The 133,692-nt window shown below is 43.2% G+C and overlaps 6 protein-coding genes across 18 annotated transcripts; 4 read left to right on the top strand and 2 right to left on the bottom strand.

Annotated features, from left to right (window-relative positions):
* The first annotated feature begins 13,370 nt into the window (after window positions 1-13,370).
* LOC117769645 (rho guanine nucleotide exchange factor 9) lies at window positions 13,371-59,808 on the top strand. Of its 12 annotated transcripts, none has more exons than XM_034598693.1 (16): window positions 13,371-13,660; window positions 15,000-16,682; window positions 18,203-18,541; window positions 19,333-19,459; window positions 19,560-19,666; window positions 40,707-40,886; window positions 42,972-43,061; window positions 44,181-44,381; window positions 46,836-47,015; window positions 47,386-47,618; window positions 48,655-48,784; window positions 49,759-49,890; window positions 51,419-51,662; window positions 52,045-52,113; window positions 54,309-54,494; window positions 54,527-55,268. In XM_034598693.1, the coding sequence occupies exons 2-15, from the start codon at window positions 15,078-15,080 to the stop codon at window positions 54,458-54,460; spliced, it is 3,789 nt and encodes a 1,262-aa protein (XP_034454584.1). In that variant the 5' UTR covers window positions 13,371-13,660; window positions 15,000-15,077; the 3' UTR covers window positions 54,461-54,494; window positions 54,527-55,268. The 12 variants fall into 12 exon arrangements, with proteins under 12 accessions (XP_034454584.1, XP_034454588.1, XP_034454583.1 ...); XM_034598697.1 differs by lacking the exon at window positions 54,527-55,268 and adding an exon at window positions 55,284-55,393 and having other exon boundaries at window positions 13,372-13,660; window positions 54,309-54,376; XM_034598692.1 differs by lacking the exons at window positions 54,309-54,494; window positions 54,527-55,268 and adding an exon at window positions 55,284-59,808 and having other exon boundaries at window positions 13,372-13,660.
* LOC117769648 (ankyrin repeat and SOCS box protein 12-like) lies at window positions 57,620-64,055 on the bottom strand. Its single transcript, XM_034598710.1, has 4 exons — window positions 63,827-64,055; window positions 63,134-63,458; window positions 61,564-62,092; window positions 57,620-61,037 (listed from the first exon to the last, which is right to left on the bottom strand). The coding sequence occupies exons 2-4, from the start codon at window positions 63,416-63,418 to the stop codon at window positions 60,892-60,894; spliced, it is 960 nt and encodes a 319-aa protein (XP_034454601.1). The 5' UTR covers window positions 63,419-63,458; window positions 63,827-64,055; the 3' UTR covers window positions 57,620-60,891.
* A 2,151-nt stretch (window positions 64,056-66,206) lies between these two features.
* LOC117769649 lies at window positions 66,207-67,413 on the top strand. The gene is made up of 3 exons (XM_034598711.1): window positions 66,207-66,749; window positions 66,859-67,011; window positions 67,110-67,413. Exons 1-3 carry the CDS (start codon window positions 66,387-66,389, stop codon window positions 67,272-67,274), a joined length of 681 nt encoding a protein of 226 aa, XP_034454602.1. The 5' UTR covers window positions 66,207-66,386; the 3' UTR covers window positions 67,275-67,413.
* Window positions 67,414-67,737: 324 nt separating this feature from the next.
* On the bottom strand, window positions 67,738-75,166 carry zc4h2 (zinc finger, C4H2 domain containing). The gene is made up of 5 exons (XM_034598712.1): window positions 74,980-75,166; window positions 74,125-74,296; window positions 73,697-73,869; window positions 69,125-69,287; window positions 67,738-68,441 (listed from the first exon to the last, which is right to left on the bottom strand). Exons 1-5 carry the CDS (start codon window positions 75,030-75,032, stop codon window positions 68,328-68,330), a joined length of 675 nt encoding a protein of 224 aa, XP_034454603.1. The 5' UTR covers window positions 75,033-75,166; the 3' UTR covers window positions 67,738-68,327.
* Window positions 75,167-75,740: 574 nt separating this feature from the next.
* On the top strand, window positions 75,741-88,289 carry LOC117769647 (moesin-like). The gene is made up of 15 exons (XM_034598709.1): window positions 75,741-76,832; window positions 77,427-77,474; window positions 77,703-77,786; window positions 77,866-77,961; window positions 78,125-78,247; window positions 79,485-79,636; window positions 79,740-79,823; window positions 79,917-80,063; window positions 80,754-80,850; window positions 81,404-81,567; window positions 81,703-81,833; window positions 82,007-82,167; window positions 82,614-82,706; window positions 83,826-84,059; window positions 86,312-88,289. Exons 1-15 carry the CDS (start codon window positions 76,824-76,826, stop codon window positions 86,474-86,476), a joined length of 1,788 nt encoding a protein of 595 aa, XP_034454600.1. The 5' UTR covers window positions 75,741-76,823; the 3' UTR covers window positions 86,477-88,289.
* A 1,078-nt stretch (window positions 88,290-89,367) lies between these two features.
* Window positions 89,368-100,411, top strand: LOC117769646 (androgen receptor-like). 2 transcript variants are annotated; one of them, XM_034598707.1, is made up of 9 exons: window positions 89,368-90,380; window positions 91,382-91,518; window positions 91,838-91,954; window positions 92,367-92,513; window positions 92,649-92,855; window positions 93,992-94,136; window positions 95,624-95,754; window positions 95,877-96,028; window positions 99,229-100,411. In XM_034598707.1, the coding sequence occupies exons 1-9, from the start codon at window positions 89,521-89,523 to the stop codon at window positions 99,391-99,393; spliced, it is 2,061 nt and encodes a 686-aa protein (XP_034454598.1). In that variant the 5' UTR covers window positions 89,368-89,520; the 3' UTR covers window positions 99,394-100,411. The 2 variants fall into 2 exon arrangements, with proteins under 2 accessions (XP_034454598.1, XP_034454599.1); XM_034598708.1 differs by having other exon boundaries at window positions 89,521-90,380; window positions 92,367-92,510.
* Window positions 100,412-133,692: the final 33,281 nt, after the last annotated feature.

Below are 133,692 nucleotides of genomic sequence, written 5' to 3' on the forward strand. Positions count from 1 at the left end.
GCTCATCCCTCACATGCTCCACAGGGCATGTTTGTTTCGGCAGTGTTTTGAAGCCTGACACCTACAGTGATTGGGGAGCGATGGAGGCAAAAGGTAGCATCTCTCTTTGTATTTCTCCATTAACAGATTCACCACTTGGAGAAAGAGAAGATCCGGGCTGAATTAAATATGAGAAACACAGCCCTGAGAGTACAGCATTGTATCCAGAGGTCCCACAGTATTTACTGTAATGTTGCTGAGAGGAGCGGGGCTCTGCACTCGGAGCCCTGCTTCTCCGATCTCTCAGAGAGTCAGGGGTCTCTTTCTCTGAGAGAACAGTTCGACTCTGAAAACTCTATCTACACGTAATCCTGTCTCAGAGGGACACACACCCACACATACAAATGTGGGCACGCAAACACGTGCGGCTGGATTACACACACACAAACACACACAAACGATGCGTGCATATTGCACATAATCACAGCAGCTGCAGGGGCGCCCTATCCTCTCTCGTGCTGAAGAGTTTAGATGACAAACTAAATGAGGAATAACATCTTTTTCATTATTTAAGACCATTTTTCTTATCAAGCACCAGTTCCAACACACATACCACAGCTGAGTTGGCTGTGGGGGGGGGATCATCAGTTGCCAAAAGCACATGTTAAAAAGGAAGAAACACATGAACCCTCTCCTTGGGTTCGTGCACAGATGAGAACATCCTGAAACATCTTCAAGAGTGAGGTTGCCCTACCTAGTATCTGAATATGCATGAGATTTCAAATTAGCAATTTCTCCCCCTTTGGATTTCAAATGCACAAATGGTGCCTCTTCAGTTGTCACATACTGTGCACATTTCTGACAATGAACAGCCAACAAAAAAAAACTTTCAAGCTCACTCGGTTTTCATATTTTATTTAGATATAATTTTCTGCCATCAAGCACGAGGTGCACCGGGGTAGTTTGATCCTTGCTTTTTGAAGAAGCCTCATGAATAAGGGCACCAGGGAGAGACCAAACAACCCTGTCAGACACCAGCAGTGTCTGAAACCCATCAAGGTTGCTTTCTCTCCAGGGATCGCGAGTCACAGCCACCCTCACTGTCTTGTTGTGTTTTGATCCTGGCTTAGCCCTCAACAGCTTTTTGGATGATCAGTGATTTTTGCTGCAAAGGTGACTCATGAATAATAATGTATTTCTCTAGTGAGGTAAATTAATTCTTTGGAGCCGTGTCAATACCCACTCTTGGAAAAAAAACACAACACTGATGTGACTGCAACTGCTGCTCCCGCTGCTGCTAAAAATGACTTGCTCCTATGTGCACTGGCATGACCACCACTGACCACACAGTCCTTTCATTCACATTATTGTTATTGTATCTGTTTTAACATTTTGCACCAGGTAGTTGTTAACACTGTCAGAGACAAAATGTAGAGTATCAGAGCTGGAGTGTTTAATGGAAGGTCTGCTGAATACGGTTGAATATAAATACGATGGAATATGGTAATATGTGCCCTGAAAACCAGAACAATGAGCTACTAGCGTTTGTCACTACATGATACCTTTCACATTGCACATAGAAACTTGATTCATCACCCACCAATCAATCTAGACCTTTATTTAGGGGTCGTGGTGGGTCCGACTGTACCTTGAATAAAAATTTAAACTAACAATTTAGTAGCACTTAAATGGCACTTACTTATAGCACTTTGTGGTTTGGCTTTCTTGAAGAAATTGTACTTCCTTGATTCTTGTTGTTCTGGGCTTGTACCCTCATGGTTGAATGCACTTATTGTAAGTCGCTTTGGATAAAAGCGTCAGCTAAATGTAATGTAATGTAATGGAGTCAGTCCGAGCTGACATTGGATGAGAGGCGAGGGACACCCCGGACAGGTCACTTGTCCATCACAGGGCCGACATACACAGACAAACAACCATTCACACCTATCAGTTTAGAGTCTGCATGTCTTTGGACTGTGGGAGGAAGCAGAGAAAACTCAAATTCCCAAATCCAGATTCGAACTAGGAACCCTCTTGTGGCCCTATCCACTGTACCACCGTGTTGCGCAAATAAAGACAAAATGATCAATTTAGTTTTGAAATATTTGAAAAACTGTTTAAAGTTTCATAGATGCAAGATCTAAATAACCGATATAACATATGACATGATCTCAGAAGCAGTGTACGCAACAAAAACTGGGTGAAACAGACAGACCATTCTTGGCCAGTATAATTTGTATTTAACTTATTTTACTTTAATAATAATATTCAATATTTCCTTGACAAAACTTCTGCAATAATAGCATTGGAAGGACAAAATAAAAAAACAACAACATTGATTTGTGCCTCACTATGCTACCAAACTAAGACAGTACAGTGAACTTAACATGACTCCATTCTGACAGTGCAGCTATAACTACACAGGTGCTAGTTCCCATCCGAAACACATGGTGAAGAGAAAGAGAAGTATTCTGGATTTGCAGGTTGTCTCGCTGCATGAGCTTCATCTTACATCAAGGTGCACTCAGGAAAATGTGTGTTCTTAGGAACAAGAAGTAAAGTCTAAATGCACGGCCCAGTAAACTACAAGCCCTGCTGACACCCCATTAGAGTCTCCTGTTGTGAAAATATACTTGGATTCCACAATTTCCACTTGGTTCAGATCTCTAAAATGAAAATACTTTGACTTTGTTCAATCAAAGATGTGTAAAATGGCTCTTTTCACCACCAGATTCCACTCAATGCTCTCAGCTCTAAGGACAAAATAATTGATCTATAATCCAGGACAGGCGACAATTAAAGTGAGTAAAGGTAGAATACAGATAAAATCCTACACAGACACCAGATACTGTTTTCTTCTTCTGCTTCCTCTCCTTTGCATGTACTTACATGTTTGAGGCTCATAATTCAGCTGTTGGTTATTAATCTGCCTTTACACACTATTGTAATAATGCTGTTTCTCATCTGTGAGCATTTTACCATGCTGATGTTTCACTCAATGCACCACACCCGCTGTGGCTCAGGTGGTTGTCAATTAACAAGAAGTTCGTTGGTTCGATTCCTGGCTTTTCCTTGCCGTTTGCCAAAGTGTCCATTGGCAAAGACGCTGAACCCCAAATTGGCAAAACCTTGATGACTATGCCAACAGTGTGTGTGATGTGTAACAGAGAAAGTGCGGCACATAGATGCACTGTTTGAATGTGTGTGTGTGTGAATGGCAAAACTGCACTGTGTTTTGAGTGGTCGTCATGGCTTTATATTTTTATTCTTTGAGTTTTTAATAGAAATTTGTTCAACCCATAAATTGTCCCAAAAAAGAAAATGCAGAACCCAGAGAGCACAAATTAAGGTCTTCAAAAGGAGTTATTTTGTCTGACTAATAATTAAAAACGGGTTTACAAATTCAGCTGAAACATTGTTTTGTAAATGAATTAGAGGTCCAGTGTGTAAGATTTAGGTGAAAGGAATCTATTGGCAGAAATTAAATCTAAAATAATCCTAGTGATGTTTTCACTAATGTGTAATAATCTAAATTGTACGAGTTGTTGTTTCCTTTACCCTAGAATGAGCCCTTTATATATTGAAAAAAAACATTACAGTCGTCCAAACTGGACCTTTTGAGTTTTTATGACAACTGAAGGCTACCACAGGTTCTCTTTCAATGTTTGGAAGATGTCCACTAGATGTCACTAAATTCTACACACTGAACCTTTAACATAAAATATATAAACAGCGAGACAGCAAGTCTTTTATCAAGAAGACATGTCGCAGGTTATTTGATTTCAGAAATTCAAATGTGATGATTTGTCACTTGATATCATAATAAAGTGAGGATCGGTTGTTTTGATGTCTTTCTTTGTAGTTTAGCCAAAATATATCATGTTGGACTTGTTTGAAAATAATAAAAAAAATAATATGAACTACAGACAAGCTAATAATTATTTAATAACTTTTGTGCGAATAAGAAAATAATTCCCTCCGACAACCCTGTTTGTTTGTTTTTTGTAAGCAAGATTACCCCAAAACAACTGAACAGATTACCATGAAACTTGGTGGGAGGATGCATTATGGCTCAGGGAGGAACCAATTAAATGTTGGTGTGTATCTGGATCAGGGGGTGGATCCATGTTTTCATTAACATTGTGAGATATGGCATTTTTTTTATACAATTCAAAAATGTTGATGACAAAAATCATTTTGGGGGCTGATATCTATGAGTGTGTGAACTTTGGTGCAGCTGGATGAATTCAAAGGGACTGTTGGGCGTTGACAGTGGTATGCTGGTATATGATGGGAAACTGAGTGCCATTAGTTCTCTGTTAATTGGTCAATCAATTAATTAATTGACTGTCTTAGTGCTGAGCTGAACTATAGAGCCAGTGAGAAAAAATCACTATAATACTCGCTCTCCTGCTAATGCCAGATACTTGGTTTAAACCAATTTGCATCTACCCAGTTAAGATAGGTTGATATATTTTCTTAATAAGGAAAACGCGTTGGTGATTTCAGAGTCTTTACGTGTTGCTTGGTGACTGAAACAAAAATAACAAATCGGAGATATTAGGCCGCGGCAATAAACAGGGCAGATGGGGAATGCATTTGATTGTTCTCATGTCTATCCAGTGGAAACATAAAAGGAACAAGTGAGCGCCCTTCATAGCAATAGACAGTTTACTATGGCCCTGAGGGAAGATGACACACCGGGGAAGAGGAGGCACAAGTGTTTTGATTAGTATTACTAATTATCTTTAGACCATTAGCAAAGAAGAGAGAGCATTAAGTTAAATGGCCTGCTCCAAATTCTCTTTGTTTCAGCAACATAAATAGTTAGACGACGAACCAGATCTTCATCTCTTTCTTATTCCCTCTTGCTCTCCGACTTCCCGCCTTTATTCCTCTCACTTTGAGGAGGGTAAAACGAGATGAGATCTTGTTCATTACAATGAAATCAGACAACATTAAATTGTTCTCCTATTAAATCAGCCCCACACGAGATGATACGTCTTGTCAATGCGCAGGGCAAAGTGACATCTCAGTTCACACACACACCCACACACACACACACCCGCTGGGTGTCCAGCTCTGCTGTCACCCTTAGATGATAATTATAGTATATGTTGTCACAGTGGACGCATCCCCACAAAACACAAACACGCCATATGCAGATTGGCCGGTTTAACAGGCCGAGGATAAATCAACATTTAGTGCGCACGGACGCTGGGGAAATATTTATCCTGGAGGACAAACGGCGTGTGTGATGAAGCAGCCATATTGGGGACAAGTAAATAAGGCAGATTAACCGTTCTGGTGTTCTGGTGATGATGCGTTCCCAGACATGTTCTAGTGGGACAGATGGAGGCAGTGAGACATGCAACCCTCATTGTTATCATCACAGACCGGGCCGAGCCACGCTAGAATTAATCAGATGAAAACGAGGACCTGGAATGAGAACGAACATGGTCTCAAAAAAAGAACGTTTCATCTGCTATCATTAATTATTTTTTTTCCCCTGTAATATTATCATTCACGTCTGCACAACCTTGTCCTTAGTCCGACACCATCGCTCTCCCATACAGGTGTTTTCAAACCCCTCTGCCACTGTTTGCTTTAACTCCCCAATCATACTCTGTCGCTCGAACGCCGTGTTTCTCTCTTTTCCCTCCTGTCAGACATATTGATGTCAGTTTGTTGGTGAGGTCTAGCCAGTCGAATGAAAGGTCAGAAAACAGACTCTATATTCCTTTTCAGTAGCAACCTAAGCCACCCACATGTAATACTGTGCACTGCATTATAAATCCTGATGAAAAGACACCAGGCAACCCTTCATCTAACCTAAACTGAGAAATGCTCCTTCACACAGACCTTGCCTGTGGTGGAAGCTGCTGATGTTTTTTGTCGCCGTGTTCGCTGGCCGAAAGATCGGAGGAGTTGGGAAATAATCCAGTGATATTTGCCTTCTAAGCATTCGCCGTACGTGACTTTGATCGTATCTGATTGATTAGCTTTTTAGACTGTGAGGAAAATGTGATAAAAACATCATGCTGTTTGTAAGTGAATATCATATATGTCCCATAAGAAATAATTCGCACGGAATCTTTCAAGCTCTAACAGCATTTACCTCCTGGCAAAGATCAGACTGAGACACTGAGAAACACATCAGTGGAGGAGTCTCTGGGGAAAACTCCATCTTCATCTCACTCTCGATAATAATAACACATGCGCACATATATACAGACTTGAATATGCAGACAATGTATTTTCTTTCTTTCTTTCTTTCTTTCTTTCTTTCTTTCTTTCTTTCTTTCTTTTTTTCTTTCCATACAGTATGTGTAGCTACATACTGTATATACATGTGGTTGTGGGTTGCTGTTTATGCCTACATATGTTGCATTTATTGTCACAATGCGTTTCTCTGCTTATTTACACTGCATAATCAATGTGAAAGGACATTGCAATTACAATCATTACCATAAAAACAATCTCTATATATGTACACACCAGAGGGACCCATCTAATTGAATCTATTTCCTTTTGCAGATGATGAATTCACCTTCTGTCATGGTGGATGTTGTCTGATTTCCATTTTCCACGCTTTGGAAATAGGGTTTTATTTTCCGACTTATTTCAGCTGCCCGTACCTCATCTGCTCTTGGTTCCCTCCGCAGCTCTCTCTCTCTCTCTCTCCCTCTCTCTCTCCCTCTCTCTCTCTCTCTCTCTCTCTCTCTCTCTCTCTTACTGTCTCACTAACAATACCACCAACAGCAGAGAAATGATGGTAATTGGCCATTTTGGACTCGGACAGCTGCTAACATGAAAGAAAAAGTGTCTTCAGCTCGGAGTGCCAGTCTCTCACCTCTTCAACAGTTTCCCCCCTAATAACCGTAGCACCTCTTTCTCCGTAGTCTCAATAAGCACGCATGAATAATGAGCGTGCACTCGGGTAAGATGGAAAAACAACCTAGGAAACGTAAAAGACACATGAACGCCATTTGGACTGACTTCACCTCTTATTGACTGACTGGAGCAGAGACAGATGTATGTCTCCCATACACAGATTAAAAAGCCTCTTCGAGCCTTTAAGCAAGGACGACGCGCTCCACTGAATAATAAATGAGAAAGTTACACTTGACTCGTAGCTTTTAATTTAAACCAAGTCATTACCTAACTTAATAATTTATATAATTGAGCCATCCTCAGATTGAATGGAAATGACCAACAAAAGTGTCTGATCACGATTTTTGTCTTCATCTCAATAGAACCTCTTTGCAAATGTTTAACGCAAATGAAATCATCTCACATTGTCACAGTGGAAAATCATGAAATTGCATAGAGTGATTCTGTTATTCTGCAGAAAATCCCGGAGCTCTGTGCCTTGTAACGGAGATCCAATCGATGCCTGTAGCTTTAATCACATCTACCTTTACTGCTAGCCACATCTCGGAGGTCTAATTCTTTACTTTCACACCAAATTACTTTTCAGCCCAAGGCACATTTTCTCAAAAAAGTGTATCTTCGGTCACGGCTTCAGCAGTATGACCATGATCCATTGATTGACACACGGCTAAGGGCTGAAGCCCAATAGAGAAGGATTCCTGGTTCCACATATGACTGGCTGTTACTGAGGGATTACTGCACATGTAGCTGCACCTTCATCACACAGAGATGAGCCTGAAGCCTCAGGACGCCGCTGTCATTATTACTGGGCCTTAATTCTGGTGCAGACCGTTGCAGGGCACAGGCACACCCACTTTTCTCAGATCTGCAAGCAATTTCTCCCTGAGCCCATCTAATAGTAGCAAATTATTCAATGAGAGAGTGAACTATGCCTCAGAACTCTGGCAGTTAATTAAAATCCTCATAGCAAATTTGGTCAATTTCAGTTCATCATTTTCGATCAATTCCTCTATCAGTTTGATTCCCCTGAAACCTGGATTTGCCTGTGTGGTATTACTCCTGAAATAGACAATATTCTCAAATGTATGATGTATCTGATTGTTAATAATAAAGGATTGTCTTGTAATCCACTATCCCACTCGCAGGGTGCAGTTACAGCCACCGAAAGAGCCAGAGTGCCATCATGTGGTGGAGGGGTCTAACTGCTGATTGGTGCCTAAAATCCATTACCCAGGAAGTCCCACATAGACTACAAGTGTTGGCTGCATGAGCTCATGATACTGTGAGAGGTGGCCTTGAATGCAAAACTGCTCAGTTCAATTTAAAGACATACATCAAATTCTATAAAAAAAACAAACAGACATTTATCTTCTATCGGGAAATTAATGAAGAGAACAGTTCCAGATACCTCCACTAGGAGTCTCTCTCCATCTGAGTTTATGTCTTCGTTTCGATGCTTGGGAATTCTAACAACCTCTACATGGCTGTTACATCACTCAAACCCCCACCAGGCGTGATAATGTGTGTGTGTGGGGGGGGGGGGGGGGGGGGGGGGGGGGGGCTCTCCTGGGTGTTTTTGCTGAGGAGGATATTCAGAGGGAATTGGAAAAGGCGTAACGATAAAGTTTATTAAAAGATTTGGTCACTTTTTTGTTGAAAGCCGTGGAGGAGATAAATAACCTGTCGGTAGAAGGTAAATTAAATCATGCATGCATAAAACGATATAGCATACATTTTTTCAACGGGTATTTAAGATGAAGCTGTGGGTGGACACATGGAGACCTTTGAGATGACCAGTGAGGACCAGCAGCCCTCGGCTCATACTGTATTATGCCTATATGCACTCATTTGCTCTAAAACCTGTAAGTTGTCTTATACCTGGCTTTCTTGTCTTTTATACATATGATTCAAGAGACCTGTTTGCAGCATTGAACCATTTTAATAGTTTAAAAGTTTAAAAGGTGTGGACATTTATTCAACATTACATATTTTCCATCCGTCCATCCATCCACACATCCATTGTCTATATTGTTCATCCTTTGAGGGTTGCGAGGGGGCCTGGAGATGTATTATTACTACAGTATATAGGCATTGTATGCATTGTATGCATTGGCGGTTCCTGACTGAATCATAGACGATCAGAATGCTGTCTTGCAACAAACATACATTTTTTTTTTAAATGTGGACTAGTTCAGACATGAGTAGAGAGGATGTTCGAGAGAAATACTAAGATTTCGGGTGGATAGATTATTTTGGCTATGCTATTTGTTCAACAATGTGAACTTATAAAATGACAGCCTCCCTCCCTCTTTTGCTCCCTCTCCTGGTGATAAGGCAGAGGAGTACACAGCCAGGGAATGAGCAGAGAGCTGCATGCATATTCCTCAGCCTTTAACTAGGACATGGTAAAGGAGCTGTAGAGAGGACAGAGGAAAATGGAGGGAGAGGGACGGAGAGAGAGATTGCATCCAGTTATAACTGAAGAACCTAATGGTGTGGCAATTCCCCCATCTACATCTAAAAATGGCCTATAAAGCACTATTTTTACGGCCTGACCAGCACAGAGGACACTGACCAGAGACAATGATGTGGTCAGAGGTCAGCATTCATCACAGAGATAAAACAGACAACTCTAAAGCAGCCTTCTCAGTGACAAATCAGTGAGAGGAATGCCAGTTTACAATCAATCACATGACTAACTGTGTAGACTCTCACCTTAGATCTCAACCATTAGCAATACTGACACATTGTGTCAAGAAGACGCAGCATGATTTGCAAAACCTTATCTCCTTTTGTTCCTCTCCGTTAAATATCCCCCATCAGCTGACTGGGATCCCACCCTTCATCACCCCCGTCCCCTGGGTTTTTTCCTTTCCCCAATCGCAGACTGTGCTCTGCCTGAAGAAGCTGGAGGCAGCCAGATGAGAGGAAATGGTGTTTTGTGTGTGCCAGGCTACGTTTCCCTCACTGCTGCTGACCCACAAACACAGTCAAGTCCAGCTCAGCCCAGCAGGGCCTGGATAGCGAGACACAGAAGCAGATAAACCGTGAAAGGCGAACATCTGCCTGATCTCCCATGTGATGGCAACATTCACTCAAAGGAAGGCTGCAAAATCTGCTGTGATAAAATCACTTATAAAAACAGATATGACAAAAAGCAAGTAGTGCCACAAAAACAACTAAATCCATGAAGCCTAATCACATATATCTATAAATGCTACCAATTTTGTTGAAGTGAGAGCATTTCATATGTTACGAGCATGGTCTTTCTGGAGTGTTGCCTCTGATTTGAATTCCTAAAAAATCTGCTGTTTCCTCTCCCGCTCTAAAACAGGAAGTAGAACTGTGGTCGTCTTCCTCTTGTCTTGTTTATTCGAACTCGCCTTCCTGTTTTCAGATTCATCCCGATAATGGCCGAAAGTCCCCCAGCTGAAAGCTCATGGCACACACACACACACACTTAAACACACATTCCCTCTGTCCTGTCCCTCTCTCAGATGACTGTGAGATGTGTTTAGCGAAATCTTCCCCTTCAGACCAACATTCTTGCATGTGTGTGCAGATATGTATGTTTGAGTCCATGTGTGTGTTTGCATGTTGGTCCGTGACCCAGCCCAAACTGATTGATTATCCCAAACTGATTGATTATCTCAAACCGATTGCAGTTGTGCTCGGGGTGACTGTGAAGAGGCAGGATGAGTGTGTGTGTGTGTGTGTGTGTGTGTGTGTGTGTGTGTGTGTGTGTGTGTGTGTGTGTGTGTGTGTGTGTGTGTGTGTGTGTGTGTGTGTGTGTGTGTGTGTTCTAGGGGGATAGTGCCATGTGCAGCCAGGCCGGGGAAGTATGCAGGTCAGTGCTGAGGGAATGTCAGGAATGTCAGTGAAATTCAAACTCTCTTGGACCACTGCAGGCACACATACTACCTGGGGCATATTTCATACCAAAAGTATTTTTAATTTGTATGTGGTCGTGTGCCGGGGTACTTTAACTCGCCAGTGTATTAGGAGCCATAGTGTTTACATGCTCCCTCTATGGAGACATGGACATATGCAGCAATTTTGCCGTGTTTTAGCCCTGATGGCCCCAAACACCTGCAAACGAAACATTGACTGAAATCCCAGCTGCTCTCACACGAGTTACACCTCCTGGGTTCAGTTCCCAGGCTTTAGTAAGCCTTTCATTTGATATCACAACATATCTGCCTCCCCCTCCCTCCCGCCCTGTCTGGCCGGCTTTTTCACAGCAGCCTGTTTTCACTCAGCAGCTTCTGACAAAGACTGGTGAAATAATTACAGCTGGGCCCTAAACTGAGTGTTTGTCTCCAGTAATCTCCACCAAAACCCAGCCCGGTGGGGACTGTGTCATAGGAAGAGGAGGAAGAGGCCGATTGTTCTGCAGACGAGAAGCCGGCGATGACATCATTTCAAAAAGAGCTCTGTTCACGGCGTGTTCAACACTTGCAGTGAAAACAGGCAGCAAAAGTGAACTCGCCGTAACATCCACGGCTCGCCAGACATCAACAACAACTTATCATTTCAGACATTTGGCCCAGCTGGTCGAGAGTGCATAAATCTGTAATCTCTTCTCCCGCCATTCACCGCTCCCTCTCTCTCTCTCTCTTTTCCCTCTCGTGCTTTCTGTCCTTCACACGAAATGTTTGGATGAATATATTTTCCCAAAGATAAGAGGTTGTCTGAATAAACCAGATCTGAACTGAAACATTTTGGACCGTTTGAGCCAGGATGTCTTTTGTGATGGGGGGGAGGATGGCAGGAAGACTGCTTGGGGTTCTGAGGAAGTGAGTGAGTAAGGGAGGGAGGGAGGGAAGAAAATGAGGGAAGGGGAAGTGAAGGAGAGTAGCAAACAGCGAGTCAACGCAAAACTATGAGGACAAGAGGCAGGACAAACGAGGAATGACAGACGTAAAAATCTGAAATGGACCAATATATAGGTGTATGTGTGTATATAAATAAAAAAAAAAACAAGCTCATTAGGTCTGACTGTGAAGACTGTGAAAAAAAAAAAAAAAAAAAGATGCTCCATCAGAGGAAGAGGTCATTTGAAGATGAGGTTGCTGTAATTCACAGTGACAGTTGCGGATGAGTTATGGGGTAGTGTTTACGTCACCATTGTTGCTTCTACTACGACTACTCCTACAGCCTCAAGTGCTGAGAGCCGCTGCACGCAGAGGGCCAGCGAGAGGAGAGCGGCTCCACGGGCAAGCAAGGGAAGCATGGACACATAGAGATATTTACATACAGTCAGACAGACTTCCTGGCATTGTCAGCCTGAGAGCGTTGATGTCAGATCCACTCCTTCCTGCGCAGAAGGGAGAAACGCCACGAGATGACAATGGGCCCAAAACAGGACAAAGAGGAAATGTTTAAATTTAGGCCCCTTCGTCCACCATCTCCTCTTTCACGGCTATGGAGCTGTGGAGCTGTGGAGCTGTTTAGTTTTTGTGAATTCCTTCAGTCGCCCCCCCTCCTCGATGAACTCCCTCTCCCCATTGTGCCATTTCAATAGAAGGATTTTCACATTCAACGCAAATCCCAAAGGAGGATCAGCTAGTGAGACCAGAGTTCAGTCAATCATTTGTATTCACTGATGTTCCTTTAGAAATAATAAGTGCTTCACCATAAATACACACACAGCAAAAAGTATACGCTAAATATACTGTATGCTGTGATGGCTCTGGAAATTTGCATTTTGATTTTTAAATAGGATTAAAAATACAGGAAACAACTCGAGATTAAAGTAATGTAGTTAAGTCAACTTTCCTGTAAAGTTGCTTTATCTAAAGACACTTTGAATTCAGTATTGCATTGTGTGTGTGTGTGTGTTTTGTTTACCTCTTGAGAACCTTTTCCAGCATAAAACCTTGTCAGGACCAGTAGACATCCTGGGGACCAAAGCCTGTACGAATGAGGCAAAACGTTGTTTCTGAGCTCCTGGTTGAGGCTAGTGGTAAGTTAGGGTTAGGCATGAGTTGGCCATGGTTGAGGTTAGGGACAAGGTTTTGGTTAAACGCTGTCCACAATCAATGGATCAAAGAGGACATTTTGGTCAGCCCTCACAACTTCCAGAAGATTAGGACTTGAAGATTAAGACTTGGTTATAAGGTTAGGGTTAGAATCAGGTTAAGGTTAGGTTAGTTGTGATGGTTAAGCTTAGGGTAAGGGTTAAGGTTGGGGTTCAAATGAGTGCTACAAGCCCACAGACACAGGTGAGGCAGCGCGAGCGAGTTCTATAAAAATGGGGTTAGCGATGTGGAATTTGTAATATTCGGATCACCTGGCAAATCCATATGTTTACAAAAGTGCTAAAAAGTCAAGTTCTGTTTGTGATGGTGTAGGGTTAGGGAGTTAGGGAATGCATTCTGCCAATGAGTGTCCTCACTAAGATAGAAGGGCGTGCGAGTGTGTGTGTGTGTGTGTGAGTGTGAGTGTGTGTGTGTGTGTGTGTGTGTGTGTGTGTGTGTTTCTGTGGGACTCTATCACAGATCAGTGCCTCGGGTCTGCAGCAGCTCGCAGGGCAAGAGTTCACCGGTCTGTCGCTAACCTACCCGGGGAGTTTCTCTCAGTTTGATGAGAGAGCTTCACCGAGTTTACAGCTGAACACATGTGATCTAGGAAGGAGTCGCTGTCCGCAACACAACTCCACACTTTCCCCATGGATATAAGTTAAAGCCTCTGAAGAACACCGGAGAAGTTACAGGCGGAGGTTTCCCTCACTTTAAGGACGGACGGCAGCGGCGATGCCCGTTTAACCGGAGGAAGATTCCAGAAGGTGAGTTTACAGCTTTACTCTCAAAGTTGAACCGGTTACATGAGCGACAGTTTAGTTTTTAACGAGCTCAACTTCATACGCAAGTTTAGGAAGTCACTGAATATTAACGCGTAACGTGTGCGTGCTGTTAATCTGTCATTTAAAAACGTGAACTACGTTCTAAATAACCCATTAATGAATATCCTTCAAGTGACTCTTCCAACCTGCTGCGACGTTAACGTTAATTTTTATTGACGCCATTAAAAAAAAAAATGAAAGGTACGTTTTTGACGCCCAGCCCAAGTTGAAGCTGGTAGATATCTGACAGAGCTAACGTCGCTTTGATGTGACTTTGAAGTGACTTTGAGGTTTTATATGGAAACAAGAGCTAACGCTTTGTCACACTGCATATTCGCCTGTGGAAGCCAAATAACAAAAATATATTTATGTTTATGTGTATTTTAGTTACTTGTATCTATTAAATACCGAGCAGTCTATTTTAATCTATGAAAAAATCCCATTCTAGGTAATGGAATAACTGGAGTGTTGTTTAAGAGACACGATATGTAATATTTACATGATAAAAAAAGAGCAATTATATATGATCAGAGCCTCTCATCCCTTAATAAATATACTTTGTTATCAATAAGTGCTGTCTTTTCATAGTATTCTAAAACAGCTTATCGGTAAAAAACACATACATGCAATTGTGACATTCTACAAAAAAAGGCCAGCCTAATGGAGGCACATCCTTACTGATGATGTCAGGCACCAACAAAGATAGATGCTGAAGGGCCCAAATTACACAAGATGCTGCAGCAGCACATTAAAGGGATTATGAAATGGGGGGGTAATTAACATGTAGTAGTGCAGCTCCTTGCCCAGCATCTTCTTCCTCAGAGGGCGCTTATCTGAGCTGTGATGATGTCACAGCCGGAGCAGGCCTGAAATAACCAGACGCCTCTGTAGCGAGCGTTTCCATGGCAACGTAGCCTCCCTGTTTAAATGGTGGAAGGGGGACTGCGTCTCAAATAATTACTTTGGATAATGTGGATTAAATATAAGGCAAGGGGAGGTGGGGGGGGTTATTGGCTGTTTGTGGCTGTTGACTCATGGTACAAAGTCCATGTCCGAGAGTCACGAAATGAGAGCTTTAATGCTTTCAGCAGTTTTGAATAACGCTTCTTATCTCATCCCTGAACATTTGACCTCCTGTTTAGATAACATTTTTCAGACCGTCCACTCAGAATGTTTATTGTAAGGTAGTTTGCATTTCTGACAGAATGAGCCTGATATAAAATGACAAGGCCGTCAGTTTAACGTCAACTCACTGATTTAAAATGTGGTTTTGTTTCTCCAGGTGTTTGAGAGAGCGTGAGAGCGGCCCGAGACATGATGTCCATTGGAGCTGATAGCTGACACTGTAGCATGAGAGAGGATGGAACAGACAGACAACCCTGCCCCTGAGAGCAACAACCCTAATGGGTTTGTCAACCGAGTGTTTAGTGTTTCTCTGGATGTGGAGAATGAGACAAGCAGTGTTTATATTCAGGAGCCTGGGCCAGTGCCTGCGGAGGGGCAGGGAGGGACCCAAGCTGCCTCTTCTCAGTCCCCTGTCAAGGACAGACAGGAGGTCAACCGGAGGCCCCGTGCCCCGGGCGGCATCTGGAAGATCTTGAATCGAAAGAGAGCTATGTCCGAGCTGGAGAGGCGACCCCACTCCATGATCTTGCCCGGGGAGGCTTCCATCCCTAAACTCTCATTTGCTGACAAAGTTCGCTCCTTCAAGAAGCTCAAGTCGCCCTCTGTGTTCAGGGGCAAGGCAGGGAAACTGTCAACAGCAAAGTTCAGCAGCTCGTTGGTTGACGAGGAGTCTTTCTGTGGGGACATTGGCACTCCACAGCAGTCCAGTAGGGGCCCGCTACGACACCGTGGCAAGCGGCACTCGTATGCTGGCTACACTGCCGAATTTGACTGCTCGTTTGAAGATATTGACTTCTCAGCTACTTTGGACAGCCATCAGCCCACTGTGACAGGAGAGGCTGTGACTCAGAATGGTTGTAAATCATCTGAAAGAGTTTCCTATACCAAAAGAAGCCACAACAATTCAAACAACTGTAACAAAACAGCTTCAGGCTATGAAGAGCCCAGCATCAAGGGGAGCCTGCGCAACCACCAGGGGAGAGGGAGGAGGCACAAAGATGTGTGGAGTTACCTGAGGAGGATTTCTCTTTTGGGGAAGGCCAACCCTGTTTACTCAGAGAGCTTTGACTCTGAACTCCCCTCTCTGGACAAAACCATGGACTCAGACTATGGCTCTGTAGACTTTGAGATTGTCAGAGACTGTCAACCTCCGCCCCCGAAACACTCCGACACCAAGGGGCACTTTGGTGGCCTGTTCAAGTTTTTCAACAGCGTAGCAGAGACGGCCAGAAAATGGCGGACGACATCTCGTTCCTTTTCGCCTCCAGAGGGAGAGACGACTCCGATGAGCTCCCCGAGGGCTCCACAGCGCACAGTGGACAACATTCACAGTGTGTCCCTGACACTTCACAGCGAAGGGCTTCCAACATCCCAGCCTAACCCGTCGTCACCAGTGAACACTAAATCCTTACACTCCAGTTGCTTTGAAAGCGAGGCTACAGTGCCTGCGACAGGGGGACGATCCCCTAAGGTGGTCCTGAAAGCCTTTAGGGCATGCCCAAGATCTCAAGCTGTCAATGGCCTCCAGAGCTCTGAGGGTACAGACAAACATATAGATGGAGAGGCAAACCACACGTCCACAGCCATAGTAGAGAATCACATCCATCAGTCATGTCCAAACACAGAGTCTAAAGACGTAACAGGGGTTAAAAGAGATCCATTACCCTGTCTCTGTCAAGAGGGAAAGGTAGAGGGACAGACAGGAAATGAGCAGGATTCCAAGGATGCTCCACCTGACTCCCACCAGATACAGGAAGTGAATGTGAAATCACAACAAGGTGATAAAGAGAGTACAACCAATAGCGTGCCCGCATCAGATTCCACAGAGGAAATATTTAAGGTATGTAACTTTAAATAGAAAATGAGCTGCATTAATTAACAGCCAGTGCATTTTAATAAACTGATTTGGTAAATAAGTCAGTTATGTGTATTGCCAAACTGCTGTTGTGTTTCCTATGTAAGAAAATAATATTTGCCTCACATTTAAATGCTATAACCACATTTCATTGCAGGCTCTTTCAACATCATTAACATCCCCATAGGCATGCATCATGTAATTATTGCATAAATGCTCAAACTATCATTTATGTAACTGTTTTAACCAGCATCATTAGATTGCTTCTTAAAATCATCAACCCCAAACTAAAAAAAATCCGAGCTGGGTGTCAGAGCTGTTACTCATGATATAAGTCCTAGGTGTGGTTCAGTAAATGCCAGGGAGAAACTAACATGCCAGCCTGTGAGGACATGAAATGGGCACCTACTCTACAGTTGTCCTGTTGCCCCATCTGTTGGAGAGAAGAGGAAATAGTCAGTGGTCACAATGGCGGACAACATGGAGCTGGAGCAGTTTGTTCTTTCCTGCTCAGTCGGCCTCCTGTAGCATGCAAGGAAACCCGATTTCCCACAGAGCCGGCTATATGTGACCCGCGGTAGCCCTTGAGCTTCGTGACGTCTGAGCTTCATGACGACACCCTTCCCCTCTCACTCCAGTGGAGGCATTAGTCATCTTCCTCCTAGTCACACCGAGTCAGGACATGTTTGCCCTAACTGCTAATGACAAAATGAGATGTGACATCTGAATACTCAGCACCCTTTTAGTAAGGGTCTATTATGCAAGGGGAGAGGGCTGTGTGAATGTTTTGGGTGAGGTGTGCAGTTTTACCATAATTTAAGAGACGTGACAGCACCAGGAAAATCAGACTGTTTACAAATCAAATCCACCAGTATGTTGTATTTATTTCATCTTCACTGAAATTTAACTGTAACTAGAATGGCACTCAGTGGAGCGCATACCTCCACCAAGGCCCAACTGTCCCCTTAAATTCAATCAAGCAGCAACAAATTCACTCATAGATATCAGTCCTCCAAATAGGTCTGATTTTTTCATCGATCTTTCATCAAGATCTTTGAATTATTTCTTAGGAAATTCAGGAACATTTTCAAAAGTGCACACAGAGAGCAGTCACCTTTGCATAGGCCCAACAGTCTCCTTATGAAACCACATTTACTGTAAATTCACTTGACACTAGTAAATTCTCATCCGCACCAAATTGCATTTTTCACCAAGATCCATGACATATTATGTTGTAAGACGCCCTGTCTCACAATGTTAAAGAGAGGGAAATAATTCGTGGACTAAAAGTTCTTCCTTGTTCAATCCTGCTAACTTCCAAACATAACGAAAACACAAGAGGTAATTAAAACGCGGTATTAGCACTTGTGGCGAGCTACTGATGCATTGAAATTACTGAATTGAAATGCTCAATATTTTTTGTTGAATCTATAGAGGTATTCCTCCCAATTTCTTGCACAAGAAATGCATTGTTGCAAACTGCTGAGTGTCTGTGCCAATCACAGCTGTGTGAGCAGATTGCCAGCCAGACAGACTGCAGTGTAAGACAGCCGGGCTCGGCCGTGCCCCACTCTAGCACAGAGAGGACCTCTGTACATCACAAGCACCCCCGCCCTCGTCCTCGCCCGGCCTCGGCTGTCCTGGACCTTGGGAGGCCCAACCAGGACCAAGATCTCTACAGCCACTACAGTGAGGTCGGATCGCTGTGTCGGAGGAGACGCAGGCCTGCTCCCACCATGCGGCATCCCCCGGGGCAGAGACGGGTGGCCGCTCGCCCCAGGCCCTGCTCTGTCATAGAGACCAGTGTTACTAGGGAGACGCAGTCCATGGAGATGGACCACAGAGTAAGATGCCAAATAGCAAACACAGGCGTTCATGCATCGCTGAAAGCAAACGCACAAACACTGACACAACGGCGGCAAATAAGCAGTCCCACAAATATCCAAATACACATTGACACTGACTCATACATCACATCCCGATGTTGCAAAAATCAAAGTAGGAGCACAGAGTTTCACTTGTAGTCTACAGCAAATCACCGATAAATACAACCCAAGCCCATAATGAATCACACACACACTACGGACTTTGAAGGGCAGCCCAGTGCTAACCCAGTATTTATACACTGCTTACTGTTAGCTGCAACAATGCATGCATGCTCTGGCCCATTTATAGAGGCCTGTATTTCTGGACTCTGAATGCCACTTTTCCATCAGCTCACTTCCCCCTCTCCCTCTCTCGTTTTCTTCTCCCCTTCTCACACTCTTTCTTTCCGTCTTTGTGGCCTCTCTTTCTCTCACTCCCTCACTCTCAGTCTCTCTCTGTGGCCAATTTTCTGCCTCATCGCTCCCATAAGCTCTACCTCACATTGCCCTAACTCAGAGTCAGTTCATTTTAACCTGAGAGACCGCCTGGTTGGCATGATGTATGGTCTCATGATCTGCTGCAGGGCATGCACACACTGACCGATGCACCAGAATAGACTAGCTGAATGTGAAATACTTTAATTCACTGCAAAAAAAGGGGGCAAGGCAGCAAGAAGGCTTTTTATTATTGTGAAGGGCAGAGGAGTTTGTGCATCAAAGTAACTCTGTTTAGAATCTAGGATATGCCCTAACTACTCAGTCCCCTTCAGGCCTTGTCTCGCCCCCCGGGTGTGTCACCATTAGAGCCCCCACTTCGGGCATCTCTCCAGCGGTGCAGCTCCCTGCCGCTTTCCCCCAGCACACTCGCGGCCTTGGCGCGGCTCCTGCCTCACTCAGGTACTATTTGACTTTTTATTTTATTTAACAACAAACATGCAAGCTCGTGATTGACATGCGTTTGTTAATTTGATTGCCTGTCTGCGTGTCCGCCGAGCAGATATGGGTCAGTTGTCATCGTCGGTGCGTTTGCGGTCTGGAGACTCCGGGAGCTGCAGGAGGAGGAGGCTGTTGAGACCTGGCTCAGAACCACTGCAGGTCAACATAGTGAGTTGCATGGTCACACACACACACACACATTTACAGATCGACCAAGTCACTGCTTTTACGCTGTATTAACACTGTAAAACACTGTGTAATACTGTGTATATGATATAAGGTGTCCGTATATATACACATACAAAGTGTACGTGCCACATTGAGTTTGTTTACCTGATGGAAACGTGAGCAGATGTGAGATAATAGGACGATAACCTTTCACTGATACTACTAATTTGGAGATGACAGAGCGCTGGTCAGTGCTCCTTCAGATAATGAAGGAGCTGATCCATGAAGACGGCGGCCATGTGGATTAATGTCACCCATTACTCTTTGGCCATTACTCATCCTGAGTTATCCGGACACCTCACATTTCTGATGTTTTTATTTATCTGATGAGAGCACGTGAAGCAGCAGAAGGTTGTGTGTGTGTGTGTGTGTGGGAAGGGGGGGCTGACGTTATATCATTGCGATATACCTGGTGTGCTGGATTCTGTGAGAAGTGTAACAGGGGGCTTTGTCGGTTGTGTGAAATTAGCTTCAGATTACGTTGGTGTAAAACTACTCAGGAAGTGAAACCAGGCATTTCAGAATCTGCGCTTTGATGTGCAAGTGGCCTCCAGGGGTTTCCAGTGGAGGGAGATGCAGAGTTTTTCTGAAGCATCCTGACGGGGTAGTGAACATTTGTGGGGATGTGTCCGACATCTATTGCTGCAGAACTGCGATGCTGTTTACGTTGAATATTCACTGTGAACTTGCATCCACTGGTAATGGGCAAAATTATATCAAGTTTAAAATTTTGGTTTGATATCAATAAATGTTAAGATAAATGTCACACTATTATTTATTTAGATTTTAAAGACTGAGTTTTGTTCCCGAGTGAAGTTTAAACCCTTGAGAAAACAGGAAAACATTTTGAACATCTGAGGTCGATCAATTCTGTTTTACACCTCCTCACTGTGCTTGCACAAAGCATTAGCATTTCATCTTTATATATACTAAACTTAAAATTGTTATATTGCTATTAATGAGAATTTTTGTCTTTGGTTCGTCAAAAAGCATCATGGTGATGTTTTATAGCACATTTCATTCAGACATATAAATACACAATAAGGATGATAGAGGGTTAATTTCCCAATAATGTATTAAAAGAATAAAATGATCAGTGTTATTTAAACAATGAATATACATAGTGGCGTGAAGACATGTGGACAGAGCTCGTGTTTTCTACAACAGACTCAAATTCTAACAGTTTACAAGGAGTCAGCAAGGATTTACCACAACATCTGAGGTACAATAACTAGTTGATTTTCATGACGGAGAAGCCGTCGACTCAACGGTTGAATCACGAGCCCCGGGCCTCCAGAGCTGGCACGTTCTTTGCATTAGAATCTTAGCAAACTGTGTCTTTGAAGAGGTGATACTACCGCATTTAGGCTGCGATTATGATTTTTTATTCTTGCTGGTCTAAATAGTGTTTGTGAGCCATCGCATTTTGTTGCCATGACACTCGCTGGCTCCTGTTCATCTTCTTGCTTCTATCTTTAGGCAGCCTTTTTAAGTGTGAGCTAAATAGAGAAAGTGTGTGGGTGAGAGAGAGAAAAGGGGTGGGAGAGAAACAGAGAGGGGAAGAGAGATGCTCCCTTTGTGTGTGTGTGTGTGTGTGTGAATGTGTATGTGTGTGCACTTTTGTGTCATGGCCCTCCCCTGGGGTAGGGAACGTGGACACATAGCACTGGAAATGTTGTGTGTGTGTGTTTGAATGGCGAGGGAAGTTCATTTGTAGCGAGCTCAGATGTTGGGATTCGTGAGTGCATCTTGAGCATTGAGGTAGCAAATATATATATTTATGTTTATACAATCTGTAAATACACAATATGACATGACACGTTAGCGCAGCTATAGTGTTGTCATATCCATGGATGGTGCTTCAAAATGAAATCTGTGTGTTGCTGTCTTATTGCTGGTAAGTCATGCAATGTTTATTTGGTGTTGGTTCTCATGTCAGGATGGAACCTTCTGTTTGTGATGGAGCAGTGTACGTTACAGTCGTCCTACTAGGATGACGACTGGAGCCTAGAGGCCGCAGGCAGAGAGAAAGTATTCTCACTGCAGTGGATTAACTGCTAATGCTGACGCCTCTCTTCTCCCTTTCATTTAAATGGTTTCTCTCTCCCAGCCACTGCCCTCCTCTTCTTCTCTTCTTCTCTTCTTCTCTTCTTCTCTTCTCTTCTCTTCTCTTCTCTTCTCTTCTCTTCTCTTCTCTTCTCTTCTCTTCTCTTCTCTTCTCTTCTCTCCTCTCCTCTCCTCCTCTCCTCCTCTCCTCTTTGTTAATTCCTATGTAGATGAGAGGACAGTTTCCTGTGTTACTAATGCTGTGCCCGAAGCTCTGCTGTCAACTTGTCAGAAGGGTGGGGGACTGTCTTATTAAGTGCTTCATGCAGCTTAAGAGTTTCAACAGAAATCTTATATGATTAAGTTTGGGCCAACCTGGGTCGGCCTGGTCATAATCACATTATGCAATGCCATCTATTTATTATGAACGCATGAGTCAGCAGGCAGTGGCTATTTGGGCAAATAGCACGGCAGTGATGAAAAAGGACAATGTTGAGTTGAACTTCTCATGCACACTCTTTTATGCACACGTGGGGAGCACCGGCCCTTATATGGTAATTCAACCACGTAGATTCTGTTTGTATGTGCATCCTCTGTATGATACACCCTCCTCATAACACTCACACACTTCACATGCCCTTCTGAGTCACTGCAATAATGACTTCATTATTTGTTGGGGAATGAAAAAAACGCCGGCTGGTGATATCTCTGTCAAACGCAGTGTAGCATTTTGTTTCACCCCAGGGTTTTATTTCAGAGCCCCGTGAGACAAAGCATGGGAGTAGGTCTCCCTAAAAATAACTGCATGTATGTACAGTTTGCACTCTGAGCCACAGGTGACCTAGAATCCTTCATCCTTCCTCTGCCTGGGTGCAGGCACGTATCTGCTGTGACTTACTTGCAGCCACCAGTTAATGCTGTTTTGAAGGATGCGGTGGCCTCTGATAAATAGTCGGTGCCTGACTGAATCTGAGCAGGTGGCTGTGACAGAGCCTCCCTAGGCTGTTTCTTCCAAAGAATGGGTTTGTGCCTGTCAGGTGTGTGTGTACGTGTATTGTTGTTGCTGTTGATGGTGTATGCATAAGCGTGCTACATGTTTTTGTGTGTCTGTGTGTGTTATGGGAGAGAGACGGAGAGGCTCAGGGCCTTTTCTCTTATGTAACTGTAGAGAGGGTTTCCTTTGCTCCCTGCAAAAGCCATTTCCACTTTTATTTCAGGAGGCTGCATGTTCACTGGAGGAACAGGGCTGCCTGTTAATTCTCTGACTCACTGGTGTATCCTGTTTTACAGTATTATTCTCTGCGTTTTGCCAGATCATGCATGCCCGTGCATGTGCAAATCTGTGTTTGTGCTTTCTTGGGAGTACATTCTTTTTCATACCATCATCAGGGCCAGTATCTCTATCCTTCCATCATCACTCAAAGCATGTTGTGCTGCTGCCACTGGAGGACAGTGGGGGCAATATTGGTGGATGGTTTAATGTCACAACATGCACAGATTTCTGTTTTGAGACTGTTTTCAGGCCCAGGGCTCTCCAGCGCTTGTTATCCAGCATCAGTTGTGTCGTTTAGGATAGTTCTCCCAGGGTGCTTACTGCTTAGATAGTTTTACCCACAGTCATCAGCTTCCTTTGTTTGGGAAAAACACTGTTTATTTTCATGGCAATTTGACAGGTTCATAAAAGGGATAAAGGCATTTTCTGATCTTAAGTCAACACAGAAGAATATCACCTTGTGTTAGGTAAAGTGATGACGCCTCATGAGCCTGTGGGATTTCTTTAAGAAAAAACCCCACAAGCTTTGATGCGTTGCAGTATATCCGTGTATTATTTCCACTGATAACTTTCACTGCAGTCGTTATTGTTGACTACTTGTACTTTTTACTGAACACAAATGTTTGCTTGAAATTGTACATTTCCATTTCTCATAATTACCTATTCACAGTACAATAGAATGAAGGCTATGTAGCCCAGGTCCTTCCCATGTTTAAAGGTCCTTGACATCTTCCCATATTCGTATTTTTCAGTCATATTTGCAATTTAATTATTTGTAAACTATTGTGCAAATTCACTATTTGGGTACAAACAATGAAACTTAAGAATTCTGCTGTTGAAATCTCGCACTTAACTGAGGGATTTTCTGACGGCATCAGTTCTGTCTTGTGCCAGACCAAGGCCAAAGCCTTCCACACAGGAGATCGACTAACGTAACTGGCAGTTTGTCAATATATTTTACACTATGTCCGCTTATTTAGTAATCAAAGAAGCGATTTCATAAAATACAAACGTGATTAATACATAGAAATTGATACTTGTTTATTCCTACATGCAATCAAAAATGAATAATCACTTGGTCATTCCTATACACTCAAACATTTGTGGTTAGATCTTATATGTACTCAACAATGTGACATTCAGGGTTAGACACAAAGGAAACCAGGCAGGCAGGTGTTTACTCTCATCCATAAGCCAATACATTATTCAGACCTGATTAGAGGTTGTCATCTCGCTGCTTTGTCAACATACGGCTGATTTCTGTTGACTGGTGTCTTGAGGATCATGTGTGACTTATATCATTGTTTTATGTTTTTGTTTTTTTTAAACTGAGCCAATTCAATCAAGGTGACTTGGAAAAACCCAACAAATAATGTATAGATTCATAATTTTCTTCTCATCCATTGTCGATCAAATGAGCTTTTTTCTCTACAGGGAAAGAAACAACTTGCATATGCAGAAATATCCCCAAAATGGAGCAGGCCATTGTAAAAACATTTAAAAGACAGACCATATTTAAGCTTTAAATCAAAGTTCGTGATCATAGTATGCCTTTTTATTTGAGCAGATTTTGCATTTATACTGTATAGTACTATACTTATTAACACTCTCATAGATTCATTCTGGACTTATAAGCTCAGAATAAGGGCACTTTCACACCCACCTTGTTTGGTCTTGACCTTCTGACTTTTCAGTTTAGTCAGTTTTCAGTTAAGAAATGGAGTTGCTCAGGCTCAGAGGATCGCTTACAGTGTTCACCTCCGACAATATAATGTTTGAAAGACAAGAAGTTGATGATACTGGTTGTAATACCATAATAATATTACAGTGGAAACAACTTTTACTAAAAGAAAACTGATTCATACATTTTTACATTTAAATGGAAATGCCACTTTTTTTATTGACTTTCATTCAAAAAAAGTTAGTTAATACAATAACAGTATTAAAATCATGCTGACGTCCGACGCACCCCCGTCGACAAACGGGGGTGTCAAGTATCGGTAGATGCAGGACATGTAGGTGATGACGACACAACGTACGTATGTCATACAAATATTCTTTAGTGTGCTCTGTAATTGCGATGTGAAACCAAAACTAATGGGATTATATGTAAACAATGGAAAAAACGAAAATCTTGTACTGACAATGATCATCAAAGTGGATAAGAAGGCATGACGATTTATTTTCAAATATAACTATAATTTTACTTTAATACTTTTTGTCCCTTTACTAGGTTTCTAGACAACTGCTGTGATCTAAATATATGTTAATTGAGTATGTCTGCTATGACTAACATACATAGCTCCAGCCATGGTCACTCTGTCTCTGCTCTGCCTACTGCCTATATAATGGTCGGCTAGTTAGAATGTATCCTGCAGGCCTCTGTGAAAGATGGGCTGGATTTTTCTGGCAGCTGCCACTTCTTGTGTACATTATTTAGCTTAACTTTCTGCCTCTGACCTCCCTGGCTCGCTGCTGCGCCACATGTGGCGTCAGAGAGAAAACCCTCCATACACGTATTATGCAACCGCCTCGCTCCTTGCACTTCTTCCTTGTTCCCCCCCTCTCCATCCGCCTCCCTTTCTTCCTGACCTCAGAGCTCATCCTCCCTCCCTCCATCACTTCCATCGCTGCTTTCTCCTCTCCTCAGATCCTGTTTTCTCTCCTGCTGGTCTTCCTTTGCACCCTCACCTCGTCTCCCCTCTCCACTCAACTCCATCCATCCATCCCTCCCTCCAGGCATGTGAAACACCTGCTTCCTGCGGCCTGTTGTGTGTGTTTGTGCGTGTGAGTATAGGAGTATGCACCTTTTTAGGTGCATCCATGCCAGTGCGCATCATATATTTTGGATGACAGGCTTGTTAGTGAATGTTTTACTGGCCGGCGGTATATCAGGTGGAGTCTGTGAAGTCTTTGATGGGGAGGAATTGACCTATCAACAAGAAGTAAAGTGCTTAGAAACACAGAATGCCAAACAAGACTGCGCCCGAATATCATTTTACTGCAGAGTTTTGCATTTCAATCCTCTGCTCTGCTTTTGAACTCTCGTGGGGGGGGAAGCAGTGAGAATGTAAAATCATGTTCGCTCGCAGAGAGGACAGGTGGAGCTGTGGAGCTCTGCACCCATGCCCTTCTTTTACAGTGAGTTTCACATCTATTGCATATTGTTGGCATGATTAGAGTGGGTGAGTGTGCTCGTCGTGGCCGACTGCAGTCTCTCAGACAATGTGACGAATCTCACCGCAAATGTTGCGATAAAAAATCCCAAAAGAGGCAAATGCAGAACAAGGATTCTAACAGGCATTGCATGTAAATGTAGCAGCCAGAGATCACAGGGAGGGTGGGGAAGCACTGCTGCCCTTACCTCCCAGTGGTTTGGGCCGCAGGTGGCGGACAGTGCTCTGATGAACGGTGACACTTGTGAGAACGCTCAGCACGCTCACAACCAGCCCAGTAGAAGTACAGTAAAGCCTCACTGGCTGAGGCAACCAACCAAGCCCAGCACAGGTCATTAGTTTGTTAGCCTTCAGCTCACGGCTGAGCTCTCAAATGACCAATCTGTGGGCTTTATTTAAGTACACACTGGCACGGATGCTGAACGGAAGCATGAATAAATAACAGACTGTGTTTTCAGACACTACAGTCTTAATGCTTCAGTTTTGTTTCAGTTTTGAAAAATACAGAGTTGTCTGTGGGGAGCTTGTTACAGTGTCAGTGTCTCTGCCGTTCAGCAGTGATACCGTTTTCTCACTACAGGGACAATTTTACAGAAATTTTACCACACCTTCACCTAAAGGTAGAGAGAAACATATCTGAAACACTTTTTATCTTTTTTGTTGAAACTCTCTTGACGTCCCGATAGCGATCCATAAATAGAGTTGTCCAAAAGAAAAAATGTGAAAAAAAGCCAGTGTCTGTGGCCCTGTAATAAACACAACTCAATCATTTCATTTGGAATGCTGGTGTACCTGTGTAACCAACTCCCTACGTTCGCCCTGCCTATTCTCTCACTGTCTTCAGAAGACGAAGAGACATATACCTCTGCAGCGGAGACGATAGCTAGAAGTAAGCTAGCTTGTGTTGCTTCGATGTTTTGGGGGCGTATCTTTGACGAGAGGGCAGGTGGGAGGGGGTGGGATGTATCGATTGCATTTTTTCAAAGTTTGCACTTGCTAGCTTTTCTAGGATTACCAACCCTAGCTTTAAGAGTTTAGACCTTAAGGGGTTTCATTTTCATATAATTTTTGTTAAGGATTATTATGTCATGTAAGTTCCTATCTTTAGATTAATCAAGGAGGTGACTTCAAAAAGGCTGTTGTCACATGATGTTTATTGTTTTACCTGTACATTATTTATTTTAACTACATGCTTCAGCTCATGTTTTTAAGCTGTATTGTTTTAATTTGTCTGCTGTAAAGCACTTTGTTGTTTGTATTGAAAAGCGCTATACAAATAAAGTTATTATTATTATTTTTATTATTATTAATAATAATGGATATACAAAGAATTCAACATGTTTACAAGGGATCCCATTCTTTGTCAAAAAATAGAAATGAATTCGTTCATTCATTCATTCATGCCAAAATAACATTAAATGTGATGAATTAGTAATCTAGACGCACAATGAAGTAAAAGTATAACCATAGCATGATGTTATTAAATTCATCCAGCCATTATCTATACCGCTTATCCATTGAGGGTCATCTGGCGAGAGGCGGGATACACCCACGGGTCGCCAGAGTATCACGAGGCCAACATACAGAGACAAACGACCATTCACTGTACTAAGTTAGAGTGTCCAAATTAACCTAACCTCAATCTGCATATTTTTGGACTGTGAGAGAAAGTTGTCAGAAAACCTATGCCGACACGGGAGAATATGCAAACCCTTCTATTCAAACAACAGTGCTAACCACTGCTCTACTATACCATCCATATAAATATATATAAATATATATATATATATATAAATTATATATATATATATAAACATAATAAAATATGAGATGCTAATGTAATGGCACATTTTAAGGACATTGCACTCATCATCTTTTTTAAAAAAAAAATGTAATACTTTCCCCTTCCACAATAAATATATTTCTCTAAGTAGCAGAGTAATGGCCAAGTTTCCTTCACAGAAGTGTTGAAAACAGGTGAGTGTATTTTAGATTAGCCTAAGATTAGCCAGAGACTCTGTTTTAAAGGGGACATATCATGAAAATTCCACTTTGTTAGTGCTTCTACACATTAATGTGGGTATCTGGCATGTCTACCAACCCAAAAACTCTGGAAAAAAAACACTCGCGCGTTTTGTTATGGTTCCTCTAAGTCAGAAACGTCATGCTTGAGTGACTGGAATGAGCTTCCTGTGTATTGTGTCATAACAATACACTGGAAGTCTCCCTACATGGCCTTGGCCCACCCGCCACCTCATCCCCCCCGCCCCCCCACACTCGTTACGCCGGGTTTACACCGGATGCGGAAGCGCTGCGCAGCGCCGTTCTCAAGTGCGCAGCCGCCTGGCTGTTCACACGGGACACGCATTTCTCCGCACTGGTCAGCCCGCGATTCTGCTTTCTCCGCTTGTTGTTGTACCCGTTGAATGTCGGGGTTCGGGGGTAAATGATGGTCTTCATAGCCCCCCCCCCCCACCCCTCTCTTTCTCTCTCTGTCTATCTGCTTGTGTGCTTGTAGTGGATGGGCAGAGGGGGAAATTTAATTATGTGATTGGGAAAATTTTAACTCCAGGACAACAGAAGGGGAATACAAAGTATGGGATGCATATTTGATAATTTATATCATATAAAATATGTAATTTATATCGTTTAAAATCATGGGGGGAGAGGGGGGAGGGTGGAGCTGGCTCACTAGCATTTAAAGGAACAGGCACTCAAAACAGGTCACTCTGTGGAGGGCTGTTTTATACAGGGTAAAAAGGGTGCTGTTTTATATGATCCTTGTGGTATTTTGACCAAAGTATGTTACAGACATTTCATTAAGACCCCAAGGAACCATATCAACTTGTGGTAAAATGGGCATACAATGTCCCCTTTAAGTTTCCCTACTCAAGTTGCATGGTGTTATAATGCCTGACTACAGGCTGACATAAATAACACAGTCTCTAGAACACACTGTCTTTGCACTGGGTTATTGTGAAACAATAATTCATTTTTACTGGTCCCATGGCAGTTTCATGAACGACAAGGAGTATTTCTCCTGAAGCCATTGGGTCTAGGAATGTTGGGATATATCTGGTGATGTCTTTAACCCTCATTTCTCCAGCCTACTTGGCACGACCTCCCTCTGCGATCTCATCTATCTTAACCTATTTCTTAAATTCCTCTATGCTCTGACCCACTGACTCGTCTTCACACTGAGTTGAGCGGATAAACAGCTGATGTCAGAACAATGGCGACAACACTGTTTTCAGGAAAAGTCCAGAAACTTTATTTTTAGGGCAATTTGTGGCTGGAGGGCCTGGGAGGAAGCAGGAAGTCAGTGTGGTTGTCGTGGAGATGGGAGGGGAACAAAAGAAAAGCAGCAGACTAGAGGGGAAATGGGTGTGGTGGGTTTTGCCTCCCATTAGCCAAATACCTACTGACCACAAACAGTTCATTTGCTACCAGTGAATTTTGTGGGTTTATTCAAGGGGAAGACGTAGCTCGTTGGCTAATTGCCAGGAGAGTTGGGACTGACCTCAGAGCTCCAGTAATTAACATGAAGGAGTATGGTCAGCGTTCTTCCAAAGCAGATGCTGAAGTCAACCAACTCATTATATGGTACTTCTACACAGTCTGGTTGTACTGTATAATGCATGGATGTCCAGCAGTATACATTGTTTATACACAATTTTTAAAAAATAGCAGAATTTTATTATACACTTCTGACTGGGTTTGAAATTAAGGTAAATTTTTAAAACATGGAGGCTCTGGGATATTTTATGAAGCTTAGAGGTGCAAACACGGCTCCTCATAACGTTGTCAGTGTGGTTATTATGGATTATACCAGTAGAAGTGGAAGACCGCCACCTTAAGTAGCATAGCTTCCTTCGTTCACCCTGTAAGATACTGCCAACTGTTATGAGTATCGCCCTGAGGCATAAATTGGGATTCATTTTAGGGTAATTACAGTTGACCTTTTGGCCTTACCTCAACCTTGTTCAAGAAATGTGTTGCGGAGCAGCTTTGTGCTCACATCTTTGATTGTAATATCATTGACAGGCTATTGCAGATCACAGGAGGTTTGGAGTGAGTCCTGTTGGATGACATTAGATCGACCTCTGCTATTTGCAGATGATCTTCTGCCTTTGGCTTAATTGGAGCGGGCTATCTGATGTGCACTGGGGTAGTTCTCTCACCGGGAAACAATGTCCCTATCAAGTGGAAAGTGGACAGCTGCTTCTGTGGGAAGAGTTCAGGGTCAACAATGCGATCATGAGATTGACTGTCAATTTGGTTAGTCAGTTTTACTGTGGCTGCAGTGATAGACATTATAAAAGACCCTGGTGATATGGAGAGGACACAACTACAAAGTTAAGACCACCATTTAATCCTGTTGACCCTAATCTGCATGTTGCAGGCTTGTGACAGAAATGCATTATCTCCAGAATACCCTGAGGGAAATTCTTGAAATGTGTCACACAATCTGGCTCAAGGATCAATTGATAAGAATTTGGTGGTCAAAGGTCAAATGTCAAGGTCACTGTGACCTCACATTTTTGGCCAAAGATCAATAATTCAAAATACATGTATTACCTTTTATCAAATTCAGAATCAGAATCAGAAATACTTTATTGATCCCAGGGGGAAATTGTGTTATTCATTTAATTCACTTAATAATATAACATGAGTGTGGACAGACATTGGTGTAAACTGTACCAGGACTGGTTGGAGGAGGCGTACAACTGTGAGGCGGTGATGCTGGATGTTAGATTGGATTTCATGACCCTGTGAGGTGTTATCCTTTTTTTTTTGCATAGTATAGAGTAGAGATCAACGATACCAGCCTTTATAAGTTCGATACGATACAGAGACTTTTTCTGTTAGAATTTTACAGATACCGATACTTTCTTAAATTGGTAAGTTGGTAAAGTTTATTACACTTAAAGGCAAATCACATGACACATACCAGCCATTAATGACAAATATATTGCAAAAGCAATTAAACTTAAACATTAACTAAAAATGCAAAAAAAGTGCAAATAAGTAGAAAAAAGATATAATGTCTGCAGCCAATTAATTAAATTAAGATTCATACATAAAAATGTAAATTATTTTTCTTTTAAGATTTCTTAATTTTTCACAGGCCATTCACAGCCAAAGTTTCCTGACAACAATGTTTAGTAAACAACAAAGGGTGTGTTGTCTTTCTATGTTTGAAGAGGTTACTTGTGTTGCAGTTGTGTGGCACTTTCTTGTCACAAACAGGGCATCTTGCTGTATTTGTACGACAGATGAAAAGTAGCACCACACTGTGTGTCCTCCCTGCCATTCACGTTCCGCTGCTCACTTTGAGACTCGAGTGGACAACACTCACAATGCAGAAGTGAAGCGTGTGGTGCTAGCGGCTGCGCAGTGCGCATTCGCTTGGTTCTCGTGTCTCATTGGCTTTCCCGGTCATTTTGGCAGTGTTGTTTTTTACTTGATATTATATTGATATTATTAAAAAGGAATCAATACCAAATGAGTAGCTTTTGAGTATAGAAGTATCTATCCCGTAGGATTGATCCGCCCACGTCTGGTATGGAGGCCCATTTCTGATGGTAATATTGTGAAAATAAGTTGGTAGATCATAACTGAGAGATTTGTTCTCCACGGCATTTTCTTTTTTTTTTAAACAAAGTGCACATATGGGCTTCCATAGTATAGAAATGGTTTTACATTAGTAAAAATCCCAGTTATAAAAGTATGATTCGCTCACAACACTAACTTTCCTGAGTAGCTGCATCCGTGCTTGTTGTTCACATCAGTCACATACAGCAAGACTATGTTCAGTCTTATTTAACATGTGATCCTCTGCTGGTTGGGGATATTCTCCCAGTTTTCCTGCATCTCTGCTGTATATGCATGAGTATATTAGCATTGGTGTCTGTGCAGATTTAGACTTTCAGATGTGACCTTTGTTGTCTAAATGTCAGGGAGATTGGAGAGGGAGCCCACAGAGGTAGGGCCGGCTTATGTAATCTGCTCACTCTGCCTTTCACACACACATGCAGACACACTGGCACAGAAGGGGTGGGGGGAGGGGGGGTCGACGGCGAGGGGGTCTTGTTTGAGGACGGTTGTCGTATCTCAGCTGTGATACCTCATACAGCGCTCTGCAACTCACTGAAAGCCGGGCTTTCAAGCCACTCCTTTTATCAGCATGTATGTACAGAAAGTGCCCAGGAAATTATTTATGGCTTTAAAAATACTGATATAGTGCATTGCTTCTGTGTTTTTCTTTTAAACTTATTCTGAGGCCTTTTAATCCACCCCAAAGCTCTCAGCTGAATGTGAAGACATTGTGGTTTGGAGAGGGTGTGTGTGTGTCTGTGTGTGTCTGTGTGTGTGTCGTGGTCAGGTGCTGGCTGGTTTGCGATTGTGGGGACGGAACTGAACTAATTCTCTTGCATGTATTGATTTGTTACGATGTTGTGCTCTTTTCATAATGTGCCAACAACAGGAGACGCAGACACCAGGGCAAGTGCTGCGGGCCTGGGATGCAGTCATGCATAATACTATGTTTACCATAAGTATCACTGTGCACATGAAGGCCAAAATGGTGATGTGCATGCCAGTGGCAAACACGTGCATCAGATGGGAACCGGGGTCATCTTATCCTATCACTCGCAACTCCCTCACAACACTGAGCCTTAAAGGAATACCGCACAGAAAACGATGTTCTCAATCATCACATCCTGCCTCTTTCCAACAGCAGTGTCATAGTGAAGTGTTTGAACATTGAGAGAAACTTGTCAGAACACCCCTGAAGCGCCCACTTTGTCAATATCCATCCATATGCTCACTATGATCCAGTTTGCCGAAAGATATCAACCTGCAACTTCACCTGTTTTATGTTTCGGCCCTAAGCACAAAGAACTAATCGCGCCAACAGCAACTAAAACCTGTTTATTTAGCCATAATTAGTTGGAAATGTGACGGTTTGGAACACATTGAGCATCTGGACGTACAGCTGCAGGAGCGGATTAGAAGTTTCTACTGACGTCTTCATACTTTTATTTCTGCCGTGATACTGGATGGCCGTTAAAATCTGTTGTTATCATCATGATTTCGATGTGACTGCAGCCTCTGCTCTTTCTAATTGACCCGACAGTTCGCAACAACCTGCAACATCACTTTCCACTGCGACAAGAGTGCATCCATGTTGTTATCCCTACTGTACCTTTATTACCTCCGCCAAGGAGGTTATGTTTTCATCTGCATTTCTCTGTTTGTTGTTTGTTAAACCTCTTTTACACCCAAATTAGCGGATATACGCAGGTTGTTTAAACCAGCTAAAAAAGGGCAATTGGCTCCTTTCCCATTGCCAGTGGAGTTTTCCTTTCAGTTTTCTCCCCCTGTCGCGTCATGTTTGACGTCACAAACGTACTGACAATGGAGGAGCTCTCTCTTCTCATTGTCTTGCCACGCAGGTGTCATGTTTCCATTAGTGCCAATCGAATCCATTCCCATTGCAGACAAAGGCCAGGTATTAGTGGGTTGTTTGAAAAGTAAAAAGGGGGCTTTGGTTAGCAGGGTTACCTCAGTTTTTAGTAAATAATACAATATAAATCCCGCAGTAAAGGGGAGTGTTGATAAGTTTACACATTAAGATCAGTTTTCAAGTTTCTTCTACTCTGCCTGTAAACACACAGCTGTAAATCTTTTGCAGCTCTGGAGGAGTTTTTTTCTTTCTGATAAATAACCCAGATGAAGTCCTCAGTGGAAAAGGTGACACACTTACACACAAACCATGTGTTACAAACTGTCGGTAGGGAGTTTGAAAGACTTGGGTGTTAACATAGAGGAAGAGGGTCAAAACAAATACAATGTCAAGTTGCATTATGAAATTGTAGAATAAAGCATTTTTGGAACTTGACCTGTCCTTGGGATTGAGTCACGATACAGCACCTTGACCTTGTAACTGCTTTGATTGCATTGATTCTTTTTATCAAATTGACATTTTGCAAGCCCCAATCATATTGTGTATTGAGCAAAAACTTTAATATTTTATAATGCAACTTTACCCTGAATCCTGTGGACTTTAAACTACACAATAAATAGACAGTGATTTAATATTTAGTGGCCTACTTAATATTTCCTCTCCTTTCCCTCTACTGCCCCAAATACAATCACATTTTCCTAATCCTGCTGTTGTGATACACTAACTGATTTTTTTCTAGAACTGGTTTTATTAAAACTTATTTTATTTTATTCTTTTTTAAGTTACTTTTGATTATTTATTTTTATTTATCAGTGCCTGTTTCTGAATTGTTGCCATGCACTTTTAAGAGAATTATAGTTTTGTTATAGTTGGCAAAGTTCTGTAGGCTATATAAATTATAATGAATAGTATTTGTGAGGGAAGTGTAATGATCAAAGTAGGCAGGTTAAATTATTGTTGGAGACTGATTATCAACTGAAACAGGCATGATTATCTCCATATACGTTATTTTTATTTATTTAGGGTGTAATAAATAAAAAAGTTCAGGGAATCCATCCATTCAGAATCAAACCACTGAAACAGAGATTCAAACTGTTTTCATGAAACATTCGCGATCCTGTTTATGGAAATTAAACTCCTAGTGACCGCTCGAAGTGATTGCGAGCACCAGTGACGTTTGTGTAAATGTGGCGGAAGATCGGATCATCTGGGTGTGATTGATGGGCGGCCATGCGCAGACACACCATGCCAGTGATATTGTGAGACGGTCATCCCTTTGAGGAGCGTGCATCCATTACTCGGACATTTATTCCCCTTCATCACAGCCTGTTAATGATAAATAATAAATCAGCAGGGCCCTGTGATATTTTTAGACGGGGTGGGAGATGAATGAGGTTATGGTGCTGGCCTCTGTGGGTCGATGTGAGAGAGGGGGGCCGGCGGTGCCCCTCCCCCGACTGTAGGTGATGGCTGCTGCCGGTGTGGTGTTGCTGCGGAGCGCTGATCAGTATTAATAGAGCACCGCCTCTCAGCCTCTCAGCCCATCTCCCTGGTCCCCCACTCACCGGAAGGCAGCTCGGCAGCTGCGACCAGCCTGCGCACAGCCTCCCTCTTGTTTGCTTTGAGAATCTATTGGCCGAGAGTCGGTCGGTTTAAGGGGGAAGAGGCGAAGCACCGGCAGGTGTTGACGAGCGGGGAGACATTGCGGTGCAGCCTGATGACGATGATGATGGTGAGGATGATGCATCTCTTCCCGTGCCTTTTTGAATTACATCGCGTAGCGTGAAGAGGCAGCGGGGCATCGGGTGTTTTTCCTTTTTTCCTCCCTTTCTCGCCTGTAATGGTGGATTTCTTGGTCGCTTTGAGGCTCCGTGTCTAGACCGGGGGGAAGCTGAGTACCGCCCGTCACCCGGGAGCGCACATCTCCGCGCACATCGGCCTGCAGCGCTGCGCCATGGCCTTGGACGTCCAGACTTGCGCGGTGTTCACGGTGATCGCGGTTCTGGTGCTTGTGAACGTGCTGTTGATGTTCATCCTCGGTACTCGTTAAATGGATCGGCGCTTGGGCCCCGGTACGCAGCGCAGCAGCGCACTCGCGCACGGAGGCAGAAGAGAGCAAGGCAGCGCGCGTTGGTCGAGAGCGGGGACACCCGGCGCTCCATCACGGCTACGCGTTGAAATGAATGACGTTGGTACAACATAATGTATTTCTGTTACCCCCCCCCCCCCCCCCCCTCCTCCCCTCCCACCTCCTCCCCAATCCTCCGTTATGTCTTGTGTCCTCTCACCGTGTGTGGTGTAGCTAGAGTGTTGTCTGGTGGTGCTCGTGCAGTTGTGCGGATACAGATCTGTGATGCTCTTATACCTTTGCTGTGGTGACTGGAAATTCATATCCCCCCTGCATATACGTATGCCTGCCCCCACACTCCCCCAAGTCGATCTCCCTCTCTCCTCCATGTTGTATATTGTGGGTTATGCGCATGGATTAATTTCATTCTATAATAATTCAGAAACTGATGGTGTGTGTTTTTAACCACAGCCTACTGCTGCGTCAGGACTTGTTTTTTCCATTGTGTCCCACTGTAGCCACATCTACAATATGGCAGCTGATAGCCGAGCACTGATCTCCCTGCTGAAGTACAATGTGATATTTGTAGCGGGGAGGTGAGAGGCTTGTTCTGCAGATCACAGACTCTGGAGCATTGTTGTAATCTCATATGAACAGTAACCAATAGCAATGCAGGTCTGGGCCTAATAAAAGGAGGGCCTCCATCACTCCAGGTTTCCCCCATTTTAGATGCAGCTAAACTCAGCTCCCATTTCACAGCCCATAATAACCACATTTCTCCCATTTCAGCGTGACATCTGTCTCTGAAGCCCACACATTGTTACACCTGCTTGCTAAATAGTGACTAATAGAAAGAAAATGGCATCAGTATACGTGCATGTTTCTTACAGATGAAAAGTGCTCCAAGGGAAAGGGCTCGTCAGATGGAGATAAAAAATTCCTTTTCTTCCACATGCAGTGGCATAATCTAATAAAGGATTGGAGGCAGGTGTCATGAATGTTGAATGAATATCAGAAATAGATATTCTAAAAGCCTATCCCAGAGCTGTCCATGACAGTCCTACTTATAGTTATGGCAGGCTGGCTAGGATATGTGAAGATACTGTATGTGCTCTCTCACGCTCCGGCTAAGTGCAGTGTTTTTTATGTGTGTGTTCCTAGTTAAGTGGTAAATGTTGTACTGTAGGTGTAAAAAAGAACTGTTTGGCAGCCACGTATTACGAACTTAGATACCTCCATCACATGCCACAGCATGTGGGCCGGTGTTTTCATCACCAGGGTACAAGGCATAAAGGGCCCTCCTTGCAGGGACCCCCCACAGGGCTGCACATAGCATCACAACATTATGTGCTGTAGAAGGTTATGGTTTATTTGGCTGGCAGTCACAACACAGCCCAAGGGATCTATGTGAGCATGTGAGCATGTTGAGATAGTCTTGGATGGGTGTTATCTGTAGTTGCTCCTTGAATCAGAGTCCTGCACATGTCCCAGGTGTTCACATATTTGTATTCCCTCCAGGGCAGGTGCCTAATAGAGTTCTGTTAAATGCTGTGCAGTCAGAAGTTTCAATGTGCGGTTGGTGTGTGTGCGAGCGAGACAACAGTGTGTGTGCATGTGTGTGTGAGGATGTGTGCGTATTTCTCACCGGTTTTAGGCAGAGCATCTTTGATTGGCTCCCAGACTCAGGGTATAAGTGTATTACATAACAGGGTTGGCAGACACGGGGAGGACGGACCGCGAGACTCGCTCAGTGCGTCGCAAAGAGAAGCCTCTTTCTGGAATACAGCTCCTTGTTACTCAACAGAACCTCACGGAGGATCGTCACCACGACCACTTCCAAACAAGGGGGGATTTAATTATCATGATCGTGTGAGCCGGACTTCTCCATGCATACACTCTCCGAACAGTTCCATGCCACAAACATGGTAAGGCTGGTGAAAGGCGTGTGTGCTTGCTCAGTGATGCTGTAGGTGCTTTGGTGCAGCTGTGCTAGAGATAGACCGGGATGCTGGAATGCAGTGGAGCTGCCAGTGCAGTGAATGCTGATGTGTTGTGCTGCAAAGACGATATAAGCCAGTGAATCAGATTTTCGTTCTTAAATATTTCCTTGTCCGTCACCATGTGCTGGATGGAGCATGAAACAGAAAGCATCGTCATATGTGTCCATGTGTGGGGATAGATTCCTCTGCATTCATTTGCATTGACCCAAATACAGGTTTTGCGGTTGAAAGACCCTCTGATCTCTGATGTTGTAGCAGCCGTGTAACCATAACGATGACATAGGTCATTACATCTGGTGGACACACAGGTAATAATGAGCGTTGTGTGTGGCAACACTTCTTCTGCATGTGCGTGTCTGTGTGTCTTCACTGTATGATCAAAGTAGGTATGAGCCAGTGCTCAGGCAGGAATTGGGGAGATTGATTATGTAAGGCTTTTAATTTATTCAGACATGTAGAGGGAAAAGGGATGCAATGTATTGGAGAGGGCAGTGCTGATCTCATTAGGGAGATGGAGGGATGAGGGGAAGGAGAGGACTGAGCGAGGAGGAACATTGGCTGTGAATGGACCTCTCTCTCTCTCTCTCTCTCTCGCTCTCCTTCTCTCTCCGTCACTCTTTCTGTCTGTTGGCCATATTACAGGTGATTGATGGGGACTGGAGAGATTGTGCTTGGAGTGAATGGGGCTGAAAATGGTGTGGTGGCGGTGGGTGGATGGAGGGGGGTGTCGGGCCGTGTGCCAAGACTCATCTGTTCTATGTGTGCTGTTTCAGACAGAGGTCCTGATGTCAGATGGTGACGGTCAAGCAGAACTGCTGCTTTAACTAGTTAGTGCTGCATTGTCCTATCCAGTTGTGCAATAACCCAAATTCCTTTCCCTGAATCAAATATCATTTTTTTTATCTTTTTGAGCACTGTTCATTGGTCCTGTTTCCATGGCAGCGTGGCACATGTTTTGCAGTGATCCTCCTCTCTTCCTGTAGTTGGAGAGTTTTGAGAGATGGGCTGGAGCCATTGTTACCCCCAGCTCTGGCCTTTTGTGATGCCCAATTGAGTCAACCTACTCAGAGACATCGTTGATCTAAAACCTGCCTGCAGAGGGAAACACAGCTGCATTTTATACCAATGTGGAAATTTGTCATGCTAATAAGGGATATTGCATTTATTCTGTGGTCACTCTGTGGCACGCAGAGACACTCGCACCTAAATCTGGAAATATTCTAGTGCCTCCTGAAGTGCCTTTGCCTCATCCCATCTTCTTGTCAATACCAGCGAAGCATCTGTCGCCATGACTACGGCTGTTCTTTCCCTTCCAGGCATGGACGTCCCTCCCTGCGTTCACTCCTCTGCCCTGATTGGCTTATATCCCCTGTAGCTGTCTCAATAAGCCATCAGGGAGGTATGCTTGTGTACAGGTTGAAGGGGGCAACGTAGCTGCTGAGTCTAAGAGCTTAGATCCTCATGGGGGGTTTCGGATGAATACCAACAAACACACACACACACACACACACGCACAATCTGCTGTTTCCCATGAACATTTTTGCAAATACACTGCATCAGCAGGAAAGATGGAATAGCATTTTTGTGCTGGAGTGATGGTGTGCATTTTAAAAAGGTTTTCTCATCTAGGGATTTTGTTTTATAACAGGCAACGCAGTCTTAAAATCAGTGAGGGAAAACCTCACCAGTCACATGTAAAAAACAATAACTCTAGCTCAATATTAATATGCAGAAGTCTTAATACAAGTGAAGAACTCATTTCATGTCCGTACATGTGACAAAGCTGTCCCCCGGCCTTTGATAACTCCTTACCTAGAGCCCAAGCAGCTCCTGTCAGGCTTGGTTAGCACTGGCTGCTCTGCCCACAGCCCCAGGGACTGGATGCATGGTTAGCTCTGGACCGGAGAATGCTGATGAACACTACTTTGGAGAGAACAATTGGAACAAAGAGTTGGAGCTGTGCCACAGATACATACACAGGTTTACTGCATACAAAGTAAAAAAAAAAAAAGTGTGGCTGCACGTGCAGTGCGTGCGTGTGTGTACGCGTGTGTACGTCTCAGCTAAGTCCTCAGCGTGATGGATAGTGGTGCTGTTTGGCAGATGGATGATGTCAAACTCAGGTCGCTGTCGGGAACATTGTCCACCGTCTTGTGTCCTTTAATGAGAACAACCTTTAGCCTCCTGAACCCCCGTAAAGAATACTGATCACCTGACAGGCCTTGCACACCAAGTAAATAATACTCCATGTACATGCACACAGTTGCACAATTTAAACATTTCTTCCCAGTGTCGCATGATTTCCACATTATTTATTCATGATGTTAAAATCAATAGAAACGTTATGATGAGTCATCCTTCCATGTTTTGTCTAAGACTGTGCTGCAGATAAAATAACAAGCCCTGGTGACAGCATGAAGGAAGGGAGATTATCCCTTCACATTTGTTTGCTCCTCAGCATTTATATTACATTAACACGTGTAATTATTCTAATGTCATAATGGGCCAATTACCATCCCTGTGTGGAGACTGGTGCTGTGCTTCTGAACGCTGTGTTGTTTCTGCACTAATGGCTCTGCCTTTTTTGTGTTGTCGTATTTTGCTGCCTTGTACTGTGGTCTGTGTGAGCTATTGTGTTGTTCTATTTGCGATCCCTAAGCTGCCAGTGGGCCCTGGCTTTGAGGGTGTGTGTTTGCATCCATTAGTAATCTGAGTGGGTTTAACAACAAGGATTCACACAAATTGGGGCCAAAATGAGGCTGAGTGCTGTATTACAATCAGTTTCAAATTTGATTTAGACTCTGTTTGAGATCATGTGGGTCCATATTTATTGGTCAGTGTTTGCAGTTATGTTTGTCTGCTTAAGTGGTGGTGCGTCCACAGCAGCGGCTCCATGTAACGAGAATAAAACATAAGGTATGGCCTTTTCTCTCCCTCCAATCTCTCCAGTTGATAAGTGGAGGTTCAATCGTCAATGCTGAGGCGGTATGGGACCATGTGACCATGGCGGACCGGGAGTTGGCGTTTAAGGCCGGTGACGTCATCAAGGTGCTGGATGCCTCCAACAAGGACTGGTGGTGGGGCCAGATTGATGAGGAGGAAGGATGGTTCCCTGCCAGCTTTGTACGGGTGAGTTCGCTGCAGCCATGGCTGGCCAGCAACCATAGACACAACACACACCCACACACAAACAGAAGTGCAGGCACATGAGCATATGCACAAAAGCTGATAAATACACAGTAGGAAGGGGCACATGTATCGCACAATTGTCTTGCCATATTCACAAAACACACACACACAGTTATATGCCTGCTCCACACACAGACACACACAGTTGAATACTGCTTTATTTTGATAATATATCGCACAGAAAAGCTTGTTCAGAGCCTTCATCCTGTGATCAGGGACAACGAAACAATGACGATGATGCTGCTGATGATGAGACTCTTTTTTTGTTTGGTATCTCCTTTAACTTCTAGTCTTGAATTCCACTTAAATGTACGTGTTCACTTAAAGGTAGGGTTGGTGGTTTGTTTCTGAAACTCTTTTCATCTTATTTGTTGAAATCCTCTTCACGTCCCAATAGCCATCAATAAGTAATTGTCTGAAAGAAAAAAAGGGCTCTCAATAAACACGACCAATCACTTCATTCTTGGCTGGCGTAGGCTACCTGTCTGTCACTAACCGCCCTGCCTGCCTGCGAGCACCGTGCACGTGCTCTCACTGCAAATGGCCGGAGTCTTCAGCCGGGGTGACGTAGACTGCTGAATTAGAGACAATAGCCAGAAGTTAGTGAGCAAGTCACAAAAAAATGGCAGAGAAAGTGCAGAGAAAATTCCAAAGAGCGTTTGGATGATGAACTTGGCTCAGGGGTGTACTTGAAGTCAGAGCCAACAAACCTCTTATCATGGAAGCTATGACATGCATTACTCGGTCAATGTGCCACTAATGCTAATGGGAAATAATGTGTAGATGATGCTTTTAGCTTTGCCAGATGATTATGCATTACAGCATCAAACTCAGTTAAATTCCCCATGCTAACATGCTAAAATGCTAACCTGACATGAGAACTAAGGGCCGCCATATACTTGCTGTTTGACTACGCACATGTGTAGGCAACCAGCTGCATTATGAACATTATTGTTCACATACTTGCTTAGGTACAACATGCGTTACTGATGGAGTCCAGTAGATTCTAGATTCCACATCACAGACAAAAAAATAAAGATGGCGACGCTTGAGGAGATCAACATTTGCCTAATGTTAAAGGGATAGTTGACCCAGAAATGAAAATTCACTCATTATCTATTCACCACTATGCTGATAGCATAACGTCCACCAGAAGTTGCTAAGCTAGCAGACGTTAGCATTTCTGACGGTCCCTGAATGCACCTCGTTGGAAGATATCAGCAGACATTTAGGCTTAAAACTTGGTGTAAAGGACCTCGTTTCGAGTCTAATATGAATGTCGGGGCTTATGGACACTCGTATGACACGTTGTTTTTTTTTACGTCTGAAGATATTTCACTTATTTCTTCAATTGTATTGGATTTGGCTGCAACACTGTTTACCCCTGAAACTCCAAAAGTGTTTTGTGGACTCATACACTTCACCCAGCCCTCGATCAGCATAGTGGTGAGTAGATAATGAGTGAATTATCAAAACAGAAAAAGTGATGATCGCACATTGTGCAGTGGCTGTGACACATCATACAATTGATGGTAATTCCGCACCTGGTCATACAGCCTGTTTTCACTACGGCCCCAACCTATTGTGTGGGTTTTGCATCTTGGGGGTGTAGCTTTGACGAGAGCACCGATGGGAGGGGGTGGGATGTATCGGTTGCAAGTGTAACTGGCTTTTACTAGCTTGTCCAGGATTACCAACCCTAGCTTTAACTTTGTGATTATATAATATTTCTGACCTTAACTAAACCCAACACTGCATGAAGACAAAGAAACTGATCCAGCTGCTACATGTTATTCCACACCTCTTTCACCTACTGATTGAAGGAAGAATTAGCATCCTTGTAGATGGAGGTTTCCACAGCAGATACCCAACCTTCCTCCTCTTCCCAAGACACTCCTCATGGCCATTCCCACCTGTCCACCCGTCCATATATTCACTCCTGAGAGGGCAGGGCAGACAGGCTGACCACAGACTGTCAACCAAACCAGTATCTTTTTTTTTGTTCTGTCATTCTCTCTCTCCAAGGTGGAACCCCACCCTCCTCAGCCCCAAACAAAACAGGTTTTCTATATCAACCCCATAGCAACTCCACGGTTCCAAAACACCACGTCAAAGGTGCGTTTTTCCCAGCTTCATCCACCCATCCAGCCTGCCCGCCCACCCGCCCGCTCCAGTCTGTCCACGCAACGTACCCCTCGACATTACCAAACATGAACGTTCCCATTGACGTTATCACATCATCCTCAGTGGGGTCGATAGAGAGGCAGAACGGATGAGTCAAAAGTAAAGATAATCTCAAAAGTCTTCTGTACGGCCTATACTCAAATTATAGAAATGCTCTCACACACAATTACAGCAGAGTAATTTTGGAACCATTAATTTTCCATTTCAAATATGGATCATTTTCTTCTGTACTCTTTTTTACTATTGACTCTGACTATTGTCTCAGTCGTGTTGCTGCGCTACTAGTTCTCGTCTGCAGTCAGTGCTCTACCACCCGTCACTCTGCTTGTCTGTGGCGCTGCATTTCTCATCTTGTGTTTGGCATTCTACCCGTCGGTTCTTTGATGTTCTCTTGGCAAACTGTGTGTCATCAGGTGTTGGCTGCTGGGCATCTGAAACCACACTCACTTGGCCTTTTCTGAGAGCGAGAGTGGAATACTATGTATGTGGATCTGCGTATGTGTGTGTGGATGTTGGTGAGGGCAAATTGTGAGGCTATATGCATGCATGTGTGCAGAGGGCGAGATTTTTGTTTTTTCTGATTCACACACAGGGCCAAAGTTTGGCATTAAATGTCCTCTGGGCAACAGTCTCAGAAAGAGGCTTATTTTAAGCTCTGGAGTGTTTGGCAGTTTGTCCCACACCTTTCTGACATGTTGGGCCGAGCGCTTTCCTCATTGTCCAAACTATCAGAGGCCCTCTAAATGAGTGTGTGTGTGTGTGTGTGTGTGTGTGTGTGTGTGTGTTTTTGTGTGTTTGATATGTGCATTCATTTTCATGAAGAGTAACTGTCACCAGTTTGATGGGAAGCACTAATATGTATAATTTTCAGATTTATACTTAACCGTGCACATTTCATATTCAAGCGTGTGTGTGTGTGTGTGTGTGTGTGTGTGTGTGTGTGTGTGTGTGTGTGTGTGTGTGTGTGTGTGTGTGTGTGTGTGTGTGTGTGTGTGTGTGTGTGTGTGTGTGTGTGTGTGTGTGTGTGTTTTTGAATGGGTTTTTCCCCAGCTGTGGGTGAACCAGGAGGACGGGGGAGCGGAGCCATCTGAGGGGACCAGTGAGGTGCAGAACGGGCACCTGGACCCGACCAATGACTGCTTGTGTCTGGGCTCGCCTCTCCAGAACCGAGACCAGATGAGAGCCAACGTCATCAATGAGATCATGAGCACAGAGAGACACTACATCAAACACCTCAAGGACATCTGTGAGGTACTAAAAACACATGCACACGCGCTTTTATACCAAGGTACAGTAGAAGAGATTAATGGCACCGAACTGAAGCATGAAAGAGGTAGCCCAGTTTTGATGCTACACAAGACTCTAGTATGAATTATTAGCACTCCCACATTCTCACTTTTATTCCAGGCATATCTTCTTTCGTTTGATTCCAAAAATGAAGGTCTTTTTCTCAAATATGAAAACACAATATGCCATTTGTACACAGTAGTGGTAGCAGCCACACTTGGAGTGATCCAGCTCCAGATTATATTTGTCATCATATTATGAATCATGCCAAAGTGACAAGCTAGAATTTACACCTAATAAAATGAAACACAAGCCCTGTTATTCTTAATGTGTAACAAGCCTTTACAAGGATTCAAAACATGACACATTGAAATCAGAATCTAAAATCAAGAGGCAGTGTGATTTATAAGAACAGCACCGTATGGCATTAGCAAGAAGATCAGTGAAACAAATATGATTGAGTGGCCACTGTATCCTAAAGTAATCCTTCTGTGAGTGATCGCACTGCACCATCAAAAACTAGACTAATAGAACCACAACCTTCACTTAGGAGCAAATATCAATCCATGAACTTTAAACTACTAATGTGACATTTATCGTAATATTCAGCAACATTGAGTTATATAAACGATATCTTAATATATATATGGCCATGTTTTCCAGACAGACTTGAAAACCTCCACTAGCCTAGCAACATAATAAGGCTGCAGACAACCCATAATGCAACACTCCGTAATAGACTGTAGTGACACTAGTGCTCCATTAAAAAACAATAGATTTTGTAATGAATGACCACACAATTGTTTAGTCCCCCTGAAATAAAAGACGCCGAAGATGCTTCAGTGCTGCATCGTAGTCTTAAAGTGAAAGATAATAAATTGGGCCTATACAGATAAATTAAGTAATTTTCTCCATAAAACATTTAACTGTTTCATCTTTGAGAGTTGTTTACAAATTTAAAAATGACTGGTCTCCTGTCCCTCCTTGAAATAACTGAGGTAACTACATGTTGTACTTGTTAATGGGAACTGATGAATGGACATTTTATTTACAGTCATGACAAACCAGCTATTTGTTTATTTTACTCGCGATAACCAGCAAGTGATAGTCATAATATAACAACAAATAGTTACAGACTTAGTTGTTTCATCCTTCTGTTAAATACAGTAGTCTATTTCCATCAGTTGGTTTTCCTGCCGACAGGAATACAAGTTAGTTTAAATGTAATGCTTTTTATTTGTCGTTTAAAGGAATTCATAACAATCATATGAGAATACAGAGCAAAATACTTTTGCATCACATTGACTCACAGTCAAGAGCAAGTTTTTGCTCATCTGATCGGCTTTCCTTAATCCTCTGTTTACCCAATGTCTGTAATTTGGGCTTAATGGTTAGAATGGTAAAATGCAGGGTTCTACCACGGATAATAAGTGTAGGGGAATCTTATGGTTTGTTGCAACTGTCGAAAGTAGATACGAACAAGCCAGTCCAAGGGAAGATTTATACTTTCTTACAACTGTTTGCAAACTGTGTCTTTGACGGATGTAAAAGTAAATGGGTTTTGAGATCCAGGGAAGCTAGTTAGAGGAGAAATGTGTTTGGGCATCCTGGCGTCCATTAAGTCAAAATGTCATGAGGTGATTCTTAATGGAACCCTTCATGACTCTAATGGCTAAGTTGCTGAGGTGGCTATCAACAAGGATGCTTCATATCTTAATGCCCGATGACACACACAATCATTTGTACGGTAAATTCTTTTGAACGCATGTTTGTCTTCAAGATTCACACTACATTTCTCTAATGGAGGATTCCCCAGGTTAAACCAAAGCCTGAATTATGATTATTTGGATTGAGCTTGACTTCAAGAAACAGAACAAAAGACAACAGAGACGTCTGAGTGTCTGAGTGTGAAATAGCAAAAAACAAAAGACCTGCCTCTTACGGCAGAACTTCTTCAAACCTTCAGGGAATTTAATTAACAACGAGAATTGGAATAACAAATTGGGACCACAGTTCAACCTGCAAAAGGTTGTTTTTGACTCTACAGAGGATTCATAGTACATTTTAATTCAAACATTTAGGTAATTAACATGTTTATTATGAAAGACTTAACAAAATAGGATTGTGCAAAGGTCCAAACATCCCAAAAGGGGATTTTTTTTTTATCTTATGCACTCAAGGTGTTATATTCCACAAATTACACAAGAAACGTATCTTATGAGAACAAACCATTGAACCAAAAAAAGATCATACGACTTAATTGTCTTGCATTTTTAGAAGGAAAAATAAAATCACTTTTTCGACTTAAAGGACTCCAGAGAATATGAGAGTGACTCGTAGCCTTGCAGCCATGTCACACTATAGGACCTGGAATCATCTCTGAAAACTTCTCAGGCACTGTAACCCATATTGTTGCAGGGTTACCTGCGCCAGTGCAGGAAGCGCGTGGACATGTTCAACGACGACCAGCTGAAGGTCATCTTTGGCAACATCGAGGACATTTACCGCTTCCAGATGGGCTTCGTCAGAGACCTGGAGAAACAGTACAACACGGAGGACCCGCACCTCTCTGAAATCGGACCATGCTTTTTAGAACATGTGAGTTAAAATAGTGTCAGCTGAGCATTTCTCATTAAAGCTGATAAAAATTAGGATGGAAACTGACTGTTGACTGTCCAGCCGAGAGCAGCCGTAACTGCTAATAATTGTGTACGGCCCGTTATCTCACGATCAGAACTTAATAATCTTCTTATCTTGAGATAAGAGTTAAGTTGTGGAGATAATTAAGTTGCCAGAAAACTGTATCTCCAGATAACGAGATGATTAAGTCATCATCATGAAAAAAAAGCTGATGGAAATATTTAATGAACCATATACGGTTCTTCTATGCACGTTACCTTATGAAGAAGTGGAGTCAGAACTTATTTTCCTCTCTGATCGTGCACCTCTGTGCTCCTTCACTCTGCAGCAAGATGGTTTTTGGATCTATTCAGAGTACTGCAACAACCACTTGGACGCCTGTATGGAGCTGAGCAAACTGATGAGGGATGGCAGGTACCAGCACTTCTTCGAGGCCTGTCGCCTCCTCCAGCAAATGATTGACATCGCCATAGACGGCTTCCTGCTCACCCCTGTCCAGAAAATCTGCAAATATCCACTCCAGTTGGCCGAGCTGCTCAAATACACCGCACAGGAGCACAGGTAGTGTACCCAGACTGTGTTGCTGTTTTGATGGCAGTTTATTTGCTTCTAAAAAATAATCGTATTACTGATGGGTCATTGCGCTCCAGATGCATTGCGCTGTGATGCAGCTGTTTTTGGTGTCGGGTTTGTTATCCATGCATGAAATGAGACAATTGTTGTTTTTCACTGTTTCACCAGCTTTCTGTGGATGTTTGCGATGAAAGCGTTTCATCAGGAAACCTCACTTGTTCTAAAAATGGACATGACAGTGCGGCAGTTCATAAGCAAGTCAAATAATTTGAATATCAACACACGGCCATGTGATCATTGCATAGAGCTCTGTATATAAATAGGTTGCAGATATGAATTTTGGCTCCGCTGGCACATATACAAGTGTCAACATTCACCGCCACTGTATGCACAGCGCAGGAGAACAACGGGCAATCTAAACATTTGCACACGATCTCTCATGAACATATATCAGCATCCAGATGTGCAAACTCACGGGTGCAAGCCCACAGAAACATGGTGTGAATGATTCAGCGTGTCTCAGCCAGCTCCAGGTCATTTACAAACCACGCTCTCTCAGCCAGAGAGGGATAGGTGCCAGCTCTGCCAGCGAGGCATGCCAGATCACAGTGTTTGACTGTTAGGAGCTGTGGAGAATCTGCCAGATATAGGCCTGCTCTCGCTGTCACACCACACATACACACACACACACACACACACACACACACACACACACACACACACACACATTATCTTTCAAAGTGCGGATTGGATCCATAGCACATCTAAGCCAGAGGGATAAATCCAGCTCAGTTAGCAAAGACGCAGTCAGAGTTAACTGTGGAGAGAGAAAATGGCTGATGACTGTGCTCCTGCAGATGTACTGCTGTTACTTTTACTTTATAACCCTTGTCTCTAATAGGCTACTCTGTGCCATTTACTGCTGCAACATTACATGTGTTTTTTTAAAGAGCGGCCGGTCTCCAAGAGCTATAAGTTCAGTCTTTAAAAAGCTTGTGTAATTATGTGTAAACTGTGTCCACAGTGACTATCGATACGTGGCAGCAGCCCTGGCAGTAATGCGGAACGTCACTCAGCAGATCAACGAGAGGAAGAGGAGGCTGGAGAATATTGACAAAATCGCCCAGTGGCAAGCTTCTGTTCTGGACTGGGAGGTATGTGTTTGTTCTGACTGTGGCGTTACATTACACTACATCTGAGGTCCATCACTTGATTTACTGGCTGCGTTTGGTCCAGTCTCTTTGTGCATATGTTTAGTTACATATTTTGCAAATTGAAGAACTTGCCTTTTGCTCCATATGTCACCAAACCTAACCCTGTGTGCAATAATATTTCATCTTTTTAAGAAGTAGTTCTTGACCGTAAGAAACTGAACAAGGTACCTTTTCAACTTTCACTTTCAAAACAAGAAAAAATCCCTGCAGAGTTACCTTCTCTAACATTGTTAAAGGATTATTCATAACTTCAACAAAGCTAGGAGACTTTTAAGAGCCACAAAAATACAAGACTTAATCAGAGCAGCAGAGGCTGAGATATCTCACATTTCAGCTCCCAAAGATGCTTTTCCCATCATGCAACTTGATAGTGTCCTCTGCCAAGTAATCAACCTTTTCTTATTAACCTTGTCCTCAGAAAGTGTTGTCCTAAGCCTCAGCGAGCCCAAAGAAAGAAAGGCGTTCCATTGACTTCTCTGTTGGCGGCTGTATTTCTGAGGACTCCAGGAAGTGAAGTGTTTCAGTCAAGTTATTCTTGAGACCCCGACCTTAACCCTGACCTCCCATTTATTTTAAACTGCACCTGCACAATCACTATGGGGTGACATCACAAAATGTTGCTTTGTGAGCTTGTAAACAAAACATAATACCCTAATTATCTGGGCGAAAACCTAATCACAAACAGTGTTCTTAGTTGTTGGTTCTTAGTTGTGTCTCATATCGTAAGTGCACCTCCTTGGAAGCTCAGAAATAAACCCTCCAAGTTTGAAGTCGATCAGAACAGACAGTTATCTTGACAAAGCTACGTCAGAGCCGCAGATAACAACTGGATGACAATTACTGAGCACGTTTGCTGTTCCAAAGGTGTTCTCTTCATTTACTAACTGTGCGTCTGTGCTTGTGTGTGTGTCCAGGGAGATGATATCTTGGACAGGAGCTCGGAGCTCATCTACACAGGGGAGTTGTCATGGATCTATCAGCCGTATGGACGCAGCCAGCAGCGAGTCTTCTTCCTCTTTGATCACCAGCTGGTCCTCTGTAAGAAGGTAGCTGCTGTCTCTGTCTTTCTTTCCTTTTTTTACTTGAAGACTTTATTGGCTTTAAAAAAAAGCAGACGAGCTTAAAATCTCACCCCAGCCTCCATTTTCTTGAGAGTTGTGTATCACATGTCTGGTGACGGAGATGCTCTGAGACAATGTGACTTCTTCAACCTTACTCGAGAGCTGCAAAACACATTACATAATGCCGAATAAAACACACCAGCGCTCGGAGGAAATGCCTCCCCATCCTCGGCACCTTTCACAAAATGGAGCTGTGGTAGTTTGGGCTTTAATGCACTGAGGCTGTGCTCTCCTGTCAGACGGATGTTCATGCTCGGCTAGACTCAGGGATACATGCGCACGGAGATGCAGACACAGATGCAGACGGACACTCACACACAAACACGCACAGGAATAACTGCATCATTGCGCACACACGTGTACACACAGAGGAACAATAATTTCACCATTACACACACAAACAGAGAGAATAAAAATATAATACATACAAGATGTAGCGCCTTTTCTCATCCCCCCCCCCCCCCCGTCTATCACATCTGAAGATCTCTGGCACCAGAAATAAACTGCAGATCACACACGTGTGTCGACTGTTCTGGTCCACCAAATAAAGTCGGCTCCAAGACATAGTAAATTATAGATTCTAGCCTTTGTTCTACACTTCCTGCTTCAGCGTCTTCGGTACAACATGTGTAATGGCAGCCCTCGGGGTGTGCGAGTAGCCCCGCTGCACATAGTCTTCCATCTTTTCCTCTCATCTCTTATCAGCACACGAATGCAGCTCTGTCTCTATATGCTTATTAAAAGATCCCTGTTTCCTTTTTCTTATTTTACCTTCCTTGACCTTTTCGTGTGACTGGATGTTATTTGGGCCTGAGGCAATGGTCACGATGATGAAGACTGTTTTTTACGTGCAACGCCTTTTTTTCTGCAAAATATGAATGAGGGTTATTTGTGCTTGATGTAGGTCACAAACAACAAGTCTTATGCGACAGTAGGTGAATGTTCTGTGGTGTTGGAAATTGTGATTCACATTTTTCACTCCTCAACGATTAATCCATTAATAATAGCAAATAAATAGTTGATTAAAAATAATTATTGGTTGCAGCCCTCATGCTGGTGCAGCTGAAAAACAAAGTAAATTAAATATTCATAGTTTTGTTTATTTTTTGAGGCTTCACTGGTTCTACAATCAAAAATGACACCAAGTAAGTCTCTCAACAATGACTGAGCAGTTTTAACTTCACAAAAATATGATTCATTGCAGGGTTGTTGTACTGTAGAGCATGTGTCTGTATAAAATGCTCCTGAAATATATAATGTATTTGTAGCGTGTAGTGAGCTGCAGCTTTACGGAGAAATGGGACAGTGAGTGTGGAGGGTGTTTGGATGTTCGGGGCAGCAGATGGAAAAGGTTGCATAAAACAAAGTCTCTAGATACCAAGGGAATGACCTTGAAGATTCAGCACACACAGACACACATGCCCATTAACAATCTTCCCCTGTTCTTACCCAGGACTTGATACGCAGGGATATCCTGTACTATAAGGGCCGCATTGACATGGACCGCTACGAGGTGCGGGACGCCTTAGACGGGCGCGACGACGACTTCAACGTCAGCGTGAAGAACGCCTTCAAGTTGTGCAACAAAGACAGCGAGGAGATCCACATCTTCCTGTCCAAGAAGCCGGAGGAGAAGATCCGCTGGCTCAGGGCCTTCCACGAGGAGAGGAAGATGGTGCAGGAGGACGAGAAAATCGGTTAGTCACGCACCTCTCTGCACCTCCCTGTTTGGCAGGCAGGGAGATGCTTTTCATTCACAACAGGCACTGGAACTTCAGTTACATGTTGTGTTCCCTGCAGCACAGTACAAAGTGACTTTGTTCATTGCTTTGCATGAGCTTTACTATGTAATTTAAGCAAAGCGAGTGGGTCGATAAGGTCTTAGCTCTGATTGGCTCTTTCATAAAATTGTCAAATTGTGATCTTGTGCTAAACTTTATTTTGAAAAGCTAAACCTAAAAACAATTCACTAAAGTAAGATGTGTGTTATTATTATATCTTATTACATCTTGTTTTGTCACATGATCTACAGGCCCTGTGCGGATCATTTGCTCAACATTCAATGTTATTGTCGTTTAGGTTTCGAGATCTCTGAGTACCAGAAGCGGCAGGCGGCCATGACAGTGAGAAAGGTGACTAAACAGAAAGGTGAGGCAACAAGAAGATATCAGGTGATTTCCCTTTTTTTTTCCTCGCTGGTCTGCTCTGTCTTCTCATCGCTGTTTACTCTTCCCTCAACCTGCTCTCTTCTTTTTTTTTTACCTGCTACACCTTTCTTCTAAACACTCGCGCACTTTGTTTATGAATGGGTCTAGATCAAACTCAGAATGATAGAAGAGTCACGTGAATTCCTGCCGTCTCGCTTTTTGCATATTAATTTCAATATTGTGGCTTTGAGTTAAACGTGTGTCAGCCCATATATGAGGATGACAGGATACAAGTTGTAGAGCAGCTGTTAAGCATCAATGAAAAGACAGAGGGCTGTTTGCATGAATGATTGAGTTTAAAGGGCGATACCAGTGTTGGTGACATGTGGGTCTTGTGTCACGCTTGTCTTGAAATGATTCAACATTGCTTCTTTTTTTTTCATTTTTCTGAGTTAGGATGGTTGTCTGTGCTCATCACTTCCTTTTAACAACCAGATTGTCAGGGAACAAAAATAGACGCTCAATTGTCTAAGCTTATACTTTGTTGTTGAGTCGATTACCTGTGTTTTATTACAGCATCTAAATTGTACAATAAGGAGTCTTTACATTCCATTGTGTAATAAACACAATGGAATGATGTGACACCTTAAAATCAGGAGATAAAACAATTTAAGTGAACTTGTTCTCTTTTAAGGCTCATTTATGCTGCCTTTACATCTGTATATTCATTTCACCAATGTACCCGTCACTGTCCTCATACTTCCATGCTCCCTTTATGCAACCTGTATGGTTATTATGCAATGCAGCCTCTAGAGGGCAGTAAAGAGTGACGAGTTTCTGAGAGTTACAAAGAACGTTTCTTGAGTTACTTAAGAAAGTCTTTGTCTCTGTCCCCGGGTGATGTAGCATCAAATAGATAACTGTAATTTCAAACCAACTCGCAAAGTCTTTTCGTAAAAAGTTTTGCTATTTTTTTTTATTTCTTCCTCGTGACGTTTGGTCATCACACTCCACCATCCCCCATGATGGCGCTGCTCCATTTCTTCTGTTTCGTGTGTTACTTAGCTTAGCCTTGGCTCTGTAATGGTAACGGTAAAACAGTGCGGACTAACTCTAGAGGTACAGAACTGGCAGCCGTATCCCTCAGTGCTTCATTTCTTATGGTGGCCATAAAACAGGTTAGAAACCTGAACGGAGTTGACAGGCATTTTTTGTTCTGCGGCTGAAGCTAATAACAACACCTAACAACATGCTAACGTCTACGTCCCCTACGTCACATATAATACCCACAAGGCCACCTTCCTGAGGGGCCAGGCTTGGCTCGACACAAAGAATACTATCGGAGTGAACGCAGATCAAGTCAAGTATAGTCAAGTCAACTTTTATCGTCATTTATCCACGTACAAAGTATACGGCTGAACATGCCGTTTCTTTTGGGGCAGAGTGTAAAACAACAGTGCAACATAAAAAACAACATTAAAAAAACTGTGAGATATGAAATACAATAAAACACAATATAAAAACAGAACAGAGCTATAAGGTGGGTCGCTGGAGTTTTGCTGTATGCACTCCTCACTTGAACACAGTATTTATGATGGACATAATAAATAAATATTAAGATTTAAAACTGTTCATGGTCTGAAGTGATAATTCAGAATATATATGTGTGTGTGGGGGGGTGTCTATGTGGTGGATGGCAGCAGGGTACACAGTGTACAGACTGAGGGCTCCATCCGTTTCCATATTCGTATCTAACGTTGAGCATAAATGAGCTTTTACTGTAACACAACAAGTGTCTATGTCAACAACATTTACATCAGCAGTTACCAGATACCGCAGCAACAGAAAACCATGTCAAACAAGTTATTCCAGATGCTAGTTCCTGACAAAGCGTCACAGACAGAGGACCCACACGTGCACGATGCTGGGACCGTCCTTTAAGATGTAGCCATTTTAGCGCCAGGCTAGATGTTTGTACATTTACCATTACTGATGTTCTTGCTATTCCCAGTTTCACAATGAGCATGCCCATCCATTGGAGATGTATTGATTAACCAATGTGACCACTGCTGGCATGCTCTCTCTGATGTCAGGATCCCAGTAGATGTCTGTCAGGAGTAAATAAATGTGTCTGTGTTTCTAAGTGCTGTATGTGTACATGGCTGGCACAAGGTGAAGTACTCTCTTGAATTTCAGATTCATTTATAGATTTCATCTTGAGAAAGAGGGCCATGTTGTATGGACATGGTTTGAGAATGATAAAGGTATATCCATTAGAGTTCTCCTTAGAGCTAGCACACAATAAGATGCCATGGCAACTGCTAAAGCAGCATTGGGAGGTGTCTTGATTTGACGTTGGCATAGGAGCACGCACTCACTTATCCAATCTGTTTACAGGCATTATCCCGACTCCCCAAAAGTAAACAGGTTCCTCTAACACAAACAACATCGAACCCTTCTGCTGAAACAGTGTTTGGGCAAAATTACCCCACTGTTTCTTATCTTCTCATGTTTTTCTTTCCTAAGATGCCATGGCAACTTTTGAATATCTCATCTCCAAATATCTAATGTTGAACTACACGAGTTACACTAGTTGTGATGCTTGTAGACTGTAGCTAAACGACATCGTAGACAGTAGTTAAATGCATATTAACAGCTTTCTGTTGGCTCTATTTTCGCCGCTCTTGTCTTCTCAAGTGTCGAAGGTGCTATTCAAACAAACTCAGAAACACGGACGTGCGGCGTCCCCTCGTCCAAACGCCTCGTTTCCTCATCGTATCTGATGCAATCTGTCTGATCCCTTGTTTGCCTGCTGCAGAGTTTGATCGAATAGCATCTTTAGTCTCCCTTGTGTCATCGCTAGAGCTGAATTCCACTTTTTGTCCCAATTCAGCCGCCATCATATGATCACAGTGTATCATATCTCAGGTTTAATATGTGGTAATGTAATCACACCGAAGGCTCATTTTGTGCGTCTTAGTGCCTGTTTTCTGTGTGAAGCATGACTTTGATGTTGTGTTGTTGTGCCTGTGTTCAGATTATCAATACTGACGATGTTTCCTCTTTGCCACCCACCTCCCTTCTTTGTCTCCTTTTTTGCTTTGTGGCCTGCACTGCCTCCTTCCTTCCTCTCCCCCTCTCCTCGCTCTCTTTGCACCTGCCTCCCTATAGGTGTAAACAGGTGCACGCCCCCCTCATACCCGCCCCCGCAGGACCCCCTCAGTGCAGGGCAGTATGAGGTAACGGAGGACATGGCACAAGGAGAGGTTTTTGAATTCAGTCAATCCAAAAGAGGCCAGGCTCCCTTCTGGCAGAATTTTAGTAGATTAGCTCCATTTAAGAAATAGAGATACACAGACTCTTCTGAAGGACCAGCTATTTTTCTTAGAAGCACTAAACACTGGATGATCATGTCCCATGATGAGGAAAAATACGAAACACACACACACACCCAAACACAAGAGACTCCGAAGTTAAGGACCAATGTTAATATAGAGTGTGATCTGAAGCAGCAAGAGGACTGAAGACTTGGAATGAAAACATTGAGGAAAAAAATAAACTCAGTTCATCATATATGTTAGTAAGGTTCTTAGTTATCATGCTTCTCCAGTTGAGTCAACTGTCATGAACTCCTTCCCTCGGATTCTGCATTGTTCACACCATCTGAATGTCCTGGAGTTATTAAGATTGTTATACTGTATGATTTCATTTTGAATCCATCATCTGGAAAGAAACACAAGGCCGAGCCAGGTCATTCCTAATGGTATGATTGTTTCCACAAAAGCTGAGATCTTGCTGTGCTGCTATGTGAGATTACTTGTTGCATTCTCCTGAATGTGAGACTGGACAATGATGGGCCTCAGCTCCTGGCTGTGGCGTACGACGGGACCTGTGAAGCTCGACTGTCAGCGCGTTAGAACCAGCAGACAGTCAGGCCATCTCTGCTCCGCTGATGTCTGCGTCCGGATCTCCTCCTCACTCTCGACGCTCCATACTCACTTCCTCTAGCCGTCTGCATACACAGTCGTAGCCCTCTGACGTCAGCGTCGCCCTCCCTCTTTGCATCCCTCTCTATCTCTCTACCCACCTGCTCGGCCTCTGTGAGTCAGTGGCTCTCAGAGGAAGAGCCTCGCTTTCTTGGAAGCTCGCCATTGGCTGTGATATGATGGGTCAGGGAACAAATCAATAGTCAGAACATCAATAGAATATTTACATCCTTTCACCAACCAATTCTGACAGGGTATTCATATCCAATCACGCCGAGTGGGGCTGTGGGGTTGCGCTTGCCACTCTGATGAAACAGCTGGGAGCTGGAGATAGGCACGCTACGCTCCACCTGCCTCGTGTCAGAGCCCCCCCTCTCCCCCCCACTCTCCCCAGAGACCACCCCTGTAGCACTGTGCTGGCAGCTCACTGGGTGTTCGGAAAGAGCGTGGCCTACCTCCGGAAATCCACCGAGAACTAAAAGTGACGTTGATGCATTGGCCAAGGTCTAAAACGATCTCTCTTTTTCATGTCAGCTGTTAAAAAAACAGACTTCTTCTTCTTCTTCAGTTGACTTTATTATTTTGTATTGCTCACACTGTAAAAAGCACAGCACATATTCAGTCTGAGAAGTACTTTAGCAGGGGCAATGCCACAGCGTGACAAAGTAGAACAGCGTTCTGTCCAGCACAAGGGGAAACGGTCAGAGAAAAATGGCAGAAAGTTTAAATGAACAGAACGACAGCGTGAGTCGTGAGCCAGTGCTGCAAAAAAGTGCACTGCAGAAGCGTTAGCCGAAACCGTAGGGAGGCAGAAAGGTGAATTCAATCTGTAGCACGCAGGTGTCGTCTGACAGATTCATGAATCTCCGAAGACTGCAGCTTCAAATCTTGGCACTCTTCCTCCGCCGCCACGTTTGTTTTCCAGATCTGATCCGTGTTCTGGCGGTTAGCTGCGGCTCTCGCTAAGTGATTTACAAAGGACTGTGGCCCGAGATGAGATTGATCTGTTTAATCAACAAAAAGCTGCTGCGAGAGAGAGAGAGAGAGCTCCTGCCACAGAGTCCGTCAACAGGGGAGTTAGAAAGAGAAGATGGACTGAGGAGAAACTACCAATTCACACACAACATGAAGGTGTATTCTTTTCTACAGTTGGAATGTAAGTGAAACAAACGCCTGTCCACGATTTGTGATCATACTTTGACCTCAGACACAGACGTACACTTTGTGTTGAATTATTATCACCCTGCGGACAGTACATATACAGTTTGACAACTTGTGCGATGTGATATATCATTATATATCTTCACTATTCACTACAACGTGATATGAAAGAGTTATATATCGTTCTATGTCATTTGTTTGCCTTCTTACAGGCCTTATAACCTATTGGAAAAAAAAGACCTTCGAACTTGCTTTGTATGTTGTGTAATTTATGTTTTGTTTCAGTAAAGAAAGTTGAGAAACGGGTGAGTTGGCTGCTGGTGTCTGTAGAGATGGCTCCCAGTGAGATCGTTTTTTTTTCTTTTCTTTGGAAGATAACTCCCGCGTCTGGCACAGCAAAAAGATATGGTTCCCAGGCCATGATAACCTCAGGTCCAGTGCTACGCCCCGCCTGCCCACCCCCATCGCCACGCTCCCCCAACCCCCCCGACTCCACGCCACCGCCAGTACCAACATTCAGACACAAGCATGCAGGCACGCACACACACACACACACACACACACACACACACACACACACAAACACATAATCATGCACATACTTGCTGGCCCGTTCTGCTGCGGAGAAGAGAGATGCTATCTAACAGTGCCTTCCAGCATTCCACTAGTGATTATCTATTCAGTTTCACAGGCAGATTTGAATTAGTCATGTATTTTCCCTTCAGTGTGGGACTTGCATCTCTCACTCTCTCTCTCTCTCTCTCTCTCTCTCTCTTTCTCATACACACTGGGAATCCCTGAATCACTTAAGAGGTCAGGCCTTTTCCATACGAGTAGATACTGTGCTGTCTGACTAAATCACTTAAAAACACCATATTATATATTATGTCACACTTACATTGCCGTAGTTTTATTGCACACTTTAAAAAAAAGACTTATTTCAGATGTTTAGATAATACATAGAGTTCCTTTATCTATTTAACATGCTGAGAGATGATTTAATTTCAATATATATATATATATATGTAGGAAACGAGAAATTCATTAGTTCACATTTCAAAGTATATTATTAACGAGTGAGTTATAAATCAAAAAGAAGAGTCATCTATTTTACCTTTATCGGCTACACACTGTAAATACTGTAAAAAGGACAGATCATATATTTGGATATTGGTATTTTGCGTTGGAGACGAATGTTGTTCCAGTTCTAGCGTGCGGTAGACCTCAGTACCAGGTAAATGCATGCTTGTGGCATCCAATATTTTGCATGAGACTTAAGACAACTCTTAGCAGATTGTTTAGTTTCATTTGACTCCCAATGGGGTTTCTGTTTTCTTTTATGCACCACAACGCAGAACCGTTCATTTGTGAAGCCACGCCATCTCACTGAAGGGAGTTCTTTTCTCTGTCCACCTGTCTCCTGCTCACATCGCGTCGCAGGTCGTAGCTTCTGTTTTTATTTATTGCCGAGGGGAGGAGATGTCCTCCCCTCGTCAAAGACTGAACTGTCGATAGGTGATGTGAAAGGCACTGATGCTCTCTTTGCCCAGATATAATGGGTACTATATAAACTGTAACATTGTTTTAAACCTTTTATTATTTCTTTTTTTTTTTCTTTGACTTCAACCTATGCTGTCATGGTCCAACCTGCTGGTTATTTTCTTTTAGAATGCCATTAACTGCTGAGGCAAAAAAAAACGGGTATAATTTTTCTATGACAACAGTGAGCCAAATAGGCGTAAACACCGATCACGGGTGTTTGTGTATAGATTTGTAGTCGAGCAGAAGAGATGAATAAATGCGAAAAACCTCTCGGGATGATCTAAAAATATACGTAATCCTGAAGTCACACACACATACACACACACGCACACACACACAGTACTGCATTGCAATTCATATCATGCTTTGTTTCAAATGGCAAATGATCCTTCGGAGTACAATGACTTGACAGTGCAAATTGATTCCTCACTTGTATTTATTGAATGCAGTATTAAGCAGCCCCATTTTGGCCACATTTAAAAAGGATGTATATATTGGTTTTATATATATATATATATATATATATATATAATTATCAGTCTGACCTTGTACTGCGAGCTGAGAGGACAGCTTTCTGTGCAGATTTTTTTTCTTTCTCTTTTCAGTCATAAAACCAAGACAGCCAAGTTAGCGGACTGTCCAGAGTTTGCTCTTTAATCCGGGGGTTGTGCATGAGCCAGTAGATCGCGTTCACTCACATTTAGCGTAGCGACATCCTCAATAGGAACTCCTCGTGTAGTGGGATATCGTTTCAGAATAGTCAGGGTACAGCAGCGTCTTCAATGAGCCACATTCTCAATGTGGTGTTAAGTTACAGCAAGGTGAACAGAAGACTGACATCCAACAATTTAAATCTATTCATTGTATATAACCATGTAGTTTGAGGTCTGGATTTTTTTCACAGTAGAATTTACTCACAGTATCTACATCCTTTGTCACCATATGCAAACTTTCTGTTGTTTTCTTTCTTGCTGGCCTTTTTCAGTTTGATTATTTGTTGTAGAAATGGAAAAAAAAACAACTTAAAAATAATGCCTATTCAATCCAGAAACTGTGAATGGGAGAGTGGAGATGTCAACTGTATGTACATTATATGTTTTGATGTAATCAGAAGCACTGGGAATATGTTGTACTTCGCTGTAAAAAATAAATCCATATCTGATATAGCTGTACTTTTGTTGAAAATAAAACCTCTACCAGAACTGTGTGTCACAGCGTCGAGAGGTGTGAGTGGGAGCATTGTGCTGGGTTTCCTGTTGTGTGACTTCACTTCCTGTTTGTGAGGCACCATTCCCCACTGCTGACACATTTACTCCTGGACTGGAAGAGGTATGTTAAGATTAAACATAAATACATCATCGGACTGGCATTCACACGCCATGTGAGAAACATTTTCAACAAAGTTCCAGCTCCAAATTGTGGCCTGCAAGTAACTATGCTGTAATCAATAAGTAATGAGACTTATGCAAATGCACTCTCCCAGTTGGCCACTCTGAAGAGCTGGCTGATCGCTCGGCTTCCTCGTGTTTTGAAGTCCGCAGATGCGAGACGGTTTTGCAGAGGAAGATCTGAGACGTCCTGGTGTGAATGCGGCCAGTGTGTGTGTCTGTGTGTTTCCACAGTTGTGTCTGGATGTCTTAAAAACTGGTGTGAGACGATATCTGGTTGTGTAGAGATACCATATAAAAAAGAGGTATTACAGTAATACATGATCAAGCCAATGGGAGGCCTCATATTCGGACATCAGCAATATATAGTGTTAGAGTGGTCTCTAGTGGTCAATTGTGGTGTTACACTTCCTAAGGACATGGCAGAGACCTTGAGGACGATCATCTGTTAGTGGTTGTAAAAGACTATTACAGAGTTATAAATATCTATAAAAACTTTAACTACAGAAAGTCACAAACTATCAATAATGAAAACAGGAATTCACAGTACAAAGACCTCTACAGGAGCAGGGGAGAATATTCTATAGTGTGCACTTTGAGACTGGTTATCTTGTCCTACTTATGGGAAACTAATGTCAAAGCTAAAAATCAATTATCAAGCAGCTATGAGGTAAAAGGTTCACTGGCCATATCTCAGAGGCATCATATGAGTTCAGTGGTGTGATGCTTCAGGTAGTTTCTCAGGATCAGGGGAATGTCCAAACTGTCAATGGCAGGCTCCTTGTCAGAGAAGGACAGGTGTCTCCGGATCGTCAGCCGAGTCTGAGACATCAGTGTTTTGGGACAAGCTTGAAGCAGAAACAGAAGAAAACCAACAGAGGTGGGTCAACATTTGAGAATTATGAGACATTTCACAGCCCAGATAGCATATGGATGAGGGCCACTTCAAGCTATGATGCGGCACCTCTGTCCTTTTTGTGGCCCGAACAAAATGGATGTGAGCCTAAAGTGGCCCACTTGTAAAATAGCAAATGTAGCCCAAATATCCTTAAACAAATGTGGGGCCTTTTTGGCAAACATGGTGCTCTAGGCAAGGTGAGATCTGCATGTGAACCTTAAAGTGGCCCATTTGGTTAATGGTGACTATGGCCCAAATAGCACAGAACTAATTTGGGCCACTTTTGGCCCCTTTGGTTGACATGCGGTATCGCTATGGCTTACCCAGATCTGGCAAACACGAGAACACCGTCCAAGTGCCATCATTACACGGGTTGTGTTGGGGCCAGATGACAGTGTTGGACAAATCTGGGCCAAAACTTTTTTTGCTATGTGGGAGAGCAGTTCTAAGGGAATCTACTTTAAACCAGGTCTCACCTCTCTCCTTGAGCAGCAGAACCAGAGCTTCATTCTGCTTCGTCGTCTTGTCAATGATCAGCGTAGGTAGATACACGTCTGCCCCAAAGTCTATGAGAAGCTGGATGTACTCCACCCCACAGCCATAACGCAGACACACCTCCAGCACCGTCTTCGGCTGCTTTATCCTGGCCAGCATCTTCTCGTCTGTGCAGTTGTAGTTGGGGTTGGCCCCATGCAGCAGGAGCAACTTAAAGCAGTCCAGGTGTCCATACACAGCTGAGATGTACAGGGGCCCTCTGCACGCCGTGCTGCTGGAGGCCCACTCGGGCACCTTGGATCTGACGTCCAACTCGGCTCCAAAGCGCAGCAGCTCCCTGAGCACGTCCACGTCCCCCTCTCGGGCAGCGGTCAGCACCGGGGAGCAGTTGTTGTACTGGCTGCCGTTGGGGTCGGCCCCGGCCTTCAGCAGGGCCACTACGCAGTCGAGATGTTTCCCGCTGACAGCTGTGAACAGAGGCGTCTGGGCCTTCACATCCAGGCTATCGATCTGGATTCAAACACAAGAGAACACCAACACGATTTGGCACTAGGAGACACAATCCCAGTTTGTGTCTGGGGTTTCATGATCTAACAACTACAAACGAGATTAGGAAGGTTTGGTCTATCCAGGTGCCACTTAGTGCTGGACACTGAAAACATCTGCCTAATGAACCTGGAAACAATGCTGATAACAAGTGAGTTAGAAGGAACAAAAAACTAAACTAAAAGCTGCTATAAGGCTGAACTACAGAGTTGGGTAATAATGTTGTTTGGGTTTGTCACTACTAGTCACTAATACTATTTATATTACATGTGGTCATTTGATCCAAAGTTCAAATACAGATATAAGATAAGATGACATAAACTATATTGGTCCGGGAAATTCAGTTGTTACAGCAACAGATAGTCAGAATGAGGTACGCAAGAGAGCATCTGAAAGTATATGAGTATATAGTAAAAGACATATGATAACTTACACAATAAAATAGAAATAAAAACTAATATGGAATAAAAATACATAGATAATGTAATAATATTATTATATATACACATTCCACTACAAACTAAAATATCATTTGTAGAAAAAGTACTTGAGTGAAGTGCAGTGGCACAGGATGATTGCAGGAGGATGTAAACTGTATTTGTGTATTATGTATGAGATATTGAAATAGACTTATACATATGAATACATATATAGAGTGTTATGAGTATATAGGTAGGTATGATGTACAATGTGGATATATAGAGTATAGAGTATACGAATTCATAATAGCAGTTTTAGTGATTAAGTGGTATCATCCTCCATTCCTTGTTCCTCATTTGAATAAATAATAAGGAGTGCAGGAACAATGTGGGAAATGTTCATGTTTTTTAAATGAAATGTGTGCGGTTTGACAGCAGAATACAAATTTGATCATTAAATAGGATACTCACGCTGCATTACACCCACCAGTGTCTCTAACCTGCCACCCTCCAAACCCACTCTCAAAAAAATACACCTCATCTCCCTTCATCTGAAACCAAAATGCTCTCCTCATCTACATCTCACCTCTGCACCGTGCTCCAACAGTAACTCCAGGCAACTCAGGTGTCCCAGAGCGGCAGCAGTGCGCAAGGGGGTGACCGGGACCCCCCACCCACTGCGAGCATTGATGGACCTCCTGTAACTCTCCTGAGAGAGGAGCTCGGAGAGCAGGGTCACGTTGTCGCTGCTCACGGCGTTGTTCAGGGCCTGACACTGCTCGTTGTCCTCATCCTCCTCCTTGGGCTGCAGCAGGGTGAAGATCTTGGAAATGTCCATCAGACTCATGTTGACAGCTTGGCCCAGAACCATAATGTTAACTCCAGGCGAGAGCAAGTCAGAGCCCTTCCATCTGCAGTGACACAGAGAGGAGATGATGCAGCCCAACACAAACAAGCTGGAATACTCTGTCATCTTGAGTTATTATTGATAGGCATGGCTTTTACTTTAATGTGAGCTCCACGCATGAAAACCAATGACAGCCTCCTTCAATGACCAGACAGTATCTCAAGCCAAAGCAGCTTGTTAACATGACACAGTATATACGGCAACTCACAGAAAACAGCTTAAAAAGGCAGAGCAGAATGAATAAACTACATATGAGAGAATTTTACACACAAAATTAATAATATCCCTCTAAATGTCCACAGATTTTGTTCAATAGAAACACGGCATATGAGGTTTGTGTCAACTGCAGCAAACTGGTAACAAGACACTTACCTCCCCTTGCTGCCAAAGAATGTTATTTCCAAAATATTAGATGAGTTAAAAGTTAAACTTTTCAAAAGTCCATTATACGTCACGTGAGAGGAAGAAAAAAAAGAAGGGAGAAAGCTCCTCCAAAGAGTTTGTGACGCTTGCACAGGAGCTGGGAGTTGTGAAAAGGGCAGTATCGTGTGTATGCATGTGTGTGTGCGTGTGTGTGTGTGTGTTTGTGTATTCGTGAACAGGGGGGAGAGCTCCTTTCTGGGGGTGTTGGGGCTAATTTTAGGCCACAGATGGGCCTGGCTAAACTTCCATTCTTGGAGAGTGAAGGCTCAGGTTTATAATTAGAAAGGTGATAGAAGTGTGACACGCCGCCTGTGTGACTTTGTCCTTCCCACTGTCCTGAGTAAAAACAAACCGAAAAAAAAGAAATGGAGACGTCCATGTCTCTTGTGTCGTTATTTACAGGGGGAGAATTCCTCACCAGCAGTTTCACGTCGAACCAGCAGGTATTGGAGACATTTCTATTTGGACGATTACATCAATTAGTCTACAGTATTTGTGTCCTGTTATCACCCCAATTCCCTGATTCACACCAATGCAGCCATTTTAGTAAGTGTCAGCTGCGTGACTGTCAGAAACTTTGGAGGTGCAGCCAGCCAGCTGTTCCTCAGCTAACCCCCCCCAATGTCTTCATACTGCACTGTGTGTGTGAAGGGAAGGCTGAGACACATCACATTCTTTCAGCAGATGGCACAGGAGGCCAGATTCTTGGCATTGTACAAATACACCGAGATGCTTTATTCATGAGCACAGAGACATGGAACAATTAGATGTAGACAAGCAGGGCAGTTTTCATGAGAACAGCACAAGTGACAAAACAAGAACAATTAGCAATTGCAGTGCAGTAATTACAGCTCTTTTACGGCACACATTTGTCATAGTAAACACTACAGCAACCACAGGAAATTCAGTCTCCACTGATTTAATCATTAACACCAATAATTGCCCAACTGTGACGTATTCAAATGTTTCTTTGACAAAAAAAGCCTACACAAATGAATTATGAATTTGACTGGAGGCTCTTTACATATAAATTTCAAAAATAATGGACACATACCCAGCTGATGATGAGTCTGGTATTACCTACGCTCAGGAAGTAATGTTGTCATTGCTGTTTGTCTTTTAGCATTATTACTCAAAAACTAGAGAAGAATCCTTAAACTTCTGGTGCAGATTCAATTAAGGGGGCAGTTCTGGGATTTTTATAAATTTCTTTGACATTATGAGATATCAGATTTAATTTATTTTATAATTTTTCAGGAAATAATGCAGAGATCTACTGAGAGGACTGATATCTATGTGTGTTTGCAATTTGGTGCAGCCTAATTGACTCTGGGACCTTGAATAGAAGAAGAATGGAATGGAATAGAAAACATTTATTATCATTGTACAAACAAAAGCAGGACAATATTTATTTTTTTACTTTGAGTGCCAGGCTATTATTATTGTTGACATTAATATTTTGTATTTCCTTCTGTAATTTTAACCATTTGTTTTGTTATTGTGGAACGCTACCTTTTGGGGAAAAGTGCTCTATAAATAATAATTACTCTGTCGTTGTTATTTCTGAAAAACGGTGCAAATCTATAAAAAACAAGTTTAAATGGCAACAAAAAGCACAAACTCGTAAATATACCAACAAAAATATGGGACTAATAAATACTTTAAAATAGAAGAGTGGACCTATTCGTCAGTGGTATGTGCTGAGGTGCCGTTCTAGTCTAACGTTTCAAAAAGGTTGCAAAACAAAACAGTTATATTACTGTTAATAGTAGTGACGAAAAATATAAATATATACATATAATAACTTTCTAAATAAAACAGTTTATATCGACACATAAATGTACGGTGCCCCTGAACTCCCAAAAGATGATATTTTTTAACTTGTGCGCATAAGTTATTATCTTGTAGGAGCAAGTTACTATCTTGTACACGAAAGATTATTATCTAGGGGGGAAAAGATATTTATCTTGTGCGCACACAGAGTTAATATCTGCGTAGTAAAGACATGACTGGACGACACTAAGTTGTGTTTATAGCTTTTAAGAGTTCGTTAATTTCTTAAGTAGTATTGTTGAAACAGCCCTCCCCTCGGCTGAGCCTGTTTTCCTTCAGTATGCAAAACTTGATTTGAGTTTTAGACACTAGATAATAACTTATGCACACAAGATAAAAATCAAATAATCTTTTGGGACTTCAGAATAAATTAATAATAAATTTTAAAAAAACGACAAAACTGAACGTGTCCAAGCTATTCCCCTTCACACGCAACTGTCAGCCACTAGGGGGCGGTAGTGATGCGCTGATGCCGCGGTGAGCAGCTGTTAATACAGTAAAAGAAGACGGGGTGTAAACAGCCTGAGGAAAAGACGAAGCGCTGTGTGAGTTTGACTCACATTTAAGACAAAGCTGAGTAAACGCTCCCACTAGTTATGGTGCAGTATTGCCCTGATATCACAGTTTAACTGGTGAGAAACAACTCAAACACATCCAGGGGTTGTGTTTCTACAAAATGGAGGAGGAGGAGGAGGAAGCCCGGGCGAGTTACTGCAGGGAAATGATTCGTCGTGTCCGACTCCAACAGCAGCAGCAGCTCGGCTCCCCGGGAGAGGAGGAGGAGGAGGAGGAGGAGGAGAACAGGAGAGACGGACACGCAGGAGGCCACAGAAGGAGAGGCGGTGGAAGGCAGGTTGTTGTAGCAGGGGGAGAGATGGCAGATTACACACAAAGTAACCTCCCTCTGTTGGACGGTACTAAAAGACACAGACAACAACCCTCCCTCGGCCTCGTGTGTCAAGGTCCCGAAGTTCGGTCCGTCCCCCTTCAACTCATCTCAATGCTGAGGCTCCAAACCTTCAAGGCGGATGCGAGGCGGGTCAGGAGGCGATCTCCGTGTGACTCACTTGTACCATTATAACTGAAGAGCCCCGTCTCATCCCTGCTCTCTCTGTGTGTGTGTGTGTGCACTGTGTGATTTGTGGCAGGCTGCGGAGGTGGAGCTCCATGATCCCGCTGTCTGCAGCGCCTGTGAGCAGGAACAGGCTTCTCTGGCCTTGACAACTTTTATCTGGAGGAAGAAGACACAACTGCACATGCAAACACTGAAGGGCAGACTAAACACACACTCGAGCTCCAGAGTAAGTGACTTTAAATCACATTGGACCATCACAGTGGCAAGTATTTGTTGCCAGTTGGGCTGAACAGATGATTTACACATCTCCCATCTCGTTTGTAGGATCGTGCCGGTTGGACGAGTTTGTGCAAAAAAAATCTCCCAAAGCCATCCAATGCCCCTCACTGGATTTGGGAGGGACTACTTGGTGAAGATATGCGGGTCACAGCAACCTGGGGTTACCGTAGCAACCAGCAAGGAACATGGAGTTGCCCTGGCAACAGATGAAATGAGGGGTCACCCTGACAAAAGCGCTACAGGAACTCATTTAGCAAGACCTCGCTGTCCTTTTCCAGACAGATAGCTGCAGACATGATGGGCACAGTATTAATATAATAAAAGGAACAACGTAGTGGTGGAGTCAGAAATATTCCTTCCTCTCTCCGTTACACACACACACACACACACACACACACACACACACACACACACACACACACACACACACACACACACACACACACACACACACACACACACACACACACACACACACACACACACACACACACACACACACACACACACACACACACACACACACACACACACTAAACTCACCCGTTTGCCCAATCAACATTGATCCATATATTGATGCTGGTATTCTCAGCCGCCCTCCTCAACCACAACTGTCAATGTTCCCACTACTACAGGAAGTATGTAGACTTTCAAAAAACAACACGGCAACAAGTTTAGTACAAAACAGCCATTTATTTTCTCAACACTGTATTAAAGTTAAACACACAACACTATTCAGAGCAAAAGCCTGGCCTTTTTTTCACGTCCAGTTTCTGGTCACTTAAACACTGTAAACATTTAAAACAACTTTGTGTTTTACTTTAACTTAGCAATTAAACCTATTAGATTTTATATTGGCACAAATAATTCACAACAGACAGTTATGGAAGCCGCATGCATTAAAAATGAAGGAGGTACATTACAATATCTATCGCGACGAACAACAGTAACATGGTTGAAGATATTTGGACACTGAAGTAGATTTTTGCTTTATTGCAGGAACAATGTTTGGGGGCTAGTAAAGCTACGCTGGAAGTCACACAGCTACATATAAACACATCAAAAGCACTAATAAAAACAACATCAGATCCTCAATCAATCGTCGACTGGTAATGAACAAATTACTAAGAACAAGTTACTGTTAGACTGAATGAGGAAATTGCCCTACAGCACACACCTCTTGTTTCAGCCGTGTATTGTAATGAACCTGGCTGATCGTTGATCAGTGTGTCGGACCAGTTCCATTTAAACCCCAATGAAGCTCTACTCATCTGGCTTCCTCTTGGGCTTCTTTGGGTTGCGGGAGCGGCTCTTGGCTTTGCACAGCGGGCAGATGGGAGCATTACGATGGATCTGCTGGTGGCAGGACAGGCAGGCCTGGAAAGAGGGGAGGACATTTCAGTTACTCCACATTGTGTCATTTCTTTGTGGTCTTGTTGAGATGAGAGAGCACCTTAGTCAGGTGGCATCTGTCATTGTGTAGTTGTTATTAATCATTTAAATTTAGGGTGGTTTGTTTCTTACAATTTTCTCCATGTATGGCACAGTTAGGAGCTTGTTAAATCTTGGAAGTGGTTTTACTAAGCAGCTGCTTTCAGGCATACACTGAACTCTGGATAATCTGAAATTATCATTCTCCCGAGTTTCTCCTGCAAGCCCCCAAGTTTTAACTAGTTTACTATTGTCTGAAGGAGCCCATGTGAATAGTTGGAGGATTAGCCGTGGACATAAAATTGGGGGGGGGAAAATGGCTCAGGGTGAAAAGGAGGAGCCATACACATAGATGACACCAACCAAGATGTCAATTTGGAAAGACAAAGATTTGAGAGCTTCTGGTGAGAATGTACACATTACATCCTGCCTCTTCATGCTACACAGCCCCTGGCCTCAAAGCTCTGAAGATTTTCCTGGTCTAAACGTGTCTGACTGGAAAGTCTCCCGCTGACTCATACACTATAAATTAACCCAGAAATTGCTGCTCTTTTAGTGAGTGAATGGTTCCACTTACTAGTCAAAACTGAACAACTACTGCAGCAAATTTTAGTCAACAGGAGTAATACCTTCATAGGTGGAGGCTGCTGTCTGAAGGTGGCTGTCTGACGAGCGTCTTGCTTCCTGGACACCTGGAGCTGTTGTGCCGCCGCTGCAGCAGCAGCAAGGGATTCTGGGATGGCAGGCTCGTGCGGCTCCTTCTGCCACTCCGCTTTCTGCTTCTCAAAGTAGCTGTTGAAAGCCAAGACAGAAGGAAACCTGGTTAGTTGTGATTCTCACTTAGAGCTAATGATCGCATCGCAGCTGATATTGTCCCATCTGTGTTGAGCAACTGTGAGCGAAAATGGTGCGAGTGTTTGTCTTCATGCGTGCGTGTGTGTGTGTGTGTGTGTGTGTGTGTGTGTGTGTGTGTGTGTGTGTGTGTGTGTGTGTGTGTGTGTGTGTGTGTGTGTGCGTGCAGCAGAGGGTTGGGAATGAAATGTGGCCTTGGACTTAATGCCTGACTGGCTCGTTTTCAAGAATAAAAAAAAAAGTGATATCCTATTTCATTATGCACTCTGGTTTCTCTCAGAATAGGTTGGTGATAGAGCAGAACTTTGAGCTTGAAAGAAGAAATCTCCTGCTTTGTATTTCCTGTGACCAAAACCCAACAAAGCATCAAACATGAAAGCTATTTACAAGCACCACATTAACACATGACATTACAATAATTCAGTTTATTTGATATGGGTTCTATTGTCATTCTTGTTATGAGGTAGGATTTCATTTTAGATTTTTTTTGCCATTACTGAGGTGTAGATTGCTCCGTTTTGTGCTGATATATCATTCTCACTGAGCAGCTTAAAATGTACCTAACACTCCACAGGCCTGTGAGGTGTGACTTAATTTTCTTCAAAGTTGTTCCATCACACCTTGTAATACAATTGCAGTGGGCACTATTACTATTAGATAAAATGAGTCTATAACGACTTGGCTGGCAGCACGATGTGACTGATAGTTTTAGCATCTCCCCAGGCGCCATCGTAAATCTCTCTCGGCAATGAGCTCCGTTTACCGAGAAAGAAACCAACCATTGAAGATCAACGGTGATAAGCCACGACGCTCTGACGTTCTCATAAACGCAGGGAACATCGAGGATCACACCACCACGAAGGGGAACACAAGACGACAACCACCTGGCCAGAAATGAACTCATCATCCAGGCTTCATGAAGCACAAAGCCAAATTGAGAAGCCTGCCTGCCAACAATGTCGTCGGCATGCAGAGCAGCAGTGGCCCAGCACTCCTCCTTCACAGCTACAGCTCTAATTTGTGAAGAAAATTTCTATACGCAATATGCCAACAAAAACGTGAGCAGAAAATGTCAAATCTTGACATTTCAAATTAGAAATAAAACATGATTTTTTTTAATTTTTTTTCTTCCAGTTTGGCTGTTTATTCAGAATAATAGCCTTCAAATATAATGCAAGCAACCGATTTACACACTCAGGATTGCTGTCCTGCAACTCCACCCTCGGAGCGGAGGTTGCTGTGGGAGAGAAGAGTTCATTCACATCGACTCACGCAACATTTTGACCGGGTAGAGGAAAGGAAAGAACTATACACTCTCTGATTGCTATGACTATGATTCTTGATTCAAATCTTGACATTTTCTGCTCAGTTGGAAAGTTCACTTGGAAAGTTAGGGAGCAGATCCAACAACTGAAAAAAATTAATTCTTGGAAACCTACCTAGTCTTATGACTTTACGGGGGAAGAAAATAATTTTATTTGAACTATATAAGTCCTAACAAAGATTTAAAAACGTAATCCTTTGTGCTATTAGAGAAAGAGTTTTTTTAATCCAGTCTCTAATGGGGTTAAGTATCACTACTGTAAATATCAATGCTGTTTAATTACAAAAAACTATTTTTTCTAATTTACCCCTAAGGGTACCTTGCAAAGACTTGACATGGATGACGTGTCTCCACTTCCATCCCCTATCCAGAAATAAAGCCAAAATATTACGGAAACGAACTAAGACTTTATTTGGAGTCACAGTCTGCACAGTAGCGATCTGGGGATGGAGCCACATTATCACGGTCCCGCAGATTCACGCTCTCGATCAATCGCGAGTCAGTCTACCCTGTCAATCATGACATTTCACTTTTTTAATAGCTTCAAATAACATCAAAACCAGCAAAAATGAGCAATTGAACTTAGAGCTACCTAAAATGACAGGAAAATTGAGTAGACAGGCTTTATGACCTCTTTGGAGGATGTTTTTTAACCGTAAGCCCATTTAAATCTATTTTCAGTATAACAGAACACCATAATTATACCGTTTGCAGTTGCATCTCAATCTTGATCAATTTAACTTCCTGTTATAACAAGTTGGACTTAATTAAATGATTGTGCCATTGTTTGAGTGGAAGTTCCTCCTCAACCTTAGATAGTCCCTCTGGGAAAAATACACGTCCAAAATTAACAGGAGATAATTTCATATAAATAAAGAAATCACTGCTTTAATCACACACACAAAAGAACCAAAATGGTTCAAACATACGAGAGATTTACTAAACTCCTTGAACAAGAAAAAGACTATTAATAGGCATAATACAACATTTATATTTAATTCTACTCCCTATTGTGTCTGAATCTATCTTCCTCCAAGCTCTGACATACAAACATGTCTTTTTAATTATTTAATTTATTAGGAACAGTGAAGACAGATGGGAAGGGTTAGGGTTAGGGTGGAGAAAAAGTAATGGAATGAAGTGCAGCAAGTATCCTAGCCGACCAGGCGTCTCTGTTCTGGACTCACATTGAGGATGTGGTATTGGCCCTAACCACTCTGCTATCGGGTCACTACAACATCCAAATATTTCTAACTTTCTCAGATAAAATGAAGGACATCCGATCTCCTGCCCCACTTTCTTTGCTGATACTCCCGCCCTTATGAAATACAGCAAGTTACAGTCGGAGGATTATCACTATGGAGTGATGTTTCTTCTCTTGAATATGAGCCTGTTTTCTAGCTCGGTCAACATGACATCAACCAAATTCCTCTTTCTAAATTATGTAACAACCGGAATGCTCTCTGTCCTCTGGTTGGGTCTGAATGTTTTAAGGCTGCTCATGTGCAACCCTTGCTAAATAAGTGATCAGCATGGTTTCATACAGACATGTTTTACTTCTACCTTCAAAAGCTCAAAGCTGTGAATAATAATAACACATCAATAACAAATTGCCAGTTTTGAATCTGTTGTTGCTGAAACACTGACAGATGCTGTTGTAAATGATATCTCGCCGTGTGGCGCTGCAGCCTGATGCTGATTGCGCGGCTCAGTTGTCGTGGAGCAATTGATACAGACGACCAAATGATTATTAATAGATGGCAATGTGTCCACATATAAAAAGGCTGTACTGAGGTGGTTCTCTTTCAATGGATGGAATTTCCAACAATCTGTAAATGGGTTCATTGTAAGTCACTAAGAAGTTACTAATCACACATGGTGTGCCACAAAGCTCCTTTCTTGGACCCCTTTTCTCTGCAGTTTCCAGAAATTGTATTTATTACAATATTTATAAACCGAAAATATTTTAGTGAGTAATTGCACTCTTCACCATACAAAACATTGATAAAACGAGATTTCTAGTCAATGGATTTGAACTGCAAATGTATCATCCTCTCATAATCTATCAACAACGTTTGGCTGCTCACCAAAATTTTTGTTCAGTTGGATGTCTGGAGACATCACAATGTCCCAGTGACCCCACTGAGATCTGACTGAGTAACTGGAGCATGTTGATTCCTTCCTCGTTTTCCTCACACATAATCATTTTCTCTGACAGTTCATATGTGACATCTTTAACTTTTAACCGTTTGACACATTTTCTCCACAGTTCATAGTCGAACTGGCCTGATTAAGGAGCCCTTAATTAATAGGCCAGTGGACCGCCACACCATTGAGCTAGTGGACCTTTAAAAATTCCACAAAGTGTTTACCAGTCGTGTTGTCTCTGTGTGCCTGTCATACAGGTTGCACATGGGAGTTTGATGCTAAGAACTCATTTTCACCACTCGTGAATTTATTTCCACTGTGGCAGCAGAACATGATCCACCAGCCTTCAGAAATACATGCAAGACTTGAAAACAGGCACTAGCCTTGTAACATAATGAAGCTAAAAATAACCCACAATGTAACACTCTCTCAATCACTTAGGTTACAGTGGTACCCTCTCCATTTAAAAAGAATATCCTTTGTGATGATTGGTTAGCTCGGAAATATAAGACAACTGGTCATTTTTAAGACCCAAGTCTCAGTGAAGGCGTATAAGATATCCCCTGTCTCCAGAGCAGTAGAGAATGCAGCTCAGAAAACCTTGGCAGGGGAAACCCTGTTTTCTTTACTTTTATTTGTGGGTGATGTGATTTTCTTGTTCATGTGAAAAAACATGTCAGCAATAAAGTTCAAATGAAAACTGTTAGGTGAATCATATACATGTTGAAAAAGATATCTTCCATTTGTCATCAGAAATAAATTCAACAAATGGCTTTGAAAACCTCTATGTTAACATTTTATAACACCTAAACACAGCTCAAGTGTGCCTCGTCTGGGTTTTGTGAATGTGTGCGTTTGTGTACGTGTGTCTACTTACTCCAGGGAGAGCTTCTCCTCTTCTTCATTGAGGTTAGGGAGTCTGTGTAGGCCTAACGTCATCCTGAGGGCATCAACATGCTCCTTCAGAGGTTTGTACTCATCATGCAGGCGACGAGTTGTTTCTAGCAGCTTGTTCAGGTCATTCTCTGACTGCTTGATGGTGCTCTCCATCTGAAAGGACGGGATAAGGTACTTCAGAAATACACAGCATCATATACTCAGGATAAGCTATTCGTGGTGGCCTAGACAGTGGTAGTGGTAATAATACACGCACTGAAATTGCATCCACAATATATTTAGTTAAGTGTTGTTGGTCATATAATACTATTGTCAGTGTCGTTGCTGAGATTTACTTGTTTTTAAACTCGACTGAGACTTCAGTCTCACTTCCTCTACGGATGCTGCTTTCCTCTGTATGTCACCCACCACATTGATATCTGCATGGATGAGCCGCAGCTCCTCCACATGTGCCATTTTCTCTTGCAGAAGCAGATCCATCTCCTGCTTGTACTCTTTGAGGTGCTTCTCCTCGGACTCCAGAGCCTCAAACTCGACCTTCAGACGGGACTTGATCTTTTGCATCTGGACGGTCTTGTTCCTGCAGCCGGGAGTCACAGACAAACAACAGCAGCTGTCAGGTTATCTCCCTCACAGTTATGAATATTGATCAAACTAAAAACAGACAGCGAAATCTAAACCACCACACACCATTCCCCATCTGTTGTGCACTACTTTGGATTTTTTAGCAACATGTGTATAACCATAACAGATGTTCTGCATTAATCCATGAAGTGCAAAGCCCAATTACTCAAACAGTGACTTAATATATTCTGTTACCCAGTTATTATAATGTCGTTGCAGAGAAGACATCAGGGTAAACAAACACCAGTCTGCCTCCGCTGCTAAGTGAGTTAATGACAGACCGCTGAGCTCGCTAGCTAAGATGCTAGCTCAGCCACAGCAACGATTAGCGGCGCACATCTGGCGTTTTTTTGTTGATACACATCTGGATTGTGGATGAATGACCCGAACATGCACCTCAGCTGAGACGCATCTATTATTTCACATGTAGCAAATTCTCGGCCACCTCAGCGACGACACGCGAACACCAAACAAGAGGAGCAGGAACCTATAAAAAGCAGCAATGTTAGCTCCTGTTCGCTAGCACAGTAACAAAGCGAAGCCCAGGGGCTCGTTCTTGGCCCGGCTAACGTTGGCCAGGATAATGTACCCGGGACGTGTCTACCACCTGGAGAGCATTCATTTCATCCCAAGTCTTACCGTATGTCCAGGATGTTCTCTAACTTGCACATGATTTCCTGTTCGTCCGCCATGGTGTAGCGGTCCCTGGTCGATCAGCTGGCCACGGTGCTCTCCTTGTTCATTAAAAACACAATGGGCCGGGTGAGCGCGCACACAAGCACGCGCCCGCAATGTGAAACCTATGTGTGACACCGTGGCTACGTGTAATGATAACACACACACACACACGCAGGCACTCACGCACGCACGCACACACACACACACACACACACGCGCGCACACACTCAGTATCTATTGTCTCCATGACTTCAGGGGACATTACATGAATTATTGATTTCTTAGAGATTTACCCTAACCTTAACCTTATTTACTACTTACCTAATCCTAACCTTAACCAACATCTAAACCTAAGCTTAACCTTAATGTAAAACTATCCTTAACCTAACCTAACCATAACCATAACCTTAACCTTAACCTTAACCTAAAACAAAATTTAACCTAAAACCTAACCTTAATCTAAATTGAACCTTAACACAAAACTATCTGTAACCTAACCTTTACCTAAACCTTAACCCTAACTTTAACCTAAAACTAATCATAAGATAATGTTAACATAACCATAACTAAAAACTAAACCTAAAACATGTTTACGCCCTAACATTTTAAGATTTACACTATGGAAACTTGATTTTGTTGACACAAGATTGAGTAGCACCTCCACCACACACACACACACACACACACACACACACACACACACACACACACACACACACACACACACACACACACACACACACACACACACACACACACAGCCTGTGAATACACTGGTGTGTAATCCCCATTAAATTGATCTGTTACACTGTGATGGAAACAATCAAAGTCCAACAGCAGCTGTAAATACTGCATGAAATAAATTAAAGACGTCTAGTGAGGAAGCCAGGTTAAAAAAACAAACGCATTAAAAAGGGAAAAATATGGTAATATCAGGGGGGAAATATGGAGTAACTCCTCTCTATCATCACCATCTATCAGGACTGGGGCTGGTGGTGAAACAAATAAGTGAAGTTAAAGTGAGAGGCCTACCACAAGGATGAAATACGCTAAGAATATAACGGAACTGAAAGTAGAAGTAGAATAGTCCTTGTCGGTGATCAGTGGCTCGCAGCATTTTATTTTTGGTCTATATTAGTGCTGCATTCCATAAGCTAATGTTACACACATACGGAAACATTTTCATTTCTGTATTTGGCCCATCCCTTCTTGAGATTACAAGAGAACTCTAATTTACAAGCACATGCATCAACCAGTATTACATCTACAAAAGGACAAAGAAAATATTGAAGGAAAAGATTTTGTCTCTCTTGTTGCAACATTAATAGCAGGCCTACAACCAAACACACCACCCCACCGGCCAAAGAATTAGTGTATGCCATAACAACATATGCTTAAAACATTAACTGGGAGGATTATTAGATTAGCAGAAAGTGCTGGCACTTTCACCGCTACTGGAACATCAGGATCTGATGAGTAACTGTTAACTCCTGCCCCTCTATAAAAAGGTTTGAGAGACACAGACCTCGTCCAGATCCTACGTGAATGATGCGCAGTCAAAACTTTAATCAAGGACAGTGGGAAAAGTGGGCAGCAAAGACGGAGGCGGGTCTATCCACAGTGCGGGGGCCTCTGGCTGCCATTGGATTAACCAAGAGAGAAATACTTGGGAACAATACAATGGTCCATTCTCATTCAGTATAATCCTTGTCGGTATTGCAAGCAGTTTCATATGACTGCAAAGAAAAGGCTTCTACAAGCACCTCTCTCAAGAAGTGTTACAACTAGAGATTTAAAAAATACAAATGTCAACTGTAAGTAGATATCTTTCATTGTTTATCGCTCGGTTTCACCATGTTTCATATTTGGTAACTCTATAGTAGTGTTTGAAATTTGTGAACCTACTCTGTATTGTAATTGTATTACTGTGAGACGGCATTTGCCTGTTGTTCTTATACCTGAAGATGTGTTTTTTAGAGCAAAATATATGAAGATGTTTCTAATTTGTTGTGTTTGCATTCCTGGATTTATTCTTGTAAAAAGTAATTGTTAAATTTGCTCTTCTTTTCTTCAACAGCAAGATTTTCAAATGCAGCACATTATGACTATTACTGTTATTAATATTAAGGATTTATAGGCACTGATGGAGGGCTGTCTTGCTCAATAAATCTCAGAAAAGCTCACGAGGAGTGGACCAAACAACATGTCCTCTAAGCTGCTTTTTTTTCTTTATCACAAGTTTATAGCAACAATTGCAAATTTGTGTTTTGCTTTTAAATGCAAGAATAACCTGAAGTGGGTGTCACTGATTTCCCCCTGTCAATTTATAGTTATGCATCATGGAATAAAACCCCCATGTTCTTGGTTAAGTCTAAAATATACTGTACGGCTTCATTTTTTGATTGTAGTCCCCACCAACCTCTTGCGATTGGATGCTCCTGGTTGAACAGAAGAATGTAAGAAAACCTTCTTTTTGGTAATTTTAGCAGTAAAAAAAAATAAAATTTAAAAAAACACATTTAGCATTGTTTCAGAACAAAGAAAGTTGTCACAGAATCCGTAGTGCTCTTTTTCACTCAGTTGTTGGTCTGCATGCTCCTTGATGCTTCTCCAGTGACACAGATGAATGAACAGCAGGGATCTATTTTCCTCCTGTATCTGAGTGTGCGTGTTTTCTCTGGTAGATAAATGTTCGGGTTACAACCATGGACGCTGAGCTGGAGTTTGCCATCCTGCCCAGCACGACTGGCAAACAGCTTTTTGACCAGGTACGCTGTGCTCTACAATCAAACAGGCACTTTGCCAGGGATGAAATATGTACTTACTCACACTTATTACCATGTTTAGATAGTGAAGACCATCGGGCTGAGGGAAACCTGGTTCTTTGGCCTCCAGTATCAGGACAGCAAAGGCTTCTCCACATGGCTCAAGCTGAACAAGAGGGTGAGGGAAAACGTTTTTGCATGTGCTCGACATCTCGCGATGTCATAGCCCGTCTCCCCTGATGGCTGAATATAAATGAAGATGTTGGTTATGGTTTTGGTAATGTAACTGTACACCCCATCGAGGCTAATTAGTATATATTCCTTTACTTCGGCAATCCCAGGTGACAGCTCAGGATGTGAAAAGGGACAACCCTTTGTTGATTAAGTTCAGGGCCAAGTTTTACCCTGAGGATGTCGCCGATGAACTGATCCAGGAGGCAACGCAGCGCTTATTCTTTCTGCAGGTTGGAGATGAGCACACACACACACACACACACTATACAAGAATACTGATGTTTTTCAAGGGAATTGTATTGTAGTGGAAACTGGCACCCTGATACATTAGATCGTAATGATTTGCTTTCCCCATCATTCCAACAGAATTTCTGAATTATACTACACCAATTTTTTTCTTTACACCAAACTAACCATCCATGTTCTTAAATTTTAAAAGTTAAGTTTGCATCAATATAACGTGATTAATCTAGACAAAAATATCCAATCTTAGTCAAGTGATTATCACCATGGAAATGGTGTTGTCTTACGCAAGAGTTACAGTTACAGTTTAGATCCAATGACAAATAACCAATCTCAATTAAAACAAATGCTGAACCTGTGGGGGTTCCACGATGAGTCGTGCAGATCCTCGCTAATTCTCATGGGTTTTCCATTAGGGAGTACATGCACAAAAAATAAACACCAAAACACAGTGACGAAAAAAATATTCAGATCCTTCACTTACAATAATGTGCCAATACGACCAGGCGCACACATCCTGCATAAAAGTAAAAGTGCTTTAGAAGCTAAATTTAGTTAAGGTATTTAAGTCAAGGCATTGTTTTTGTCCTTTTGAGTGATATCGTATTACATATAAAATAATATGTTGATAAATATTGAATCATCAGTGTGCATGCAGCATTTTATTCTTGGAGCTGCAGTAAGTGCAGCTAATATCTACTTTATAGTAAGTTTTATATACGTGCATGAAATTCATCCGAGGGACTGTGGCATAAGAATAAAAAAACAAAAGTTTTCTCTAATCTTGGATTTTTTGGTGAGATGTTGGATCATTTGAATATTTATTAAAATCACAATGAAATATGACTCCGACTACGCAATGCTTTTTGTAAGATGTCAGAAGCCAGAGAGTTTCCAAAAGAATGGTTTAATCTTTAACATTGTTTTGTATTTGAAAACGCTTTTTATATTATCCATTGTGTGAAATCTCTAACTTTAAGATAACTAGTAAGTTGAGCTGCCAAATAGATGCAGTGGAGTGGAAAGGACAAATTTTCCCTCTGAAATGTAATAGAGTATAAAGTATAAAGTGGCATAAAATGAAATACTCAAGTAAAGTACCAGTCAATTTCCATCAAGAGAGTAAATATAGGATTTATTTTCTGTTTTCCAAATTACCAATAATATGATGTAACAGAAAGGAATCGAGTATAACAGATCTTTCTGTATTTTCTGTGTCTTAAGGTAAAAGAGAGCATCCTAAACGATGACATATACTGTCCACCTGAGACTGCAGTCCTCTTGGCCTCATATGCGGTTCAGGTCAAACATGGTGACTACAGGAAAGACTATCACGTACCTGGATACCTGACAAAAGAGAAGCTGCTGCCACAGAGGTAGTGAGCCTTTGTGCATATTGATGTTAACCAAAGGTCACCTTAATTCCAGTATCAGTCACCTGAATTCTAACTGATGTGTCCTATTCGCTGTTAAAACCAGGGTTTTGGAGCAGCACAAACTGAATAAGAATGAGTGGGAGGAAAGAATCCAGGTGTGGCACCAAGAGCACAAGAGAATGCTGAGGTACTGCACTCGTACTTTACAAAAAAAAAGTTGTGATATCATAATTTGGCAAAAAAGTTGGTCGGTACTTCATTAACCTATTCCACACCACAGAGAAGATGCCATGGTGGAGTACTTGAAGATAGCCCAGGATTTAGAGATGTATGGGGTGAACTATTTCAGCATCAAGAACAAGAAAGGCTCCGAGCTATGGCTGGGAGTGGACGCCCTGGGTCTCAATATCTACGACAAAAAGGACAAGTATAAAATGCACATCTATCTATGTATGTCTGTCTTTGTCAAAGTGGTTTTGAGTCAATGCACACTAACTGTGACTGTTGCATACGTGTATGTCATTGTTTATACATGCTCATGACATGGCTCTAGGGATGACGACTCATCAGTCAGTTGGTTGGTTGGTTTTGGACTATAAGAATGATCTCCATGAAATCTTGTTCTCACATTCATGGTCCCCAGAGGATAAATCCTGCAAAATGTTGGTGAACTTTACATTTTTATTTTCTACTCAAATGTTTAAACAATTACTGGCTGTCAGAGGATGAATCCTATTGACTATTGACATATATTTTTCTCCAGTGACACCTACAGGTCAACCATCAACATCCCAAAAATTTGTACAGATATGATTTTTGGTCGGTGAATCCTAATGAATTTGGTGACTCGTCAACTTTCCCTCTCTTGATAGACAGACAGACAGACAGACAGACAGACAGACAGACAGACAGACAGATAGATAGATAGATAGATAGATAGATAGATAGATAGATAGATAGATAGATAGATAGATAGATAGATAGATAGATGAGGTCCTGTAAATACTTTATACCATTACTCATATTTTAACTTCATGCCCCAACCATGCAAAGAACATGCTAATGATACCACACTGTGGACCAAACTGTAATTGTAAATCATACCATTGTTTTATAGGATGACCCCGAAGATTGGCTTCCCCTGGAGTGAGATCAGAAATATTTCCTTCAACGACAAGAAGTTCGTCATCAAGCCAATCGACAAGAAGGCTCCGGTATTCCATTACATAATTAGCTATCCTTAATAGCGATTGTTTTGCAGCAGTTCTTATGTCTATAAAGCGTTTCATTCCATGAAATAAAGCACATGCTGTCAGGCCATATTATCAGGTTATTTTGTGGTAAATTTGCTCTTTTTCCGACACACTAATAGACAGAAAAATTCATAGAATACTTTATCAAAGAATGACCAATTCATATTTATTCACTGTAGCTGTAATCAGTAGGTGTGAGAGAATCCTACATCCTTATTATTGGAAAAATACCAACTTTGCAAATGTAAAGATTACAAAAAACAATGTCATGACAGCGACTGGTATTTGATCTCATTCACAAATATGAGTATAGCCTCTCAGTTCATCTTGCCTTCCGACTGCAAGAAAGAATCCAAAAGTTTAAGAAAAGAAAGTAATTCAATTCCCCCAAAACTGAATTATCCCTGGAGGTTATTTAAGCCAGTACTTGAATGTAAAACAGATGTGATGTTGATTATGTGTCATAAATAAAACCCTGGGCGATCCCTACTTGGTGGGTTTTTTTGTGTTGCAGGACTTTGTTTTCTACGTTCCTCGTCTTCGCATCAACAAACGTATCCTCGCATTGTGCATGGGCAATCACGACCTATACATGCGCAGACGTAAACCTGACACCATCGAGGTGCAGCAGATGAAGGCCCAGGCCAGAGAGGAGAAGAATAAGAGACAGATGGAAAGGTGAGTGTAAAGATGAAATTATGTAGGATTTTAGAGAGTTTACAGTTTACAGTCTGTTCCCTCTGCTTTAAGAAATAAGTGTGAGGCGATACAGCGTTTTCTAAGATGTGTATTTATGCACAATTCTCCTGTCAGGGCTCTGCTTGAGAGTGAGAAGAAAAAGCGAGAAAACGCCGAGAAGGAAACAGAGAAGATTGCCCGAGAGACCATGGAGCTGATGGAGAGATTGAAACAGATTGAAGAGCAGACAAAGAGAGCTCAAGATGGTCTGATAACTTTGTGGATATAAATTTTTCTTAACTTGATTTATATTTTCTCTGTCTGACATTAAAATAATGGTTTTGCTTGTGGAAATATGAAGGCAGTATCGCTTTAAAGCTCATCATATGTGGGCTTGTATGTGTGTTGGATGCGTGTGTATGCGTGCGTGTGATTTCAGAGCTGGAGGAGCAGACACGGAGGGCTCTTGAGCTGGAGAAGGAGAGGACAATTGCCCAGGAGGAGGCTGAGCGCCTGGACAAGGACCGAAAAGCTGCTGTGGAAGCTAAAGCAGCCCTGCTATACCACTCTGAAACCCAGATCAAGAACCAGGAGAGCTTGGTACTCATGCAGTACACATTGGCATTCCAATTTATTAATTCAATTGAAAGGATTCAATTGCACAGATCTGTTTTCCAAACCCCTTAAAAAACTTGTAGGTCTAAAATCAATGTTTAGCCTGACAAAATTCACGTTATTCATTTAACAAAGGACTCATTATGGTACATTTACATACAGTCCATTGATCAAGTCCTCAAAGCTACAACCAAACGGTCAAGTTGTGATGTCATTACATTTAATTCTGCTTGATAGTAAAAGTATTTTACCTTGATTTGATTTACATTTTCAGCTACAACTGATGGAAATTAACCTAAGCTGTGATGCTGCATAAGAACTCACATAAGCACACACTGACAGATAGAGCACATTGACCTTATATCAGATGCATTCTTTCCTCTCTTCCCATTTGTGTGACTGTGTGACTGTGTGACTGTGTGTGTGTGTAGGCCACTGAGCTGGCAGAGCTTACCTCTAAGATCTCCCAGCTGGAAGATGCCAAGAAAAAGAAGGACGAGGAGGCGATGAGATGGCAGAAAAGGGTGAGAATTAATCAAAGAACCACAAGAGAGATAAAGGATGAATCAAACATGAGCAAAGAGGGATGTGTGACACTGCTTGAGTATTAAATCCAAGTAAAATAGAAGCAAAGCGTCGCCCACAGATAAGAATATCACTCGACTTTCGAACAGTGATAGTATGAATTATGTCTCTGCCACTGGACTGTCAAATATAGGAAACTTTAGCACCATGAGAAGAAAGGAACAAATGATAAATGTATATGTTAAACTAATACTAAAGATTTATCTGAGGTGGGTGCAAATCTTTGTACGCAAAATGGGAGGTCTATACTTTTCTTATGAGTATGGGCGCCTTTTGCATGAAATGCCGTGAAGTTTGTTTACAGGTAAAATGACCTCACAGCAGAAATGGAACAGTGTGAGCAGTATCACAATTACAGTGACGAAAATGATCACATATTATCGTTGTATTGTTACGATGTGCTGAAAATGTTCTGTTTTCACTCAGTTTAATATTTGAATAATATATGTATTATCAATAAAAAATATTAATCTGGCACCATATAACACCATATCAAAAGTGCATAATTAACATTGAAGAAAAAAATCCTTTATCTGGCAAAAGAAGCATTTAGCTTTACGATGAAAACCTCCCGTAATGTAAAATTTTAGAGAACTTATTCAAATGTGCCTATAAGAACAACACAATCATTATGAACAAAGTATTGCAACCATATGTGACCTAACCAGATGACAGATGGTGATGACGAATTATATAACGACACAAAACTAGCGGAGCCGAGGAGAGAAAGAGTCTGGAGTCTGGAGTCTTTTTTTTTTTAAACCCATGCAATTTGGCAAAAGAGGATGCTAACAGTTGCCAGCTATGGCCAGAGCACTGGCACCTTATGCTGTTACAGTACCAACCAAATCACCACGGTAATCATGGTAATTGAAGATTGAAAAAGTACAACTAACCGTCAGGAACTTGACCACGGTTTAACGTTTCATCCTTCCCTCATAGTTGTTTAGTCTTCAAAGGTATATTTTTGGTACCCCGTGTTTCAATCATATCTAGTAGGATTCTTGCCCTTTAATATCCAACCACGGTGCTTCACTGCAAGTCGTGTGTGTTGACAGGCGATGATGGTTGAAGCTGATTTGGAGCGAACCAAAGACGAGCTGAAGACTAAACTCATAGGTGTCCACATTCAGGATTCTGTCCACTCCCAACTGGATGAGCATGACGAGACAGACGAGAGCAGCGCAGAGGCCAGCGCTGAGCTGACTTCCCCGGGCATGGTCCGAGATCGCAGCGAAGAGGAGAGAGTCACAGAGGCTCAGAAGAACCTGAGACTGCAGAAAAACCTCAAGGTAAGGTTAAGTGAATACAGTATGGTAAAATGTCTCATTTGAATGATTTGTTCTTCTCTTACTCCCTTTGAGTCAGAGGTCAAGGTCAGTTGGAGATAAGCAGCCCTGAAGCCGCCCTTGAGCTTTTAAGTTTGTACAGAAACAAATCACAAAGCACCTTCAATATTTAAATTTGAAGGTTCAGTACATAATGCTTTCTTTAATTTGCAACTGAATGCTGACATCAACGTGTCTCTGCCTATCGGCACATTCTCTAATGGACTTTAATAGCTCCAACAAAACAGAGCATCCCTCTTCTCTCTTTAAAAAAAAAAGTCAATTTCATTTTACCCATGCTGAATTAAATGCCCACTGCAGTCCAGATTGAAGCATATTTAGAACTAATTTTTTTTTTTGGACAATTTTGGTACCCAGGGGATGACTCCGAATGATCTCTCGACCTTTCCTCCAACGCAACGCTTTGTGATTCTAAGTGTCTACAACCGACACCTTAGGACTGACTGTAATAACAACGGTGATCTAATACAGTGGTTCTCAACCTTTTTTCAGTGATGTACCCCCTGTGAAATATTTTTTCAGCTAAGTACCCCCTAACCAGCGCAAAGCATTTTTGGTTGAAAAAAAGATGTAATACACAGCGCTGTGGAGTGCCTTGACGTACCCCCAGGGGTGCACGTACCCCCATTTGAGAACCACTGATCTAATACATACATTTGTTCATTTTTTGGGTTTGTGACAAAAAAACATCAGGAAATCAGCTGTTCCATTAGCAAATGTTAGCATGTTAACCCTTCAAAAACAAAATGGAGAATATGATACCTGCAGAATGGAAGCCTTTTAGTATTGCCATTGTGAGCATGATAGCATGCTAACATTAGCATTTCACCCACTTGTGGTGTTGTTTTGGTGATGGTAATGTTGGTCTGTCTGGCGGTTGATTCATCACTCCAAACTGAAACACCTCGAAACGATAAGATGGATTCCCTTGAACTGACATTCATTGTCCCCTACATTCATTGTATATAATGAGGACATGTTTTTACTTCCTCTTACCATCCAGAAATGAAGCCAAAATGTCCCAGATACTAACACTTCCATCTTACGCATTTGGAGTCAAACTCTGTACAGTAACAATCGGAAGTCTCGACGATACATCGATATATATCGTGAGTCAGTCCCAGCTGTCAATCATGACATTTCGACCCATTTTTATAGCATCTAAAACTGTATTAAAATCAAACTTATCGGGAAAATGAAGACTTATACACATATCCGTGTGATAAGAACTATCTAAAACCATCTTTGAGAACAATGTATTTGAGGTGTTCTTTGACTTTCTAGTCTATGTGCCATCTGTTAACATGGAGGAGGCGGGATTCATCACCTACACTGCAGCCAGCCACTCGGTGACAATCAAGACACTTATGCCTCACTTTTGAGGAGCTGTCATGTCGTGTCATGTTTTAATACAATCTATGGTCCTCACAGGAACAACATTACTGACTTTGGAGATTTTAGCATCACAATCAAGTTGATATTTGTGGTCCATTTTTTACAACCATCAAATACATTGCTGTGAATTTGTTGCTCAAAGATTTCCTACAGCTCAGAGACTACATTAACTGAGTAAATATTAGGCAAATATAAAAGTCTGCATGTTAACATTACCGCTGCGAGTGAGATTCAGCTCAAAGCAATGTTGTGCGTGGGGTCAAATTCACAGGGCCACTCATCTTGTTTCCATTCACTGAAATCCGATTTTGATAGTCAAGACTTAATAGGAGGTATAGTGGATATGTTTGAGTGACACTTTATTGTGCCACCTCATACTGTTGGTGGTTTGAAAGCTGCCTTTCTGTTGCTGTTGTTTGTTTTGAGATTTGTGTCTCTGTTGACACACTCATATCAGCAGATTCCACTCTGCTGTAAAGTTAATTGCGGCCAAAACTTGTGTTTCCCTGAGAATTCAGTGCACTTTGAATAATTTAACATTGTTGCGCATACTTTATCACTCTGCTTGTTTCATTCAAGTCGCAAATCCCAAACAGAGCGGGGTCTATTACAACTGATAGAAATGTTGTCTCTATCTCACAGACAAAACCAGATATGACTCAACACAAAAATGGGCCTAATAACGATGGACAATAGAGTGTTTTCAGATGGGGATTGGGGGGAGTGCTGTGGTGAGGGGTTAGGGCTTTTGAATAGTCTGGTAAGAAGCTTTCATTCACTGTGTTTGCGCTCTCTTTCAGTTCCTGAGCACTGAGCTGGCTGGAGCTGTTGATGAGAGCAAAAAGACCCCCAATGACCTGATCCACGCCGAGAATGTGAAGGCGGGCCGCGACAAATACAAGACCCTGCGTCAGATTCGCCAGGGCAACACCAAACAGCGCATTGATGAATTTGAGTCCATGTGAGACGGTCTGGTTTTTTAGGCCTGGAAAAGGAGAGATAATGAGTTGGACACACTTAGAGATTTTAGAAGTGTAGTTGCAGACAATTACTTAGTGTAGGTAGTAAATTAAGATGACGCAACAATCTGACATTGAATATTATATTGATACTATGGTTTGATGCCTTGTCCGTGATTTTATAAAACCTTCAATAGAGCACATCCCCCAAGGCCAAACAATCCTATACATCTGTCTTGCAACTATTGGTATTGTGTAACTTCATTGGTTGCATGTTGAATGAAATTCTGATGTTTGCATCACTAAATACTACTGGTTTACTACTGGTACCATTTGCATTTTAATAAGTATAACTCTATAATGTGGATTCAGCATTTTCTTCCAACAGATTGAGATATTATATTGAGATATATGGATATACTGTCAATATGTAGAGATAATAAATATCTATATAAATCTATATATCTGATATATTATCTTATATCCAGGATTCAGATCCTTAACTCAAGTAAAAGTATTAATTCCACACCAAAAATACTCCACTACAAGTAGATGTGCATTCAAAACCTTTTTTATCAACAAAATGAACTATAAGTATAAAATGTTAACTCACTCAGTGTAGTAAAATGTTTTACTATTTTACCTGACAACTATGCATTAATATTACTGCTGCATTAATGTGTATGATGCATCTTACTGCTGTATATTTTTCTGTCGATGTTTTAAGGTTGAGCACATGAACTACTTTATACACTGTTGGGTGGATTAATGTATAGCAACACATCATATTCTATACGATCATCAAATGTCTGAGGGAACCATGCATCTGAACCATGAGACTTTTAGCTCTGTGATGGTACATTGGCACGTGAAAAGCAAATGAAGCTGTCAGACATTTGTGGTTGAGCACAAAGTACAATATTTCCTTCTGAGATGTAATGGAGTAGAAGTAGAACGTTGCATAAATTCCATTAATATTAATGTTAACTACAAATACCTCAGATGTGTACCTCAGTACAATTCTTGAATAAATGTACTTAGTTACTGTCCATCACTGAGTAGAGCACACACTTCCACCAAGGCCAAACCGTCATACACATCTGTAATGTTATTAATTGCATGTTGAATGAAAAACTGATGTATACATTCCTAAATGCTACTAGTGCCATATGCACTTTGAGTAATAAGTACAATTCTGTAATCTGAATTCAGTGTTTTCTTCCACCAGATCCAGATCATTTTATAATCTATATATATAGATCTATAAAGTATTATTATCTTTTTATAGAGACAATATTTGAGATTTCTACATCTAATACATTATATTATCTCCCTATATTATTTTATATATATATATTACCCTATCTCTTAAGGAAAGTGATTGGAACTACCTCTTTAACCGGATCCACAGCAACATTTAATGAGTCCTCTCCACCAAATTGGGTGCTAATCGGATTTTCGTAATCCTGCTGACAAATACACAAACAAACAGATGGACAGGCAGACACCGGTGAAAACATGATCTCCTTGGCCGAGGTCATAACTCACCTTCGAAATACATTTTACATTTTGAAGGAACGAGAAACACATTACCAGTCGGGTTCAGTGTGGAAAATATATGAGGCCAAAATATCATCAGTGCTGTCAGTTATAAAAACTGCTTATGCTGACTGGTGAAAAACCTTGTTAGTACTGAATAATGAAAGCAGTCACATAGCATAATAACAAAGGACGTGTTATCACTCAAAATAAAAGTTAAATCATCTATACTTAATTGCAGAAATAAAATACACAGAAACACCATCAGAGTGTGTGTGTGTGTGTGTGTGTGTGTGTGTGTGTGTGTGTGTGTGTGTGTGTGTGTGTGTGTGTGTGTGTGTGTGCGTGTGTGTTTGTGCATCAGTTGTGACTGAATAAGCATCACCTCCAGTCCACCTAATGAGGCAAACAATTCATGCAGCACAAGAACTGAGCAGCTGCAATCAAAAATAAAACCCAATTATCACCCTCAAATAGATGCTTGTCAATCTTGTGTAAATCAACAAAGAAAATTAATGTAGTGGTGGAGATGGTCTATGTATTATCTCCAATCCCCCCCCCCCCCCCCCCCCCCCACACACACACAGCTGCACCTCGATCTCACTGTCATCGGCCACCGCAGCCAGCCCAGACTCCCCATGAGATGTACTTATTAGAAATACCGACTGATCTTGTTTTGATGATGTTTCTCTGTGTCAACACCATGTGCACTCTGTGGGCTCGTCCTCTAACTCCCTTCTCCTGTTGCTCACTGCTCGTCCATCAAACGCTGCCCAAAAATAAACGGATGAAAGTGCAGGGTGACTACCAGATCCCCCATTAACATTGCTGTGATTTCCCATTATGAGTTTTTAGTAATATATAATGTGTTGGCTTTGAATTTGAATTTGAGCAAGTGGGCTCGTATTTCATGTGATACGTGTGTCTATTTATTTGTGGATTGGGCCTCCAAATATTACTAAATCATTAATCGATTAAATTAGGAATACAGTGGTGGTCTTCTGTGAGGCTGGAAAGCAACGTCGCAGCTTGTCTCTAAATATTAAAGTGATTACAGTGAATCTACTTTTTAATTCTGATCATTCTCGCGAGATGTTTTCTTAGTTTGCGTTCAAATGACCCGTGGCGTGGTGCATGGTATCAATGAGCTAATAAGTTGCGTTCAGGGTCGTTGTCCAGCGCGTTAAACCGAGTCCCCTGCTAAACTTACAAACTCTCCCTGCGCCTCCTTCCACTCGCTGCTGACGAGGGGAGTTCGGATCGCATGGAACCGGTGCAGGAACCGATTCAGCTGTGAAGTTCGCCAGCTCCTCAGTGGCGGAGCGGAGCAGAACTCGATGGGACGTCCCTGCCCCTGAATCCAGTAGCTTACGTCGCTGACTGGTGCTCTCCGCTGAGACTCACGAGCGGAGGCTCAGTGAGTAGGCGTTCTCTCGCCTGGAAAGTGTTGTTTTATTTTTTCTTTGCGCAACCGAGCGCACTATCTCAACTCTGGCGGGCACGTGCCGAACATGGCCTTTCACTCGCGCCTGTCCGAAATAGAGGAAACGTCGCACTCGTTAATGATGAATGATCATGAACGCTCGGACACCGCGGACACTTACGTGTGTCCGACCACCGCCGAGCTCAGCAAGGCAGTGTCAGTGTCCCTGGGGCTGGATTCGGCGTCTTCTCCGCCCAACAACCCGCACCACTGCTCCGGCGGCGCCTTCCCGGACTGTGAGTCCTCCACCGCGGGGAACTGTACTTCTTCCCGGGCGGTGTCGGAGTTAGGAGCGGTCGCCCACACGAGCTCGCTGAGGGAGGACGACTTTGGAAAAGTGTGCCACGGCACCCAGCAGGTGAGCTGCATGGATATGCTCAGAGCGGGCGAACTCATGGACGGAGCGCGCGGCCCGGTGATCTCCAGATACGTCTGCAAGGAGTCAAACTTGTTCGCGAGCCCCGTGATGGAGCTGCCCGCGTCCTCTCGTGGGGACGAGCCCCTGCCCTTCCAGAAGCACTACTCTGCCTACTCTGATCACCCGAACCTGCACAGGGGCGCTCCGGGTGTGTGGTGCGCCAACGAGCGCGCATACGGCGGCCGATCCGAGCCCGAGAGAGGCGGATCCGCTGGACATAACTTGTTGGGTAAATACTGTAATTGTGGGCAAACCGGTCCCGGATTCAGACAGGAATGCCACTGTGTCTGGTATGGAAAGGGTGAGCAGCAGCAGCAGCAGTGTGGTAAAGATGGCATGCGTGGTGCGATGGCACAAGGATATGGCCAAGTGGAAAGATACCAAATTGCAATCGCTCAAGGACGAGCCACTTTCCCCACTATCAAGACGGAGCCGTCTGTGTGGGTGGACTGCTCAGATCGCACTTTCAGGTAAATAAGGAGACTTTTACAACAATTTGTTGGGGTTGTTCGTTGGCACCGGGTCAGAAGGTCAGCTCCGTTAATAGCCACACACATTCTTTCCTACCGTCCATTGGGTCTCAGCTTTCTTGAATGAGAAACAAAAGGGGGAATGCAGCGTGAACGGCGTGCCTAGTGACCACGCTTTAATCCACCAAGCTTTTAAGCAGGTTCTAATGAGCGTCGCATTGTTGTATTGTCTCCTTGTATGAAACATTTCAACTTGAGGCTTTATTTAGTTTGATTTATATTCTTTAAAGCTGTGCTGTCCCGCGTGGCGTTCCACTTAACGTCTTGATATTTCTGTAAAGATCTACAGGGCATCGTCATCAGCACAGTGCAAGTTAATCAAACGTGGTGAACATGATTATGGAGTATTGTTATTCGCCATGCCAGGTGCAGATGCCGCCATGTATCCGCATAAATCATCCTGGAGCTCTAACAGCCCCATGTGCCTCTCCCTCTGTGTCCTTGGCCAAATGTTTCAGCATGATCTCTGGACTGAGCCAAAGGACACCCTATCGCAGACTCCCCACAACTGTCCCTGTCTGTGCTGTGACTAGCTACACAAAGCACCAGTTAATATATCGGTGTCACTATAAACAAGAGATACAGCACCTGTTGCTGATCCTGCACTCACCAGAAGTCTATTTTATATTCTGGGTTTGCTTTGTTTGTAAAAAATCGCCTTCACTTGTTGTCACTGAATACATAGGGAAGTCTCCCGGTAAAATTGGATTTAGGGAATTCGTGCAGCAAACATCAAAACAGGAAGCCTTGCACTCTGTGAGGACAGACCTACTGACCTAAATCTGCTGTTAACTCCCTGTCCTCGTTTTTATTGCTATATTGTTGCTCCAAAAGGTTACAGCTGCTTTTAAATGTGACATTTCTGTCTAATCCTTTAAAAAGGTTTTTATTTTATTTGTCTGTGTGTGTGTGTGTGTGTGTGTGTTTGTGTTTGTGTCCAGGCATGAGAATTTGTTTCCAGGTGTGTACCTGTCTGACAGAAGAGTGTGTCAGGTGTGCAGCGACGATGCCTCGGGTTGTCACTATGGAGCCGTCACCTGTGGCAGCTGCAAAGTGTTCTTCAAGAGGGCTGCTGCAGGTGGGTGTGGAACACACACACACACACACACACACACACACACACACACACACACACACACACACACACACACACACACACACACACAAAAACACACACAAAAACACACAGATGCACATCAGTGCGCATTTACAATTACACATCCGCTGATTTAATTTCTTACACCCACTGTTTCGCTCCATGCAGTCAGGGCACAGTGACCTGACATTATGACTTGTTTGTTATCAGTAAACACCCACGTGTCGTTGCTATGAGTGGAAGCCGAGGCATTGTTGAAATCACTCCCCTCATCCCCACAGGACTTTTTTTGTGCCTCCAGGTAAGCAGAACCACCTGTGCGCCAGCCGGAACGACTGCACCATCGACAAGCTGAGGCGGAAAAACTGCGCTTCCTGCCGCCTTAAGAGATGCTTCATGTCGGGAATGACCCTTAAAGGTGAGGAATTAAAGGTGAGAACAGAAGGGGGAGACTGAGGAAGGAAAGTATGCGTGGTGTGTCCAAAAAAAATAGGGGTCAGCGTGGTCAGATACCTTAAATGCATTGGATCAGAACTTACTGATCAAATGTTCTAGCTTAAATACAGTGTAACAAATGCATTTCAGCAAAGGCCAGAGGAGCTTTTTTTTTTTTCTTCGTCTACCAGCCAATGATCAAAAAACTTTTCCACATGGTTACGATGAGGAACTGCTCCTTGGGCTTAACAGTCATTTAAGTACACTCCAGTCTTCCAATGTTCCCTGCTGTGAAATGTGTAATCAGACAAGTCAATAAAAACATTAACACTTCTTATCTCATTTTTGTCAATTTTTATCTTTTGCTCGTCCATATTTGCTGTGGTGGATTCTAGGTCGCCGGCTGAAGGGAGCCGCACAGACGAGGAACGGAGAGGAGGAGCAACCTTTCGCCGCCTGGAGGCCTGGAGATAGACAAGAGAGATCCGGGAAGAAAGATGTAATCTTGGATCCCGGAAGTGCAGCTGCCAGGGCTCAAGGTGGTGAGGATTAGTATTGTATACAAGCTCAAGTATTATGCTGACTCAATATTGAGCATACTTCTGCCATACAAGATTCTCTTCTTTGTATTATTTCGCCTGGCTCGTGTGTCACTCTGTCTGTATGTCTGTGAACAGCGTCCCAGGCCCTGGCTCTAAGCATACCCCCGACCCTGCGCTCCTGCCTATCACTGCTCAGCATCCTGCAGGCCATCGAGCCAGCTGTGGTCAATGCCGGACATGACCACGCGCAGCCAGACAGCCCTGCGTCCCTACTCACCAGCCTCAATGAGCTCGGGGAGAGACAGCTGGTAACTGTGGTGCGTTGGGCCAAGGCAATACCAGGTAACACAGCTTAGGCCAAGGCAACATGCTGCAAACTAGTCCATCCTACCCATGGTTCTCCTCTGCCAAGGCTGTTAGCAATAATCTGCTGTCTACTCTTTTGAGTTTCAGCATACTGCCCAGACAAAGCCGTTTGTATGTCATGCTTAGCAAAACACTGCGAGTTCCGGCCTGCCAACCGTATTGAGCAAATGAGGGGAAGACACAGTGGGTAGATGAAAAAAGAGCAGAGAGTAGCATCACTTTTATAACCTCCAGTTCACAATCGTTCACAAACATGTGCCAGAGAAAGTATCTAATGTGTATTTGAGTTGTAAGGAGCCTCAGAATCTTCTTTACCAGATAATGGGCCAAACATTTAGCCACATCTGTGGAACTCTACCTGCCATGTTGGGGTATGTCCTATGCAATGCAAAGCAGCCTGTTCAAATGTGAACCACTAGAGGGGGATATGATCATATTGAAGTCAAGTTTTGCTCTTTTTTTTTATTGAAACATACACAAAACACATACAAGACAGTCCCTGAGAGCCCACACGTATAATCAAAGACAATATAAATGTTGTCAGGCATACAAAAGGGGGATATATGACAGTCAGTGATTAGACACACACACACACACACACACACACACACAAAGTTAGGATCAAATACTGAAAGTTTCAGTTTGGATTCAGAATCTGCTACACCAATATAAAACACGCCGCGCCTCCTAAAGGGGGACATGAATCAAAGTAACAATTATTTATATATATCCTCAAAAAACGTCTTTGGTTTACCACAGTGCATTGGGATGTAAAAAGATTATTTAAAATCATTAATAAAACATTCATTTCCCTTTACTGCAATGAATAGGATATATACACATAAGGATTATCATGTTAACCATGTCAGAAACAGATGAATTAAGATTATCCAAATAAAAAAAGAATATGGGAAATGTTAAAGGTCGGAATGTCGGTAGAAGCCAAGTGATGCTGGCCTGCAGTGTGTCCATACTGTGTAATCTCTGTTGTCAGTAGTTAAAAGGGCTTCTCATGTGTTTTGATTGACATGTGTAAACTTCTGTCATCCTGTTGTCATCCCTTCGACTCGGGCAGACGGGCCCACGTGATTAAATACGCGTGTTGTTAACAGGTTTCCGTGACCTGCATGTGGATGATCAGATGTCAGTGATTCAGTTGTCATGGATGGGGGTGATGGTGTTCGCTTTGGGCTGGAGGTCGTACACACTTACTAACAGCTCCATGCTCTACTTTGCTCCAGACCTAGTCTTCAATGAGTAAGTCAAGAAAAACATTACCCTTCACACATTATATGTCTGTAAAGATCTAAGGTTGAATGAAAAAAGTTAAATAAAAGTTGTATTATTTAGGAGAAACACAGTTTTCTCGCATTGAACATCTGTAAAATTCATTGTGACATTTGGGTTTCACTTGTCACCACAACTGGAAAGAAAGACATCGTGTAATGTGAGCTTCAGAGAAAGACTAAAAGAAATCATCCATTGAATGTCGCCGTCTTTGGCGAGACAGTAAACAAGTATATTCTGTTCTTACCTCTCTATCTGATATACCTGGCCGCAGAGGGATCACCTCATATGAATTATTCCTTTTCATCTTTATTAAATTCATCAGTCTCTAAGAACCGCTGCAGCATTGAGCTGTATCACAAGTTAGGATTTGTGCTGCAACATCCCCCCAGCCTCTATGAAAACACTTCTGACACTTCAGCTCTCCTACTTTTGCACTTTTAAACCCTGAACACAAAGTTCATGGCCGTGCATGAAACAGCAATTTTCAGACATTAACTCTGGAGGATGACTGCGCAATTGTGTCCGGACTTTCTCCTTTTACACATGAACCACACATCAGAACTGGGCCTGGTGCAGCAGGCAGAGGCAGGATGTAATGAGGACATTTCACTGCAGAGATCACATGTTTTTGTTAACAGAACATCAACACCTGCCTCAGCCCTTATCACCAAAAGCTCTCTTGACATTTTAGGCGACGTCTTCTACGTGTATGGCACCGCTTATTCGTCCTGAAATATTTGTCATCTTGCTTTTTGAATTTTTGGGTCTGTCGGGAATTAGAAACATCATCAACACGACCTACAGAGGGTTTCCTGCTGTTTTCACACATTTTTACTTAGGGGCTGGCCAGACAAACTCCAAAACTTCCCAAAAAAAGTCCAGAGCCTCTGATTTAAACATTTGCGTTACTTACAGCTCCTCCGGGGGAATGTCTGGAGATTATCTGGAGTTCAGTGCTTGTCTGAAAGAAGCTGTGTAAATAGCAAAGCCACAGACTCACATCAGTACATTGTCCTCGTGGTTAAAGGAGGATGTTGCTCAGAAAGCTGAAGCCGGCCTCAAGCCCCTCGTAGCATCTTTTACTCGGCTGCTATTCCGCGCAACATTAGCGAGACACTCATTCTGTCTGCATTCGACCTCTGTCACTCTATTGTGCTGCTTCTGACCTGCATAGTCATGGTAGGTCTGCCTTTATAGCTGACCCTCATTTTGCTCTGCCTCTCTCGTTTTTCCATTATCCATCTCACTTATTTTTTCTCACCTCCGCCACTTCTCTTCTCTTTTCCATCCACTCTGGTTTCTGCCAATTGTGTTCCACCTTCCCATATTTCTCTCCGTCTGACCCTTTCTTGGCTTCTCACCTCCTCTTGTTTTTCGCAACTTGTGCTCCTTCTTCTTCTTCTCCTCTCATGCGGTTTTATTTCCCCTTCTTTACCGAAATCCCTTCCTCACAGCCACCGGATGCAAGTGTCCAGTATGTATGAACACTGTGTGAGAATGAAGCTGCTCTCCGAGAGGTTCTGCGTGCTGAAGGTCACCCAAGAGGAGTTCCTGTGCATGAAGGCGCTGGTCCTCTTCAGCATCAGTGAGTCAGCTCGGGGCCAAGTGAAATACAGCCACAATAGTGCGCAGCCATACCTCAGAGAATTGATGGGGCTGGATAAAGTCCGTGAGAGTTATTGTTGTGTTCTGGCTTTGTGGTCACAGTGCCAGTGGAGGGTCTAAAGAGCCAACGTTGTTTTGATGAACTGCGGACCTCCTACATCAAGGAGCTGGACCGTTTGGCCAGCCACAGCGGAGAGACCACCCGTACACAGAGGCTGTTTCAGCTCACGCAGCTGCTGGACTACCTCCAGTCGGTAATACACTCGCAGCTCCATTTCACATTTCACTCTGAAACAATATGTATAAGTGTCATTTGAGTTGGTGTCACAGAACCACACGAGCAGGAAATGGTGTGGATCAAAGTTCACCTCTTAAGTACACAAACAGTGTATTTGGCCTACAGCAATATAGGGTTTCCTTATTATTCACTAACTAAACTACACTGACCTTTTATAATTTCTAGCCAGTAATTACATTTTAAATCCAAGCAACAGTCTTTTTGTATTCAGTTACAGTCGCGTCTGTATAAGCAGTAACATCATCCTGACAAAACTAATTCTTCTCATTTTTCTACCAACTGACAAACCGAGGGTGCAGCAACTCTCCAGCCACTGACCAATAATAAACACACTCGTGTCATGTGACTCCACTGTACTGGCTGCTCATTGGCAGAGAAGAATGACAGAGTAACCCTCTGGTGGAAGCATCGGTACAGCAAAATAAGTGGGATAGTCCCTGACGAATTGTGATGAAGATAAACATCAAATACACACAGTCGTGTCACCCCTAACCCTAACCCTACATTGACTTACATCGATTTCCTGGAGACTTACTCTAATCTTAACCACCTAATCCTTACCCTAAATATAACCTTAAACTAAACCTAACCTTAATCTAAATTGAACCGAAACAAAAACCTAGTTATCGACATTATGAGGACTTGGTTTTTGTCCCCATAAGGAGGTCAAGTCTCATAATGTGACTACATAATCCGATTTAGGTCCCCACAACATGAGTAATACCTGGACCCTGCAAACCCACACACATGCACACAGGCAAAGCAGGAAACCATCTGCATCTCATGTCATCCAGTAGTTGCAGAGAAAAAGGCAGAGGCACTAGTTCCGATCTGCAGATGTAAACACATCTACACACAGAGAAAGAAGCTCCTGCAGCTCTGACACTTGCCCCACCTGTCGACAATGAGTGTTACACCTGCTCACTTATTTTATTTAATTGTTGCTTTTGCTAACTACACTCAAAACACTTATAGTCATCAAGTGTTTTCTGTTCTTCAAATGTGTTTTTGCAGTTACTTTTATTCAGGGAGGATCATGTCCTGCTCAGATTTTACTCATCTAAATAAAAACTCCAGGGCAAACTAGTGTGGCACCACGTAGAGACCCAACAGTCCACTTAAATTTAATTAATCTGCACCATCTGATATTTATTTAATCAAGAACCATGAATGATTCCCTGGGAAATCAGTTCAAATGTTGAAAAACGCCCTGACAATGTTAATGAAAGTGAACAAATAAGAACTCGAATTGTCCCCTGAACCGAAACTGAACAACATGTGATTTCTTCTCACACCACATCCTTCCACCAAGGTTCATAATCCATCTCGTAGTTTTGATGTAAATTCAAACTAACAATCCAAAAAACAAAGGCACAGTGGTGAAAACATAACCTCATAACATGACAGTGGTAAGTAAAACAACAGAAAAACATTTTCATTGATTCTGTTCCATCATTAAACTCTAAAAGTGTGGGTTATTGAAATAATTCCTTTTGTTCCAGAGTCCGCCCTGGATAGTTTACTACTTCCTAGAAACACTTAGCAGACTCGCCCGTCTGACTGTCAAGTACCTGTAAAAGCCTCAGATTAAGCCCGAGGCAGAGCACCGAACATTTGCTGTTTTATAGCCACAAGGTGAACCCTATTTTTCTGTATGATTAATATCCACTGGAGGATGGTCTGACACAGGGGTTCTCACTTTTATAAATTATTTTATTTTAAAGTAGAGGATCAATGAGTCGTAAATGTTTAAAAAAACCCTGCAGGTATTAAAAAAAAATGAAGCACTTTATGAAACTGTAATAAAACTACTTGGATTTTCACAAACTAGAAGCATAGTTTAGGTGCCTGTCTGACTATAGGTAGTAATATCAAGTGTGGAATCATATGAGTTAGCTCATTAAATACTTACAATGCATGTTCCCCTGTCACCTATCTACTCATTATTGAGATCATTCTGTTCAAACTCCTGCTTGAACTCCTGGGTTGAATATCTCCATGGCTCAGAGACCTCTCGTCCTTTTTTAACCTGGAGCAAATTAAGTTCAACTTGACTTTGGACTGTGGGAGGAAGCCAGAGTACCTGGAGAAATCTTGAAGACTTGAAGCAGGTTTATTATATTATTTATTATTATGCTCTATAATAATTATTTATTATTGAACATCTTCTATATGCTCATGCTTTATCAGTTATTTAATCAATATTTGAAGAGAGAAGAGCTGGTTGCTTCCTATTATTATTATTATTGTTGTTGTTGTTGTTACTACTATATTTTTTACTCTATTATTTATTTCCTTTTTTTAAGATTATGAATTATGATCTTATGTGCGACCGGGGGTGAGGGGGCTCAAATGTTTACAATGAAACCTTAATGCCATTATATCTCTTGTTATTTAAAATATATGATGTAAAATATTGAAGAAAAAAATACTGTAAATGTATTTTGCAATAGTTTTCTTTAGTGTAGTGCCCTAAACATCTGTAACTTAAAAATGACAATAATAGGAATTGGGCTAAGAGGGATGTAAAGAGTCTTGGTACATGAGCGACCACTAGAGGGTGTAGTTGCTTTCTTCTTTAATATCTTCAGAAGCTTTAATACTATTTTTGGAGAGAAGTATTATTTGTCACAGGAAACACACAGGAAACTGACTTCCCTGATCGGGGTGCGACCGGGGGCACAACTTGCAGGAAGTTTGCAGCGGCAGTGAGCAGAGCAGCAGCCCTTTGAGCCTCACGCCTCTCACTGTGGATTTACCCCTGAAGGGCTCAGCTCTGTCTGTGTCCCCCTCACGTCTCACATCTTCCCAGGCCTTAAGAGCTGGCAGGCAGCCAGTGCCTGTCTGGCAGGGATCTTTTAGGCGGAAGACCAGAGTTGATCGGGACTTTACAGTTCAGACCCCTTCGGCTTTAGCCTGCCTGTGGAGCTTAAGATTGTCACAATGAGTATCATCTTTTTAAACCCCTTCTTAAAGGTCGTGTCAAAAGACGGCGCTTCGGTGCCATTTGTTGTTTCCTCTTTCATCTGCAGACTTTTTTTCATCTGTTCTCTTTCAAGGTCGTACACAGCTAAGTGCATCGTCTTTGTTGCTAATAACCCCTGAATGATATTCCTTTTTTTTCTGTCTCTGTCTACCTCTGTCTCTTCATCTCAGATTGTGAGGAAGCTGCACCAGTTCACCTACGATCTCTTCATCCAAGCTCAGTCCCTGCAGACGCGCGTCAACTTCCCAGAGATGATCTCGGAGATTGTGAGCGTGCACGTGCCCAAGATCCTCTCCGGCATGGTCAAGCCCATCCTTTTCCACAATACGGCCTAGAGTTAGAAAGAGAGAGAGAGAGAGAGAGAGAGAGTGAGTCCCTTCACCTAGTCCTCCGAGAGGGGATTCATGATTTTACGAGGTGAAAGAAGTATAAGCCCCTATTTACAACAAGGCTACGAGTGGGTTTTAACAGAAGGGAATACAGCACATTCTTCCAGCCTAATCTAATCTAGTTACATCTACTCTGTTCTTCTCGCTGCCTGTTTTCTGTGTCACGCACAGCAAATGTTTCTGGAGCTGATTAAAACACTATTTAGCATGCATTCCTCCACGCAAAGCCCGTGAGTGGCCACTGGTCTGGCACGTAGTCTTCCTCAGCCCTTCGTACAGATTGTGACAAGAGGCCATATTTCATTCTGAGAGGTAAGACAGTAGAAAGGAAAGCTTTTCTTCTAATTTTTTTTCTTGCAGAACTCACATCACCGTAGCTTGTCTGTGTTTGCAGTAGTTTGACAGTTTGACTGGCGTTATTTTTTTCTTCCCCACAATGAATGTTATTGTGCGCACCTTAGATGAACAAAGTCGTTGAGTGACAGTTAATAATGGACGGTTGCGACATGCATGCTAAGAGGCAGCGGCATATGAAGACATTTCTGAAAGCTGTTCTCGTCTTTAGATTTAACTGGTTTAAGGTGACGACAAATGAAATGCACTTTTGAAAGTTACAGTGTTGATGTTAATGTTAAAAATGTATATTTGTCAAAATGCCACAGCAGAAACAACAAAGAAAGCAATGCGACAAAAACTCAACATTCTTCGATGACTAAATAGTGACAGTTCATTTTTTTAAAGTTTGCTTGTTTCTGAGTGTCAAAATGTTACAGATTTTCCAGAGTGGGCATTTCATACTGTTTTAACTTTTCTACAGTTTCTTAAAGTGTTCTTTGCAGGTGTTTTTGTTGTGTATCATCATGTACTTGTCGTAGCTTTTTGACAGTTTTGCTAAACGTCCAATGAATCGGCTCATTTTTGTTGCAACATTTACAGCCCAACATGTAATAAAACTGAAGCATGAGTGTGTATCTGGTGGTCGATAATGAGGGTTGAGGGCTGTTAATGAGTCGCTCTCGCTTTTTATAGCACGAGTCTGGTTAAAGTGTGGTCTCCCTTTTTTTTGTTTGAGTGCATGCCAGTGAGAATACAGTAATCTTCCCGTTTCCCCTCTGTCTTGATAGATTCATTTCAGTCTGTGGTGCAGTCAAGTGGACAGACAGGCTTTAGAAAACATCACAAGTATTTTCTACCGCTGAATTACCCACCCCTCGGGATTAACTCAGTCTCCACCCAGCCAGGTAATAGATCTCAGCAGGGACCCAGAACATATGACGGAGTCAAACGACGAGGCCTGGCTGATTTATTCAATCTCTTCATCCTGTGAGAAACAGCCCAGGCCTGCAGATCTTGCTTGGGTTTTAATGCCATCCAGTGGCGGATGTAGTAGCTGCACCCGTTCAATGAGGCTCAGCAGTGGCAGCAGGCTACTACATCTGTTGGATCCATTGACATTTGCTTCGTAATGTAATTGGACACGGATTCACTCGATGTTTGAACTAGGTTACCGTTAAATAGTCAGAGTCACGAGAAGGGAGCTCTCACAGCATGAAAGTGTGACGGCAAACACGGAATGTCTTTTAATAAAAGGCACAGTTCAGGGCTAAACCGTGAAAAAGTAACGCATTATTACACATAACACACAAGTAAAAGATTATATCAGAATGTTTTATTTAAAGAATCTGCAGATAATAGAGGAGGAAAACAAATAGCCTTTTACAATTTGTCCAATTGTTTGTAGGCCGAGAGGGGAAATGACACATCTTTAAGAGCTGGTGTATTTTCGGTACATGGGGCATGTAAAAACCCAAACTGTAAAAAGCAGCAGTCTGTCTGGGTAACCTCTCCCGCCTACCTCTAAGTCCCATTTCCTGAACCACCTCTTTCAACAAGTATTTGTCCCTCTCATAAATGAACTGGAGCTGAACGAAGTTGGGATCGAGAAAAGACACGCTGAAATATCACTTATTTCTAAATATACATTCCCTGTTACTCCGGCCCTGGTGGCTTTCCTTTAAAAGGAACTGCATCTTGTAGGTTTTGCAATGATCAAAAATGTATGTGTTGATGTCGACATTTGAACTTAGTTTGGATTCCATTTGATTTCTGTGTTTTCTCAGAGTCGGCCTTGCATCAATATTACATGCCTACTCTAGCAGAAGAGGGATTTTTTCCTGTTGGGTAATGGCAACCGCAGAAAGCACAAACACACTGGCCTCGAACAACAAAAGTTAAAACTCTTTCCTTATGTGAGGACGAAGGGAGGGAACGGGTTCACTTCCAGTGTGCGAGGATGACACAAAAAGAAAAAATCAGCGCCGGGCTAATAGAGAAGTGGCGACAGTTTAAACTTGACGCCAAAGTAACCAAACACCCACAATACCAGGACGCCGAGGAAATGCGGTTGGCACGGGGTACGGCCAACGCTAGCAGGACCTTTCATAAAACTCCTGCAAATGATGTCTTTAACACCAGTTTACCGCAACTCTACAACTACAGTGACGGGGAAAACAATTAGATTGAGGAGGTGGTAAGACGACACCTCTGAACGGGTTGTTTCGGTGGCCTATCTAATGGAGGGGCGATTCCTACCCAAGCACCAGTCCATTAACAACCAATTAACTTCCTATTAATATTTTACCAGACAGGGCCTCTCATCCTGACGTGTTTTAAGGAGCTTTTCCCAGGAGTGTTTGAACATGAGCAGCTTTTAGCGCAGCATAAAGAGGCCTGTGTAATGGGCTGGAGGAGGAGGAGTGGCAACCTGATAGCACTGAGAGCAGAGGAATGGAGAGAGGAGAGGAGACGGACTTCTGCAGCTGGCCTGTCCCGCACCGAGCCAAAGCAGAACGCACGCACACGCACACACACACACACACACACACACACACACACACACACACACACACACACACACACACACACACACACACACACAAGGATTGCAACGTTAGGAAATCCACGATTTTATGGCTCCGACACGAGATCAGACATGAGCGATGACCTTGTGCCATGAGTTGATCGTAATATTGTTTTGACAGTCAAAGATGTGACTAATGTTTTTTATGTCTCTTGTTGACGCTTGCAGCAGTTTTGCCTCCAGGATTTTAAAGTGTGTCTCACCATCCTCGAGCTTTATCAGCAAGATCGTAAGCCTTAAAAAAAACAGGAATATCCACCTTGCTGCGCTAGCGTTGTGCTGTGTGAAGCTGCTTTGGGTGGACATTTAAAACTAGATCAGGGGAAACTCCCTGCCTTGAGAGAAAGAGAAAGAGGCAGCGAGAAGGCGAGGGAGAGAGAGAGGGGGAGGCCATTATGACTATAGCCCGAGGCTACTCCCAGCGGATAAGGCATTTGTCTTCACTTGAAAGTATGATTTATTTTTCCACCAGTCAGAAGGGTTATGTTTGTCACCGCACACTGAAAGGACTTTTGGAAATAGCAGCAGAAGCAGAAATGGAAAAGAAAAAAAGAAAGAAAAAAGAACTGGGTTTCTAATGCAGTGTTCATGTTTTCTTAAAGACTTCCCCTCTATGGTTACCTTGTTTGAGATCACTTTCAGTCTTCATTAACTTTAGTTAATCATACTGAACCTTGTGACTAATTTATCAGCAGGAGCCGTGTGTGTGTGTGTGTGTGTGTGTGTGTTTGTTGATGATTAAGAGAAAGGGGAATGTGGGAAGGGGTAAAGATGTGGTTGTATCAGGTTCCCTCCACTGGGTGTAGATGTGGTCTTAGATTTCTCTCTGGGCTGCTGATTAACCGTGTGTGTATCTGTCTGTGTAAGCATGTGTGTGTGTGTGTGTGTGTGTGTGTGTGTGTCTCTCTGTGTGTGTGCTGGGAATGCACCGAGGAGGAGAGGAACTTCAGCTTTAATTTCCCCCAGCTCCAGATATTACACCCCCGCGCTCTGTTTTTATTGGAACAGAGACCAAAAAACACCAAGTGTTTATGATGCATTAAAACACGGTGGGGAACTCGAGTGTGGAATTGTAAATCTATACATTTTGGCTCTGACTCCGCAAAGCAGAATTAATTCTTTTATAGAGGATTTCGTCGTGTTTTTTTTTTGTCTTACGAAGACTGGTGACTGTAACACACCATGAAATTATGTTTATCATCTTGGAATTCTCCGTCAAGGGGAATGACAGGGAAAAGGAGGGAGAGTGATTCCGAGGGGCACATGGGAGATGGGAGGAGTCACTTTGGGTTGATGCACAGGAGGAAGGAATTACTCTGCATCGGCCTAATGACCGTTTCGACAAACGCATGGGTGAGGAAACCACCTAACATTCTATTAACTCTGCTTTTGTTGTCGGTGAACTATAAATGGCGTACAAAGGGAGCCCTGCACCGCTCTCCTGGACAATTCATGCTGCACGCTTCTAATTATTCCCAGGAAAGTGCCGACAGCCTTGATACCTGGAGACACATTAGCTGCCTCTAATTAGAGTAAATATTCTTGTGCTGTAACACCAGTATTGCCTCACCGATCCAGCAGCGATTAGCTCAGTGTTTTTTTCCTGCGGGGCAGCTTATGCTTCCCTGCTGCTTCCATGTCTCTCATTCCCCTCATGTTTTTCCGTCTTGATCATTGTCTTTTTGCTGCTTCCCTCACCCGTTTCTTCTCTGCACTCAATTTACCTCCTCTCCTCTCCCTTCGTCTCCCTCTCTTCTCTCTAGTTCTCTTTCTTTCCCCCCTCGCAGCAGCAGCAGCAGCAGCAGCAGTAGCAGTAGGTGCACCACTATGGTAGCTGTGACAGAATCACATTGTCAATGCTCCAGCTATCTCCCAACTTCATTATATCTGTACACAGTGTCCGTGCCCTCCGCCACTCGCAGCCCCTGATAGCTTCCTGTGTCCCGGCCAAACCCAATGTGACAGCGTTGCCACAGCCCTCATTTACAGCCATCACAGGACAGATTTCCCCTTCCAACGCTCCAGCCTGATAGATGGCACCCCTGCTTTTTTCCTGCGCATGATTTTGTGTGTGTGTGTGTGTGTGCAAACTGCATTTGTGTCCCTCCATTCATCTACGTCCGCAAATGTTAGTGTGTCTTTGTGTTGGAGCAGGCCAAAGCTGGTGCCGCAGCGTTTCCTCTGTCAGCAGTGATCCCTAAAACTATATATTATAATAAAACTGGGCCTTGTTCCCACTCACTCGCACCCTGTGTTTTTATATTTTAATGCACTCTGCGTACATTGTTTCTGATTTCTCTCAGAGTGCTGCTCAGTTCAAAGTGCTGCAGTTTGTGTAAGGCCCTTCCATTTCTGTGGCGTGCTCAGTGAAGCACCCTTTGGGGGGACAGGCACATCTTTTTCGTTTGGGGGGGGGACACTACAGCACAGTTCAGCTGCGGCACTCTTACTTTCCAATATCTTGTCGCTCCTCTCCTCCCCTCGAAATATTATACTTGTAGTTGTAGCCTCGGGCATCGGTTCTGTGTCATACCGGGAAGGTCAAAACACACACACACACACACACACACACACACACGCACACACACATGCTCAAAGATTTCAAATATCTCCATCAGCCCTCAGAGGATCAGATTGTTTTACGGGAAATCATGTCACGGGTCAAATGATTGAATTATTAATGGAAGTGCGGTGCAATAACAATCGGCCCTTGTCTATTGTGATTCCAACGTGATATTCACAGAGCCCTCTCCAGCCTAACTTGATACTACCATGTTACGATCCAAATCCAATAATGCAGAGTCTGCAAAAGAATGTTCCACCCCCCCCCCCCCCCCCCCCCCCCCCCCGCTCCTTCATTGTTTCATCAGTCGAAAAAAGTGTCTTTAGTCTGTTGCCTCCACAGTGAAGAGCATTACCGGGTCTGTAGAACCATATCGACTGCTGTGCCACATTTCCAAGGACGGGGCGATGCATTTTCATCAAAACGGTCATGGTAAAGTAATTCACTATGATAGGGCTCTTTCACAATACACTGGTCTATGAAAAGTGTGTGTTTTTTGTGCATATATATATATGTGTGCGTGTGATTCCTTACAAAACTCATATCTTTGTTCCTTTTTACAGTAAAAAAATAAAACAAAACATGGATTTTGTTTCTGAGCATAGCTGGAAATCAACCAAGCAACTCGGCACATTGATGATTCACATTATGGAAATGAAAGCAGACAACTCAGTACACTCACATTAGCATATGTAAAGACCCACACTCAGCGAGCTGCAAGCATTTTAACCCTATTTAACACAGGAGGGATCCAATTGAAAGTAATATGTTGCTTTATGATATTTTGAGAGCAGTTCACTGCCGACCAGAGGCAGTTCACCCCTCTTCTTTTTTCCCTCAGGCCTGTTTCCCACAGGGCTTGCATGGAAACGCGTGTTATTGCAAAAAACACCACGGTGATGGATTCTTGACCCTCAGCTCAGGAGGATTTCTCGGTCTGTTTTGAGAATGACCGTAGAGCAACACGGAGGAAAGAGACTTAAGGTCGCCCCTGAAGCATTTATTATCAGCCGGTGCCAGAAAACACAACTCTTTTAGACATCCTAAACATAGCGCGGCCGGACACATAGGCTGACAACTTCACTTAGGAGAAAGGGAATCAAACAGGCTTGTTAATGCAGCTGCTGAAAACAGTCCCATTAGGAGCAGTCACTCCTATTCTTTGTTTTTTTTATCATTTGTACTGGCCTTTTTCATCGACTCTCCCTGTCGAGCACGACTGCGTACAGAAAGAAGAAAAATGAAAAAAGAAATGAAACATGTTCCCTTAAACATTTAATGAAGACATTTCTCTTCCACTTATGGCTCGAAATGGATATCACAGAGGAGAGAAAAAAACAAGAGAAGAAGAAAAAGTTGCAATAGATTTTTTTTTCGCTCCATATTCCTGAATAGAGGCGCTGCCATGTCTAGCTCCATCAAGCTTATTTGCGTCATTGTGCATTCACATTAGTGCTTAGCAGAAGTTTCCCATCTGGAGAAGCAAGGTCCCTGTTTACAGTCCTCTCTCCTCCCATTTCAAACCCCATAGACGTTCTCCGAGGCCTAAATGAGCTTGAAGACAAAAAGAGCAGCATGTAGTCTTTTTTTTCTCTCCTGATTTTCTTTTTCCCTCATTATGTTCACCATTTTGTGGGAAATGGAAAACAAAAGACGACATATGTAATTACCGCATGACTAAAGCGTAAACATGCCTCAGAGCAGGAGGCTGTGCTTTCGGCGGCGGGCTAATTGTAACTTTCCCCTTCTCCTTCAGTGCCTGAGTTATACGATAGGTCAGAGTCAGACATGTGAACATGCATATGTGCTATCATGCACGCACCCACACCCACACAGATGCACCCATTCTCTGTGAGTGTGTGTGTGTGTGTGTGTGTGTGTGTGTGTGTGTGTGTATGTGTGTGTGTGTGTGTGTGTGTGTGCGTCTGCACCCAGTTTCACTTTCTATATTATCCAAAACAGGGTGTATCTCAGTGCTGCTTTTATGGTCTTTATTGCTTTATAGAGTGAACTACGTGACTGTAATGACGAGTGATACTGCTGCCAATCAGCTGACTGTCATATATATGACTAATCTTCTCTGCACTTTGTTCAGGTCGAAACGGAAACACTGAAGCAAATAAAATAATAAAAATACACAACCAGCACCTGAGATGGCAGCAGGCCGATGTGTTAAAACTACTGTGCGGAACTTGCCAGGCAGCCTCGGCCTTGAAGCCTGCTCCGGCAGTTAAAACCACAGCACTACAACCATGAACGGCATCCCGGCTTCGGTCTACACACACATCATTCCACACATTACTCCCCTCAGCTCCCCTTTTGATGTGTCAGAGTGAGAGAACTAGCCACTGTTGCACTGTTTTTTTATTGTTCACAAAGTATATTTGTGAGCGTCTATGTGTGCGTGTGCACGACCAAGAGTGTTTGCTCTTCAAAGGCAGCGAAGGGGGTGCGCTACTTAAGGCCTATTAAACCTGGAGCTCTGCTCGTTGTAGCCGCGAGAGAGAGAGCTCGGCGTGCTGAGGCAGACAAAAAGGCAAAGGCATACCTTTGAACTGGAATCATGTGGGAGCTCACATTTTCACAAGTGCTGCAAAACTGAAAACAATGTTTCGCCGAGTCCCCTGGTGTGTGTGTGTGTGTGTGTGTGTGTGTGTGTGTGTGTGTGTGTGTGTGTGTGTGTGTGTGTGTGTGTGTGTGTGTGTGTGTGTGTGTGTGTGTGTGTGTGTGTGTGTGTGTTTTCCGCTAAGGGCCAGCTAACAGAGAATCGGGCTTTGCCCTGACGGTGTGATATTACAAGTCCACAGTACATAATGCAACATACTGCGAGTTATTAAAATATGACCATAGCAGCTCCCTTGGGCTACATAACTCACAAATACACTGTCTCTCTCTCTCATGCACATACGCTATGGCACACATTCCTGTGGCACACACTGTCCATACCTCTCTCTCTCTCTCTCTCTCTCGTTCTCGCTCTCGCTCTCGCTCTCGCTCTCGCTCTCGCTCTCGCTCTCTCTCATTCTAAGACAGACATCCAGACATGAACACACCATTTTAGTTAAAGCTGAACACAAACTCGTATCCCTCAGTCAATCAATACTTTGATGGACTTTCCTGCCCTCGTCACACACCTCACGCTGCAGTTGTTTGCTCCTCCCGGTGAACGAAGGACCACTGCCCCGCACCATGTTACTCTATATCACTGACATGCAGCAGATAGCGACAGCAGATCTTCTCACAGGAAGCAGGAAGGAAGCGAGCGAGACACAGTAAATCTGATCACACTAAATCTGATCAATGCCACGGACGGCCAGTTTGTGTACAGGGGGGTCTGAAAATAGAGAGAAATGATCACAGCCTGCAGTGTGGTTTGTGCACAGCAAAGTATGGATGGATTGATTTCCAAAGCTCGTTCCAAATAAAGAGAAGCAAGCTGAGTGCGAGTCCTGTGGTAATGATAGACATGCCAGTATTGCATTCATTTATACAGTGGGAGTGGAACACTATTGTTAGATCATAATTCAAACAACCTGTTTCTTTCAACTATAGTAGATGAGGCTCCCAGGAGGATACTGCTATAGTCATCTGCATTATGTGTGTTTCGCCTTGCGTGCACACATATGCATGCGCGTACGTACATACACACATGCACGCTCTGCAGATTCACGCAGACTCACCCAATTTCGGTGTTCGTGCATTCCCCAGGGCGCAGAGGAGATTTATGTTCCCTGTCGTCCAGACACGGTTCTCCCGGCTAGCTCCCCGCTCATTAGGGCTCCTACATGGTCATACGTGTTACTCTAACAAGCTGCACGGAGCCCCCCCACTAAAGTCTGATGGATTCAACGGGGGTGGAGTGAGTTCCCCTCCCCGCCAAAACCCAGAGTAGACGTCACCGTTCATGTGGCATCGCAGCGACAACTTATCTCCATCGAGGCAGGGAGAGGACTATGAAGTTGTTCAGCCATCCATCATGGTTAGCTGCATTTATTAGGCCTCGGTGTAATGATCCTCTCACAGACATGAAGATGCACCGAAATTAAATTGTTTGCTTCGCACAGTGCACGTGTAGAACAGAGGCACGGAGCTCTTATCTGTGCGCAGCGATGGCGACTGAAGCGGAAGAGTATATCCTTGCTAATCTCTATAGTTACCTGATAGGAAATGAGTGTCATTCCCACTCTCTGTTGGATACAGAGGCTGGCGTAAATACGAAGGCCAAAATGAACAAACAAAGACGACTTGTTTGTGAGTTGCTCCGCTCACAGGGCTTTATCAGTTTTGCTCCTTAATCCGCTTGATAATGCATCCAGAGTCTTATTTTGCAACACACGCCTGACTGATCATGGCGTGGTGCATGTGACTGCGTGTCTGCTCGTGTTGTTTTGCAGCCGCTCCTGCTACCGACACATCCCAGCTTGTCATGGAAATTGACTGCATTGGTAAAGAGGAGCTTTACTTTGTTAAAATACCATTTCTTGTGAAAGCTCGGGCGATAAATACTAATATCGCTGCCAATGACGCTCGCTTCATCTAAGTCTGTACCTTGGGATTTCATCAGAAATCCTGTGGCTGTTTGACAACTGGTGCGACTGCTCCATTAGTCAGAATACGTAGTAATGATTTCTGTAATGAAGACATATTGCACATTCTCAGACTTACCATCGAGGCTGTGATCGGAAAAATAAGTGACCTAAACTGCGGCTAATGATCTCCCATTGGCCTTGTTCGCTCCCTTTTACGGCGGAGGCGACAGAGTTACGCGCAGGTGAAGGTTGCAGTGAAGCAGCCAAATAGTGGGTAAAGAGTGACGGGAGACTCAAGCGTTATTTACAGCCCAGTGAGCGTAAGATAGGCTCATCTTGAAGAGCAAGACAGATGCCCCTGCCTGCTCCACACTGCCCATATTTCAAGCGCTGCTATCAAGAAGTGGCAAATAAAATGTCTGCAGTCAAATTTTACAGACCAGTAAAGTGTAACTTAATAAAGGCGCTGGAATGTCTGCTGTATTGACTGCTTGCGGAACAACATAGTGATTCCACAATGATGGAGGACGCCATTAACGGCATCATTAATGAGCCAGCTCAATGCCCAGGTAATCAAATGGTTCCGTTCAGCAGTCGAACCTGTTCAAACAAATAGTGGGAAGTGAAAACAGTTGTTATAGCTCAGGCGCAGCGGCAGCGTGTTGCTCCCCGGCCCTCCCTGATTAATCACGCTGCAATTTTTCCGCTGTAGGTCATTCACCTCGGCAGTTTTGGCCACAGCGAGGGGTTTGATGGTTCCTTGAAAGTGCCACTTTATCATCACACCAGCTCCAGACGATTTAAATGTTGGACAGGTCAATTCGTTCAATCTAAAACTGTTTAAGTTGGCATACCGCGTGGGTTTTTAAAAAGATATTTGGGCTGATGTGGACGGGGTTTCACTTTTCTAACACAACATCCAAAATAAACCTTTTCATTCCCAATGATGCAGAGCCGGTGCGGCAGTGACGGAGTGCGGTGCCATTGTAAATTAATCAGCCTTGTGGAGGAGAAGCAGGAAAAAGCATTCCCCAGATTAGACCCCAGCCCCAGCTTGACGCGGGCGAGCCCTGGCTGTGATATGGCCAGCGTCCACGCTTCGTCCCGGAGCCAAGGCGAATTCAGAGCTGATAAAGTCGGCCAGGTCCGTAACAGTTAACCTCCGTGTTATCAGTGGTCCGGCCAATTATCCTCTCAGATGCCTCCACGCGTGCGTTGTCTGTCACGGCAAATGAGTGGCATCACAAAGCGTTGTTCATTTAGCGAGATAACAACAGAGTCAAGCTGTGTCCCTGGGTTTCTATCCAGACATATTTCCACCGCTGAGTCGCTGTCAGGTTGGTGCATCTTTCCTCTGATGTGGGAACACAGTGAGGGGAGACCGTGGCGGAGCGAGGGCCCGGTCCAAGCTGCTCGGTCTGGGGGGACCCGGGGGCCGGCCTGACTGCCCGTCCCCTTCACGGAGACAGTGCCGGGTTTAATTATCCCCAGCTGTGCCTCATCTCCCTCCCCAGCTGGGCAGAGCTCTGTGTCCCAGTGTCCTCTGCAAGTCAAGGTGAGACACACACACACACACACACACGCACACACACACACACACACACACACACACACACACACACACACAGAGAGAGAGAGAGAGAGAGCCTGCACAGACACACACACACACACACAGACACACACACACACACACACACACACACAAAGACACAGAGCCTGCACAGACACACACACAGAGAGCCTACACAGACAGACACACACACACACACACACACACAGACATAGACACACACACAGAGCATGCACAGACAGAGCCTGCACAGTAACACGCACACACACAGAGCCTGCACAGACACACACACACAGAGTCCAGAATATACATGCATATGATTGCAGATGATGGGCACAATAACACAAACACCTAAAAATAGCAGTTAACTTTTTATTTTTTTTACATTTTGTTTTGGTGCTATTTCACTGGATTGCATTATATAGGGTTAAGGTTGAGCCCACCACATTCACACTCAAGTCAAGGTGAGACACACACACACACATGCACACGGAGAACCTGCACAGACACACACACACACACACACACACACACACACACACACACACACACACACACAGACAGAGAGCCTGCACAGACAGACACAGACACACACTCACACACAGAGCCTGCACAGACACACACACACACACACACACACACACACAGAGTCCAGAATATACATGCATATGAATGCAGATGATGGTCACAATAAGACAAACGCCTAATACAGAAAATTAACTTTTTATTTTGGTGCTATTTCATTGGGTTGCATTATATTGCACTGTTTGTGTTATTTCTGTCATAATAAATACCGTGCAGGATATTTAACCTTCGTTGATTCCCCAGCCAATTGTCTAGACTAAATGATTTCTCGCTATCCTGCTCTTCATCAAGAAAGCCATTTTCTCGGGTAAACATGAAATCTTTTTTGGCTCGGTTTATATTCATCAGACAGAAACACCAGCACCTCTCTTAGAATGCCAAAAAGAGGTTAAACTATTCTTCCCATGACTAAAATAAAGAGTTTTTTTACATAGCCCCTTCCGCTTTATAATGATTTATTATTTATTAAAACCTTGCTGTACTTTAGACTCTAAATTGTCCGTATGTGTGAATATGGTTAGTTGTATTTTGCTATATTTTGCTGTCCAGGATGTTCCCCAGCTCGGATTGACTCCAGCTCCCCACATGACCCTCAAAGGATAAATGGTAAATGGTCTGTATTTATATATTGATTTTCTAGTCTTGATGGCCACTCAAAGTGTGTTATACTCCAGTTTTGCAGTTCACCAATTCACACGCATATTCAGTGGGATCGAACTGCCAAACCTCTGGTTTGTGGACGACCCCCTGCTGAGCCACAGCCGCCCAGAGATCAGCGGTACAGAGACGGATGGATGGATGATATACTTTAAGAAATATGGTTTGATTTACATCTATCTATCTTTGTAATCATCATTTTGGGACGGCCTTCTAGCTCATCTTGTATTTTGTACTATTCCAGCTTTCTTACAAACTTTTTTTCTCATATGCTCTTTAACAGTTTTACCCATGAAACTTTCGTTATAACTCCTACAAGCAAGGCTGCAGGACAATGAATCGATGTTGTCAGTATTTTGTCTGTGAAACTTGTCCTAGTGAGAGTTAATGGTTGATTTGAGAAAAAGATTGCAATTCAAAAAATAAGTTTCTCATTTTCTAAGGCTCAGTTCATATAATATCAATAACACTGAAGGCTTTAATGGCTTTATAAGGCATTTCTCTTCATGCTTGGAAATATAACTTTATAGACTATATAGTTGGAACAGGTAACTCAGTAAACATGAAACATTTTTGGGCGTCTGGTCAGATTTTCTCTGGGTGGGGTTTATACATCTGCCCTTATAAGACATGTTTACATGTATAGTATATTTTCTACTGTAGGCTCATTGGTGCCTGTAGACATGCACTGGAATAACACATCCACCACCCACACACCCACATTTACAGTTGCATAAAACAGATGTGACTGTTGGGATAACAGAGCTCCACCGCCCCATGCTGCTCTCAGAATGAGACAAATGCTTGTGAAAGCTTGGCCCCGCGTGACGCTTCTGCATGACCACTGCTCTGGCAGATTTGATTGAATCCCAATCTGACTGAGTTTGACTTGGTCCATCTGTGCGACTGTCCTTGGCCTCGGTTTAGGGTCTGGAGTGGAGTGGAGTGGAGGCGGGGGGGGGGGCTGCGGAGTTATCACACTGAGAGGCTGTTAGGGTCATTACAACCCTCTGCTTCGATATTTCCACTTTTTTGATGGGAGCCAAATGTTGTGCTGGAATCCCTGTGTCTGTCTGTCTTTGTTCCCGTCTCTCACCATCCTGTCCGGGACTATGCCAGCACAGCTGTGAGCGGCAGCGTGTAATAAAAGTCTAATGCGAGCAGCTGCTGGGGGTTTAAACTGTAATGAGATGGTGTGTGAGATTACCACACTTCGCTAGTCGCTGAGAGAAAGCTTGGCACCCCGACAACACCGACCCCCCCCACCCAATGGTACAATTACACTTTAGATATGGCTAATAGAATATCCACACAACGCCTGTAAGCAAGAACCATAATGAGCTTTAGCTTAGCCTCTTCCCTCTCTTTTCCTGTGTCTCTTCATCTCCCTCTCACATGCCCACAGCTGCACAAAGCATCCACCCAGAGGAGCTGCTGTAAACGCGAGGAGCTGATGTAGGAAACAGAGACAGTGCTTCTGATATCAAAGCAACGCCTAGTCAGAAGATTCCCACAGAGGGGACCGCTTTTTTTTCCGGGGTTTGATCGCTGGAAACGGTTTGCCTGCTTACATCAACCCAACAAATAATTCAGGCCTCGAGTCATGCATAGTTGAAAACCCGTGTGTCAACTTCATTAGTCATCATGGGGGAGAGTTTGTGATACTGGATGCATACATACCCACATGGTGTCCATACATTCAATAGAGGGGGCTACAATGGAGAGGAGAGTTGCTTTAGCCCTGGTGTGGAGCTTTTGTTATGCACCACTTTATCATGCTAAATCCTTTCTTTTTTTCAACCCTTTCTTATTGTCTTGCTTATTTTCCATTATCATCTGTCATTGTGCCTGCTTCTTTTATTTACTGCTACTTTCTTTTTCTCTCCTGTCCTGTCCTGTCCTGTCCTGTCCTGTCCTCTCCTCTCCTCTCCTCTCCTCTCCTCTCCTCTCCTCTTCTTCTTCTGTCTCATCCCATTATAGGAGCTGTATTCCAGCCATGATAGGATGGATGTAGGAGCATTAAAAGTCCCTGTTATGATTCCAGCACCTCTGCAGAGGTGCTCTGTAATGAAAGTTCAGGGTGTCTGGGTGTGAGGCGTCTGTACCTGTCACAGCGGTGCTGCGATAATAAGCCCAAAGGTGCCACTGCCTCATCGCAGTGGAAGAGGAAGTCCTCTGAATGCACACCACTCTTCATTACCTCGTGCAGGAGGCTAAACTCCAGATTCAAAGCTCTGTGGAGCTGGATATTGTGAATATGACCCTCAGGGAGTGGAGCTGTGGAATTTCAATACTCCATTCGGTCACTATTATTCCACAACTGAATGCAGCGGCTTCAGACAATTAGGGGAAAATTATAGAAAAGCGAGGCATTAGGTAATTTACGGAGTCCGTCTCGCCTCAGCCCTATAGCTTTGGCCTCGCCAGCCAATAGGGATATCCACATTCTCTCAGCAGGAGGGGTGCGGGGTGTGATGCCGCTGGCAGGGAGAAAGAAAATGGAAGCCCTCAGAAAACTCAAACGGGGGCAAACTCAATTTCTACAGGTATTAAGGAGATGTCGAGTGAGGTAGCGCCAGCCATTCACTTTCTAAACGTTATTGTTAAGTGTCTACGTGTCTCTGTCACTGATGTTGTGTTCACAGTGTGCCAGTGTTTCACTGCAGGGACGGCCGCGAGACGCAAATGGCCTGTCAGCGTAGCACACTGTAACTGTTTTATCAAGCCTGTGCAGACAAGGTCTGTCCCATTATACATGCAAAGGATGATCAAGTCATTTAAGTAGTATTTGAGTCTGGACTGTGGCTAAGGCAGCCTTATCGGAGGACTCCACCATCCCTTTCATTAGGCCACCTCATCGTGTTATTATCATCAGCAGCAGATATAGTCTGGTGGAGATAACAGTTGTCATTTAACTACAGCACATCCCTCGATTATAATGCTCTATTACGTGAAGCTCTGTTGTTATTTCGCCAACTGATATGTCTCCTCGTCTACACAGAAATTTGGGTGATAACAAGATGACACGAAAGTAATGGGAATGTCAAGCGGCATTCCCCGTCGGCAGCCATCAGCTGATAACGTCAAATTACAAAAACACCTAAACAAATGATTTGGTTAGCGCATGAGTCAGTTCACTTCTGTTTCCCTTGTCACCCGCTTGTCATGCGATGCCGCTGCTCGCTGTGGAATGCTCGCCGCCACATGAGATCTCCGTAGTATCCCAGCGCTCTCCCTCTGAAACGTGTGCTCCAGCTGTTACCACTCTATGGAGTTGTGAGGTTATAATGAGCATGGAAGCAGCTGCTTCCTCCTACAGTAGAGGCCCCAGCCTCTCTAATCCTGATCATTAAGAAAGGGAAGGGTGTGGGGCAGCCAGAGCGCACAGACTTGTGGGCCTCAGCACCCCATGACACGCTGTGGAGACTTGAGTTACCCGACCGTTTTATTAGTCGGACCAGCAGGTATAGAACTTTATTGATCTGCCTGAAGTGGTAAAAAAGGATTAACTTATGCAAGACAGCTGGAGTGAAGACTACAAAGAAGTGCAGCGGTTCCATTTTTCATCCGTCATTGTCCAGTCTGTGGCCTGACTTTGGACATTCAGCAGAAATACGGCCAACATTTTCCTGCCATCACGGTGTGAACTTGCTTAGCTAAGATAAAGACACAGCGGCCTGATATTTCCGTGCTCTCGTCACCATGCATAAACTCAATCTTACATAGAAAATATCAGATTATGAAATATTTATGTTCTGACCTTTCTCCGTAATGATTTCATGATTTAATTTTCTCTGGCTTTACCTTAAAGTGCTGAGAGAATACAAAACAGACCCGAGCAGCAGGCGCATGGGGGGGGGGGGGGGGGGGGGAAGATGATCTATAAAGAAGATGACATTTTCATTCAGCTTGTAAATATCAACAACACTCAGGCAAATTATTCATACAGTAGGTTGAGGCTTGCCTGTTTCACTACTGTCTCTCAATAAGCCGTCAGACATCGACACAGGCATCTCTCTCTGTCGCTCATTCTGCCTCTTTACTATGAGCCGAGACAGTTGAGTGAGTGGAGTTTTAAAACGGACTGATATTCAATACAACAGTTGTAAATTGCCAGGCATGAACGCAGCCCCATCGCGACAAACTATACGCAAGCATATACCATGGAATGTACCAGTGTAAAGTTAATAGTGTTACATTTAGAATAACAAGCCCACTCAACCTTGTCACAGTCGAGTCGCCGTAAAACTGCACCCAGAGCTGCGGCTCTAATAGGACTAGGAGCAATTTTATGTAGATTAGCTATATGCAAATTTGGAAGCGTGACCTCGCTGTTTGCCAGAGAAAATCTGTCCCCTTTTTTTGATCTGCATATTAATGCCCAAAGAATAGATGGAACCTGAGACATGAAAAGGTTTAATAAAATCAGCAGGTAAAAGGCAGCCTCCTAATTAATCCAGCAAAAGAGGAAGCCATCCACAGACAATGGCCGCACCTCAAATTCATAATTAGTCCCTTTATTGATATTCCGCAGCCACTCCAGCGCATTTCCCGAAACAGTGATTAATCTTTCACATTTACAAAAAGAGAAAAGAAAGAAATAATAACTGCAGTGAAACGTTTTGGAACTTCCTCCTGCACCTCTGGCTCAACCAATCAGAGGCTAGAATTCTCTCAGCTAGAATCATCCCCTCCCCCCCTCCCCTGATGATAAACACGCAAACGGGCGAAATTACTAACTAAACTAATTTTTCAACAAGAAACACAAATGTAGGTGCAGTTCAGGGGACGGGCCGCGCTCTTTGGCGTGACGGTCTGTCAATGCGTTTGCTCTACGTAACCTCTCCTGACACCTGGAGTCAGGGACCCCCCCTCGAAATGTGTAATATTCAATCTTCCTGACAGCTCTGCTAATGACCAGGAGGAACCCAAACAGAGGTAATAGGTGAGCCCCAAAATTGCTTTCAAATTATCCCTGATAATGATTCCCTTCCAAGTAATAAACTCTGCGGCGTGTGTGTGGTTGTGTGCGTGTGTGAGTGGCGGTGTGTTTACGTCGGGAGAATGTAGAATGGCAGGGCTAATTATCAGCACTATTAAAGGTAAGTACATCCATCTGCATCCCGGACAAGTCCTAATGAAGGACAGCAGACAGGCTGGACTCTTTCATCTGTCGTCTGTTGTTGGTCAACCTCCACACCTCCGTGCCGCTGCTCTGGTTCTACTCCCGCTCCCACTCATCTTTGAGGGGAAAAGTTTTAACATCACACAGAGGGATTGGTTTGTTTCAGGAGAGTAAAACCACCAACACCTGCACCTCTCTCTGCTTGTGGGAACACACTGACCTCGACCTTAGAGGCAATTCAGGACAGTTATGATATTTTAGGCAATGATTAAATCTTAATTTCATTTCATATCCAAGATGAACAATCTTGTCAAGCACCATTTGTCGTGAATTATTAACATGACGCAACTGCTCTTAATTTGTCTTACTAAGATATTCATTCTATTTTTCAGCCGGAGCTGACAAGGAGCGAGTCTGAAAAGTTAACTGTGCGGTTTGTCACACTCACATCCCAAACATCTGCTACTGTAACAGAAAACGCGACGGCTTTGCCTAATTTAACCCATTTAATCTCAGTCTCGTCTCAGATACGTGCCCACATTAATTATGCTTGCTGCGCTGTTCCTTCGCAAAGGAATAAATATTTATTTTTTTGGAACAATTAAGAGGAAAAGTCAGTGAAAAGTAAATAAATAAAGAACCCTGAATTATTCAATAATCACCACAACATTTTATATTCCTGAACAGGTAAAGCAAAAACTCATGAGAGAAGTATGGATTATACATTATCATGATTTATTAAGTAAGTTGTCATTTTGCATTTGTTATTATTACCAAGGATCATCCAACAATCAGCACCAAATTGCAGAAACTCATGAATATCAGTCTACTAAACATTTTTAATCAAGATCCATGAATTATTCTATGAGAAATCAACGGAAATGAGGAAAAATGCCCCATCTTGTAATAAATATCAGTTTCCTAAACATGTCTGATTTCTTTCATCAAGATCCATGAATTATTCCTCTGACAAATCAACAGAAATGTTGCACAATGCCAATCCCACTATGTTCACGAAAGTGAAAGCTAATTATCCTGGATCTGCCCCCGATCTGGATCCGTACCAGCATGTAATGGGTTCCTGACCCATAGCACATCCTTTTTGTGTGATCCTGCTCATTAACAGAGAGACTCCTCTGTGGAGAAAATCATCCATTTGAGTGTTTGGTAAGAATCAAAAAGCAACAAAGTGTCTCGAGCCCTTTTCTTTATAGCAACGTGTGACTTCCCTTGTAAACTTACCAAATGGTCTGGTTTTGTATATTTTGCAGTATTTTGCTGGTTTGCCGTGAAGGGATTTTTGCAGCGCCAGTGATAAAAGAGCATTAACCCTCCTTTAATTACTTCAACATTGCTGTGCAGGAAGTCAAGGTTTAACACATCATTTTACTGCTGCAGAAAAACTGCACAGATCCTTATCCTAGATTTTTTTATTCACTATGCTCAATGCCAAACACTGAGGGAATTGGCTCATTTCGCGGAGGCCACACTCCTGGATCACAGTTCAGTGTATTTCAACACTTCATTCTTCTGAGTTGTATGCCAGCGTGCTATATATCAGTCTCTATTTCTCCTCTAATGCATGTAACATTGCAATTTGTACATTTCTAATCAGCGCTGCGTACATACATCACTGTCAACACGCAGCACTTCACCAACTCAAATTACAACCATTGTAAGTGCTCTTAATTTTTCCAGCGCTGGTGAATTATGAATGATATGAAATATTTAAAAAGCAGCATAGAGCAATGGCAGAGAGAGTTTCATAATCAAGCTAAGTACGCGGTGGTCCATACTTAACTAAATGAGCCCAGAGCCGTGCACTGCATAACTGTTTGACCTCTAACGCAGCACATTCATTTTCCAAACATATGTTGGCTATTTCTGCAGCTCTGGACTGTGAAACTGAGACAGGCCGAGAGAGGTCTGCCGTGCATGTGAGCATGATCTAACTGGCTGTGAATACGGGGAATGGACCAGCGGTTAGCGGTCGGGGAGGAAAGTTAGCAAACTGAATGACATGTTTGTGTGATCTGATGCAGATTTCTTTTTTTCTGAGGAGCTCTGGTGGAACAGGGTAACCCAGAGCCTTTGGGCTATGAACTTCAAATCATTTCCAAACATGCATGAGCACACACACATACACACACACACACACACACACACACACACACACACACACACACACACAGAGCTGGAGCCACAAGTAATTATGCCACCAATCCCCGGCAGCATAAACATTTGCAGGGTACAGCTGTTTTACTGTGTCTGATATTAAATGACAAGGTGACTTGGTGTCCTGTCGGCCACCTGAGAGGTAAAACTCTGCACGGGGACGCAGCAATCTATTCTCCTCAGTGCTGAGAAGAACTTACTCAAGCAGAGCAGCAGTTATTTCCCCACCCTGCTCTGTTCCACTCTGCTCCCAATCCCTCCCCGCTTGCCTTCAAGTCAGCGCCAGTTAGTAGTTTCTTCTGTGTATGTGTGTGTGTGTGCGTGTGTGTCTACGAGATTGCGCCAGGCTAATTTCCACTGCGATGCACTGCAGTGTGCTACAAGCATTCTCCAGGATATTGATGTGCTGCATATTAGGCAGTAGAGTGAATCAGCTCTGTGGGCTGTAAATATTCTATTGTCACTTTAATGCCTCTGTCAGTGGCTTTGTCCAGGGTAATTTAGTCCGCTGGTGTTTCTGTCCCCTGTAGCTTCCACCAGCAAAGTGTCTCACACACACACACATCTGCGCACCCTTCATGCACACACATGCAGATACGGGGAGACTGAAATGGAGAAAATGAGAGCGAGAGAGATGGGAAGGACACATATTTCTCTCTCTCTCTTACGCTCTATCTCTCTCTCTCTCTCACACACACAAACTCACTGGCACACACACACACACACACACACACACTTTGCCTCAGGTTTTTCGTGCCGTCACAGATGATCAGGCCCACTTTTGGCTTTAGCTCAGCTCTGACCAACCCCTGGTCCTGGAGCCAAACTGTTAAAAGACATTAAGTCAGCAGAGAGATGGGCCACTGCTTCCTCTCTCTGCTAACCACAGGACACTAAAAGTGTGTGCGTCCATGCGTGTGTGTGTGTGTGTGTGTGTGTGTGTGTGTGTGTGTGTGTGTGTGTGTGTGTGTGTGTGTGTGTGTGTGTGTGTGTGTGTGTGTGTGTGTGTGTCTCGTGCACGCTGGAAACAAGGTGACCGTTGGACTAAGATCTGCACACATGTGTGTCCCTAATGAGTCTTTGCGTGTAGCGGCACATGTGTAGCCTTCTCCTTGATGAGGTCAGATGGAAAGGGAATATTCGGAGCCTCTCGGTCTCTCTGGGCCGCACCACATGCCTGTCGCAGCTCAGTGAGCAGACTGTGAAAAGCTTATGTAAATGACGAGCCGCTCAGATGTGAAATCAGCCCTGTATTAAATTGTTTTGTTCCACTTGTCAGAGCTGATTAGTCAGAAAGCTCTCCAAAAGCTGCACAGGTATTGTGTTGATTGTATTCATATAGGAATGTGCTCACACACACAAACCAAAAAAAAAGCGATTGATCACCTCGGTGGAGAGCTTCTGTGTGGGTAGCCGGACACAATTGCTTTCTGAAGTATGATCACTCGTTCACTCGTCCGCCATCCCATGACAGATTAGTCTGGTGGGTTTTGACGATGCTGGATGGTCCTTCACAGACGCTGACTGATTGCAAACCTCCCCCTATATGTATCCAGAAACACTTCACCTGTCTCTTCAAAGGAGGCACTTCTCGCTCCATTACAAAGACCAGATCACAGGTCCCATTAGTATAGCCTCCGTCTGAACGTCACAGGCCAAGAACTGCAACCCCCCCCACCTCCCCGCTCCTCAAGGACACAGCACAGGTGTCTTAGTTGGAAGCTGAGATAGTAGATAGTGGGGGGGGGGGGGGGGGGGGGGGGGGGGGAGCAAAAGCGAGGAAGCAAGTTTTGGAAATGTGTGGGCAGAGAGAATTGGAACTGGAGAGACAGAAAGCGAGAGGCAGCGAGCAGATTGCCGAACAGCGGCTGGAGGGCACCCAGGATAAAGCAGGTCTTTGAAAGGGGCAGACAAAGAGAAAAGGTCTCGGCCAGATACCTGAAAGAATGTTGAGAGGAAAGAGGAGCGCGGCCAGAGGGAGATAAGGCAGTTAGCCGCACACTGAGGCAGCTCCTGTGTCATTGGATCAAGTTACTTCTGCTCGTGTGTGTGCGGGTTTGCATGCACTCGTCCATTCGAGTCCTTAGGTCGATACCGGCCCTGCCGACATTCCGGAGCGGTCTGTCTGCGTTCATGGTCCAGTGAGGTCGCTGACAAAGCCCTGATGGGTGAGGCCGTCTGTGGCGCCTCCAGGGCGAGCCCGGTTTTGGTGTGACAAGACCTGGACCACAGAGGTGAACTGCAGCATCCTTCCAGACTACAGCGAACAAGACGCATAACAAAGTCTCAATATTTCAGTATTCAGGTTTGCATGCGTCACTTGTTCAAGCGTCTCTCCGGGGCTTCAAAGCATCTTAAGAGCGAGTTCTGCTTTGAAAGTAATTTTTTAGTCTGTGCTTTATCTGTGTGTGGGGAATCACCCTCCAGCAATGTGGTGAGCTTAACTACCTTTGAATGGACTAACAGGAGACTTCAGATGAAGGGATCCACTGTCCTGCCGTAGCAACGAACCAAAATGTGCTGCAAACTAGCTTCTCCCCCTGTTGGCTTGGTAACAACAACAAATCTGTCAGGATTAGAAGTGGATAATAAGAGTATTGAAAACAAATCTAAGCATTTATTAGTTGTGATTGAGGTCTGATAGCAATTAGTCTCGCTCCGGCACACAGACTGACTCCTGTCTAATGATGTCATTGACCTTGTCACCTCCCAAAGGTCAGAGTGTCCATGTTAAACCATGCGTAATGGTTCCGTGTTTAGACTACAAGAGCCTGTCCGGCTAAATGGTGATGGATCGCTTCTTTTTACTGCTGCTGGTGTGTGTTGCATCAGATGATACGGGTCTCAACATGATATGCAGTTGATTAAATCAATACTCCAAGGAAATGTGTGGTGGGCTCCATTTCAATCCAATAACTCAGGGGCTTTAGGTGCGCTCGTGAGTGTGCGCGCACATGCCCACAAAATGAACGAGTGTGTCTGTGTGCATACCCTTGAGGAGAGTTTGCACAGTACACAAAATAAAGGACAAGGACAATCTGTTTGTTTGTTTGCAATATGCTTTTGAAATAAGGTCATCAACAGTAAATACACGCCTTTAAATAGGTGTTCATGATTATCCGAAACAAATGAAAGCAGAGATCTCTTTCCTATCAGCGATGACAGACTCCACGATAGCGGTCATTTACCGCCCTAGGTTCCTAAATCATAACGAGTGATGAAAATTGACAGTGAGTCTGGGAGGCTCGTGCAAAAACTGGGGAATATTTTTCTCTTTTTCTTGGCCTGTTTATTAGATTTGCTCGTGGTAAAGAGGCCAGCTGCTGCCGAGGCAAAGAACTGAATGAGGCTGGTGGGGGCATGAAGGACAGCTGATCTGGATGTAGAATATTCTATATAAAAGAATTTCCACCCATATGGCTGCTGCTTTCCACGTTATGCCAGCGCCAGTTAGCAGGACAGGTGCTGCCCTTGGGCTGTGCACGCTGTGAAATGCATACACTGTTCATCGCAGTGTGCACACACAAGCAAACACAAACGCAGCAAAACAACGGCAGAGCTCATGACAAGGAAAAGAATCTGAGTTATTTTACGGCCGAGCACTTTTCCCCCCTCGTCTCGACTTTTTTCACTTTTTTCTTTCCGTCTCACCCCAGCGCTGACCCGTGGCAACCCCCAGTCTAATGACCGCCGAGATTTGACACTCTTTAAAGGTGGTCAATTAACCAGAGGGCCCGGAGTCACTCTCATTAGACCACTTGTAAAGCTCTATTTTAGTCTGGCTTTTAACACAGAGGGGGGTGCGGGGGTACCTGGGCCTCGGGGTGGTTGTAGGTGTAGACGCAGGATATGGGGGGGGGGGGGGGGGGTAAAACCTGTGAGAAGAAACAAAAAGAACCTCTGGAGAGCCATTTGCTGTGTTTATTATTTGTTTTGTTGAACTGGATTCTGTTGTTGTTTTATGGAAACAAACACAAATGGCGAAAAACAGTGAAATTGCTGCACGGAGCACAGAAAATGAGATCTCACGAGAGAGGGGATGAAAAACAGAGCCATCTGCGCCAAGGGTTGGCTCTCTGAAGACGATCTGGTCTCGTTTCAAGCCTTTGTATTCCTGCTTTACAGTAAATCAAGAGAGAGAGGGTGTTTTTTTCTTTCTGATACTGATACCAAGTCACGGTCTAAGCTTTTGCACACATGCATACTTACGGCTTTATTTGTGCGTGTGTGCAAGCAAATATAGATGTGAGTGCACAGGGTGGGAACGTCTTCCCATTGAGCACGCTTCCTGTTGGCCTCTGCTGGCCCGGGCCTCAGGAGTCATCAGCCTGTGAAGGTCAAGTCTGATTCAGTGGGAGACAAGGCAGATTGGCATGGAAATGGAATCTACTGTCTCTGTGCCAAACGTCCAGACTGACTGACTGCCCTCAGCCTCTCATCACATCCAAGTCTATCCTCTCATCGCACTGTCCACTCCTCCTCCTCCTCCTCCTCCTCCTCCTCCTCCTCCTCCATTCGCCGCCGCCGCCTCTGCATACCAATATCAGAATAACACAGAGGAGGAACGGCACTGAAATGGGCCTGTTTAATAATCGCGATGTCAAACAACGTCCGCATGAATGGGAAACATGAATCCAGCTGTTTGTTGCAGCGAGGAACCATCTGCTTAAAGTAGAGCTGTCTCTTCTCATTGCTTTTTGTTCTTGTTGTTGCACATGGCACATTTAGCCTTAAGCCATTTTAAGCAGTTATTTTATAATGAAAGAAGAAATGCACTTATTGAGCTAATGGATTCATAAGCAGCTGCCTCCAGAAGATATTGTTCAAATGTTTATTACATCTTTATGAGAGAAGTCAAGTTAGATGAGTTCTATTAGCCCCTAATGTGTGTTTGTGTGTGTGTGTGTGCGTGTGTGTGTGTGTGTGTGTGTGTGTGCGCGCGTGCGTGTGTGTGTGTGTGTGTGCGTTTTGCTGTTGTATGTAATGAGCATGCGCTTTTGATATGAATGAGTGCAGTGAGGCGTGAGATGAGTATGTGCCTGCTGGTATGGAACAAGTCCTTGCACTTCTCGTGTGTGTATGATTTTGTGGCTGGACGGTGTGTGTGTGTGTGTGTACGTGTGTGTGAGAGAGAAAGATGGAGAGAGGGAGGGAGGGAGGGAGGGAGGGAGGGAGTGTTCATTGGTTTGAAATGGGTCCCTGCCCTTCATGAATATTCAGTTACCCCCTGCGTTCCACTGATGTCTCACTGATGTCAGCTTGCGTGTGGGAAAACAAGTTGCCCCGGTAACAATGTTCCCCCAAAGCTGTTCTTACTGCTGCAAAAAAAAGAAAAGAAAAATGGGATGAGTACTCTAGTTCATCCCCAAAATGCAAAGCGTGCTTGGTCTGAAGCCAGTAATGAAATTCAACTGAGTGAAATCTTCCTGATCTCATGTGGCACCCTAAAAACTAGGCCAGCACTTAGTTCCCATGTTTAGGTCAGTCACCCTTCACTGAGGGATTCACTAATGCATCCTGTCAACCGCTGTTCAGCCACGGCATCGCAGGGAACACAAAGGCACGTCTGCGTCCACCCATGATGCCTCCCGACTGCTCTTCTCACTTTTAATTTCTCTGCCGTTGTATTTTGAGATGAATTTGTCTGTTGCACTCCAGTGTAAAAAAAAGAAAAAAAAGAAGGAGTCTTCTTTCATCTGTTCAAGGCGACTGACATTGAGAGATCCTTCAGTGTGCTGCACTGACTGAGAGATATTATTATTCTGACATTGTCATTGTCAAACAGACACACACACACACACACACACACACAGACACACACACACACATACACACACCCCCACTCGGGCATGCGCACACACTCTCACCCTCGGATCTGTCAGCATCCTCCATCTCTGCCCCCACAGATGTTGCCCAGTATTTAGGTCAGTTAGTCTGCAGATGGGTGGTCAGCAGCGCTTGTATTAGCTTGGGTTTCCAGAAAGTGACACAATGGACCAGTCAGTGCCGCGGCCACCCCGGAGGCGCCGGAAGTGCAGCTCTTTGTTAATCATAACCGACAGTGTTCGCTTACGGATTCCAAACATCATTAAGGGCCGGCCAATGACTGAGGCCATGAGATCTAGACCGCTGTGAAATTCCACTGTACACATGATTCCTCCTACTGTAGCTGGGATCATGTGATTATTCAACTTCTGTTACGGCTATTATCTGTCATCGGGAACAATATTATCATCATCATCATTATCATCAAGTATTCTCTTATCAAACATATTTGGTCACCTTTGTTTCAAATATTTTTGTTGAATATTATATGTTGGCACTCTCAAATTCTCCATCAATATTTGAGTCAATGGTTTTAATTAGGCTGTTTAAAGTTTAATTTTGAGTTCCAGGTTTTAGTCTTCTAATATTTTATGGCAGAGCACAATTTTATTTGGTATTTTGGAAACAGTTGCACCATTCCATGTGTTTCTATTCTACATTTAGAAAAAAAAGCCTTGTGTACAGTATTTCCATTTTTCCATTTTCCATTTGTCGTCAACAAAGGTACATCTTATCTAATCTTATCTTATCTTATCTTGCCTTACTTTAACTTCTATTATCTTATCTAATCTTATCTTATCTTATCTTATCTTATCTTATCCTTTCTTATCTTATTTTTATCTTATCTTATTTTATCTAATCTAATCTAATCTTATCTGGGACTCAATCTGTGACTCAGACAGCACATTTGACTTTACTTTAGGCCGATATTACTGTATTATTACAGAGTATAAGAAACAAAAACATGACAACAGCACAATGTCTTCATGTCACTCATACATACTTTATGCATATTTTTCATTTTATTCAACATTCTTGTGCATTGTCTTGTACGTTTGTGGGCCATTGTCAGCCTTTCATTCGGTATTTCAAAGTGTTTGCTCAGTATTCTCAACATGTCACGCAACACACTCAGCTTTTCCTTAAATATTTTACATTTTTCATTCAATATTCTGAGCCTCTCATTAAATATTTTGAGAGTTTCATTCCATGCTCCCACTTTTTCTAAAATATTTTATGGCTTTCTTCGTTCAACAATACACCATGTGTTGTGTCCAATAGTGTGGAAATTCTTAGGTTTCAGGTGTCTTTCAACGTTTTCATTCAAAATGCTCAGGATTTACTTCTTACATTTGCTTGAGGTTTGATAAACATGTTCATGTGTTTAAAATCTTCTGGTATTTGTTCAATATTGTCAAGGTTTTTCGTCAATCTTTATGTTTTCACGTGGTATTCGTGAATTTCTGTATCAAGTTTATCAACTCAATAACTTTCTTTTTAGATTTTCATTCAATGTACTCAAATTTTGAATGAAAATTCTCGGGATCAACTGTGTTTGCTCAGTTTTTTCTAGTTTTCATCCATTGTTCTCAGGTTCTCATTCAACATTGTCAAACTTAATATCCTGAGGATTTTGATCAATACTCTCAAGTTTTCATTAGTACTTTCATAGTATTGTCAAATATCTATATTTCAATATTATTTAGAGTTTCAATTATTTCAATATCAGTATTACTACATTTTAGGCTCATTCAACATTTCAAATTTTGACTCAGTATTATTTAATATTATAATTTTTAAGTTCTATGACTTTAGTTTACTTCTCAGGCTTGGCCAGATGTACTCACTGACTTCCCTGTCCTTCACCTGGCTGTCAGTCACCCGAGGCAAGCACACACACAAAAAGTTTCAAAAGCATCAACAATGTCTGAAGGAAAAACAGGCCATTACTCTAAAGTAGCAATGTGTGTCTGTATTTGCAGCGGTGACTCTTTGTAGTGTTAAACATCAAGAGCAGTTTGAGTGAAAGGGGAGAAATGAGAGAGACTGAAAGAAGCAAAGCTTGGAGGCATAATACTGTAATTGGAAAAGTGTGCAAATGCGTTTCAGAGTCATGTTATATAAATGGCCAGCAGAGATAATGCCGAGGCATGGCCTAATTGAGAGTGTGAGATGGAGGCGGAGCGGGGTGGTGATGCTGGGGGGCCAAATGAAGTGTGGGTTTTAAATTGGGTGAAGGGAATCTGGATGGAAATGGGATGTTTTCAAAGATGTGGGAGGAAGGCAGAAAAAAAGAGAGAAAGAGAGAGTGAGAGAGAGAGAGAGAGAGAGAGAGAAAGAGAGAGAGAGAAAGAGAGAGAGAGAGAGCGTTAGAGCTGTTTCTCTTTAAAGTGGAGGACGGAAAGAAAGAAAGGGAATAATTCCCACTTTCTTTCTTGGTCTCCACACCTGCGACCCAGGAGCCAGGCGCCTGGGTGGAGTGTGTGTGTGTGTGTGTGTGTGTGTGTGTGTGTGTGTGTGTGTGTGTGTGTGTGTGTGTGTGTGTGTGTGTGTGTGAGTGTGAGCCTTTTTACAGTTTTTTTATGTGTGTAGGTCTCTTAGGTTCTCTCACCCTCTGCATGATTGATGAATCTCGGTCAGACCTGGATCCCTGCCACGGCCCCGGCGTGATCAGGCATGTTCTGTTCATAACAATGCTATCAATATGTGGCTGACGGCTCTGTGTGTGTGTGTTTGTGTGTGTGTGTGTGTGTGTGTGTGTGTGTGTGTGTGTGTGTGTGTGTGTGTGTGTGTGTGTGTGTGTGTGTGTGTGTGTGAGTGTGTGTAATGAAACATAAAAATGAGGCACACAATAACCCAACAATGCTTTGGTGGAGTTTCCATTTCCTGCCCCTTTGACAGGTTAAAGAGAAACATTGTTTAGATATAGTTTCCCCATTGATTGGAATTTGGATCCCATTAATTAGCCCTTTCATGAGCGATCCATATGTTCCTGCCTGACTAATGAACTCCCCTCTCAACGTTTTTCTTCTCTCCGTTTCCGTCGCTCCGTGCCATCTCAGGTTTCCTCTGTAGCTCTGAGATTGACCAAAAATCTGCTTGATATTTGATGAGCAGCATTTGATGAAAGGCATTAGTGGGCCTGCATTATTTATGAACGGCGAGTGATGCATTAAGTCATTAAATATGTATAAGTACATTACATGAGAATGAACATGTCCCATAGCATGTCATATTGATTATAGTGTGAGTTACGGGCCTCCTGCATGATCCATATGAAAAAACATTATAGGAGATGGCTTAAGAGCCGTATTGACGGCCGCTCCCCCCGGACGCGTGGTCACAGTTGAGAAGTTGCAGTTTCAACTTGCTTCACCAGATCAAGGGGAGCGTCTGCACATGCAGCAGATTTTGTGTGGGAGAGTGGAAACAGTGCCAGCTCGCCCTGTCAAAGGAATTGTATTGTACCAGCATTATTGAATTCTTTCCCTTATCTGGTTATCGCTTCACATCTCCCACTGACAACTTTATTTCTTCGTCTTCACAAGTTCCTCTGGCCCCGTGGCCTTGTCAGGACAGGAAATGACCTGCAGTTCCCAGGCAGTGATGAAGCGGCAGATAAGTAAACTATGCTAATGCTCAACCAGTTGGTGATCATCTGAGGCGAGCAACCACCCAGTGCAATCTAAAATGAATTACTCAGCTAAAAAAGACAATCATTAATCTTTCCCGCCTCACCTTACAAGACCTTGCATGTGCTTATTTAGTTTACATCACTTTGATAGTAATTACAGTGGCGGCCCACAGCTATGCATTAAATTGAATACAATTTTTTTTGCATAGCTTAAGAAGAAAGTTCAGAATCCTTCTACAAATAAGAAATGAAAGTTTGCTTTGCCTCTTAGAACTAGTAGACTTTAAGCCTGATTCAACACTTTCCGACTATTCGTGATGATTATTTACTTAAATAAATTATTATTATTATCTCTGTGTGTTGGGGGTTTATGAAATAATCTTAACACTAACGATTGTGTCGGAGCCTCCCCAATCTTGAAATGTTTGATATTTATGATAATCGTCAATGAGAGCGAGCCGACCGGGAAGCGTCCACAACAGCTTCGTCCACCTCCTCAGCCATGGCTTGATTCATAGTTTTTCCTTTGTTTTTGTTTTTTGCTGAATAACAGAACAAGTGCAGCAAGCTGACAACATCGATCCTCCTCCATGTTTGTTTTTATCTTCTGACGTCGTGTTTGATCAAGCAAGTCTTTGGAATCTCTACTGTGAAATCTTTTCCTACAAACAACAAGTGTGTGGATTCATGTTCTGGTCAAATCACCTAGTGTGTGTGTTCTGTACATTTTAATATTAAATACTGGTTGAATCTGTCATTATGTCTGTGTTCTCCAACATTTTTTTTAAATCGGCTAAGAGTTGAAATTCCTCTAAAGTGCACCAGGCCTTAAGAGACCCTGCGTTTATCTGCACTGATTTGCTTCTTTTCCACATTACAAACTGATCCAGGAAAAAAAACAAAAAAAACAAGCTTCCTTGGAATTTCTTTTCCACAATTAGTATTCATGATCGTGGATGAAAACAAATGTAAGTTAAATTGTTCCCAAGCCACCTCAAACTGCTGGCGGCTGTTCCTCTCCCAGGTGACTCGTTTCATCTACAAAGACATGTGAGCCACCGTGTTGTACGTAAAAAAAAAAAACAATGTGGGCAATTACACATGTTCACATCAAGTGAAGACTCAGGAGGGTGTTTTTGCTGCAATTTAAAAATGAACTGGAGTCTAAATATGCAAATGAGGTGTAGTTTAATCTCCAAAACATACACCATGTAAATGGACAAGAATTAATGCCCTTGATCATTAAGTATATATATATATTTATGCATTTAATTAAATTGTTTAACCCCTGAACTCCTGGATAAACCGAATGATTGAATGTACAGCTAATGTTTGATTATATGAGGATCTAGATGATGCATTAAAAACACCAGGAGTAAAAATACTATACTTTGCTGCAACATTAATATTTTCTTATTTTTTGTGATGATGACTCTTGTAGAACAAAAAAACCCTGTGGCGTATGTGCGCACACACACACACACACACATAAAGACATACACAAAAATAACATGCAGTCAAAGTAGCTCAGTGGGGGGAAGGTTTTAATAAATCCACAGTAACGTGGCTCTATGGGGGCGTCTCGGGACCGGGCCAGGAAACCAGATGAACGTACCTGCCCCGGGGCTCAGAGACAAACAGCCAGGGTGTGGGGTGAGAGGGACTGGGGAGGGGCTGGGGGGGGGGGGGGGGGGGGGGGGGAGAGTTTGGGGGGGGAGAGTGGGGGGGAGTGGGGGGGAGACATCATGGGCCACAGGCCCATGATGTCTCTCATTGCCCCTGACTTCTCTCTCTCTCTCCCCCGCCATCAGGCCCCTCCGCCTCGCTCCCTCTGCTCACTTCATCAGCCACACAAAAAGCCCACAGACTCTCTGATGTGTTTGTCAGAGGAAAAATGCCCAATCACTTTAATAACATTTCATGCCATCTCCGCTTTCACCAAGGACTTTGGAGTTTGTGCCTCACTCAGTTAAACGCAGACTGTAATTTCAGACAAAACGCAATGGAAATGCCGAGTGCAGCCAATCAGATTTAATCATGTATGAAGAAATGTAATTTTGGAGGACACCAGGGCAGAGCGGGTTGATACGGGTATTAGTTACTATGCAAAAAGGCGTGTCCATACTCCCGGAATATGAATTTATGAAGCCTGCTTGTGATTTCAATCTGACTAATGTATCAGAACAAACCCATCTGTGCAGCTCTGACCCCTGAGGTGAGGGAGGGGGGGGAGTGCTGTGAGAGTGGGCGGCTGGTTTATGCTCCCACCATGAGCTAAGGTGGTCAGTGACATGGGAAATGAAATCTTTTACCCGCATTTGTGAAGCACAAAAGAAAAAGACACAATGAAAGAAGAAACTCTCCACACACTCTTTCCATGGGAAAAATTTTATTTATCAATAATGCGGATGTTTCCAAACTGGTGGAACGTTATATCCATTGTAGCTGGTGCCAATAGGTTACGCTGAGAAGCGGCAAAAAAAGTGAATGGCAAAAAATAAAAGAAATAAAATAACAAAACTTGACAGTTATGATTCAAACAAAGGGAAACAAATTCAACAGGTTTTTTGCTTACACATGCACATTGAAAAATAATACTGTGGCTTTGAACAATAGCAGAAATCAACCTACGGTGAGACTCATACCATGAGCGACCAACATCCTTGTGCTAAATTAGGAAAAAGAGAGATGACAAAGGAGAGGGGCGGAGGGAGAGAAAGGGAAGGAGAGAGAGCAACTTTAAAACAAAGGACCGCCTGGGAGATAATGAGTGGTGTAAACCGGATGATTTATTGGCGAGTGCAGCGGTCACACTCTCATACGTGGCCCCCTTTTTTCTTTTTTTCCTCTCCTTTTCTCCCCCCTATTTGCTCTCTCTCCGTCTCTCTCTTCGTCTGGCCTTATTAAAAATGGAGAGAAGATTAATCATTGTGGACCAAAAATGTTTTTGTTACATCTCATAATGGAGTGGAAGGTGTGGGTAGCTCAAAGGCAGTGGAATAACACAGTCTTCATACGCAGAGTTAAGTGCTGTCTCCAACAGGGAAAGGAGGTCTTATCATTATCATGACTTATCCTTTTCAAAGCTGCTTCAGTCCTGAACAGTTTCTGAGCAACTAGGATCCTGTTGGATGGCGATGTTAAAACTCTGAACCCCAGGTTTTTGTGTTTTTCTCTTTTTTTTCTTTAACACGTGTGGTAACAAAGACTTTTTTGACAATACTGGACACTGCAAATCAAAAGACAGCTTGTGTGTCCGTTGCAATAATAATCGGTTTTAACCCTAAAAGAAAATGAAATAAAATCATATTGCAAACAGAGACAAAAATGCAAGGATTCATACAAAACACACTTTAAAAAGACAGCTATTTACAAACATCCTCCATTACAAAAATCTAATCTTAAATTTTTTATTATGAGCAGTGTTCAGGTGAAATTACATCTTAAATTGGGCTCTATCCATATATTTACATTTCTCAGATATCTCCTCTTGAGTTTATTTTTTCTACCCCCCAAATTTGAACAACGTGAAGTGGTCACGAGAATGAATGAAAATGAGATATGGTTTGTGGTAATTTGGTAATGACTCCCTTGGCTGGTTTAGGTGAATGGATGCGCATCGGTCCGAAACAAAAATATTTGATCTGGATGTGTTTCACAGAGGGCCACTGAGGGCTGCATGCTGAGTTAAAACACAGGACCGCGAAAAAGCACGAGCAGCTGCTTAGGTTGTTAACTCCAAGGTTAACGACACGCGAAAGCTATCGGAGTCTTCCCCGAGTCTTCAAGCTGGGCTGCTCTTTTTTATCTCAGCAGTGTGTGTGTCTGCGGATGGCAATAGTTTGTGGCAGCGGATGATAGGTCCCTCCGCCCCGGCGAGTAAACATTCACCGGCAGTACGACCGTTTGACTGGAGATAAAAACCTGGACCCGTCAGTCTTGATGTGTCGGCGCGTGTGTGTGCACATGTGCATCAAACGTCAGCTCGTGTCTGGATGCTGAGGAATGGCCGCTCTTATCTCCCCTGCTCTCCTCTCACACATCATTAGGCGGGACTGCGGCGCACTCTGGCAGCCACACTGTTTGAGAGCGCCCACCTTCCAGTCCCCGAAAAACAAGTGTGTTCAGCGGCGAGACCACAGACGCTTCCACACACACACACATATACAGTATACACCTACACACACACGTGGAGGGAGCAACTGCGAATATAAGCACATATAAGCACATGTAGAAGCACCTACATGTTCACACAGACAGATTCAATCACCTGCCGTCCCCCACCCCCACCACCTAAAAGGGGAGCTTTTAGTGTGCACACCTCCAGCTGCAGTAAATCCTGCCTCGGTGCCGCTGCCCTGGGCTGTGTGATAGCTGAGCTGCAGTGTCCTCGCCGGCTGAACACCTTGACAGAGGAATATTCTGCACAGCATTTTCTATTCACAGCACAACTGGTGAGAGGATGAAGAAATAAAAAATAAAGAATGTTAAACTACCCCCCCTCCACCCGCCCCCCCCACCCCCTTCACCCCACCTCCCATACCCACTGCCATCTTCCCTCTCAGGCTAAAGCCAAGTCACAGGAACATTTCCTCCATCATCCCCCCCCCCCCCTCTCTCTCTCTCTCTCTCTCTCTCTCTCTCTCTCTCTCACTCTCTCT

This window comes from Hippoglossus hippoglossus, chromosome 10, assembly GCF_009819705.1.
Source record: "Hippoglossus hippoglossus isolate fHipHip1 chromosome 10, fHipHip1.pri, whole genome shotgun sequence".
In the NCBI taxonomy this organism is placed as follows: Eukaryota; Metazoa; Chordata; class Actinopteri; order Pleuronectiformes; family Pleuronectidae; genus Hippoglossus; species Hippoglossus hippoglossus.

Excerpts from the sequence above, each read along its gene's own strand:
- LOC117769645 (XM_034598692.1), top strand. The coding sequence starts at position 15,078 with ATGGAACAGACAGACAACCCTGCCCCTGAGAGCAACAACCCTAATGGG. Across the intron at positions 40,887-42,971 it reads TCCCTGCCAGCTTTGTACGG|GTGGAACCCCACCCTCCTCA; the intron begins GTGAGTTCGCTG and ends TCTCTCTCCAAG. Across the intron at positions 43,062-44,180 it reads TCCAAAACACCACGTCAAAG|CTGTGGGTGAACCAGGAGGA; the intron begins GTGCGTTTTTCC and ends GTTTTTCCCCAG.
- LOC117769648 (XM_034598710.1), bottom strand. The coding sequence starts at position 63,418 with ATGGTTCTGGGCCAAGCTGTCAACATGAGTCTGATGGACATTTCCAAG. Across the intron at positions 62,093-63,133 it reads TGTTGGAGCACGGTGCAGAG|ATCGATAGCCTGGATGTGAA; the intron begins GTGAGATGTAGA and ends GTTTGAATCCAG. Across the intron at positions 61,038-61,563 it reads TCTGCTGCTCAAGGAGAGAG|CTTGTCCCAAAACACTGATG; the intron begins GTGAGACCTGGT and ends TTCTGCTTCAAG.
- LOC117769649 (XM_034598711.1), top strand. The coding sequence starts at position 66,387 with ATGGAGGAGGAGGAGGAGGAAGCCCGGGCGAGTTACTGCAGGGAAATG. Across the intron at positions 66,750-66,858 it reads TCAAGGCGGATGCGAGGCGG|GCTGCGGAGGTGGAGCTCCA; the intron begins GTCAGGAGGCGA and ends GATTTGTGGCAG. Across the intron at positions 67,012-67,109 it reads ACACACACTCGAGCTCCAGA|GATCGTGCCGGTTGGACGAG; the intron begins GTAAGTGACTTT and ends TCTCGTTTGTAG.
- zc4h2 (XM_034598712.1), bottom strand. The coding sequence starts at position 75,032 with ATGGCGGACGAACAGGAAATCATGTGCAAGTTAGAGAACATCCTGGAC. Across the intron at positions 74,297-74,979 it reads GAGAACATCCTGGACATACG|GAACAAGACCGTCCAGATGC; the intron begins GTAAGACTTGGG and ends TCCCGGCTGCAG. Across the intron at positions 68,442-69,124 it reads AGCAGCCTCCACCTATGAAG|GCCTGCCTGTCCTGCCACCA; the intron begins GTATTACTCCTG and ends CCCTCTTTCCAG.
- LOC117769647 (XM_034598709.1), top strand. Across the intron at positions 77,475-77,702 it reads TCCTGGTTGAACAGAAGAAT|ATAAATGTTCGGGTTACAAC; the intron begins GTAAGAAAACCT and ends TTTCTCTGGTAG. Across the intron at positions 81,834-82,006 it reads GACAAAGAGAGCTCAAGATG|AGCTGGAGGAGCAGACACGG; the intron begins GTCTGATAACTT and ends GTGTGATTTCAG.
- LOC117769646 (XM_034598707.1), top strand. The coding sequence starts at position 89,521 with ATGGCCTTTCACTCGCGCCTGTCCGAAATAGAGGAAACGTCGCACTCG. Across the intron at positions 91,519-91,837 it reads CTTCAAGAGGGCTGCTGCAG|GTAAGCAGAACCACCTGTGC; the intron begins GTGGGTGTGGAA and ends TTGTGCCTCCAG. Across the intron at positions 96,029-99,228 it reads TGCTGGACTACCTCCAGTCG|ATTGTGAGGAAGCTGCACCA; the intron begins GTAATACACTCG and ends TCTTCATCTCAG.